Raw genomic sequence first — 144,179 nt, forward strand, 5'->3', positions numbered from 1 at the left:
GACTGTCATATCTAGTCATCCTCGTAGTTGTAGCTTGATGTTGTTGCTTTCTGCTTTGACTAGATCTAGTCTAAATGCAACACATACATGTTTTTGCGGTGTGGCCTTTTTGCCCTTGTTGGCTAGATTGGCCCATTGAGGTTCTAGGATCTCTACTAGTCTTTGTTCGGGTATGGGCTTTTGATTGCTCTTTTGCAAGTGTGAATCCATGCTTGTGTAGAGCCATTACTACACTAGGCTCTAATTTGGAGGACTTATCGCACTGTGTATTTTCTCTCCAACGGGGGGGGAGTCCCCCCCAGCCCGCAGGGCCATTTCAGTAAACACCATACATGATTTGAAGGACCATTTGTAGCTAAGTTTTGAACTACTTGCTCTTGATTTCAATCCAGTGATAGATCTATGATGTGCTTTTGGCTCTATATGGTCTCTGGTCAGTTTCAGAATCTACATGTTAGAATTTTGAAAAAAATCTAAATTCGGCCTAGCAGGTCCGAATTGTAGGGGCCGAATGTCCAATTCAGCCCGTCTGAATGGCTAAGGGCCAAATAAGAAGGGTTGAATGCAATTGGTCCGAATGTCGAATTCGGATAGTCCGAATGGTATTGGGCCGAATTGACTGGTCCGAGGGCTGAGTGGTTCATCCGAATGGGCCAAGTGCCGAGTGGGCCGAGGGCCGAATGGTGAATTTGGCCAGGTTGAATGGCAACTTGTCGGATTGGGGTTGGGCCGAGTCGGCAGGGCCAAGGGTAGAATATCAAGTTCGTCCGAATGCTTGATTCGAACAGGCCGAGCGAAGGATGTCTGAGTAAAATGGGTCGAATGGTTGATTCAACCGATCGAGGGGGGGCTGAATCTAGGACTCGACCCAAAATCACTGTCACTCGGATGCGGGCCAAATGCGATGCGATTTTGGCCGATGCAGCAATAAATCACTCGAATCACATGATTTAGGTCATGGCCTGTCGCACACACCTCCAGATCAAATCTATGGATAGAGGGGAAGAGTTGTATATACCTGGAATAGCAAATAAAGTCCAAAATGCAAATCGGCAAGCAAATCAAAGCCTCTTGCCTTGTTAGGACAACAAAAATCCTAATGCTTATTTTTCTCTTTTTTCTTTGTTTTTTCCTATCCTGATTCATCCAAATCACAAATAAAATGCCTGCACTACTCCAACATGCTTTTCCAAATCCAAAATACCAAAAACCTACTTGCTAAGGAGATTGAATACCTCTTCAAACTCCCTCGCTTCCTACCTATCTACCTCAAGCACCAGTTCAGGGAAAACCCTGCTTCAATGCTCGATTCGAAGCACGCAAGTGCTCAAGGCTTGAATCTGTTGGTCGTAGCCCAACGCAACCAAAATGTAGGAGCTCTCACTCAACCACCAAGACCCACGAATCACTTATTGCTTCAAGCATTCCAGGCCGAGCACTAATGGCTACCTCTCACATAGCCGACACGCTAACTATCCATGAGTGTAGTGAGCTTACCTCCATGCCAATTGAGTTACCTCCTCTCCCACGCACTCTGGTAGCTCCACAATCCAAGTACAAGCCTCAAGCAAGCTCCATCCTCAAGCTCCATGTTCCAAGCTCCATTTCCGTGAGCAAGAGAATAGAAGAGAAGAGAAGAGAAGAAGAGAGGAGAAGATTGAGAGCTTCTCCTCCCCGGTCCCTCACCCTCACACACTCACTCCCTCACACTCCCTCTCTCAAGCACAAGCTCAAGCTAGCAAGAAGAAGAAGAAGAAGAAGAAGAGGAAAACCACTTTTGGCCACACACAAGAATGAGCTTCTCATTGACTTTTCAACTTTATATACAAAACCCTAAATCCCTTTTGGGCAGTCATCCCCTTATCCCCTTTTTTACATGGCCGGATGTGGCCTAGGCCCTTTTTCCCATTGTCCTCCTATCTTCCTAGCTTCCTTCCTACCGCCCATCTACCTTTACAAATTGCACGAGTGAGAGCCCGACACTTTTTCTCGTGTGCCTTTCTCCTTGCTTTAGGACTTTTCTGCACTTCTTATGTTTCGACATTCTTCTTGGTACGCCTTCGTCTTCTGCTTCACTTTTGCCTTGGCCTTGTCTTCTTCTGCTTTAGATTTTCTAACTTTTCCACCTTGTTCGTTTGAGGATTAACACTAACTAGTCATTTTATTATTACTTTGGGTCCTTTATTTTCTTTTTCCTTTGGAATCATCGTAGTAGGGTCCTAAACACATGGGCTTCTTTTTTTCACCAAATCTGAGAGTACCTTTGTTGTTAGTACTTCTTCTAGTATTTTTGGAGCTAACCCCTTATTGTCCCTGTGCATTAAGCTTAGGAATATGTTTATTTGTCAATAGGATGGTGGGTTACAGTTTGGTCAAGATCCTAAGTGGCTTTGCTTGGACCATGTTATCTATGAGAGGCATTTTTTTATTAGCACATTTTGCCCCTCTTTTGATCGTATTTGCATTAATTGGTTTAGAACCAGGTATAGCTATTTCATAGGCTTATGTTTTTATAAATCTGATTTGTATTTATTTGAATGCAATAAACCTTTATTAAATGACCCTTAAATCGGTTTGGTTTAATCACCAAGCCAATCATGTCAAAAACAGTTTAAACGTTGTGTTAAGCAAGAAAGAAGAATAAAAAGTTTGGTAGTTTGTCCCCAGCTAACCTTCTTTCCCAAATGCAATTTGTTACCTAAACGTTATCACACATGCAGATATTGTTAGCCAAAAGTCAACTCTTAAACTTGGGACCACAAACTCCATAGGGACCACAGTCTTTAATCCATACACCAACCTGAAAGGTGTAAGTCTAGTTGTCACCTTGTATGCAGTCCTAAAAGCCCACAATACAGAATCCAACTTTACATCCCAATCCTTCTTGTTATCCTCAACAATTTTCTTCAGGATACGGAGTAAGATCTTGTTGGAACTCTCAACTTTCCCATTAGCCTGAGGATGGTATGGGATTGACTTCTTGTGAAGAATCATATGCCTGACAGTCAAGTCGTGAATAACTTGATTCAAAAAATTCTTACCCCTATGACTGACCAACTCAATGGGGCATCCAAACTTGGTCATGATGTTAGTATACAAAAACTTGGCCACACTAACATCTTTATTATCCTTCAAGGCTTGAGCTTCCACCCATTTTGTGGCATAATCAGTGCAAACCAAAATGTACTGATTACGTATCCTTTTTGCAAGTGGCTTAATGGGTCCAACAAAATCTATTCCCCATTTTTGAAATCGTTCAAGTGGTAATATAGGATGATCCTACATTCTATCCCTGTTAAGAGGTTGACCCTCCTTCAGGCATTGCAAACACTCCTTAGCATATTCATCAAACCAGTAAATGAGGTCACTTGGTTATCCCCTATAGTGGTGGTGTTTAAAAAGAATGGAAAGATAAGGGTTTGTGTGGATTATAGGAAATTGAATAGGGGGCACTTGATAGTGTGTTGGATCATGCTTTCTTCATGCATATTCAACTTGAATAGTGGGCACTTGATAATCCACAACTTCTTGTTGGGTTGGTATAACTACTTGACAGTCAGGAACTGCCTAATCCTGAACTGGTGTACTTTCAAGAACCTCTTGTTGCTTTTCCCTAATCTTTAGGAGCAACTTCTCCTTAAAACCTGGAATTAAATCCAAGATATGTTCCAATGTTAATTGTAAGGATCACTTTGCTAGAGCCTAGAATAGCTCTACTGAACCTCCCTCTCGAAATTTTCCTAATTCTTTATCTTTAGGATACTGATCTTGCTCATCAAGATACAAGGTTTCCGAATCTGCCTGATCATCTAGGCTCTTCAAATCTAACTTTCCTTACAAGTTTTTGAAACCTTTTCACCTGCTTTGTTGCCTTGTTCCTAGCTTTCTCTTGTTCCTGCCAATCAAGCTTCAAGCCTGCTTGGCTTCTGGTAACCGCTAATACCATAACTTCATCAGGACAATCCTCTACTTTAATGTAATTAGAACAATCACATTCAACATGCATACTTGCAGCATTTAAGTTACCTAACACCCCCTCTCGCCATTCTTGAACCTCTTCTTGCTGAATTTTCCTGCAACTAGCAGTTCATGTACCATCCAAAAATTGCATTTTCTCATCTTGGTCAGGTAACTCTATTTGGACTGTTGTAACTAGGGTAGGTGGATGATGTAGATGAGATGCTCATGTAGGTCTTCCACCATTGAAGGTCCTTGCTACTAGCATTTCTCTCTCAGCCCTATGCCTTGCCCAAAGTTCACAATTTGGTCCAACAAAGTGTCCTTGACCTCCACAATAGTGGCATGCTCCCGTTTGAGTAGTTTATTGATGTGTTCTTAAATTTCCCCAAGGCTGTCTTGCTTGCATTCTTCCAAATCCCCTAAAAGATCTTTGAGGCATTGTGTCAATAATAACCTGATTTACTGCAATTGGATACATAGGTCTTGGCCTAGGTTGCCCCATTAGCACCTGTTGTGCCATCCTAACATTAGGATTGTACCAACATGTCCTGGTTTCATGGCCATTTCTTTGGCATATCTCACATTACTTTTCCTTCCTCTTAGTGTTCGAGAGACCTAAATGTTTCAGCATTTTCTTAATCTTCTTATCCAGTTTACTCTCCTCTGCTTTTCTTTTACTTCTATCTTTTGTTTTCTTCTTTTTACACCTGACTGATCCTGATTTTTTCTTCTTCTTCATATGTTTCTTCTTACTAGACTCCTCATCATCAGAGTCACTGGAATCATTTTTTGAATCTAAACTATTCTCACTATCATCATCATCGATATAACTTTCAAATCCTAAATATGAATCTGTATCAGAATCTGAACCTGAAGAATCATCATCTTTATGTGTTTTTGAACGAGAAGTACCCAGCCTCCTCTCAACTCTCATAGTGGCCCTAATCATGGTATCCAGTGTATCATTTTGTCCCAATTCTACATTAGCAATTGGGTTCTTGATTTTACTCCTCAAATCCTTAATAAAGTAAGTAACTTGCATCTCCACTAATGGTGCATCAGCATTATTCAACCTATTTAATAGGTTCCTAAACTTTTGAGAATAATCTTCCACCAGCATACTCTTTTGCTTAATCCTCTTGATCTTCCTTAGAATATCCCCCGGGGTTTTATCTTTCCTGCACAAAAATGCATTTTTAATTCATCATATGTATTAAATGCTGCCATACCATAATTGGAAAACCATTCCATGGATTTTCCCTGCAAAGTGGATGCAAACTACTGCTCTTTGACCTGATCTCCATACAATTGATTAAATCCACTTGTTATCCACCTTGTTTCAAAAACTGAGCCACATGGCAGTCTGGATCTTCCTTCTTCTTGCCTGAAAATTTAGATGCTCTGACCTTTGGGTTGAATGGTTGATTTTGATTCATATTGTTTTGCTTATTGGGCTTCCTCTGTGGTGGTAAAGGGTTAAAACTCAAAGATTTATTTACTGGAACCCTTGCATTCCTTAACAGGAATGTCCTTCCTAACACCACATACTGTAATCTTTCAAGTAGATGCCTTGCAAGAGTACCCTGATCACATCAGCATGCAATATTTCTTCTTCATTATCTGATAAACCTGGTATGCTTGAAGGATTTGGAGGTGTTGGGGGGGACTCTGTAGAGGTGGCAAGAGAATGGTATATTGTTGAGGTAACCTCAGAGGAACCCACCCCCAAGGGATTCTATCCAACATCTATGAACTCTTCTTCATCCAAACTACCTAATTGCATTACTTCATCTGTATCATTAGGCCTTGTAGTTTGTTGTTGTTGTCTTGACAACACCTCCCTCAATTCTCGAGATATGCTCCTTGTGAGGATAGGATTGGACAAATAAGGATAATTGTCTGGCATAAATAGTGCCCATGCAAGGCACCTTGTACATCTCCAATGCCATTAGCATCCTGAATTCCTACAGCCCAATTTTGTAATTATTCTTTCCAAGCCTAATGCCTAAATCATGAGAGTTATTCCCATGAAACTAGCAGGATCGCCAAGGTGTTATGGCATGTCAAGACCATAACAAAAAATATAGGAAACATCAAATTTCCTGAAACAACTATGTTACTGCAGGAAACTCCCTAACATGATTTACAGTCATTTCATACATTTATTCTTCAAGAACACCATGCAAACACGAACTACATATTACATTCATCAACGCAGAACTACTATCCTGAAAACTATCACACAATTCTATGTCATCACGACCACTCCTGGTCAGATAACTTGAAATAGACATCGTAAATATTCAGGACATAAATACACAATAATAGAACAAGATATGAGCAACCAAAATCTACCATTGTCCTGAAGAAGATAGCATTACTCAACACACATGATCTCAAAAGATACAATTTCCTGAACGTTAGGAAGGCACCTGAATGTCAAGTAAAAACTTCATATGACATTTTAAGTCACATTACATATGCTAGTTCTACATGTATACTAGTACTAAGGTATAAAAGTACTAATAGCAACTGCAATTCCAGCCTCAACAATGGACATCACATTTTACTTCTCCTTCGACTAGAACACTGAATATGCATATTTCTACAAAAGGTAAAGAAAAAGAAATCATACCCACTGAAGAAGGAACCTCCAAGTCTACAAATGATCCTACTACACCACCTCTTCCTAATAAGGATTTATATTTTTATGAAGATTTGGAAGAATCAAACTACCCTAAAGATTTGCTTCAAGAAATCTAGAATATCTATTGTCCTATGCTAGAAGACATACAAGACCAAGCCACTTATTCCTAGTTACATCAGTCCATACCTCCAGGACTTTTTCAGAAACCCATTCAACTAGGTCACACAACAACTGACTTAGCAGAATATCTAGAATTCATGTTTCATGGCTGGTCAAAAACTAACTACATGACTGCTTTTGATGAGATAGACTATTTTGACTTTGAAAAAATTCAAAGACAAAGAGAAGAAAACCAAGTGCTATCAGGCCTACTTTGAGCAAAACAGAGCATATGCCATAACCTCCTCAGACGAGGATGGAGAAAGTGTAATTGAAGAAGAATTTTCCCCCATCAATCCTCACAGGACAAAATATGGTTGCAAAGCTAGCCATAATAGTACCAACCCATGTTTCTTCCTCATTGGTGCCTACAACAAGTAATGTGACAGATTAGTCGAATTTCTCTAACAAGAGGTCGCAAAAAGGATGGACATCACATTTTACTTCTCCTTTGACTGGAACACTAAATATCCATATTTCTACAAAATGTAAAGAAAATTAAATCATGCCTACTGGAGAAGGAACCTCCAAGTCTACAAATGGTCCTACTACATCACCTCTTCCTGATATTATTATGAAGATTTGGAAGAATCAGACTACCCAGAAGATTTGCTTCAAGAAATCCAGAATATCTATTGTCCTATGGTAGAAGGTATACAGACCAAGCCACTGGTTCCTAGCTACATTAGTCCACACCTCCATGACTTTTTCAAAAGCCCATTCAACCAAGTCACACGGCAACAGAATTAGCAGAGTATCTAGAATTCATGTTTCATGACTGGTCAGAAACTGACTACAAGACTGCTTTTGATGAGATAGATTGTTTTGACTTTGAAAAATTCAAAGACAAATAGAAGAAAACCAAGTGCTACAAATGCCCTTATGCATTGACCCCCAAACACAGTGAGACACAGCGGAAACGAAATAACACACAAGATCGAGATAGAAACTCTTCTGAACAAGCACTTGAAACATAGAAAAGATGGAGCTGGTTGTGAGACAGTATGAGATCGTGAGATTGTATGAGGAGAAAACACGGCAGAAAGCTTTAGAAGACAAGGAAACAAGACTGTCTCTGAGTGAATGCTGCTCTTGTATTTCGTTATCATTGGCACCTAATCCCTCGTACAAAAGATCTCTCATGTATATTAAGTATTCTTTGTAAATTCTAGGATCACAAAGTTTTGATTTAAAGAACGCTTCTCTAGCTTCCAATACATCGTCTAGCTTATTTCCCATTAATTCTCCTAGTAACAATTCAAAGAAAATCTGTACAGGGTTAGGGTTTTGTACTATTGCCAATTTTACCTGTGGATGAATTGATGTCCACCAGTGTCTGAGACCTCCCACAAAACCATGAGTTATGGCATTGAGGATGTCAATCCTGTTGGTCTGTGGTTTCTCAACTATCTTTTGGCCAACATATACATACATCACGTAATTCAATAATTTGATTTCTTCTAATGTCTTTCCATCAATAGACCATATAGCAAAAGATCCAACATTTTCAAGCACTCCTATTTTATTGTAAAAGTTGTTATAAGAAGTCTTGGATGTTGAGGTAGTGCTTGTAGCATTATGTGGTACAGTTGTGGTAGACAAAATAGGTTCAGGAGAATGATGATGATGAGCATTCATCTGAGCTCTAAGTATTGATGTGGGGGATCTTTTTGTCCTGTGAGGATTGATGGGGGAAAATTCTTCTTCAATTACACTTTCTCCATCCTCATTTGAGGAGGTTATGGCATATGATTTGTTTTGCTCGAAGTAGGCCTGATCATGGTAATACCATGCAGGTAATTCCATTGGAGGATGATGAGGTGGGTTCTTTTCTATACTCTTATCCATAATTCTGGAATCCAGTCTTTTGCAAAGATGACGGGTAAGTTCATCATTGTCTTTTTCTTCTAGATAGTTTGATTCTTTCAAATCTTCATAACAATATAAATCCTTATCAGGAAGAGGTGGTGTAGTAGGATCCTTTGTAGACTTGGAGGTTCCTTCTCCGGTAGGTATGATTTCTTTTTCTTAACCTTTTGTAGAAATATGCATATGCAGCGTTCCAGTCGAAGGAGAAGTTAAATGTGATGTTCATCCTTTTCGCAGCCTCTTGTTAGAGAAATTGGACCAAGCTGTCACATTACTTGTTGTAGGCACCAATGAGGAAGAAACATGGGCTGGTACTATTGTGGCTGGCTTTGCAACCATATTTTTTTGCATTTGTTTTGGAAGGATTAGTAGTTTCGGCTATTGAATAGACTGTTCTACCAATCTTGGGTAATAAGGGCATTTTTGCCTTTTTGCATTTATATGAAATGCCGAAATGGTCTGCCCAAAAAGTGTATGGTACAAGTTGTTGTAGGATATCCATGCCTATAAGGAGGTCATACCTCATTTACCACATTAATTGTATTTCAATAGGCACTTTTACTTTTCCAAGATGTAGATAGGTTTGAGTAACATGTATAAGGGTAGTTTTCTTGTTATTGGACAGCTCCACTATTATTGGAGTAGTGGCTTTTATACAACTCTTTGGAAAGAGTTCAAATGGAGCTATGGTCAGGCTGGATCCTGTATCAAGTAGGGCATCTACAAATAATGAAAACTAGGGCATGTTTTTTAATTGGACATATACCATTGGAATTGGTCTACCTGTATCCAGTGCATTGACCTTGTATGTTTTGGGTTCAAATAGCCTTATTTGATTGACAGGGATTATTGGCATTGTAGAAGTAGATGGTGCAACATTGAGTTCCCGAAGTATTGTTGTAGTACCTTGGGCAATTTCTTTTTTGCTTGAAAGAATTCTTTTGTAGACCTTACACAACGAATGGAGTTCCTGTTGCATTTGCCTTCTTGATTTTCTTCAAAAGTAAATCCTTTAAAGAAATTGGATGGCCATGTCCAATCAAATACTTATTTAGTGATTTATAGTTTATCACCATCCTTTTCTTACCTCTCTTTTGTTTTGAATGCTTGTTGATGTAAAACACCTGACAAGCCCATGGGGAATGGCTCAATTAAGCCTTTTTCCAAGAGGAATTGTATCTCTTCTTTGCAAAGCATCAGATCTTCATCTTTCATACCAAGATGAACAGCTTTGGTAGGGACAGCATTTGGCTAGATTGGAAGGGAAATAGCAAACTTGTCTCTTTTCTCCCTGTAGACCAAAGGGTCTTCATGCATAAACTTCTTGAGGTGTTCTTGCATTTTTTATATCTCTGCATCATATTTTTTCATTTCCACTTTTTTAGAAGCAAGAGATCACTCCATAGGGAGCACAATTAGCTAGGAGATGATGAGGATATTAGGGGGGCTTTAGCTGTAAAACCCTTGTGCATCGAGAACTAGTCTAACCCCTTCAAGCCCAATATGGCTTTTCAAAAGGCCCTAATACTATCTAAGGGCGGGGTTAGTAGTATTTCATTTAGGCAAGTTCTCTATGGACAATTAAATTGATATAAATAAGCAATATTATCCAAATTAGAAGAAATGTTTTTTTAATATTTTTTAAACTTATCTTTGTATTTATGCCTAAGATTACATGAATAATCTTGTTTTAATGGGTTAATTAAAGTAGTTGTTTTATGTGTTGAATTATTTATATTAGATAATTAGATATTTTTAAAACTCCATCTTTAATGGAAACCGAGAGGATAAATTCTCAATGGATCGATTCTATGGTATAGTGGTCTCGATAACCAAGAGGTTTTCCCACAAAATGGTAGGCAATTAGAAAGAGCTAAAATATGACCATCCTAGGAAGATCAAAGCCAACCTTGTCTTCGTTTTAGGGGGATGCTGTGAGACTTTGTCTTATGGACAGAGGGGTCGATGCATCAACTCCCCCTCATTTCTCACCTTCTTTGAACCATGTGCACTTCAACTTGGATTGTTTTGTGAAAGCGATTACCTCCTCCAAAGTCCGCAATATTCCAAGGTAGCAAGGTCTACAATATTCCAAGGGAGTTGAATAGCATTGCCTATGGACTACTTAATCATGCTATCAATGGAGCATTTGATATGCACATTATATTAATTAATGCTTGAGATTAATAGATTAGTTTCTTATGATTGTAAGCTTGACTATAATAAAGACATTTGGGATCTTTAGAAGTATGATCTTTGCTAATGTTAGAATCAAAAAATTTAACAATGTATAGGGGAATGCCACCTTCCCTCATAATTATAAAACAACGAAGAGACCTATGCCACCTCTTTGAGATGTTGCTTGTATAGTATGTTTATGTGTTTTCTTGTGTTACTCCTATGTTCTTATAAAGTTATGAGCTAAGCCTTAACCAAGAAAATTAAATGAAATATAAAGGCCACCACATATCAAACTTTGATCAAGCAACTTTCTTGCTTTTAGTTTTATGTTTTGTGAGGTACTCTTCATCAACAATATCTCAAACTAAATAATAAGTTTACAGCCAAATCTTATTAGCTTCAAAAACTTTAAGTGTCGATCGTCTAATATATATTCTAAAAGAGAGGTTTCATTTTGGTTGGATAGGGTTGAAAACATATTCAATTCAACAAGATTAATATCATATATAAAAAACTACCCACAATTCCACTACCTAAACCTAGATGCATGTATTAATCTAGTTAAGTTCTAAGACTTTTGTTTTACATTATTCTTATATTCCAAATTGATAGAAAGTAATAATACTTAGAAAATGTCTCTATGGGAGGATTCTAAACCGAAGTACAAGTACCATGGAGACTTTGATATTTTGGAGCTTGTAAAATCCATGTAGTCGTTCAAATCTCAATAGTTATACTTTAAAATGTTTATATTTTAAAAAATTAAATATTTCTTATGTAAAGCTCAAAGTTTATCTATGGCACCTTCTTGTTATGCAACCATGACATCTTTTTCCAAAAATTAGTGATAAGAAATATAAACCAATCAACATAGTTAAATAATGAAATTGAGAGTTTGAAGCATGAGAAATATGACCTTAGCTTCTATTTGTAATGTTTTGCTTTGTACGTCTCAATTTTTCTACAATGCTCATATTCACATAAGATGTCAAGCAATTGAAAGTTTGGAGCATAGCTAAGCATTGACACCACAATTGTGAATCAAATCATATGATGAATCTAGCATCTCAACCTTAGATACAAAAACAACCATGTTAAACATAAACAAATTTAAACAAGTTAACAAATTTAAAAAGAACAAGAGAAAATAAACAGTAGGATGGGGCCTCCCCCATGACAAAAGCCATAGTTTGTCATTATCCATTATGAAATGTTGATTTACATGGCTATTTATGTCCATATGTTATACCTAATTACAAAGAAAATACAAAATATAAATAAAATATAAAGTTTTGTGTGTCAAGAAGTTTGCTCTAGCTTGGTAAAGTTGCTATAATTATTTTTGTGTGCCAAGTCATGGTATTTTGGTATTACCATCATGTTGGAAATGTAACTCCCAAAATGACTTCAAAAGCTCTTAATTTTGATTTGGGATGGGGGAGAAACAATCCAAACTAACTCTTTACCTGCTTCTCCATTTTTGCATACAATCTTGTCTTTTTGGTAAAGAAAGCTAGGGAAGCTTTCTAAAAGTGGATCACATAAAGAAAATATACATTCCATAAAGAAATCTTATTTTAATTCAAAATAAATACATTTTTTAATCTAATAATTTGATTTTATTTATATTAAAGATATTACTTTGAGAAGATAGACACAATTACATAGCAAGTCTAGGAGTGAGAGAAGTTTTAGACTCACATGTATGTGCATGAGTGCATGTATATGTGTGTGTAGGCAAGATAAGGCTACCAAAAAGAGTTGGCTTTATTTGAGGAGATAAACACAAACATATAGCAAGTGTAGAATTGAGAGAAGTTTTAGAATTTATGGTATTTACAAAAGGATGACAAAGATCCTAAATGAGTTGAGCTTGATTATATGCCAACCAAGAAATACTTACTTAAAAGCAAGCACGCCTTAGAGAGGTGGAAAGGTGAGTAACACCACGTGAGACTTGCTATCAATTTCCAAAGACTAAAAAATCAACAAAGAAAGAAAGGGAGAATTAAAACATAAGACACACTATGGAAAAACAAATTCCACATCTTTGTATATCAAGCTTTTGACTTAGTTGATCCTATCCAATCATAGCTTCTGCTTAAGCTATACATCCAAGAGTAGCCATGTTAAATTAGGGCCCTTGGCTCAAAGTCTTGTATCATTTTGATATGGATCCTCATTTTGACTCAAATGTTTACCTTGTAAATACTTATGTCTCTTCTATGCTCCATAAGTTATCTATTTCCATGGGCTTTTTAAGGAAAATGAAAGCTAGGGCAAGCACGAAGTCTACTCATAGCCTTTTTACATGAGGCAATTATAACTTACCTACCAAGACGTTCTAACATTTTGATTTGAATGAAACTCCTAATAAATATCTATTGATTCTTAGAACATTAGATTGATATGTATAATCTACTAGCTAAAATCAATCATAGGGTGTAATATACATTTGGTATCATAGGGTTCAGATATTGTAGAACCAATCATCAGGTGTAATATGCCATTAGTATCAATCAAGATGGCATGAGATGTGTCTAACAAGAATATTGTTAGTTAGATCATGGCTTTCATTATCCAACAAGTGAAAGAGTTGAAAGTGCTTGATCAATTGGAAGTTAACAAATCATCATATCTGTAACCCTAGACATTCTATGTTTAGGTGGGTAAAAGAGAGTTGCAAAGTCATTGACCAATTGGGAGTTACTAAAACTATGAGATAGGTAATCTTAGAACCTTTTTTTTGGTTTAGGAAGGTTACTTGTTAAACCATTATGATGTATAATGGTTTGTCATGTGTACGTATGAAACCTTAAACCCCTAGATATATTATGTTTAGGTAGATACAAGTATAAACTTCAAGAGCATTCATGAAATCCTTTTGATCTATGAGAAAGGGAAAGCAAAGGTTACACTTCATATGCAGGTTTCATGTGTTGCGCCTAAATACTCCTCGATTGTATTATAGTAACTTGAAGCCTTTTTGCACTTGCATCTAAATAGATTTGAACCTATTATATTCCATTTAAAACTTTTTAGTTCTCTCACGATAATTATATATCATATTTGGACTTGACAAACAATTGACCCACTGAACTAGATACGCCAAATATTTATAGCATTATAAACCTTTTTTTGCATTAACAAAACCGCAAACATCATAATAGCCTTGAAACCTATTTTATTATACAAAGCTTTTAGTTCTTGCCTTAAAATGTATAATACATATCCTTTGCAAAGCATTGTCTCACCAACTAAATCCACTAAGCATTTACAATGCCTTGAACTCATTTTGCATTTAAGAGAACTAGATATGCCAAGATAATTGTCACACTAGTAGTAATTAGGTTTATCCCTATAATTAGTGTACAAACACAAGGAATCTTATCTTATGAGCATTCTATATACCATATGTGCCTTTTCCTCTAAAGTTTTGGCATATACAATGTGATCAATGAAAGAGAATATATGAGATGTTTCAAGATACAACTCATGATCCCAGTAGACCTAGCAACTACCAATTGTTTTCTTTGTCTTGCCAAAAATTTGTCTCATCAACAAACAAATAATCTAGATCTTTTGTTGTATTTGAGTGTTTCTACACATGAAATACAACTAATCATGAGACCAAAGTACCTCACAATGTTGTCATGAGAACAATGCATCATCACACGATGAACAACTTTGTGAGCAAGCGTGCACACTTTCATATCATCACACAACTATTGAGTGGGCCTTAGTAGTGAGCTCTTTTAATACACATATGCTACTCATAGAAACTATTTCTTGACCTTATAAAGATGATTATCTTGTCCTAACATTGAAAATCAAAATTTTCTAACCCTTTTCTAATGATTAGCATACTAATTTTGTAAGAAATATATGCCACATATTCATGATCAATCTTTGTCCATTACCTTACTTGCATGTCTATAATTCACAAATGCAACCATAATGTCCCAGATATTTTACTATATGTATACCCCTCATATCACGTGCATTCAAAGCCTATTTGTAAATATCCTTATCTATGAATTTTTTCTTAATAAAACATAACCCTTTTCTATTCAATCTATAAGTAACCCCTTTATATGAAACCCTTATGTATGTAAAAATATCCCTTATGTTGAACCCACGTGATACATATATTTATGAATGAACTCCCAAGCATAATGCATAGCACTAGTATATGTAAAACAAAATATATTTATCTACAATAAATTATCTATAAATGCACAAACACGCACCTGTAACATACTAATGAATACAAGCATATGCAATATATATTTAGTTGTTTACTTCAATAAATATCTATTTGCTCAAACTATAATCGACCATGGCATAAATTCTAAAGGGCCTTAATTCCTATGTTACTATATAACTTTTATCACAAAAACTTCGTACTAGCCAAGAAAGCCATGTGTTTATTTTTCTTAGAATCACTCCCATCCACTTTTATTAGACTTATCTTAATGTTTTTACTCCCTCAAATTTTGAGGTATTTCTTTGTCCTTGAGGCTTAGAACTCCCATATACTCAATAGGAGCTCCAAATTTAAAGATTAAGGTGCATCCCATTGCCTCCTTTCTTCTTTAATATCCCCAATAGAACTACTATAATTGCTTATATTCACATAAGGCCTTATGTAAGCCCTTGTGATTACACGATCATGGCATCTCCATAGTTCATGGTTGGTTCACACTCCATTCGGGGTTTCCACAATGTGAAGTGAAATTATTACTAGCAAATGTATGCACATGCACATGTCTATGTACACATGCATATACATATGTACTTGCACGCTTACATACACAGTGCATGCATAGACTAATATACACTTGCCTAGATAAATTCATTTTATTTGGGTGCATATAGAAACATAGGCTGATAGAACATACACAAATATCAACATGTTCATCATAGATGCATTGTGCATCACAAAAGCACATAATTTATGATGAAAGACATGCATGCATCTCACCAATAAAAGCATTTTTATTTTTGGCCCGGTACCAACATTATGAAGTTGCTAAAAGATCAAAGCAATTTCCTTGTAATGACTTGTGAATGTGCAAATCTTATCCAAAGTTTCTGTTCTCATAGATGCAATCACAGTTTACAAAAGTGAACCTCTATGGCTGATTACTAATGTGAATAGATTAGTCCTTCAAAGCAAAAACTTGACACTTTGTTCAAACAAAGCACGCATGGGCAATGAAGGGTCGAGTTAGCCTAGCATATATCTCTTCTTTCAAGTACACTATATTAGGTCATAAGAGAACTATTACACGAGTTCTTATGTTAGGGGTTAGGGTTCGTATCTTGCTTCCATCAAGCTGTGATTGCCTGCATCCGTTATCAAGTCCGAGTAGATTGTCGTTTTCGGTTTTGTTGTCTGCATATGGTCTATATTCCCTTTCACAAGAGATTGTGGGTGCTAGAAGCTCAACTTAGCCTAGCATGCAAACCCCCATCTGGATTCCTGATCCTATTTGAGGTTAGTGATGTGTATGGAGCCACAGTGGATTTCCTATGTGCATAACCACGGTGTATGTGTATGTGTACTTAGGGAATAGGCAATTGATAGGCTCCAAGACAGGCAGATTTATTCATAGATTTGTGCCTTTGTAAATTGGCAATTACAACTTGATTGGCAAGCTACAGACCCCAGTCTCTTGACATCACAATCTGCATACTAGTCGGTATATGACTTGATACAGTGTACTTGAAAGAAGAGGTGCAGATTCAGGATGCTTACAAATATATCATCTGAAACGCTGACTCTCTTGGTCGTGGAGAATGCATACATGCCGAGCGTTGGAAGGGTGTAGGATATGTGAGGCTCAAATAGGATCAGGATGCTTTACAAATACAGCATCTGAAATGCTCTCTTTGTCGTGGAGAATCCATAGATGAAGGGTGCTGGACGGGTGCAGGATACGTGAAGGTCTGGAAGGTGCAACCATGTTAAATGCTATTGGCCAGGGAAACTCTCCTCACTATTCTGCCTCTACAATCACCCAAGGCTCAACTCATAAAAGCTGCCTCTACAATCAGCCAAGCCTCAATTCATCAGCTGTGCTCCTTCTCTTTGCAGTAAAACAGGTAGAGGCGAGGTTGAAGATTATTTGTGCTTTGCCCAATTATTTATGTGAAATTAAGGCTCAATAGGTAGAGACGAAGTTATGGACAAAAAGACCACACCAAAGGGACCCTTTAGAGGAACAGCTGCAATTGGCCAACTGACTTCGTTCAAAATTTCAGGTCCAAGTTAGCTGCAAGCAGCAGAACTCTCAAGAAAATTCGAAGGCTGGATGTATACTTCATGCAGTTTTCTGAAAAATTCTTTGGGCATGTAAGATTTTATACATAAACAGTTACATATCACAATTTTACATGCACACATCCTTGGGCAACAATGCCTGACATGAAACAATGGCAAAGGCAACCTATAGTTCTGATTAGCTTGACAAAGACCCACCATCAAGGCAACTAACACATTTCAGAACTTCATGCAAGCCGGCATATGAAGATCCCATTTCTAAAACTCCCCTCTTGGCCGCATTGCTCAACTCTCTTGCCCTCTCCCTCATTTCTCTACCTTCTTGGGTGTCGAACAGCAGTCTGACCTTATTCTCTACCTCCCCTCTTGTAATCAATCCATCCACTGAGGGTTCAAATTGCTTCCCCACTTTCCACTCATCTACCATCCATTTCCGATTCAACATCTGGTCTGCAAAGTAAGGCCAGCACAGGGTAGGCACTCCCATGCTTATGCTCTCCAACGTAGAGTTCCAACCGCAATGTGTTAAAAAACCACCAACACTCTGATGCGAAAGAACTAAAGCCTGTGGTGCCCAAGATGTGATATAGACATGCCCTTCATTACCCTTCAGAAAACTAGGAGGAAGAGATGGTGAAATGAGGTCCAGAAGATCTGGTCGAATTGCCCATAATATAGGTTTTTGGCTGGCTTCCAAGCCAAGAACCAGTTCTTTGAACTGCTCTGCAGACAAACTTGCTATGCTCCCAAATGAGATGTAAAGGACAGAGGAATCTTCTTGCTTGTCTAGCCAAGGCAAGCAATCGTTATCCTCCGGCCACAAACCTGTCCCTGTTCGCTTATCCATTGACTCTCTCATACCCATCAATGCTGGTGGAAGAAAGGGACCTGCTGGAACAACTCTGTACTCTTCTTGCAGAACCTCCAGGACTTCTTTTTCCAGAGCGAGGAATGTATTAATAAGAATGGCCTTTGCCTCACCTAAACGACAAAAAGGCCGCAATTTGAACTGAAACATGTAGCTTGACATGTCATTAACTAGGAAAAATGAGGGTAGATCCTGTGATGCAAGTGGTGGATGCCCTGGTATGCTTGTTATCATCTTAGGTCCTTCCACTGTTTATCATGGAAAAACAGAAGCGATCAGCATCAGGCCTAGAACTGGTTTATTCTTACCTCAAGGTTAGAACTTGTCAATCTTAGCAAGGCACTCAATTCCCTGAGCTTGAAAATAAAAGGCTCACTACCCAATGAGTGAATTTGTAGAAACCATTAACAAGACTATTCAGGAAGAACTGCAAAAAAGATGAGAAGACCTACATGATAATCTACCAACCCTCGAGGCATAATTCTGAATCGTGATCTTGAATGAATCAACCACATAAAAAGGTTTTCCTCACATTACAAGTACAAAGACAACCATTCAAGTGCCCACTGATCTGGGATCCCTGCAGAAGCAGTCCTATTTGACTGTCAAATACAGTGACAACAGCAATGATCACACAGCAATAGAACAATATGCAAAGTTGACAGTTGTACATCATAGATCAAGAGGGTCACAGAACAGGTCTCATCTCAGAACTGAAGTATCATCCTAACTGCCTAGGAGTCTTCACCTCAACAACCTAGCAAAATTCTTGTCCAAGAAAGGAGGACCAGGACAGTTTTTAGATGGAAAACATCATACGAGCAGTTGTCTTTGGAAGGTTCAACTTTAATATGCCCAAATTTCACCTTTTTCTTCTCGTAACTGTCATCATATTTTGGTACTGATGTCTGTGAATACACTTAGGACCGGGGCACTTTTAACCCTTTCTAGGAGATTTTTTCCCCCAACCTTGTATATATGCCTATTCACTTTGGGGCATACTTAATCTTGTAAATCTTCTCTATTAGTACCTCTCAATACACTTGGAGTTGTGCTCTCTCAAGCTGTTTCTTCTTCAACTTGTTTGTGTATTCCCACAACCCCTAAATCCAACCATTGGTATCAGAGCAAGCTTCAACCTCTTGGGCAAAGTCATCAACACCCTCTGCTTGATTTCTTCAAATCAGGACAAGATCTGATGAGCATTCACAAGTTGACAAATACTGCACGCCAACACTAAAAGGGCTCGACATTATCAAATTTTTTAATGGCTTTCATTTCAACCTCTGTTTGCACTATAATCAGTATTGCGCCAACTATTTCACATAGCACAAATTGGTTTTAGTGTATATTTTCCTCTATACGGGCAACTTTTACATCAAGTACAGTCAATGGCCATGGCAACAATTATGTATTCCATACGTTAACTGTTAATGACAAGTTCGATAATAGCATTCCATTGTGGACTTGCATTATGCATCATGTATTGGTTGCAAAGGGGCTTTGGAACATTGTGCATGGAATTGAAAAACGCCCTAATGGTGTTTCGAAAACTGCAAGTGCAGCAAAAACAACAAAACCAAGTGCTATTGACGATGTTATAGGCTTCAATTCTTCTCTAGTTAATGCGATAGTACCACTGCCACCTCTCCTGAGCAAATTTGTTGGGATAGCAAAGATGTGGAGGCTCATGCTTTGATTGCATTGTCTGTTAAACATACCATGATCCCGCATATTCGCTCATTGAAGATAGCCAAAGATACTAAGTTTACTTGCCTGCTAGATTGAACATGAAGAGAAGAGAGAGAAAGAGAGAGAAGAACAGAGAAGATCTGCAATGAAGGAATGTTGAATAAGAGAAGCAAATATGTATACGAGCACATTGCATTGTTGAGCTAAGACACACTTTACAACATATTAGGATTTTTTTTCAGCCCCAAAACATGCTTAATTAATGAAAAACGCAAATTTGGTGCACAGTTGGAGAGAGTTTCAGTGGTCCCCCGAAACCCTATTTTTTTGGAACACCCTTCAACATCTATGAATAGACAGGTTGCCACCATTCAACCTTTATCCTTTTGTGCAGGTTTCTCACTCTACCATGTAAATTTCAGCCATCAACCACCTACCATCTGTTATCTCGCCATCACCAACTACAGTCCATCACCATCTAGCCCTGGGCAACTTGTTTCCAGCCATCACCCTATTGTTTGGAGGGTCTCCATTTGCCACGTCATCATAACAACCGATCAGCCTGCGTTTTCAGCATCTGGTGCCAAGCAACAAGCTACTGCCATCTCTCCCACCGGGCAACTACTGCAATACCTACGTTTTTGTTGTCCAATAGGCTGTCTACATCAGCAAACACCTCTCTTGTTGTTGCCTGAGAGTTCTCTGCCTTGGATGATCAATTTTCAACCTTCCTCTAGTGGTACAATGCCGCATTTACTAGATATCAGCCTCCAACTGATGTGTTTTGGTCACCAGCCTGTTGCCCCTCATAATTCAGCACTCTTTCATCTATGATTGGTGGTTACAGCACTCAGAATCTATCTCCGGTGAACATCACTCTTCAACACCGCATTGCTCTGTCCTTAGACATTTTGTACACTCTTACATTCATTTACAGCATTCATTCACTTCAAAGTTTCATCCTGTGTTTGAGTTTTGAGTTTTTGACTTTTGGCTCTCTCTATCTAAGTCTTTGCGTTTCAGTCCTGGTCGTACACACTATGTTTCCTCAGTACAAACACTAGCATATCTTCACATGGTATGAGAGCTAATACTCTTCTAAACAGTATCTTGTAGTGATTGTGGAGGGTAGTCTTTGTGCGAGACTAAGAGGTGACTTGCTTCCGACTCATAATATATTAGGCACATTTTTATAGGGATCCTATAACACCCTATCAAGGTTCTCCATCATTAGATGCTCTAAGAAGGCATTATGGTCTCAAGGAGGAGATAGACACACACTACCTAGATTGTCGACCTTCTATGAGTTTGAGTGCCAATCCTTGCGTTACGAGAGGCTGCATGATCAAGTCCACAAGAAGTCCTCCACACACATCCATTCAGAGGTGCGAGGGTTGGTTACCTCTTCTTCATAAGGGAAAACCACCAATGGCAAGAACTCACAAGATGCAAAGGCAAGCCAAAACAAGAATGATACCACTTCCACCAACGGAACCAAAGAAACACGACCCCTTTGGCAACAAATTCCTAAGAAAAATAGGATTTGCACCCATTGTCAAATATCGGATCATGTGGACAAGTAGTGTCGTACCAAGGCTCACAATCTTCCTTCTAGAAAACCACCACAAACTGTTGCAACTGCCTCCGCTCTGACTATCCAACCTAGTGGATGAGTAGTGTTGTACCAAGGCCCACAGTCTTCCTCCTAGAAAACCACCGCAAACTGTTGCGACTATCTCCACTCTGACTATCTAGTCCAACGGGGCTACACCTCCTACTGCCACACCATCTACTCCATCTATCCCAGTGGCTACTAGATATGTGGCCCACAAACAATCTCAACAACCTATCTTCTTCACTACTCCTGAAGGATTAGTTGATCGGTCTGCTAGTGACTCACCTATTGCACTTTACACAACCATTCCTAGGGCATCCACTATACCTTCTAGGACCCCTTCCCCACCTCGCCATATACGATGGTGGCCACACACTTAGACTTTCCCTTTTAGACTTCCGCTACATACTTATATCCTCGTTGCATTGCGCTTAGCTTTGCTTCATTTATTTTCAGTTTTGTTTTTGGAGTATCTCACTACTTACCTTTGTGCTTGCATATTTTGATCTCTTTTACAAGGTTTTGTATTTTAGTGTAGGGCTAACACACAGGCTAGCACCAGTCCTTCCTGAGCTGGAGAAGGGAGATGTGTGTTGTTCCTTTCATGGTCCCATCAACTTGGAGTTTTGCTCTTCTACTAGCATGGAGGCTTCCCCTCCCACGGCAGATCATCAAACATCTCTCCTACTGCTATCATGGTGGTGTCTTCTATCCTTGCTTTTCTAGTAGGGATGCTTCATCATCTTCATCCACATGGTTCTCGACACCACACGAAGACTCACATCATCAAGCTCCTCTTTTTTCTTCGCCACATCAATATCTAGGTTGAGAGGGGGTTCCTATCCTTCTTGATATTCTACAGATATTCTATAGGCTTTAGCACTTCTCTTCAACATCGGTTGTTTCCTCCTGTTGTACATTCTCCTATGCATTGCATGATTTCATCATCTTTGTACTAGGATGCTTGGACAAGTAAATAATTTTCCCATGAGGGACACTGTCCAAGTGACACCTGCTACATGAGCATTCTTCAACATGTAGCATACTATGCATCCCATTGTGCAAAGCATCACTGGACAAATCCTAAGCTATCTTCATCGGCAAATTACACCACCATCCTTCATATAATCCTTCATCACCTTTCCCTCATCATCACCATCCTCGAGTGGTTGGGTAAGCTTGTACTGTTTTGTGATATGTTGGGTGTACCATCCCTACTCCCGTTTTTTGGGTCATCGTTACCCAACTAACCGCCACCTCTAAAATTAACTTTCCACAACAAAAAAAAAGCAAACAAACAAACAAACAAAAATAATTCAATGTGTTTCCATCCGCCTTTATAGGGCTTGGTAGGCCGCTGGGTAGTCAATGAGCACCCTTTGTCCGATGCCCTATTCTCTCTGGGGTGACTACTTAGACTCCCTTGGTAAGATAACCATTGCCTATGTAGTGTTGATAGGCCACTAGGCAGCCAACGTACACCCTTTGTCCAATGCCCGGGTTGCTTTGGGTGGGACACCTTGGGATAAACTTTGTCAGCCTTCCCTTTTAGTCTCAGTTTTGGGCCTGAGAGGGAGTGTTGAGCTAAAACACACTCTACAGCTGATTAGTGTTTTTTAACCACCCCAAAACATGCTTAATTAATTAAAAACACAAATTTGATGTACGGTTTGAGAGAGTTTCAGTGATCCCCCAAAACCCGAACTTTTTGGGACACCCTTCAACATTTGTAATAGATGGGTTGCCCACCATTCAGCCTTATCCTTTTGTGGAAATTTCTCTTTGACGTACAAATTTCAGCCATCAGCCACCTACCATTTGCTGTCCAACCATCACCGACTACAGCCCATCAATATCCAATCCCATGCGGCCTGTTTTCAACCATCACCCTACTGCTTGGAGTTCTCCATTTTCTACGTCATCATAGCACCTGATCAGTCAGCGTTTTCAACATCTTGTGCTAGGCGACAAGCTACTGCCATCTCTCCCACTAGGAAACTGTTGCAATACCTACGTTTTTGTTGTCCAGCAAGCCATCTACATCAACAAACACCTCTCCTCTTGTCGCCTGACAATTCTCTGCCTCGCATGATCAATTTTCGGCATTCCTCTAGTGGTACATTGCTCCCTTTTCTAGATTTCAGCCCGAGACTGTTGTGTTTTGGCGACCAATCTGTTGGCCTTCATTATTCAACACTCTCCCATCTCCGATTGGTAGTTACAGCACTCGAGATCCTTGTCTCTGGTGGACGTCACTCTCTAACACTACACTACTCTATCTTGGAGCATTTTGTACACTCCTACATTCATTTGCAGCATTCATTCACTTCAAAGTTTCTTCTCTCTGTGTTTGTCTTTGTATTTGAGTTTTGAGTTTTGAGTTTTGGAGTTTTGCCTGTCTCTCTCTGTTTGAGTCTCTATGTTTCAATCTTGGTCACACATGATGTGTTTCCTCAGTGCAAACCCTAGCATATCTTCACACACGTATGTCTCTATATCTCCATCTCAATGATCTCCCTAGGCTTTGAATGTCGATACTCAAAGACTGCACCCGAATCTGCACGATCATCGCCTAGAAATCTACGATCACATGATGTCGAAGTGTGTGGGATGTGGCTGACATAAATAGCCCCAAATCTTAATAAAGTCGATCAAAAAATAATGGCCAACTAGTCACAAGATAAGTCCAACTGCACACGTGGACAAAAAGAGTGCCAACTACCTATCCACCGATTGACCAACCAATTGCTCCACATGAGCGGACCAGCAATGACACATGGCATTTGTGACTATCCAGCCAGCCCTCCACACTGCCCGACCTGCCCATCGTAAGCACAGAAATGCTGTCCACTACGAAATGTTGTTGATTGCTCTAGAGTGTCCTGCTTGACAAGAGATACACGAGGCTAAGGCATTTAAAATGCTATAGAAGTAAAGTCTATGGAAGCACCTTTGTAAACAAATCTGCAAGATTGTCCTCTACCTTGCAGGTAACCAAATCAATGGTCTCATCCAAGAGCTTCTCCCAAATGAAATGGTACTAGATCTCAATGTGCTTCATCCAAGCATGGAACACAAGGTTTAGAGCCAAGGCAATACAACTCTCATTGTCACACTGAAGTGTCGGAGGACTTGTCTGCGTGGGCAGCCAAGCTCCTCCAATAACCTCTGAAGCCACAGTTCTCCACCTCAATCAAAGATAGAGCAACCCTAGGTTGCTTCTTACTACTCCATGAAATAGCACTAGTACCCAAGGTGAAACAATAATCTAAATCACTCCAATCTGTAAGCATAAGATCTGAACCATCTACGTCTACTAGATAATAGATCCCTAGATCTAGGGTCCCCTCAATAACCGCAAAATCCACTGAGCGGCCTACCAATGCACCATCTTGGGTTCACTCATGAACCTGGCCAACAAACCTACAGCAAAACACAAGTCAACAGGAGTGTTAAGGAGCCACATCAAGGACCCAATCAATTGCCAATAGCGGGTAGCATTCGCCAAAGGAGAATCTACATGGGCCATAGCCTTCCAGTTCAAATCCATAGAAGTAGAAATGGCCTACAACCTTCCATCTCAAACATGGCCAAAAGCTCCTGCACATACCATTGCTAGGAGATGAAAATCCCCATCTAGATTCTGATAAATTTCATGGCCTAAAAAGAAATGAAGAAGGCCCATATCCATCATCTCAAACACCTCATGGAGAGCCGCCTTAGTCTCCTCGACTCTCTGGGTATGGTCACCTATCAAAATAAGATCATCACATAAAGCATGAACAACACGTGCCCTTCAATTGAGGTGTGAACACACAACTGGGGATCGTAAGAACATCGATGCCCCAACAACACTTGGAAGAACAAGTCTATCTTCTTGTTCCAAGCAAGTGGAGTGTGTTTGAGGCCATAAAGGGCCTTCTTCGACTTGTACACCTGTCCATCTAATGGGAAAAATCCAGGAGGCTGCTCAACATAAATCACCATTGAGAGAGGCTGAATTCCTATCAAGCTAATAAAACAGCCATCTCTTATGGCTGGCTAAGGCAAGAATGGCCCTAATGGTAGCCATCCGAGCTGTAGATGCAAAGGTGTAATGGAAATCCACCCCTAGCCACTATGTGAAGCCTTTTGCAACGAACCATGCCTTATGCTTATCCAGAGTACTATCACTGTGATATTTGATCTTGAAGACCCATTTCACACGAATTGCCTTCTAATGAATGGGCCGAGGCACAAAATTCCAAGTGTCATTCCACTCAATAGTATCCAACTCTTGCTCCATACCCTTCTTGCAATGTTGTGACTGCATCTTGTATGGCATGGGTCATCAAACAATAATTAGTACAAACAAGCTCAGTAATATGTGCTTGGTTCCTTCGAGACCACCGTGGACCATCCTACGATTGCCACTCCTTAGGGACTCCCTCAATTCCTAAATCATGCAAGGTGTCTCGAGCACGAGGAGAAGACTAGATCTCACCTCATCACTCTCCATCCACTGAAGTCTCTAAAACATCCACCGACATGGCTCAATCGAGGTAGCCAGTGGAGAAATAGCATCCTCGTCAAAAGTGGAAGCATCCCCAAGAAGCGCGGGCTCCAAAGGTACAAATGCTGGCGCCCAACTATCTCCTAGTTCTCCAAGCATGGGGTGCCCCTCACCCCCCCTCTAAGGCTGGAACCTCCACAAACCAAACATTTCAATTTATGTAGGTATCCCACTTAACTCAATCATATAATCAATAACCATGGGACTATGAGTTGTAGCCCACAAACACTCGTCTTCGGGAAGCCGCTTCAAATTTATCACACAATGTCTTCGAGATGTGGACATAGGCATCATATTCAAAAACCTTGAAATAAGAAACATCAAGCTTAGACCCAAAATACGCCTCATAGGGTGTTATACCAACAACGGCTTAAGTGGGGGATCGATTGAGAATGTGGACTACAATAGCCACAACCTCGGCCCATAAACACTAAGGTGTCTGTCTATGCTACATCATGGTGCAAGCTATCTCAATCACAGTTTGGTTCTTCTACTCCAATATGCCATTTTCTTGCGGTGTGTTTGTGTTCATAGACTCCTAGTAGATACCACGATCTACACATACAAAACCTATCAAGCTCATTAGAAACAAATTCTTCTCTCTTATCCGATCGTAATGTCTTCAGCTTTTGGCCCGATCAGTTTTCTTCAAAGAGTAACCAATCCTTAAAGTGGAAGAAAGCCTCTGACTTCAGCTGAAAAAAAATAGCCCATATCATCCTGCTAAAATCATCCACAATCAACAAGAAATAGAAGGTCCTCTTAGAGAACTCCGTCCTCATAGGTCAATAAGGATCTCTAGAAACCTCCAAGGGTATTGAAGACCACCTCAAAGTCTTGTTGGAAATGGCATCACAATCCTATTTTCCACAAATGCAAAAGACACACAGCTGCTAGCTTACCATAATATCCAGCATACCTTGAACAAGTTGTCCCATAGACACCTTCCAAAGATAATCATAATTTAGGTGACCAAACTAAGCATACCAAAGCTCAAACTATGTTTGATAGGTAAGAATAAGAAAAGTCAAGGCACAAGGAGACCTTAGCTTATAGACTCCATTCTCCTCGTATCTAGAAAAAAGCATCTGTCTGGATCCATGATCAAGAATCTAAAAGGAATCTTTGTCAAACTCAACCATGAGGCTAAGTGCACTGCACAAATCTTGTACACTGAAAGCAAATGGTAACCCAAGACTAGCATATAAAGCACCTCTAAAGTATGAGCACCACCTAACCCATCTGGAATAAGCTGCACTCTCCTAAATAGGAACACAAGAATTGTCGGTAACCCAAGCCTAGCACATAAAGCACCTCTAAAGAATGAGCACCACCCAACCCATCTGGACTAAGCTACATGTTACCCCTCCCCAAAATAGAACTAAAGAACTGTCACCTATGAGAACCTACCCATGCGAAGGCCACAAACAGATAACACCTACTGTAGAAGGAGTCATGTCCCGAGAGGCACCACTGTTAACAATTCACTTACGAGAGTGTGAAGGCAGCTAATGAGGGGGGCAACCACCGCTCTTGAATCCTTTCAAAACTTCTTCTTCACCTTGTCCTTTTTCTCCTTGTTGTGGCAATTCTTCTTCCAATGACCTCACTTGCCACATATATAACAAATGGAATCCTTTTCTTTGTCCTTCTTTAGTTTGTCTTCCTTCTTCTTTCTTTGATCTTTCCCCTTCTTCTAAGAGTACCAACCTGTCAATGCCTCCAATTTGGAAGCATTCTACCCTTTCAATTGCCCCTCTTAGTCCAAAACCATATGAACCAACTCTTTCCAACAAGGAGTCTCTATCCCCCCCTAAAACAATCAAAATGGAGTAAAATGCATTGAATCTAGGCGATAACTATCAGAGGAGCGTTATCGCCATGTTTTCCAAAGTAATCACCTTCCTTGCATTTTGTATCTACCTCTGTAGCTACCTTAGCTTGTTTATATGCTCCCACATAGAAGATTATTTGTTGGCAGTTAAGGTCCCCATTGTACCTCCAAAGAAACACGTTTCATAACAGCCATTCTGTTATACATTTGATCAAGCTCTAGCCATATCTCCCTAGCCACTGTTAGGTGCTCTATATAAGCAATCATAGCTGTAGTGCATGAAAGAAAGAGAAACGAATGGATGTGGACATTCAGTTTGTCCCAATATGCTAAAACCTTTGCCAACTCCAAATGGTCTAACTATACAAAGTTTGGGCTCATCTCTTGATAAAGGACGATTGATAGGCCCCTCTAACCATGCAAATGGAGCTTGCTAAGGCTCTTCTCCAATTGTCCCACTCCTTCACTTGCCAAAGGCGATGAAAAGGTTAAATCTGCAATTGAAGGCTCAAAACCCAGCCTTCCTCCTCCTTGAACATTAAATAAAAACTTCAGCAACTTTGCTCCTTTCCTGAAATGCACACACTCACCTCAGCCTTGTGTCGATGTGCAGTCCTCCCGCTCACCCTCAAACGTTGAAAACATAGCCTTGTGTCACACCGAAATCTCCCCTTTAGGTTTGCCCACGATCAGTTAGTCCTTGTACGCTACTTTGATACCATGTCAAAGTGCAACACTATGGAAGTGTATAACCAAGACTGAGACATCAAGTGAACACCAAGAGAAGAGACAAAGAAAAAGAGACAGAAGAACACAAAAGATCAATGAAGGAATGCAGAATATGGGCAAATATGTACACGGGCGCAGTGTGTATGTCTACATATCTCAACCTTGATGATCTTACTAAGCTGTGAATGTCAAAGACTGCACACGAATACTCATGATCAACACTTGGAAATCTGCAATCAGCTGATGTCAAAGTGTGAGAGCTGGGCTGACATAAATAGCCCCTAATCTGAACAAAGTCGGCCAAAAAATAATGGCCAACAAGTCTGACTACACACGTGAACAAAAAAAGTGCCAATCGCCTATCCAACTGACCAGCCAACTGCTCCACACATGCAGACCTGTCCACCGATGACACATGGCATCTACAACTGTCCAGCCAGCCCCCCACATTACCCGATCTGCCCATTGTAAGTACAGAAATGCTCTAGAGTGTCCTGTCTAACAAGAGAAGCATGAACACTACCCATATCTATGACATGCCTGTCCAAGGGATGACCATGCTTCTAACAACTCCATGACAGTTTTTTGACAAAGATAGAGATTTTAAGGAGTGGTTGATTGCTACAAATGAGATTTTGCCAAACAGTTAACTTGTGCAAACTAAGTGTAAATTGTTCTCAATGGTCTTCTTGATTATTATCAAATTTTTGCATCTACTCTTCAGTTGATGATGAATTGTCATTTGATGAGTTGGTTTCTTTTGCTACAAGAAGAATACTCTATGCATGTTGTAAATCAAGCTTTTGTGGCCCATTAAAAAAATAAAGAAAAAGTTACCTTTCCTACTAGTTGAAATTTGCAAATGTTGTTCAGCATCACATGTGTAGCTCACATTTGCACATTTGATTAATAATTAAATCAAATGCTAAGCAATGCATCAAAAATTCACCTCCTCATGTGACAGATTCACTGATTGTTGACGCTTGTAGTTGTCAACGATTGATTGGATCCCTCATTTGGCTCCTTAACACATGTTGCAGGGATGGACAGATTCTAATTAGGCTCGCAACGTTGATCTTAGGCAATCAATGAAGACAAGCTTCTACTTTCTACTCAATGCAACTGCTATTTCATGGAGTAGCAAGAAGCAATTGATTGTTGCTCTCTCTTCTATGGAGGTTGAGTATTGAGCAACATCCTCTACCACATGTGAGACCATGTAGCTTTGAAGGATATTGGAAGAGCTTGGTTGTCCTCAAACCCAAGCTACTACTCTCCTATGCAACAATGAGAGTTGCATAGCTCTTGCATGGAACCATGTGTTCCATGCACAAATGAAGCCCATCAAGATCCAGTACCATGACATCCACAAGGTCTTGGATAATACTATTGAGGTGGAGTACTGCAAGACACAAGATAACTTGGCAAAGCTCTTCACCAAAGCTCTTCCCGAGGCCATTCTTTGACAACATTCCAGATCCTTGAGCCTTATCCTACATCCAAGATCTGAGAGTAAGTATTCGAGGATGGACACCTCGTGGATGGCAAGCGGACAAGCTATACGGCAAACACTTGTTTTGTGCCGCAAGGGCAGAGTAGCACCATCGTGAGCAGCTAGGACACTAAGCAAGGCAAGATCATAGGCAGTAACAAGTTTGCCTAGTCGACCTACCACATGACAAGTCCGACCAGCACAGCCTGTTCGCTTTTGCTAGCTGACTACAAGATTTTACTACATTTTAACCTTGTTATAGGCTTCCTACCAAGTGGTCATTTCAATCAGTTTGTACATAAAGTGTGTGAGGTCTTCAGCTCATTACACATGCACACAACCTTCTGTCCATATTTTTCCTTGATTTGTTTGCCTTCAATGTTCAGCATTTTCAGCATTCGTTTGTCTCCTTCTCTCTCTCTTCTCTCCATGTTCAACATCTACAATCAATCTATGCATAAGCTTCTACAATCACTACATTGTAACACTATGCTAAGATGTACAACCAAAGATGCATTGCCATTGCTAAAAATCCAATGTTCCACATGCATATAAAACATGTAGATATCCAACATCACTCTACATGTGACTTGATGAAGGATAGGATAGTAGAGTTTCCAACCTTGGCTAGAAAGTCCCAAGAACCCCAAGGGGCCCACACCTCACAAGGGTTTGGGGATAGCACCCCCAATCAATGATAAAGACAATATTCCATGGAATATCCCCTTGGCAACTAGCAAAGCTAAATAATATGCTATGTTGGCTAGGCCCATCTCACAATCTTTATGGGCTATAAAATGGAGACCCTCTCAAAAACATGATCAACTATCTTTCCACCCAATCAAAGCTCGTTCAACTAAAGCTTCAAGCTTTTCACCTAGAATCTATCTAGATCACAATCTAAGCTTCTCCGTGGAAGCACACACATGGACAAAGCCATTGTTGTTTTGTTTGCAAATAAAGAAATCTCAATTCTTCTCTTATGTGTTCTGTACTCTCTATTCTTTGCTCAAATTTTGGTCGTCGCATCATGTAATTTCACACACACTCATGTTTCAACTACTTTCAATCTTTCTCCAAGAGGTGCCTCAAACCACCCAAGCATTTTCATTTTTCTTTTGTGTCTACTCTTATCTATTCAATGTATTTGTGTATCTTTGTTACCACCAAGAAGGAACAAGTGATGATGGCAAAGAACTTAACCATTACAAAGTTCAATGGCAAGTGAGACACAAAGCTTGTCTACACTTGGATTAAGAAGGTGGATAGTACCCTTGCCTCGGTGTGGCAAACAGAGGGATTAAGATTCTTCATATTGAGAAGACTCTTCAGGATGGGAATCATACCTCAAAATCACATGAAATAAGCACTTGTGCCCAAATGCATTCAGCCATTCTTCAACACTTTGACAAACTACCGAAAGGCATGGGGAACTTTTAGGTAGAAGCAAAAGGAGAATCTCAACACCTTTTTCAATTGCTTCACCGAATTCCTACTAAGGTATCCCTTTCCCATTATTGAGGAGAAGATTGTTTCCAAGTTCGAACTTGCATGCCACCATTTTGGCTAATGCAAAGGTAAAACATCAAGATTCTTTAGAGCAGGCCATGGAGTTGACCACCACCTATAAGCAATAGGAGAAGCAAAAGAAGACAAGTCAATCTAACCAATTCATTGTTGCTAGAGTCAAAGAGAAGGGCAAGTCCACGAGTAGTGAGGGAGATCCTTCAATGGAGGTGGTTGCTTGGGAGAAGCAAAACAATCTAAATGAAGAGAAGAAGTATTTCTCCTACAAGTGACAACCTCAACCTTGTTCATCATGTCTTCTATCCTTAAGATAGCACCCTTGGGAGATGTGGATTTTTCTTCCTTGACGCATCAAGATCTTGTGTCAATGCAAGCGATGGTTATAGCCCACCCCGCACTTTGCTTCGTGGATGGTGGAGCATCTAAGAATTTGAACCAAGATAGGTTTGTCAAGTAGTATCATCTCCAAATAGTATTCAACCTGTGGCACAACCAATGGAAGACCAAAATTGAGGAAGACCACTTAACCAAGTGGACAATGTGGTTATGAAGATAGAAGATTTCTAGGTTCAAGATACTCTACAGGTGGCTTGCTCCTCTCCTCAACATCAACATGATTTTAGGGGAGCCATGCCTCTATAATCACATGGGCTTGGTGGATCATCATTCACACTCCGTCCTCATTTGGGATGGGTCCTAATAAGTGGTGAAGTCCTTGCATAGCACTATTGTATCCTTGGTGGCTCAAGCTTAACAAGTGGCAAGGCAAACCATGCACTTCACAAAAGAGGCCACATTGTGATGATGTATGTGTGGGAGCTTGAGGAGTCTTCTTCTTCATAGCAAGGAGATGTGGACAAGACAAGTTTGGCGGCATTGTTACAACATTTTGATTCTCTTTTCTTGTAAGAGTTCCTCTCATCAAGATCGATAGATTTCAGCATTGAGTTAGTTGTAGAAGTGAAACATGTCAGAAGTGGATGCAATGATGAAAGCGTGTGGAAAAATTGTTGTAATAAATTGTTGAACACAAAAACAAAGGAAAGAGAAAGAGAAGCATGCAAAAGAAAAGAACACTGCACAAGGAACTCAAAAGCAAAGAGATACTCGGAAAATGAAATCCATATACCAAGATATGAGATAATATAGAATCAATGTGAGTCATCGGCTATGAGGGCACTAGCACCTGCTCCTCTCCCTCCACCAAAACCAATCAGGTGATGAATGATCAATGAATGTGGAGGAGAAGCCTAAATAAATAGGCAAAATTAATGCCATAAATAATGTCAAGTCGGCCACCATTTAGTACTGGTCGGCCAACATAAAATGCTAAAATGACCATAATAAAATGCCAATAAAAATGCCTAAATAATTAGAATAATGTCCTAGTGCCATGCACAAACTCAGCCATAAACTGAGATATCTGCTAACACCCTCTCTTATATCATGGGTGATCTGAAACAAGACAATATACAATGATAATGTCCCATCATAGTACATACAACAAGGACCACCAAAGTAGAACCATGGATACCCAAGTAGCATGCCTTAGAGAGAACTTGATGTCAATGTCGATCGTATCAACACCTGAAAATAGAGAAGAATCATAACAGCTCTCACTATTTCTCAATAATGTGTCGCAGTAGCATACAAGACCATCCTATAAAAAATGCCTTTGAACATGTGTAACCATGGATTCCGCGCCTTTGGCCAAACTACCAAAGTATCCCCTCATGTGAGCTCAGACTACAAGCCAATCCCGCTCTCTATCAAATAAACTGCTCGTCATGAACCTAGATGTCAATCCCAACTCCAAGATTTGAGCCGTCGATCAATGCGTTAGAGAAACCCCTATCTGGAACCTGTGCACCTGTATACCTATATAGATGAGATTCACCGACCCCATCTCACCACCCTCTCACACTCCCTCTCTGGCACTAGAGAGTTGTGAGGGATGACCCCATTACCTATCCTAGCAGCCTGGAAAACAAGCCCCTGGATGATTCTTAAGAAGGTCAAGGCAATTATCGAGTGGCTATGTCCTAAAGACATGTCACAGGTGTGCATTTTCATGGGATTGGCAATATTATATTACACAAGTTCGTGGAGCGTATATAAAATCAATTATTTGCTAAATTTGTTTTGTTTATAAACTAATACGTATCTAAAAAGGTGCATTAGAGTTGGCTATTGATGAGTAGTCACAAAATAGAAGAAAAATAGTACAGACTTCCACCTATATGATCCGATTAGACACATGATTGGAACTCTAGCATATCCAAGTCAAACTTGCACACATAAGGGATTAATGCCTTGAAGTATAAGGCTTGGGCTAGATCCACCAAAATAAAAAATTACAATCAGCAAGATGGGATGATCATAAAAAGTTTGAACGATGTGCATATGTAGACTCGAAGTTCAAAGTGCATGTATCTTTGCATGAGAACTTTTAAAAGGATTCTAGCATTGTTTTTGTGATTTACTTGTAAAGAGCTTTCCAATATCGAGAGTCCCTAGATTTTAGGGAAATATTAGAAGGTCCCTAAATTTTAGGAGCCTCTAATTGGCCTAAAACTGCTAATCCTAACAAATAGGAATGACATTTCTAAGAATAATTAGTTTATGTTCTGACTATGCTTACTAAATTTGGTTGTTTCTATTTCCTAACAATAGCCCAAAAAGGGTGGCAATTAGAAAGAGACATACACTTATCACACAAGCTTCCAAGTGTCCCACCACTTGTCCCGATTCATGATACATGGCTATACACTCACCTTGTGTTGGTCTACTTTCCTTCTTTGGACCAAGTCTCCCTTTCTTCTATGACAAGAACTCATTGCCTCTCATTCTACATCTGTTTTTTTATTGCTATAAACTCATACTACAACAATTGAAGATAGCCCCAAAGTTGGTCATAGCCATCTCCTCATCCTCCACTCATCATCAAATCTTTCAATTTTTCTCTTCTCTCACTACTATCTTACAGAACATTTTATAGGACAGTAGACTTACAAATTCATTATAGCATCTCTTTTTGGAGCTCTTTTTCCACTTCAAGATCCAGAAGGAAGCCATGTCAATGTATAGCTGATCATGTCAGCAATCATGTTTGTCATGCACTATCATCTCCTGCTTGTGAGCCTCAGTCTAAGTCAGTCAGAGACATTAGGAGCTCTAACATGTCTGCCATGTGCTTTGACAGAGGAGACAACTCATTCTAGAGTCTACATCTCTTCTTTCACTCAGTTTAGGAGTATTTGTCAGTCAATTTCCAGCCTATCCTGCCCTGTCGTCTGACAGTGTCTTACGCCTGCATCAGCTGCCAGGTCAGCATTTTTTTCCATTTTTTATGTGCTGCCGACTGCATTAAATGCAGTAAGCCAGGCTAGTACAGGCCAGCCAGCAGCTGGTTGGCCAGTTTTGGCTAATCCCAGCTATTTATAGCTGGCCTCTAGTTGGGGCAGATTATCTTCTTCTCTTCCTTGGCACATGCTCTGTTGGTTGCTGCAGTCTCCTCCGTCTTTGATCTGGACAGCAGGCTGGATATTCTCCATCTCTATCACTGTCACTATCCCCATCACCATCGGTGCTGCTGTCATCATTTCAGCCTGATCCCGTGCCCTCACTGACGCCTTGAGCTGCATGCAAGGACTGATCAATGTACTCCTTTGTATTCAGCATTCTTCTTCAGTTAGTTGCAGATTTCTTTCTTTCATATGTGTGTGTGTGTGTGTGTGTGATTCTCTTCCGTTGCGCACACTCACATGGAATCATCACCAAAGTGAGTACATGGAGTTACCCCTTCAAGAGGAGACCCCCCGGGGTTGAAAACAAAGATTTTCAACCATCTGCCCCTCGCTGGAAATGCAGATTTTGAGCATTCTACTGCTCCATAAGACATAGGTAGAACATCTACAGTCTTATTACAAAGGTATAGCTAATTTCCACTATTCAAGACCATCTACAGCAAAACACAAATTTTTGTGGGTATTTGCAAGTGTTGAAGATGTTATACTAGTTCTGAGGCTTTGATGACTTAGACGAGGAGTCTATTCATACTCCCTCTGAGCAACAGTATAATCATCGTAAAGGTCGGAGGTCCCAGCCCCATTCTGAACGGGAACCCTCTCTTGACCAATCACACAGATCGAAGCAGCCATCTCCTCCCCCCTCCCTCCATGTCTCCCACAAGGCCCATCCTTCTAGCTCTAGGGTGCCTATGATGGCACCATCAATGCAGGTGTCTGTTCTTCCTTTTCTTCCCAAAGAAGACCGTTTGGACGGCTCATTATTCACTTTGGTCTTATAAGGTGGAGTGTATTCTTGACACTTTCAATCTGTGGGAGTTTGTAACCCACCCTATTCCTTATCTCGTGGAGGATCCCAAAGTGGGTTGAACAATGGATTGTGCTGCCCTATGCATAGTTGCCCAAAACGGAAATGTTTTGACCCCGAAATATTTTGGTTTCAAAATGTGGTTTGAGACAATCGTTTCGGGACAGGCAAGGTAACTTACCCAGTTTCAAGACAGACTGTTCATTTTGGCTTGCTGCGTGCAGATTTCACCCTATTTCATTTTCTCTCCACCATCTTTCTCAGCTGATCACTCTCCCTACCTATTGTTTGCTTCCTCTCTTTCACATCTACTGCTATCTACAGCCTTGAAACCCTACATTCCTCATCCCTCGGCTGCCAATCCTTTTCCTTTCCTATCCACACTATTTGCAGCACTTTTCCCTCAAATTTGGAGCTATTTTTTAGTGTTTCCAGAGAGCAATCCCTCTCCTCTCTTTCTCCTTCATTGTCCACACTGGTTCAAGCTGGTTTTCCCCAACTCTGCTGCTGGTTTCCTATATTTCCAGCAAGGAAAAGCCATTTTGAAAGATCCATTTTGGAGCGACATGCACATCATTAGCAACTATGGAGCTAGTGGTGGATCGAAGTGGTGTTTCCAACAAGCAATCCCTCTCCTCTCTTTGTCCCAAAATCAACTGAAAAGCCACTTGCTTTTTACATGTCACTTTATTCTAGAAGTTTTCTACACCTTTTTAGAATATTTACAAGAAATAATATCCAAAAGATCAAAAATAGGCTAAACTTATCCAAAAATCCCGTATTTTGGAACTAACCATACTATGGACACTAGCACTAATAACAAAGATGACTAACTCTCTAGATTCATAAGAAAGCCGGATGATGATGCACTCCAAGTTTTTTCACATTGTGTCCGCATAACAACACGACAACGCATGAAGGATTATCTTGCTTGTATTAGTGGTAAGGATATTGATAATTGCCCTAATGTGCCTGATGATGTGTTTGCTAGTTTAGAGCATTTGAGGTAACAATGCCTTGTGGTCAATGTGGCAAATGAGGTTGATACTCCACAACAAAGTGCACGTCCTATAGTAACATAATTGTATTTATTTTTCACGCATTGTTTACTCAGTATTCTAATTTTTGAGTGTATATGACATAATATGAGTCTATAGTTGTTCACTATTGAGTCTTCGATCTTGACATATGTCATCATCATTCATGGGCCATGGCATACTGTGTTCTTTTATATCAGGTTCTAACTTCTAAATCTTGATCTTGAAAGTTTTTAAAACTCATGGATTATGTTTTTATGGTCTTACTATCTTAAATCTTTGGTAGAATCATGTATACTTGTCAAAGCTCTTCTAAAATTACATGTGTACTTTATATTGTTGAGGAATTTAAGTGGTTTGGTGTAGATGTTCAACATATAAATGGCATTACCCATTTATATATGTCTAGTATTAAAATATTCCTAAAAATAATCGTAAAATCTGTTTTCCCATTTCGCGGTTTGAACCTCTGGCCGAAACTCCATTTTGCGACTCCAAATCGCATTTATGTTTTGCCATTTCCGAAACTCCAAGTAAATATGGCCCTAGGGGATCGACTCAATTCTAGAGCTTGATCTTTCCTCTTTATGAGCTTACAGGATTCTATCCTAATGCATATGTGCATGTTGCAATAGGCAGCGGAAGTGTGGACAAAGCTTTCTTCTTTGTACCATCAGAAGACATTTGCCCGTGAGATTACTCTGGAAAAGAAATTATAGATGCTCCCTATTGATGAATCTCCTTCCATGAAGGACCACATCAACACATTAGAGGACATAAGGGATGAGCTTTCTTCCCTGTGCAGGATCGTCTCTTCGGAGGATATAGCCGTAATTCTCTGGACTCAATTGCCATCTCCGAAATACAATGTCTTGTATTGAGGATCCATGAGACACTTCTATGGGAGGAGCTTGCCTTGCTTACCTTGTGACAAGTATCTGAAAGAAGTAGCCGATGGATCCAACTCCATGAAAGCTTTTACTGCACATATGGGAGGGGAGAATAAGCAAAAGGAGAAAACAAAGGCCAAGGCCAAGAAGGAGACACAGAAGCATTCTTCAAGCTCTAACACAGATTCAAAGAAGCCTCAATGCCCACAACCTAGGAAGAAACAATTCTTGAGGGAAGAAGTAATCTCACCTTCGTCCAAGAGCAAAGGATAAAGCTACGTCATTCAAGCCTTTCTCTACCTTTACACCAATTGTTAGCCATGTGTCCGAGTTTCTTCATATCAATGTGTTGGAGGAGCCCTCTTTAGTGGTTGACTTATCTTCAAAGAGCCCTTGGCTCATTGACAATGGTGCTTCAAGTCATATGATTCCACGAGGAGATATGATATAAGATCTTCATCCATTTGAGGGTCTTGTCACTATTGGTGACATTTATTCAGTGCCTATTAGTGGTGTTGGCACTTTGTCGTTATTGTCAAATTGTTTCTCTAGATCCATTTCGACATTCCTACATGTTCCAAACTTGGGCATTCCACTCTCCGTTTATGGCCTGACTAGACTTGGTATCCGCGTTGTCTTTATCGAGTAGGCCGTGTTTATTAAGGATTCTTCTACAAGAGCTATTTTAGCAACAAGTTGGTAGGAGAGTGGGCTCTACAAGCTCCATTCCCCTTCTTTTATGCATGTTTCTCCGAGACAATTATATATTGATGCTCCCATTTCTCACCAATCAACCATGAAGAAGGGCTGATTTTCCTTCTCTTCCTACTCTCAATTTGGAAAGAAATCGATTGTTTTATTATATAGTAAGTATGGATGTGTATATGTGTACATCTTTTGTAATGAGCAGGATACATAGGAACTAAGGGTTAAACACCCAGTCACACTGACCGGGGTATATAAGGTGTAAGAGTCCCAGTTTAGGGCAACCAGTTATTATCAAGAACATACTCTTCACCTTCATCTCCAACTTCCATGACTTCCTCCTCCTTTCTCCCCTCTTTCTTGTCTTTCTCTCTCCTCTCCTAGTCTTTCTTTCTCTTCTTCTCTCTTTTTCTCTCTTTAACTCATTCTCTTCCCCTCTCAGCTTCATTCATTACAAGTGGTATCAGAGCATCAAGCTTTGATCCTTTTCTTCTTTCCTCTTTCTTCCTTTTCAAATCTCAAACCCTAGTTACTCACATTACATGTACAAGTACAGTAGGAAGAACCACAGTTAGTCTTAGCTCTTTTGAGCAAGCAAGAGCTATGGCTGGAGACTCAAACGTATCTGGAGGTAAAGTGGCTAACTTAGCAGGTCTTCACTTCTTTTCATACAAATTTTAGGGATTCCAGGGCAAGTTGGAGATTTAGGAGTTCAAAGAAGGGAAAAATCACAATTACTTTTCGCTCTAGACTTCTCTCTCTTCCCCAACAAGCTTTTCCCTCAAGCTCCCATGGTATACTGCTCCCAAATTGTTGGGAATAAAGGGCCATCGTGCCTTTTATATGTGCACGGGTGTGAATACACCCTTAGAACATTGTACTTTCATACATATATCTATCTAAAACCTAAAGTGGTACACTCGTCATTGTACTGAAAAACGTGTTCACTCTATACTTTGCTCTCTCGCACTCTCCCTATCTCTCTCACTACGCGTAATGACTGTCTGTCTCGATCTCCGTGCCTAATAGATTCCTTCAAACTGGTATCAGAGCATAAGATGCTGCAAACGGTCGTCAAGCTAAGCGAGAGCTCAAAGGCGAGCAGGAGAGTCACAGGTGTAAGCTGCAAGCAGTAACTCTGTGACAAGCGTGGACCAAGCATGCGACGAGCTGTAGAGCTCACTAACGAGGAGGCTGTTGCTGCGTGACCAGTCGAGCTGCGCGACAGGCGACAGGCGACAGGCGACAGCGGCCAGACGGAGGGCACGCAGGCGAGAGACCATGCCAGCGACGAGGTCACGGGACGGCGAACAGGCGCCATGTCCAGCGGGCGTCACATCGCACGGCTAACGTGTCCGTTGACCCGTCAGATTTTTTTTCTTTCCCAAAATTCAACCTTTTTTCTCTGAAAATTGCTTCACCCACCACTGACGGGGCTTTACGCGCGTAAGCACAAGTCTTCAGATCTGTGCAAAATTGGCTCAGCAATTTGGGGCTTTTCTCGAATCTGGGAATCTCAACACAGAAGTGGACAATCTGACTCAGAAATTGCAAAGTCAGTGCACACTTGCCCAGAAATTTTGGGGCTTTTCACTAATTTAGTGAAATTCTTTCAATTTCACTGAAATTAGTGCACGCAGGACTTAGAAAATTTGGGGATTTGTCCAGATTTCATGCGCGCAAGATGCAACAATGATATTTGTCTCAGAAATTGCAGGAATTTGTGACATTTTGTCCCCGACATTTGGGGCTTTTCATGTACATGCACAAATTGGGCTGAAATTGACCCAATTTCTCGACATTGAGGCACACATTGGACCTCGTGCAATTTAGGGCTTTTGCAATTTGGGCAAAATTTGTGCAACATTTGGTCATTTTATGTACATGCAGGTTGAATTCCGCGCAATTCGGACATCAACACTTGGTAAAATTTGCGGGTTTTGCTGAAATTGCTTTATTTTGGCAAAATTGGATAGTCCTATGCATGACAGAGGAATTCCAAGCACAAAATTTTGGGGCTTTTGGCCGATCATGTCAAATTTTATGCCCATGGGTACACGTACAACAGAAATTGCAGCTGAAATTTTGGGATTTCTCTTGTAAAGTGATGCACATGCCTTTTGGAACAGCTGTAATCAGTTGGATAATGCTGTAGCACTTGGTCTGGTGCTTCTGAAAACAGAATTACAGATCTGAAATCTGTACTTCTGCGTGGTCATGTATTGTTGATCGGTACTTGTTTGTACCTTGGTCACTTGGGTGACAATTTGGGCCTGCATTTACTGGTTTTTTTGTCCCTTTTGAGCTGAAAACCATGGCTGGCAGCAATGACAGCAGTAATTTGATGCATATAAAGAAGCTTGAAGGCATACATAATTTTGCAGTGTGGCAAAAACAGTGCTACAATATCCTGTTACAAAAGAAGCAGGCAAACCGATCAAAACTAAAGGGGCAAAGCCTGTGGACATGGATCAAGATGATTGGGATGAGTTGAATGAGCTTGCACGCTCAACCATAGAGCTGTCGATTTCAGATGCCTTGCTCTTCAACATTGAAGGTTTGGATTCTGCATATGCTATATGGACTAGACTGGAAGAACTGTATGCACAAAAGAGCGCTGCAAGTAAAGTGTATTGGCTGAAAAAGCTTATGGATTTGTGTATGAAAGAAGGTACAGCGATGTCTACTCACTTGAGTGAGTTTAACTCCATTTTCAGCCAACTGGTTGCCTTGAAATTTATGATTGATGAGGATTTTAAGGCTACTTTCTTACTTTGCACTCTACCAGAGAGTCGGGATACATTCAGGACTGCTATGAGCAATTCTAATGTGATCCTTTTGTATGCTGATATAGAGAGTGCTCTACTTATGGAAGAGATGAATCGGCAGAACAATGTATCCAACAAGTCTTCTAGTGCTTTGCATACTAGGGGCAGATCACAGCAAAAGGGAAAATATGATGGCAAGGGACGCAGTAAATCACATGGAAAAGATGTTGAATGCCATCATTGTGGCAAGAAGGGTCACTTTAAACGTGACTGCTACAAATGGAAGAAAGAGAAAGGAAAACACAAGAAGATAGATGATTGCAAGGAAGAGAAGAAGGACAGTCAGCCTAAGAAAAGCAGTGTAAAAATTGAAGAGGTGAATGTAGTCACTCATGACAGTGACAGTGGGAGTGATGTACTCTTTGTCTCTTCACATTTTGGTGCACATGCTCTACTTGCAAATACAGACGATGACATGCATACCTAGATTCTTGATTCAGGGGCTTCTTTTCATGTCACCCCTCATCATGAGTGGTTTTCCGCATATACAAGGGGTCAACATGGTGTTGTCCACCTTGGGGACAACTATGCATGTGAGATTGCAGGTATTAGCAGTATGCAGTTACAGTTTCAGCATGGCTCTGTCTTTACACTTCAGCATGTACGCCATGTACCTCAGCTCAAGAAGAGCTTGATCAGCACAGGGCAGCTAGATGATGACGGTTTTTATACCACCTTTGGTGATGGAAAATGGAAGATTTGTAAGGGATCTAAGGTTATTGCCAGAGGTTGCAAGTGATACGTTGTATCCACTTCCTGTATCTAGTGTGCGTGACCATGTTGTTGCCGTGACCGAGCAACCAAGTGTTTCTTTGTGGCATGGCCGGTTGGGACACATGAGTCAAATAGGAATGAAAGTGCTTTCTCGTTTGGGTTACTTGCCTTGTCTTCGTTATGCTGATTTTGAGCACTATGATCATTGTATTTATGGCAAACATGCACAGACTTCTTACAAAAAGTCTCTTTCTTTGAAATCTTCACCTCTAGAGTTAGTACATTCAGATATATGTCAAATGCCAGGATTATCTTTAGGGAAAAATAAATATTTTGTCACCTTTGTCAATGATGCTACACGGAAAGTATGGGTTTACCCTATTCGTAGCAAGGATGAAGTGCTTGACAAGTTTAAAAAATTCTTGGCATTGGCTGAAAATCAGACAGATAAGACACTTAAGTGTCCTCGCTTTGACAATGGTGGGGAATATGTATCCAAAGACTTTCAGGCATTTTGTGACAGCAAAGGGATAAAGAGGGAGCTCACTGCCCCTCATAATCCACCCCAAAATGGAGTTGCAGAGCGTATGAATCGGACCATCCAGGATGAGGTCCGTACAATGCTGTCTCATGCTGCATTACCCCATGGTTTTTGGACAGAGGCTGTTATAACAGCCGTTCACTTGATTAATCGGTCACCAAACAGGTCTTTGGGAGGGGAGTTCCCCAAGAAACGTGGTCGGGTAAGCCACCTTCATATGCTCATTTGAAAGTGTTTGGTTGCGAGGCTTTTGTGCACGTTCGTAAAGAAAAACGCAGCAAACTTGAGCCAAAGTCCTGTAAATGCATTTTCCTAGGATATGGTGACACGGGTGAAATGGGGTATAAATTGTGGAGTCTCGAGAAAAGGAAAATAGTACGCAGCAATGACGTTATCTTCCAAGAAGATCGCATGCACAAACAACCCGAAAAGATTGAGGAGGTCCGTAGGGTTGTATTCGGGGAAGAAATACCTTTTGGACAGCAAAATGTGCCCGCTGTACAACAGCAAATACCTGCTGTAAATGAACCTCTAAATGCAGGAAATGATGCTGGAAATGATCAGCCAGATATTAATGAATAGCTTGTTCATGAGTGAGCTAGATACACAAGTGCCAAGAGACACTGATTGAGTATCAAGAGATACTATTGACGTTGAATCTCGTTGTTGAGCTAGATGTTGCTCAATGATCTCCTCCCCTTAATGATTTGGAGTGTTGTGGATTGAGCTAGAACTCAGATCAGAGTGGCAAGCTATGGCTGCCTTGTATTAGGGTTTCTGCACCTGATTGTTGTTTTGTCTATAGCAACACGTGCACGCAATCAACTGACAAAATATTTGATGGAGAGAAGGCTCATATACCAGGATTTAAAAACTCTATGGTTCTGAGTCGGATTGCAGTGTGTGCAGGTTGCATAGCTGTACGACAGCCCTGTCAGGCACAGTCTAGACAGATTCGATGAATTTCCATAATGATGGAGATATAGCACACCAATGTCAGCAATTGAGGTGCCAAAGAGAAGCTCCAAGAGCAGGAAAAGAAGTTTGCAAATGAGATCTCAGTGAGATGTTTCATGTACTAAGAGATCTAGGGGCTCCAAGGTAAGAGATGTGTGAGAATGAAGTAGAAGATGAACTCATATACTTGTCCTGAGCTTTGTCTTGAGATGGAGCTGAGCTGTGAGAAGTTGGAGTAGGGAGAAGAGCTAAAATAAGCTTACCATGGCTCTGATACCATGCTGAGAAACATGGATCTTGAACACAGTTTAGTTATGGAGGCTTGAACTCATAAGCAAGAGACATGAAGACTGATGACTAGACATAGACTTTCACTCAAGTGAATTAGGCAGATTCCAAGATAGATTAGCTTGGACTCATAAACACAATCTTGAGTGGTTAGGAACATAGACTCTAAGTAGAAAGTACAATTGCATTGCTTTGAAAAGTGAACCAAGTACATGCCTTTATAGCTTTCCAACTTCTCCACTCTCCTCACTTTGCTTATGGGATTCTGGGCATCTCACATAGAGCTTCTAGAGCATACATCTTTTCTCATATCTTCCATGCAAAGCCACTTATGGGCCAGTCTCTTTTGAGCATACATCATTTGATTTCTCAACAGTCACTTGCACACTTGTACATTAAAGGTGGTGGGTTGAAAATGAGCCATTACATGTGCAGGAACAGCCAGGACAGCAAGCTGTTAATGCTGATTTGCAAGCTGAAATGCCAAGACAGCATGATGAAAATGGAAATTTGCAAGAACAGCCAGCAAACAATAACCATTGGGTTAGGAGATCATCTAGGGCTACTAGACAATCTGACAAATTTGTTCCTGGTGCAATTAATGTGGCTGAGTATGTCATGTTGACAGACTGTGGTGAACCGTCTTGCTTCAAGGAAGCAATGGACAGACAGGACAGCAAGAAATGGTATAAAGCCATGCTGTCAGAGATGGAATCTCTTGGAAAAAATAGCACTTGGGACTTGGTGCAGTTGCCTAAAGAGCAGAAAACCCTTCCATGCAAATGGGTTTACAAAATGAAAGTCACTTCTGGTTCCTCACGAAAGTACAAAGCAATATTGGTTGCAAAGGGGTACAAGCAGGAGCATGGAATTGACTTTGATGAGATTTTCTCTCCTGTAGTCAAGATGACTACATTGAGAACCATTTTGGCTTGGTTGCAGTTGAGGATATGGAGCTCATACAGATGGATGTAAAGACTGCGTTTTTACATGGTGATCTGCATGAAGACATATATATGCAACAGCCTGAAGGGTTTGTTGAACAAGGAAAAGAACAAATGGTATGTAAACTCAAAAGGAGTTTGTATGGGCTGAAACAAGCACCAAGAGAATGGTATCATAAGTTTGATACATTCATGCAGTCCCTAGGCTTTCATAGAAGTCAAGTGGATCACTGCTTGTACACCAAGAAGGCAGCCTGATTATCTTGATTTTGTATGTTGATGACATGCTGATTGCTCGCAAGGATACTCATGCCTTGGATTCATTGAAGCAAAGTCTTCATGGCAGCTTTGACATCAAGGATCTGGGTGATGCAAATCACATTCTTGGCATGAGAATACTCAGAGATAGATCTAAAGCTTTACTCTATCTATCTCAGCAGGAGTATATCTCCAAAGTTTTGCAGCATTTCAATATGGAGGGGGGGGAAACAATTGGGGTTCCATTGCCTCCATATGTGAAACTCAGTGCAGAGGACAGCCCTATATCTGATGATGAGAAGGCTGAAATGGCCAAGATACCATATGCTTCAGTTGTTGGCAGTTTGATGTATGCTATGGTTGCTACATGTCCTGACATTGCTTTTGCAGTGGGAGTGGTTAGCAGATACATGGCAACCCCTGGCAAGAAGCATTGGGATGCAGTGAAAGGTATTATGAGATACCTCAAAGACACAAAGGAGTTATGCATCTGCTTTGGAAAGCAGAAAGCATCTGTTGTTGGCTTTACGAATGCAGACTATGCTGGTCATGCGGACTGCAGGAAGTCCACTTCTGGGCATGTGTTTACTTTCACAGGAGGAGCAATCTCTTGGATCTCCAGGCTACAAAAGTGTGTTGCATTGTCTACTACAGAGGCAAAGTATGTAGCTACCACTGAGGCATGCAAGGAGACTTTATGGCTTTCACGTCTGGTGGGAGAGCTTGGCATCACAGAGTTACCTATTCTCCATTGTGATAGTCAGAGTGCTATCATGCTAGCACGGAATCATGTCTTTCATGCAAAGACAAAGCACATACAGGTGAAGTATCACTTCATTAGAGATGTACTTGATAGCAAGAGCATTGAGCTTGTCAAAGTGCATACAGATGATAATCCTGTAGACCTTCTCACGAAGGGTCTTCCAGCAGAGCGGTTTACTCATTGCCGACAGATGATGGGAGTTGGATAGATATATTTATTTCAACTTTGTACATACTTAGACTTAGCTGATTCTTTTCTCCTCTTAAGACACATTGCCTTTAGGTGGGAGGTTGTCGGGAATAAAGGGCCATCGTGCCTTTTATATGTGCACGGGTATGAACACACCCTTAGCACATTGTACTTTCATACATATATCTATCTAAAACCTAAAGTGATACGCTCGTCATTGTACCGAAAAACGTGTTCACTCTATACTCTGCTCTCTCGTACTCTCCCTATCTCTCTCACTGCGCGTAATGACTGTCTGTCTCGATCTCCGTGCCTAATCGATTCCTTCAAATAGGTGAAATATCACTTCATTAGAGATGTACTTGACAGCAAGAGCATTGAGCTTGTCAAAGTGCATATAGGTGATAATCCTGTAGACCTTCTCACGAAGGGTCTTCCAGCAGAGCGGTTTGCTCATTGCCGACAGATGATGGGAGTTGGATAGATATATTTATTTCAGCTTTGTACATACTTAGACTTAGCTGATTCTTTTCTCCTCTTAAGGCACATTGCCTTTAGGTGGGAGGTTGTCGGGAATAAAGGGCCATCGTGCCTTTTATATATGCACGGGTATGAACACACCCTTAGCACATTGTACTTTCATACATATATCTATCTAAAACCTAAAGTGATACGCTCGTCATTGTACCGAAAAACGTGTTCACTCTATACTTTGCTCTCTCGCACTCTCCCTGTCTCTCTCACTGCGCGTAATGACTGTTTGTCTCGATCTCCGTGCCTAATCGATTCCTTCAAATAGGTGAAGTATCACTTCATTAGAGATGTACTTGACAGCAAGAGCATTGACCTTGTCAAAGTGCATACAGATGATAATCCTGTAGACCTTCTCACGAAGGGTCTTTCAGCAGAGCAGTTTGCTCATTGCCGACAGATGATGGGAGTTGGATAGATATATTTATTTCAGCTTTGTACATACTTAGACTTAGTTGATTCTTTTCTCCTCTTAAGGCACATTGCCTTTAGGTGGGAGGTTGTTGGGAATAAAGGGCCATCTTGCCTTTTATATGTGCACGGCTGTGAACACACCCTTAGCACATTGTACTTTCATACATAAATCTATGTAAAACCTAAAGTGGTACACTCGTCATTGTACCGAAAAACGTGTTCACTCTATACTCTGCTCTCTCGCACTCTCCTTGTCTCTCTCACTGCGCGTAATGACTATCTGTCTCGATCTCCGTGCCTAATCGATTCCTTCACTAATCCCCTCCTCCTGCTCCAACCAACCTTCAACCCCAACATCTAGCTGCTCCACAAACTTCCTGGAGTGATTCTCCACCTGGCAAGCACCCTTGTGCCTAGATTACAAGCCACATGGACAGCAGGCAGCAGTCCGCAAAATGTAGCGCTTTTTTCACCAAGTTGCCTGCTGCCTACTCCTCAGTCTCTACTCCTTCCCTGCTGGTCATGGTGCAAGGATCCCTAGGGCATGCAAAACTCCCCCCACCTTGATAAACTTGATCTCCTCCTGTCCCCTCTTATTGACCTTCTTCTTGGTGAAGCACCCTACTCTACATTGCTAGAGGACAACCATTAAAGCTCAACCTAAGCTCTTAACTCAGCCCACAACCTTGAGAAGCTTAGCCCTCAAGAGATCCTTCAGCCCCTTTTGCCTCTTCTACCCGGATTGAAGACATGGAGCTCAACATGCAGATAATTTTTTTGGCAGCCATGAAAGCTCTCCTTTAAGCTTTCTGGTACAAGCTCAAAGTTCCCCATCATCAATGGAAGCATTCGAATGCTTGAAGTCTTCATCCATTGGAGTGCTCCAATCAATCGGGCTTGCTTAATGGAGCAATTGGCATCATGGTGGATCATGCTCCGACTACCTTCCCCAAACACTGAAGAGGTATGTCAATCTGATCTTAATCTCTCATCTTAATCCACTTGTTGAGCTTGATTCCTTTTGTTAGAGAGATTAAGGTTGCAAAGGTTTTATTAGTTCACTCCATTATATGCATTTGCTTATTGAAATCAAATATTCCAATTGCTTTCCAATGCATCATGATTAACCTTAGCTCAATTGCATTTGCTGACATTAACCCCCTCTTGCTCTTGTGTGCTTAGATTAATCCCAAGTAAGTAATAAGCCTTTGTAAACAGGTAAATAGCAACCAATGAGTCACTGGACTGCCAATTAATCCCTACCCCAGCTCTTGTTCACCTTGCATCTCATGAAACAACCCAATGTCTCCATGCCAATACATCTCATATAGATTGCTTAATAAAATGTCTACCATGTATACTCCGGTTGAGGAAAAAGGCCAATGCCACGCGAGGTGGTAAACCAAAAGAGAGCTGAGCCTCCCTTACCACTTAAGACCTTGAAGGGGTGCAAACCCGGCCTAGGGGGAACTTTGATCACCTCTCGGCGATCCAAAGCCTAATACTTGTATGCAGATGCAGGTACTCCCCCATGGTCACCACCACTCCCGATGAAATAATCCCCTTTGGACACCCTTTCAGTGCTTATGGTACCCATGTATGGCACTTGAGGTGTACACTATCAAAAGTGATGTATGGCATTAAGCTCTACTTATGCAATGATGATAGAGAAAATGGACATGTAAATGTGCTTGGAATTGTGATCAATATGCTCAAGATGCTATTTATGATGTTGCTCAGACCCCTCGGTCTATGAACCATTCATATAGAGTGTTTGCACATCAAGGGGCAAATAGTGTTTTTAGTCACAGTCAATCAAGACAATCATAAATATTGAATTAAAGAAAATTCTATATTACACCTAGGAGTAAACCCTACAATTCATCTCAAAGACGACTTCGTCCTCTCTAGTTTGAATCAAAAATCTCCCCAATCAGAGCTACGGTCTGAAAGTTATGGCCATTTTTGTGCATTGAGGTCATTGTGGACAAGGTGCAGACCACTCCAAGACAAGCATAGAAATCCAATTGCAGAAAATTTTGATCATTTTTTGTCACAAAGTTTAATAGCTCATCTCAAAGAGGGCTTCCTCCCCTTCGATTTGAATTAAAAATCTTATCGATCGGAGTTTCCCACCAAAAGTTACACTCCATTTACTGACAATAGGTCCTATAGACTGCATCCAAATGGCTGGCTAGAAAGGCAAAAGTAAGACCCATGAAGAACTCCAGAGGAAGATTAGAGACTCCACAACCTCCATGAATGATGAACCTAGCTCGGTACAAGATTACCAGGGTGATATGCATAAGGAAGTGCCCGATATGGATCCCTATTGCCTACTCAACCACACTTTATATCAGCATGAGCTTCGTCACATGGAAAGGCATAATGATATGATCACCAACCACTGCCAAATGATGTCCCAACTTTGATGAAGCAATCAAACAAATGGCCCTCTCGAACACCATGACTCAACAAACCCTGGAGCAGTTCACCACTGTTGTAGCTCAGCTAGCTACAACTTCATCCCAAGAGAAGGCAAATGAATCCAAGCACGAGTCTCAATGCCCTCCACCATTAAAGTTGTTGCATGGTCCAAAGGGCATTCTTGGATCTAAGGGTATTCCCCCTTCTACCTATGAAGTTGGTGAACCCTCTAATGCTCATGACGAGCCTCCCCTATCAACCATGTAGCCAACCCTCCAGTGAGGCCCTCTTCCACCATTGGTTGAAACTTCCCCACTTTCCCTCGGAGTCCCAATGGAACTTATATGAATCAGTCCCATCATGGACAGTACGGTATTAATGGCCAGCATGGCAATCATGGGCAGCATGGGATAAATGCACAACATGGTATATATAGGCAGTAAGGTATGTATGGACATCATGGAATGTATAGACAGCAAGGGTTTCATGGGTAGCAAGGCCCTCATGATCTACGTGACAAGATTCTTCTCACTAAGTACAATGGCCAATCTTCCTCGCCATCAAACTTGGAGGAATGGACATCCAAGTTAAAGTTCTACTTCAATATTTATCCCCACACTGATGATCAGAAAATTATCTTTGCTTCTCTCCACTTGAAAGGATTTGCCCACATATGGTGGCGTTATATCATCAAGAGAATCATCAATTCATTGATTGGGAAGACTTTAAAATGCATATGGTTCAAGTATTTTTATCCCCCATGGAAAAAAAGTGGTTGGCAAGATGATGGTACACTCTTGACCAACGTAATCTCACTGTGCAAGAGTACACAAATTAGTTTATGAACTTGACCATACATGTGGAGAGCATTAGTGATGATGCCAAATTGCACAAGTATATCTATGGGTTGGAACCAAGAGTATTGGCGGATGTCATGGCTCAAAAGCCTACCACACTCTTTGATGCAATTGAATTGGCTGAAAGATATGCAAGAAAGTACCGTGAGAATGAAAGTTTTCAGCAAGGTTATGGACAGCCCAATATCCTTTTGAGATTAGCCCCATATGGAGGTGGTTTTAGAGGCTATTCCGCGCCTAATAGCAACCCCAAATTACCCACTTACCCCCTTTCCATTCTAAAAGAAAACAAGGCACTTTTGGGACAGCATTTGGCTCTAATGCTGAGAGTAAGTATGCTGAAAATAGACACTCCATTGCATCACCCTCCAATGGCTCCAGTGGCCAACAATTCACCTCACCGGATGTCGTGAAGGAACGGAAGGAAAAAGGCCTATGTTTTAAATGTGGGGATAAGTACACTGCCGACCATGCCTCCAAGTGCCCTTTCAAGACAACGAAGGTCAAGGTTCATAGCATGTATGTCATGGAAGATTAGCACAATGATGAAGATGACTTACCTGTTGACAATGATGAGCATGTTGAGGATATGGATCACGAGTAGTTCTATGACCCGAAGGATGGGTTCCCTTTTAACCCAGGCAGTTGTCCATCCTAGGCACTTGATTTGACATCCCACCTGACTAACACCTCCCTTTGCTCCAACTCCTTGGATGCTTGGACGGGTTCTCAGAGCCCTAGCACCCTGCACATTCAAGGTAATATTCATGGGAAGCATGTCTTCATCCTTGTGGACAATGGTAGTATTCACAGTGTTGTCAATAAATCAGCCATTGACCGGTCGAAATGCACCCCTACGGAATTGCAATACCCCCTAAAAGTTCAAGTAGCAAATGGAGAGAAAGAAATTAGCACACATGTATATCCTGCAGTCCCCCTATGCTTGGCTGAAAATTATGTGGCATTGGTTGACCTAATTGCCTTAGATATGGGCCCCATTGATGTTGTCTTGGGTTGTAATTGACTAAAACAATTAGGAAAAATTACTATGGATTTCTCTCAGCTCTACATGGAGTTTATGATGCATGGACAGCTCATCCGCTTAGAGGGAATTCAAGATAATGCTAATTTCCAGCTCATTACAGCAAAGCAACTCAAACGGGAGTTTAAGAAATGCTCTTATAGTAGCATGTTTGTCTTGGATTGTGCTTTCGTCTCTTGTACTATGGCTAGTGGGTCAAATGACGGTGCATATCTTTAACATTGAGAAGTTGGATGTCACAAATTACAGCTATTAGAAGGCACGGATCTGGCAAGTTCTAATGCAAAAATTGCACATTAAGCCATCGAGACATAAGGGTGTAAAGCCGAATGCTTTGATGCAGAGGATTGATTGTGTAATATTTCTACCGGAAATATATATTGAGGCCATGTGAATTCTCGGCAAAAGATAATGCTGGCATTGGATCCCGGACAGTACGAACTTAGATGCGGTGTAGCATTATCTCCTTTGACAAAATCCGGGTCTACGAAACCGCATATGCCGCACGAATCCCCTCTTGGGAAGGGGTCATGGGGATAATAACATTTGGTTTGGATAATTGAATTGGGATAATGACAAATTTTTTTATTTATTCCCCTTATTTCCCCCAGCCGACTGCCGAGATGGAGGGGGAGGGGAATAGAAGGAGTGACTAAGCTCCTCGGTGGAGTTCGCAGGAGAGAAGTGGCCATGCCCGCTGCCGCGTAGGGGAGGGAGGAACCTCTCCCTCCCCCTATAAAAATCATAGAGAGGGGAGCGTTGGAAAAGAGGGAAGAAGGTGCCAAGACTCTGCGTAAGATTGAGGAGGAGGCTGTGATAAATTGCGCTGCCAGCCGAGAGAGGGGAGAAGGAGCTGAGCCGGATCGTTGCAAGCTTGAGAGGAGCTTTGTCGCCGAGTGCTGCCGCCAACTCCATCTCAGGTCGCCGCTGTCATCGCCATCAGTCCAACACTAATTCGCTGTCCCTCTCCACGCCACATTACAAGCACAGAAGCTTCCCTTGAAGCTTCTGGAAGCTTCCAAGGGGGCTTCCTAAGCCCCCTTTCACACCTTTGCTTATTTCCCCCTCAAATTTTCCCCTAAGGGCCCCCTTAGGCCTTTTTCCCCATGCAAAAATTCCCTTTTTAGCCCTTTCATACCCCTTTTCCTTTTCCCCCCTAGCCGTGGTTCGTGTGGGATTGTTAAAACACCCCCTGGCTCCTCGGAAATTCCAAAGCCTTCATGTGCTCTTGCATATAACACCCCCATACACGAAATTTCCTCCCTAAGGGCCCTTTCATACATTGTTTTTTTCCCCCCCACACAAAAAGAAAAGAGGGTGTTAAGGGTTTTTTTTACACCTTTCCCCATACCAAAAGCCCTCGTAAGGGTCTTTTACACTTTCCATTTTCCCCTTTTCTTGTAAATCTTTAAAAAGGCCATTAAGCCCTTTCCCATGGCTTTAATGAGCTTACTCGCGGAGGATTTTAAAATACCCCCTTTCCGGGTTTTAAACCTTTCCGTGGTTTCCTCCTCCTCCACACAACTATCCCTTCAAAGAGCTTCTACAAAGGGAAGGAAAAGAAACTCATAAAGGACGGTGGAATTTAAAAAGGAAGTTCGCAAAGCCGCATCCCAGACGGAAAGGCTGCATTCGCGATGGCCCAAGGCGCAACCGCAAGAGGATCGTCGCCTAGCATCCACGTGGACATCTCACCACAAGTCCAGGTTTTTCTTCCTAATTTTTATTTTTCGTTGTTATAATTCAATCGTGCGTAGATAATTTTTGGAGATAGGATGCAATTTCCGTCTTGAATACTTTGATTAATTAGCTTACGACGGACAAGTTCGGTCATTAGTATTTTCAATAAAACGAACAAAAATAAAGTGAGCAGAAAATTGATATGCATTTAGTTTTTGTGTATTTCAATGAATTGAACTTAGATTAATGTCCATATTTACAAAAACGGAATTAAGATAGTGCATTCCGTTTAGGCATGGAAGTATAAATTGCATGTCGCATTATTAGGCCATATTTTCTTCGCAATGAGTCATCATGGAAAGTGCTAAGAATCCATAGGAAAGTGCAAGGCATGAAATGATTCCTAAGTTGCATAAATTGGTCAATTATCGTTTTTCAACCGCATAATTATTAGTAAAAGGTTGCTTGTTTAGCATGAATCTTGTTCGCAAGTTATAGGATGATTAATTGGAATTAGGTTATAACCTAACCTATGCTTGATCTTAAATCGATAAGTTAGGATTGAAAATCAATTTACGCGTAGACAATGAGTCATGTGTTTATGGAAATGATAGCGTAATTATCTTCAAGAATTAAACAAATTGGCATAAACCTAAACACCTAAAACCGCGGAGTACTCGTTTTAGAAAGAGTTAATTCAATTCCAAAGAACTCACTAGGATTTAATACGTGACCTAGTCGCACGTATTGCTAAAACTGAAACTCCTGTACCCTAAATACTTGCCCGCATTCACCGAATGTAGGGACAGCGGAACATACTTGAGAAGTGATCTAGGGTTTGTCCCTAAGAATCTTTCGCTAAAAAGATGAAACTTGGAACCCTAGGACTGACAATGCCAATCTAATGTAATCAGGAACAGATTGTTTCGTGACTCCATTTGATGGGTAGAATAGTCCCATAGTTCGATGCGACACTTGTTGAAGGGGAGCTACAAGCTCTACCCCGAGACCTACGGACCGCTTATTCATCAAGCGTTTCAAGCCGAGCGGCCATGGCTACCTCTCACATAGCCGACGTGCCATGCCTACCTTACGAGTGTAGTGAGCTTACCTTGATGCTTGATCGAGTACCCTCCTCTCTCTTGCACACCGGTAGCTCCACGATCCTTGTGGCAAGCTCAAGCAACCTCAATCCCTCTCCCATGAGCTCCATCCTCCATAGCCACACGTGAGACAAGGGAAGAGAAGAGAAGAGAAGAAGATGGAGAGAGGAGATGGAGAGCTTCTCCACGATCCCTCACTCTCACACACTCACTCCCTCACCCTCTCACACTCCCTCACTCCCTTTCTCAAGCACAAGCAAGAATGCAAGAAACGAGAAGAAGAAGAAGAAGCTTTTGTCACACACAAGAATGAGCTTCTCATTCACTTTTAAACTTTATATACATGTCCTCCCTTCTTTGGGTGGTCATCCCCTTTTTTACATGGCCAGCCATTGGCCTAAGCCCATTTCTCATTTCCCACCATTCTAATAAATTTGCACAGGAGCGAGCCTAGCACTCTTTTACAAGGATTCGGGAGCACTTCCACATTTAATGGTGCGCTTTTTACTCTTTTGCTTTCTCGGGGTGACACTGAGACTTTCTGGGGGTCATGCCCGAACATTTAAATTTTTCAAGGTCTGGTTATCGGTCAAGGCGCCTTTTCCTTCTTTTATCCTGCGTCTTTTTTGCTATTTCCTTTTTTCCATTTTCCCGCTCCTCTGCTTCATTTTCCCGCTCCTCTGTGCTGCGGTAAACACGGTAAACATTACCCCCCTCCTAGCCAAGTGCTAGTCCCATGGCACTGCGGTGGGAAGTAGTGGGATAGTTGGGTCTGCTGCTAAGCGGAACTGATGGGTAGATGACACTGATTCAAAGGTGAGGGTGTGAATGAGAGGTGATGGAGTTTAATGACAATGACCAGGAGAGATTTCGGCGTGCTTTAGGCTTCATGAAGATACTCAGTATTTCTCACACAGTTGTGGCTTCCATTCTGCGACGGCTGATAGGGATTCCAGTTGGCTGGTGAAAAATATGTAGCCAGTCATCCCTTGAGCATCAGAAACGCTTGATCAATAAGCAATCTCTCAGGAGGATGGTGTTGGAGGGATTTATCCTGGAGAAGCCCCCCCGAACTCTGCCTTGACAAAGATATGCTTTGTCTTCGCATTGAAGATCTGTGTCTTTGATTTGAAGATCTTTGTCTTTTATTTGAAGATCTTTGTCTGTGATTTCAAGATCTTCAGTGTTGCGTTGAAGATCTTCAACCTTGCATTGAAAATCTTCAGGCTTGTGGAATCAATAAGCGATCCGTAGATCTTGAGGCGTTAGGCATGCATCTTTGGAAGATGAGGTTCCAAAATCTATGCCAATGGCAGATCTATTACTGAGTACTCCTTTTGCTTGATTTGGTTCAGTCATGGTAGCCATCAGTAGGCAGATGGTTGGCGACATGAAGCATGTTGGTCCGTCCAATCCAATGCAAAAAAGCTCCTGAAACAGCAGCAATGGTGTCATATCCGACACATGGCAAAAGTTTTGGTTATTAAAGAATGCCGTGGATGATCTTCTTTAGCTGAGTAGCCAGTTCTTGAAACACGAACATAACCTACAAGAAAAGTTGTGCACTCCCTAAGGGGTGTATCTGCCTCACCGTGTAGTGCACAGTACCTGTGGCAGTGGAACTGGGAGACGGGTCTAACCTTGGGCAAGCCCTTGGTAATGTCCCACACTTAAGGACCCAGTTTGTATGTCGTTGGAGGTGCAGTGCAAATCTTAGGGTGACAGGTCTAAAAGTCCTGCCCTTGATGTGCCCTAAGTGTGAAGTGGGGAAGGGGCTAGGGAGAACCCTAGATGCAATGACTGTGGTGCACAACAAGGCAAAGGGAAGTTGCAAGCTCATCATGTGAAGTCTTCTCTCTCTTATCTTTGCTTAGTAGTAGATTTATCCCTTGGCTTTGCTATTCTTTGTTGTTGTCTCTTCTTTCCAGATCACCTTTTCTTTTGTTGCCTTGTGGCTTTTCTTTTTTTTTTAAGAGGTTATACATAAATGCATGTGATACAAGGACATGATGGGAGTTTAATCCTCGTCATCCGAATGGCGGGTAGGGGATGGTGGAGGGTGAGGGGCTTTGTTAAGGAATCTGCGGCTCAGCATGTAGCCCTTGAGATTGAGGCGGGTCTTGAGAGTGGTGGTGGAAAGGAAAGGGTGGTTGCACTGTGTGAATTTACTATCGCTCATATCCTCAAGCAGTGCAATACAGAAGGATGGCAGAAGAGTAGCACGCATCATGAGGTGAGTCATGGTGCTGCTATCCATGACATTGGGGTCGAAGTAAAGGGGTGGAAGGTGGCGTTCTTAAGGTGCAGGCTCTTGGTAGATTAGAACCCTAATTAGTCTAAGATAATTACAGGTTGTTATGAAGGCAGGGTGAGGACAGGATGTGAACTCACTAAGGAATCTATCTATGGAACTGTACAAATTAGGGAGAGGGTAAATACAAGGGCATCTTTATAGGAGGTGCTATTGGCGTTATAGATGATAGGGAAGTCAGACCCGTGGATGGACGGATTAAAATCCACACCTACCCTTCGAGGATACAGCATGAATGTGGGGTCCTTTCTCTCAAAAGGAAGGGTGTTACAAAACGCCATCCAAGCGTCAAGGTTGACATCAAAAATGTGTCTTTTCCAGGTGGGTTGGCAATTATAGCCCTCCAGCGATCTAGGCACCTGGAAGACTTTATCATGCCAAAATTCGCGGTCCTTGGTTCCCCAAGCAGTTGGGTTGGCCTCTCGCTCCGCTAGCCACTTGTCCTTGAGCCTTGCACCCATAGCGATTACATCGTTTACAACTTCAATGGGCATTACTCTATTTAGTTTAGTGGGAAGCTCGAAGCTCAAGTCGAAGGGGTTGCGGGCACATTCTTGATGTTCCCAGATGATTAGCTCTGCATGGAATCCAGCGGAGAGGTCCTTAGGGCGCGGTGGGAGAGGAGCAGGTTGCCTTGGGACAGGTCTAATGTTCAGCTTCTTCCTTGCCTTCTCCACTATTTCTCTTCTGCGCTTAGCCAGGGCTGCTTTCCTCTCAGCAAATGCGTCAGTGGGTTGCACTTCATCTTGTCGTGGAGAAGAGGGTGGTGGGACGTAGTCCTCTTCCTGAGGTCCCAGATCAAACTCTGGTCCACCCCCTTCTGCTTGCACTTCTTCTTGCACCTTCTCTTCTGTGAAACCAAGTTCGTCAATTTCTTGCACCGTCAAGCCTACCTCTGTAAGGTATTTTCTTTGCTCCTCCAAGCTTTGCGGCGGGCCTCCTAGTTGCAGTGGTACGTGCAGGCCTGCTGTTAGGGCTCTGCGTGCAATGGCTAGCTTCTTCTGCAGCTGATCATCGGCCTCGTTTTCTTCTGTTTTGGTGGAGTGAAGCAGCGTGTTGAGAAAAGTGTGTTGCTGGGCCATCATAGAGAGTTAGCCAGCCTCTACCTAATTTTCAGCCAACACTCTATCTCCTTCTGCTTTGGCCAATCGGCATGCCAGGTCTCGTACCCTCCTTTCGTTGTGGTCAGCCCATTCCTTCGCTCTCTTCTCCATATCTTCCAGGCTCTCCCCCTGATGGAGGGTCATAGCCATGAGTCGTTGCTCTTGGTCTTCGAGCTCGCGGTGTAGGCGAGACTGCTCCTGGTCTTCATTGGCGATCTGCGCACTGAGCTGATCCAACTGTACCTGCATTCTTTGCACCTGCTCTTCTCTTAGCTTTTCTAGCTCTGCAATCTCCTGTTTGACTTCTCAAGCTGGTTTTGTGCCTCCTGGTTGACTACAGTGAGCTGGTCATTCTTGCGCCGCAAGTGAGCAGTGGTCTCCCTCTCTCCGTTGAGGCGATCCATTAGGATTTTTCTTCTTCCCTCCTAGGCAACATCATGTTCCTTTAGGGTTTTTGCTTCTTCTGCATCTCTATTGCTGGCTTCCTCCTTTAGCACAGCAATCTCCTTTTGGTACTCTGCTATCTGTTTAGTTTTCTCCAGCTGGAGAGTGGCTCTTGATTCTCGCTCTGTTGCCAACTCTTCCATGGCAGTTCTCTTTCCTTCCTTGGCCTTTTCTAGCTGCGAGAGTAGCTCTTTAACGTACTCATCGTACTGGCCTGCTGGAGGTGGGGAATGGGACATGGTGGCGGCGGTGGTAGTAGCTTTTGTTTTCTGTCTTTTAAGCTCTAGGCTTGGCTCCACATCAGCCGTGACTGCCCGGGGCGGGGATGGTTATTACGGAAGCAGCAGGGCTAGTTGGCACAAAACTGGTAGGGACAGGCGTGATGGCCTCCTTGCCCTTGCCCTCTGCGACCGACGGCAGGATGGGATCTGTCACATTCAAGCTCGTGTCCGGGTTCTCATCCTCCTGGGGCGGGGTTTGCTTTCTTTGTCGTTGATGTTGTTCCACAGATAGGCGAGTTGCAAGTTCTATATCTTCTTGTTCCTTCTTCCTCAAGGCTTCTTCCTCCTCCTTAGCCCTTCTTTTCCTCTCCTCTTCTGCCTTTCTAGACTCCTCTTCCACTCTCTATGCATCCTCTTTTTCTTTCCTTTTCCTCTCTGTTTCCTGGGCTCTTGACACTCTTTGCGCTTTTTGCAGTTCTTCTTTCTCTTTCTTCCTCCTTTCTTCTTCCCTTTGCTGTTGGAAGCGCTTAGTGCGCTGCTCTCTTTGCTGCTGCTGGCGCTGTTCTTCTTGCTTTTCTTCTTCATCACTACTCTCGTCAGTTTCTGTTTCCTTGTCAGAGCCAGAGGATTCTTCGTTGTGTGGTGAGGGTGGCGGTCTCTCCTGCTCCTCCTCTGCTGCTCTTGCCTCCTTTACTGCTTCTTCAATTAGGGCGGTTAGTACACCTCCATATCCAATGAATGATGCTTTGGAGGCGGCCTTCCTATCTTTTGCTGCTGGGGATTCACCTCCAGCAGGTTGGCTTCCCAGATCAAGCGCTACGGCAGCCTTCTCGATTGTGTGTCTTACATAATCATTCCAGTCGATCTCTTCTGGTGCATTGGCCGCGAGGCTTTCGAGCACAGGCACATTTATTCTGCCCATATAGGCAGTGTATCGATGGCTGGAGAAGAGGGTGTGCATGACTTTAGCACGCATGCGGATTTCGTCATCAGGGATGTCCTGGATATTGACTCCGTCATTGGACCGCACCTGGCCCCTGTCCATTTTTAGCATGGCGAAGACATCCCTTTTTAGTCTCTTTACGGCCCTTGATTCCAGGCCCAGTGCCTTTTCTACTAGTTCCTTGCTTAAGGGTACCCTGACTTGCCTGGTAGCATCCCCCCTTCCCACAGTCACCATGGCAATCTTGAAGGCAGAGTCGAAAGTTCGTAAGAACTCAACACACCTTGCATAATCCACATTTTGCTCCGCCTTCTCCACATACTTGGTCATATTGCACTTTTCTATGACCTGCTTAGCTACTTCCTCCGTTTCCACGACCCTGGATAGGTTGTGGACAGTTCGGAAATTCAGCCGTCCGTAAGCTTCAATTTGCAGACTCAGCATATATTTTTGCTTTTCTTCTTCCGTGAAGGGAAGCTTATGAGCGCGATCTTGATGAGCCATCTTGGGTTCCTGCCCAGCAAAAATACTTTTCATTAATCACAAGTGGAAAAGGAAAACATGGCTAAATGAAGCTAAGTATGAAAAATACGCAAAACAGGAATGCAAAGAACTTGAAAATTTTTGCTGACTAATTTTTATTTTTATTTTATTTTTTTATTTTTATTTTTAAATCACTGAGTTTAACCTTTCAACAATTATTTATGCCTTCTTAGCCTTATTCCTCCCCCTCGGAAAGATGAAAATCTTTCCTAGGATTGAATGAAGTAGTGAGGATATCAAAGGTGATTGTGATGGGGTGTTCCGGCCAACAGCCACTCATAAAATGCAGGGTTGTACTCAAGTTGAGCGTGACGATCGAGTTCACAGGGTTGTACAGAAACTTGGGAGATAAAGGTCAAGACATCGTGAAAAATATCTCCAATATTAAGGCGGCTTGCAACGTGCAGTTCTTCTTCCGTAAGGAATTGGTCAATGTAAGGATGGGCTAGGACCTGGTCATCTAAGTGTTGGTTCCGAATAATGGCCAAAACTTTAAATGAAAGAGGTGCCACATAAGTAGGATCGTACTCAATGGTCTTGATTGCCCTCCTTTGTTCAGCATTTGTCATGATACGACAGCCTTTCTTTTCCCATTGGGTCCGCAAAGTGAACCATTGCTGTAAGAACGAGGAAGTTGAGCTTGCAAGTTGCGTGAGCTCATGTAATTCTTGTTCGGGAGCAGAACGAGGAGGCTTACGGTATGAGGTGATTAGTTGCCTGAGAACAGCTTGCTCCTTTGAGATTTCTTCATTTGCTATTAGTTCAGCAGCAATCTTGGGGAATTTGACGATCATAAACTCATATTCCTCCCAAGTGCAAGGTAATGCACAAACATCAGAAGCAAGTGGTTCATCGAGAAGACCTAGGTCCAACCGCTCATAACTCCTAGCAAATGTAGTGAAAGTGTGGTCTAACACCTTAAACAAGTCACAAGGTCATCTCCCGAAGTTTCAGCAAGGTCTTTAGCCAAGGAAAGGAAAGATCGTACCGCATAGGAAGGCCTAAGACCTGCTGGTGGTGATGGTGCAATTGAGCTGGACAGCAGTGACTCCATTGCTGGTGTCACGGGTGTGGCTTTGCACTCCGAAGCACTTTGAAGTGTTGTAGGAAGCTCTGGTGGCATGGAAGTTGTGCTGGGTTCTGAGTGCGCAGTCACGGAAGTATTCAACTCTTTTGAGTAAGGTAAGCTTGAGGCTTTTAGCGATTGCTTTGGTCGATAAATTAGTTGGGCCTTATTAGTCACAGTCGGCAGTGGTTTGCTAACTACGGCCCGGGCGCTATGTTTGCAAGCCTCTCTCACTAAAGTGAGGTTGCTTGGAGATGAGCCTTTAGACTTGCCATTCTTAGGCACCCAAATCCAAGGGTTGCCTTCATAGTAGCCTTGCGCTCGCAAGAGATCTTTGGGGATCCATCGCGGCGTGGTTGTGTGCCTACGTTGATAGCATCCAAATTGCCTCTTAGGCCGTGATGACTAATTGTTTTGGCGTTTAGAAGCACGTTCGGGTGGTCTACCCGGAGGTGATCTTTGCCGCTTTGGCACCCATATAAGCTTAGACTCCTTGGCCTTGTGAGCACTCTTGGTGGGTTTGGGTCTAGGGTCTAGAGCTTGGCGTGAGACCTTAGTGTCCTTCTATGTAGACTTGAGTGTAAGTGCGGTCGTAGTGATTTCTACCGGTGGCTTCACAATGTTGAAAGGATCAGAATAGCCCTTGCTGAAAGTCGTCACTATGCGCACATTGCCTATAGCAAGATGGATGCGATCTAGATTATAATCCACATTACAATTCGTCTGCTTCTTAAAAGTACGACCTAATAGTCACATATTACCGGCCCCTTTTGTGTTAGGCAACACATGAAAGAAAGCTGGTATACGGTCAGTATACGGTCAGACTCGATAGAAATGACCACTTTGCACTTCCCTAAGAGCGTGTAAGCATTGCCCCCAAATGGGGTGAGTTTGGCGTTGGTGGGCTGCAGTTTAGGTTGACCAAATAGGTCTTTTCCGCAGTGACGGTGATTCGTAAGTAGACGGGTGCCACTGCTTCTTCGTCTTGATCTGTTATTTCCGTAATAGTAGCCACGCAGACGTTGACAGGGGCTTCCAACATAGGTGGCTCATGCAACGGGTGGGAAGGAGGATAGTATTTTTTTATGCGGCTGCCATTGAAAAAGCCGATTCCTTCGCCTTCGAGCATCTCTAATTCAACGTTGCCCGTTCGACTAATTGCACGTACTCCGAAAGGTCCCAGTCCACGGAATTTCATTTTCTGTTTGTGACCCTTCACAGAGTATAGCAGAACGAGATCCCCCTGATCAAAGTCGCGTTGTTTGACATGCTTGTCAAACCACATTTTCCTCCGTGCTTTCTCACAAATCAACGCATGGGTGGCCAAGAGCCGGGTTTCCGTGAGACGTTCTAGCTTTACCAAGCGATTTGTCCAAGCGTCTCTTCCCTCCCAGCACTTCTACATTGCTATCCTTAAGCTAGGGACAAAAAACTCTAAGGGCAGAATGGCCTCCGTTCCATAAGTCAGCCTAAAGGGCGTCTGGCCTATAGCTGTTTTATAAGCCGTACGATAGGCCCACAAGGCCGCCATTAACTTGTTGTCCCAGTCACTCCGAGATGTAGATACCACTTTTGTGAGTACATTGACTAGGATTTTATTGGTGGATTCTACTTGTCCGTTAGCCTGAGGGTAATAGGGCGAGGATTTTCTGTGAATGATTAGAAAAGTAGAGCAGATGCGATATCACCTCATTAATGAAGTGTGTGCCCTGATCACTGACTAATTCTATTGGACACCCAAACCGTGAAATGACCTGCTCCCACAAGAACTTTGCAGTGGTTCTAGCGTCATTCTTCCTTGTAGCTCTTGCCTCTGCCCACTTCGTTAGGTAATCAATTGCCACTATGATGTAGCGAGCCTGAGAGTACTGTGCCGCGGGACTGATAGGTCCAATGAAGTCGATGCCCCATTTTTCAAAGGGTTGTCGGGCTATGACACGGGTCAACTCCATTTTATCTTTGCACACGGGTACCTTGGTTCTTTGGCATTCGTCGCAGTGCTTCACAAATTTAGCAGCATCACGAAATAGGATGGGCCACCATAGTTGGGATTGCAGCACCTTTCGGGCTATTGTATCCCCGCTAAAGCGTCCTCCAACGATTTCGCCATGTGTTTCTTTCAATGCATCGTGCATCTCGTGCTCACACATGCATCTGTGCAACAAACCGTCTTGTCCTAACCTATAGAGTCGGCCGGCTATCAATTGGTATGGTTGGATTTTCAAAATAAGTCTCCTCAACCTGGCCTTCTCAATTCGTCTCTCACGTAATCCGTTCTTCAGCACCTGAACTACATCATCGGCCCAATATGGCGTTAGATCAGCTTTAAACAATTCTCTCACTAGACAGGTTAAAGAGATGAGCATCCGGTAAATCGTCAGATATGCCTTGTCCAGCGGCTTCTCCTGTGGGTATGCGAGACATATGGTCAGCCATGTAATGCTGCTTTCCTTTGCGTACAACCACAGAGAAGTCAAATTCCAATAGGAGAAGTAATCATCTAGCTATGCGTCCTGTAGCACAAGGCTTGTTCACAAGATAGAGCAAGGCTTGATGGTCAACAAAGAAGACAAAGGGAGTGGCCAACAGATAATGTCTAAATTTCTTTACAGCAAATACCATGGCCAACCCCTCCCTTTCTGTGGTGGAATAATTCATCTCGGTCTCTGTGAGCTGCCTGCTCGCAAAACTCACCGGATAGTCTAAGTTATGTTCACCAGGCTAGCATAGCACGGCCCCAATAGCAAACTTAGAGGCGTCTATGTGCACATGAAATGTTATGTTCCAGTCTAGGGCTCGTGAGATTGGTGCAGTGGTAAGAGCCTTCTTCAACTCTTCATATGCGCGCTGGCATTCCTCAGTCCACTTGAACACGATCAACAGCTTGTACAATGGTCTAGCAATCAGTGCATAATTTAGTACAAAGCGGCGATAGTATCCAGTATGTCCTAAGAAACACTGAACTCCCTTGTAGTTATTGGGTGGCGGAAGGTTGACAATGACTCTGACTTTTGAAAAGTCCGTGGCGATGCCATTCTTTGACACCACGTGTCCTAGGATACATCCGTGTTTCACCCAGAACTGGCACTTCAAAGGGTTCAACGAGAGGTTGTATAACCGACACCGTTCAAAGACAGCTCTCAATTTCTCTAAGTGTTCGGCCCAACTAGAGTGTACGCATAAGTCGTCTACAAACACCTCTAGTTCGCGCCTAAGCATATCTTTGAAGATAGTGCACATTAAGCGTTGGAAAGTCGCAAGCGCATTCATTAGCCCAAAGGGCATGACAATGTAGGCGAATACACCCCATTCCGTGGCGAAGGCAGTCTTGTGCCTGTCATCAGGGTACACTTGCACTTGATTGTAGCCCGAGAAGCCGTCCAGAAAACTCCGATTGACTTTCTTGTAATTAACGCACACTCGGATTTTTCCGTTCTTCTTCATCACAATCACAATCGGTGATACCCAGTCCGTGTGCTCAATCTCATATATGAATCCCGCCTTCATGAGCTTATCAATCTCCTCTTTTACTACATGGGTGTGTTTGGGATTCATGGGGTAAGGTCGTTGCTTTGTTGGCACTGCATCAGGGACCATTGGGATATTATGAGTCACAACCCTAGGATCGACCCCTTTAAGTTCTTCCAATGTCCAGGCAAATACATCAATATACTCTTGCAAGACTGCAACAAGTTTGGCCTCCTCATCCTCGGTCAAATCGTCTGCAATAGGTCTTGACTTTTCGCCCTCCCCAGCCAAGTTGACTTCCTTGACTTTGGCGGGTCCTTCGATCGGTTCACTCGTTTGGCCCTGCCTCTTCGCACCTAGCAGAATCACTACTCTGTCACCCTTTTTAAATTTTGTAAACCGTTTGGGTAGATCCTGCAGTTTCTTTTGCCTCTCTGCTTCCGAGTCCTTCGCTCGCGTCCTGGCCTCCTCCTTTAACCTCCTGCGCCTTAGGTGGACTGGCAAGTCCCCTTTTGTACGTTTGACCTTAGAGGGTTGGGGTATCTCGGGATCACTCTCAGTGCTGACTTCCAACTCCGAGTTAAACTCGCATCCCTCGCAAGGATACACTTTTAGTTTGTGGTTTTGTGGGTGAGACTGGTGTGTTCACGCTGGAAAAATCATCCATTGGATCTTCTGGTATGGGTTCAGCATCCTTGAGGTGCTCCTGGGCACCCTTGACCCACTCCTTGACTTTGGCTATAGCTTCGAGTTGCCGTTTGGGATGGGGATATTCCCCTACCTTGGCACTCCCTAGCTCAGTTGTCTTTGGGGCTGAGGTCTCTGCCTCTGCATCCGTGACTTTCTTTCCTGTCACTAACGTTGTGGCTTCCTCGGTTTTAAGGGTTATCTTCGCGTCTGTTCTATTTTTCCTTCTCCTTCGGCTTTTCTTTCCTATTGAGACTGTGTCAAGGTTACTTGGTCCAGGCAAGGAGATACATGCCTGCCTTGTTTGAGCTCGCGTCATAACCTGTAGTGGGATAGGTGTGTCCTCACTATCAAAGGTTTCCACTCCAAACAACCCCAGAGGTACTGACGGTACGTTGGTAGAGCTAGCTGATGGTTTCCGCCTAGGACAATCAGGAAACGAGTGAGTGATCCCACATTCTGTGCATCGAAGATCCGCTTTGTCCTTGTTAGCCTGTTCCTTCTCTGGGCAACGTGATGAAATGTGGCATGGATGGCCACAGGTCCAGCATGTGATCGGCGGATCTTGGCTTGGCCCTCCAAAGCCTCTGCCTCTTCCTCTACCTAATGCCATCACCGGCACCGGCCAATAGTCCATCAGGACTGGGTTGCCCTCCTCGTCATAGGATATGTATGGGTTGACATATGTCTCCTCTTCACTAGGCTCTTCCACATAGTGAACTGGAGCATCGCTCGGTGGGTGGGTTACAAAAGGCCCTGGTGGTCTTAGTATACCTGTTGGGTTCATCTCCAGCCTAGGTACGGCAGGTTTTGAGTCATTTGGTGCAGGGAGTGCCAATTGGGCTTCCCTCCCAAAGAAATTGGGTGGTCTATTACCTAAGTACGGAGGATTGTACTGCTGTGCGTATGGGAATCTCCTCGGCATCCTGCAATGCAATGCATCATGCCCGAATCTACTACAATTTGAGCATGGCCTAGATCTAGGATCTTGGCATTCAGCTAGGAGGTGATTGCCACCACAGTATATACAATGTACATGAGATCGCGCAAGCTTCCTTATCACTTCCTGCAGTCGTACAATCTCCATTCTCATCTCCGCCATCTCCTGGCCTTGGTCCATACTCTTTCCCTTTTCCTGCACACTAGCGGTTACTTTTTCTCCCGAAATAGTTGATCTCTCTGAATCCCTCTGATTTGCACTTTCTCGGCTGGTAGTCCTCATGCTTCGTTCCCTAAGCTGATCATCTACACGTATTGCCTCTTCGAAAACTCTAGCTAGCACGTCTCGTTGCAAGGTAGAGTTACTGGCCAAAGCCTTATAGAGCTCCTCACTCCGAATTCCATTCATGAATACTGTAGACACTGCCCTCTCAGTAGGTCGTTCATTGGCAAGGATCCTTTTGAAGAGGCTACGCACATGAGTGACGTAGTACCTGACGTCTTCCTTCTCCCTTTCGCTGATATTCATCAACCGGACGATGAGGTTGTCAGAATACCCTGCCTCCGAGAATCTCTTGATGAAGAGGCCCTTAAGGCGAGCAAAGTTTATATGTTCTGCGTCATCGAGGCTAGAATACCAGATTCTCCCCTTATCGCCTAAGCACAGGCCAAAAGCTTGAGAGCATTGCGCAAGGTCAGTAAGACCGTTTGCTTCGCATACTTGCTCGAACTGCTCCATGAAGCTGTATTGGTCACTGCTAGCCTTATACTTCACTAGCTGTTTTGCTACGATAGGGATAGCCTGCCCTTTAGCCCCTTGCGTGACTCCCAATCCCGAGAGTAGTGCGGTGGCTAGGGCTGTAGCACTCTGCTCAACGGACGTATTGTCCATGAGTCGCTTGGCTACAAGTTTGCTCAATGTCATGTCAGCCTCTGCTGCCCGTTCCCTCTCTCGTTCGGTCCAGATTTGGTTGCCCCAGCTAGGTCTAACACCCTTCTAGCCTCGTACATATCTACGTCTTGCTGTAGCTTTCTAGCCCTTTGCTCGTGGTTGTAGGCAATTATGCTTTCTAGCGCTCTCTTGATTGCTCTTCTCTCTTCTTCGAGGCTTGCTACCACTTCTTCTACAGGTCTGCTCTGGATCACGGTCCTAGTAAGTAAATCGTAGTCATGGACTAGTTCCTGTACTAAGACTGGGAATTCTCCTAGGTCTAGCCGGTCCTCTCCTTGGTCGCCTCTTGATCCTGACATTGTTTCTGCCTCCAATTCCACAAGGCCGTCGATCAGTTCGAGTAGTTCTGGCAGCGCCCGATCCTCTATGTTGTCGTCTTCTGGATCCTCGCGTCCACTTAACGTCCTCCTGGGTCCTAACCCTGTTTGTCTGCTAAGTCTTGGGGTTCACTCCTATTGGTGGGTTCCTTAAATGATTATGTTCGAGTGTATTCCTTGTTATTACAATCAATCCTCAAATTATGTACACTCAGTGTGGTGTCTGTGCGTTCGGTGTGAAATCAGACTTTCTGCTCTTTCAATGCACAACCAATGTGGCCTACTGTATGTGCAGGATTACGGCACTCAAGTGCGATGTCAATGCTACCTTCAGCTCTTGGCCACTGGGTATGAGGTCAGCACACGGCTGCCTGGTTAAAATCTAGGTCTCTGCTGCATCTCTCAGGTATGTGGGGGTCTGATGTCTGGTCTGTTGTTGTAACTAGGCTGCGACAACACACTTTGCTAGGTTTCCAAGCCACACGGCCAAGTTTTCTATGATTTTCTCGCACCTACAGGGTCGCACTAGTGTCGGCAACGCGGGTCTGGGCTTAAATTATTAAAATAATATCAAAAAATGCATTCGGCCATAACTGGTCCGAATGGCAGGGTTCGAATCCTAGAATCGGCGTCCGAACCGCCGAAGTCCGAATGTCTCATTCGTCCCGGCCGAAGGCCAAATGGCCGAGTCCGAGGACCAAAGCCCGAATGGCCGAGTCTGAGGGCGGAACTCGAGTTGGGCCGAATGGCCGGGTTCGGGCGGGCCGATTCAGCCGTCCAAACACCGAATGGCCGAATCCCAAATTCAGAGGGGCCGAACCGCCGAAACCCGAATGATAAGGTCCGAATGGCTAGATGGCCTGAAAGCCGAACTCCGAAGCCCGAAGGCCTTCGTTCGGGCGCCCGAAGCCCGAAGCCCGAACGTGGCCGAATGCCCGAAGGCCGAAGGCCGAACGCCGAACCCTAGGTTGGAGGCAGCCAACTGCCTGATTCTGGGGTTCGGACGTCCGAACGCATCGGGGTCGGCGCACTTCCGACAATGAAAATGGTGACGAATCTAGTGTTATATTGATGATTAGCTATTCTAGGCTGTTAAATACACACAAGGGCATGCCGAGAAAGAGATTTGTATACCTGTAGCACCTCGAAAGTGTGATCAAAGGGCGTCCACTCCTCTCCTGTGCCTGTAGCTCTCTCACTCTCTCTTGCTCTCTCTCAACTAAGTCAGAATGCAGATGAGCTCTTCTCTCCTTACCCCAGCCTTACATAGCATTGCCCAACCACTCTCTAACCTTAGAGCCTTTCCCCATTGCGATTTCCCCCTTAAAAAACATGATTTTTGCCTTCTTTTTCTTATTGCAACCAGATTTACAGCAGCAAAAACCCTACCATTTCAGTTTCGAATCTTAATCCTATCCTACCTAATGCTAACAAAAAATCGCAAAACCAAGCATGGGTTGTATTTACCTACTCAAGCACTCATCAAAAAACTCAAAATACTTACTTGTTCCAACGATTAAATCTCCTATCTATCTCAAGCACCGTTTCGGGCAAAGGCCCTACTCCTATGCTCGATTTGATGCGCGGCGCTCAAGGCTCGATTCCGTCTATCCCGGCAACGGAACCAAAATGAAGGGGAGCTACAAGCAGTCCTTGATGTTTAGGTATCCATTTGAATTGGGGTTCATGGGCTTCGGTGTTGGGTTCAGCGGATTGCTGCATTGAGGCTTGGCGGGTTGTGATGAGTCATGACCCCTCTCCTTAGACTTGACAGTGGGGTTCTCTACTGGTGGCTTTGTGGACTTGGAAGGAGTCACGCCGCCCTTGCTGAAAGCTATAACTATATGGACATTGCCCATGGCTAGGTGGATTGGGCTTCGGTGTTGGGTTCAGCGGATTGCTACATTGAGGCTTGGCGGGTTGTGATGAGTCGTGACCCCCCTCCTTAGACTTGACAGTGGGGTTCTCTACTGGTGGCTTTGTGGACTTGGAAGGAGTCACGCGCCCTTGCTGAAAGCTGTAACTATATGGACATTGCCCATGGCTAGGTGGATACATTGCGACTCATAGTCGATATTATAATGAACTTGCTTCTTAAAGGTTCATCCTAAATACGACTCCGTGCCAGCATATTTAGCGTTGGGCAACATATAGAAAATCATTGGCATGCTTTCAGTCTCGATAGAAATTGCCTACGGACCGCTTATTCATCAAGCGTTTCAAGCCGAGCGGCCATGGCTACCTCTCACATAGCCGACGCGCCATGCCTACCTTACGAGTGTAGTGAGCTTATCTTGATGCTCAATCAAGTACCCTCCTCTCTCTTGCACACCGGTAGCTCCACGATCCTTGTGGCAAGCTCAAGCAACCTCAATCCCTCTCCCATGAGCTCCATCCTCCATAGCCACGCGCAAGACAAGGGAAGAGAAGAGAAGAGAAGAAGATGGAGAGAGGAGATGGAGAGCTTCTTCTCCACGATCCCTCACTCTCACACACTCACTCCCTCACCCTCTCACACTCCCTCACTCCCTTTCTCAAGCACAAGCAAGAAGGCAAGAAACAAGAGAAGAAGAAGAAGGAGCTTTTGCCACACACAAGAATGAGCTTCTCATTCACTTTTAAACTTTATATACATGCCCTCCCTTCTTTGGACGGTCATCCCCTTTTTTACATGGCCGGCCATTGGCCTAAGCCCATTTCTCATTTCCCACCATTCTAATTTATCATATTCCCAACTAATGCATACAATTTGCACAGGAGCGAGCCTGGCACTCTTTTACAAGGATTCGGGAGCGCTTCCACATTTAATGGTGCGCTTTTTACTCTTTTGCTTTCTCGGGGCGACACTGAGACTTTCTGGGGGTCGTGCCCGAACATTTAAATTTTTCACAATCTGGTTACCGGTCAAGGCGCCTTTTCCTTCTCTTATCCTACGCATTTTTTGCTATTTCCTTTTTTCCATTTTCCCGCTCCTCTGCTCCATTTTCCTACTCCTCTGTGCTACGGTAAACACGGTAAACACTTGTGCAACAAGTGCAGAGTCGTATGATCTTGTGATTGGATCACAAGGGAATGGCCAATTCTCGGAATGAGGTTGGCAGATTCTTATGCAAGTTACCTTGCAAGAGGATGAATAATCATCCTAACATAGTATCTTTCTTGGGTAAAGATAATTGCTTGAAAGCAAAAGAGCAACCAATAAATGAGAATAACATATAAACTTAAGGTATTGACCAAGTCGGGTTAATAGGGTACGGCCCTAATCCCAAGATATTGGGGACCTTGCCAAGTCGCGAGTAATCCCGGATCGAGTGCTGGATACATTCGGAAGGAAGGATTCACTCCTTAGCAGTTGGCCAACAATAACGACCAATGGAAATGATTGTGCTTGTTACAGATTTAAGAGCACTGTTTTGCTTTGTTTGATCAATGAATTAAAAGAATAAATGGATATCTAATGCTTCAGGTTGAAGGCCTGAAGGGAGAGGCAGCTTCAGTTACCCCCGACTGCCTGCCTGACCCTAACCAAGGGGGTTGTTAACCGCGCCGAGAAGATGGGCCGAACCCACCGCGAGAGGTCTCTCTGTTAAGCGCTACTTGGAGCAGGAGGACGCTTGGGTGCCAGGGGGGGCTCTGGCCGTAAATCCCTCGCCTTCCGGGCCCTGCACAAGAGGCTAACGTGACTCGGGATTGGATCTCGAGGCCCGCATACTAGTCTACGGGCGGAATCTTGGATTGGTAATCCTTGTGGATTGCTGGATAGCCTTCGGACGGATTGTGGATAAGCCTACGGGCTGGACTTTATGTATTTCAAAGATAAATATAATAACTTGTTAAAAAGGAACTTGTTTGACATTGCTTTTATATGTCAAGTGCTATGATTACGTGAAGGAACCAGTGCCTAACGGGCTAATTAAGGAAGCTGATAGATACATGTCCAACTAAATGTGTTAGGTAATTAAACAACTAAAACAACTTGAAGAAAGTGCAGTGGATGTGGCCATAGGTCCATCCTACGGATGGGTGGTCCCGGTTGGCCAGGAACTTTTCTCAAATCACGATGGACAGTCAAGAGATCGTCAAAGAACACAATCAACAAAAGCGTTGACCTAGAGTTATAATTAATCCCAATTTACGCTGTTTTAAGAGAACGGAACGGGACTATGCCTTATGGCAAAGAGGTTGAGCTTCGCATCCCTCTTGTTTCCCATTCTCCTTGAACCAAGTGCAGCATGAATTTGCTTCGGACCTGGCGTTTCTGCGTAAAGTAGTTCGCTTGGATTCAACGCTAGTTGCCATTAGGAAATGACCAATAAGCAAAACCCTAATTCAAGTCGGTCCCAAGTGGAAACGGCCGGAATACTTCCGCTACGTGGCAGACGTGGAAAGCCGTAGATCGCAAACCCCGTAACATTCCATGGGAGTGCCGGGCACGTTACAGAATGAGCTGGATGAGTTATATGGATCTATAATCATTTTGTCACTCTCTAAGTAGGTCTACTATAATATTGTCTCTGACATGTGATCGCCTATGGTAGTTATGAGATAAGATTTGCAATGTTTATGATAAGCAGAGTCATGCCTCCTAGATGTATTGGTTAAAGTAACTCATGGACCTTCGTATACGAAGGAGGGGACCTCCATGTCCACCCGCTTAAATGAGTTTCATTCTATTTTTATGGAATATGTCTTTAAGTTGCATGGCTTACCACAAGTCAGAGCGCATGATCCGGATGCTAAGTTTATGAGCAACTTTTGGCAGACAGTTTTCACATCTATGGGCACCAAGCTTTTTCCATCCATTGCATACCACATCCAAACAGATAGTCAAACTAAAAGAGTAAATAAATGGCTTGAGACATACTTGCGACACTTTTGCCATGATGTACAGTACAGTTGGGATATGTGGCTCCACTTGGCTGAGTTTGCTTATAATAACTCCACCCACTCTAGCATTGGGTTTCCCCTTTTGAGACATTATGCAAGTATAAGGTTCCCCTCCCTACAATCTTATTCAATGATAATATCAACCCTCAAAGCAAAGCCGAGTTGAATCGCATGCAAGCCCTGCTTCAGCAATGCAAAGTGAATCTTCAAAAGGCACAAACTCACATGAAACTCTATGTAAATGAGAAAAGAAGGCATTTGGAATTCTAAGAAGGGGAACTGATCCTCTTGAAAGTACCTAAGTCCCATTACTCCACTCTCAAAGAGAGTAGCAGTAATAAGCTGACCCACTGTTTCTATGAACCCTATTGGATACTTAAGACAATGGTGACTTGGCCTACCGATTAGAGCTTCCCCCTACCACCAAGATTCACAATGTGTTTCATGTCAGCCAGCTAAAGCCCTTCATTGGCACCTCAATGGACTATGTGGCAGAAGTTCCCCCCATAGACAAAGAAGGTATCATTCAGTATATCCCTAAGGCAATCATTGGGTAACGAGATAAGCGCTTAAGATCTCATTCCATCAAGGAGTACCTCATCAAATGGCAAGGCCTACCCCTGGAAGAGGCCTCTTGGCGCCCAACCACTATTGTCAATGAATTTCCTCATTTCCAAGATGCCCAACAGGCTGAAGACTAGCCAGTTATACCCCCGTTTGACACCCCTTACCTACAGACTGTACACTGTTTTAGAACAGTTTTGTACTTGCCCAAATCTCAAGAATGTGCTCCCTACATGGGCTGAAAGTACACGTCATAAGCTCCATTTCGACATGCGGCACGCCGCATTTGGAGCAGCCTATCAAAAGACATGCCAATTTCACCTCAGTAGGCTTGTCATGGACAGCATGCTATCCCTAGTCTTTACCCATCCATTTTCATTGTAATGTGTCTCAAAGTAGTACTCTGCTCCCACTCCTTAAGCCCATCTATCACTCCCCTCCAATTGTATTCGTTTTTAAGGGCAAAAACCTTCAGGATGGGGATGAATTGTAATAAACGGGATACATAGGAACTAGGGATTAGACACCTAGTCACATTGACAAGGGTATATAAGGTGTAAAAGTCCCACTTTAGGGCAACCAGTTATTATCAAGAACATACTCTTCACTTTCATCTCCAACTTCTATGGCTTCCTCTTCCTTTCCCCCCTCTCTCTTGTCTTTCTCTTTCCTCTTCTAGTCTTTCTTTCTCTTCTTCTTTCTCTCTTTCTCTCTCTTCAGCTCATTCTCCTCTCCCCTCTCAACTTCATTCGTTACATCTTTCACATGATCTCATGAGAGTAAGAAATACTTCTTCTCAATTTGTTGATTGTATCCAAGCTCACCCCTAAGGGACTTGGGTTGAGTAGAAATATATTCCTTCAATCCCTCCCTTTTTTTCTTTGTGTGTATATTGGGGGGGGAAGGGGGGGTGTTCGTCTTCAACCCTCAGCTTTTCTTCATTTCTTTTGTGTCCATGGTTGTAGTTTCCTGAATGATAATTGTCATATTCAGCTTCAAGCATCCATTTTTCTCCATTTTCTTGAAATGTTAAGTCTCAAAAATAAGAGTATTGAAATTCTCGAGCATGGTACATTATTCAAGGCAATTACAACGTGACATTGTCTCTTGCAGATGCCACAAGAGTTCTAGTAGATGTGTAAGAGATGGACCAAGCTTTCAAGGAGTTGAAGGCTATCTACTCTTCTAATTATGTGTTGAGATTGTGAAATCTCAATGACGCTTTTGTGGTGATTTGTGATGCCAATGGTTGTGGTTTAGGAGCAGTGTTGCAACAATAAGGCCATCGGTGGCTTATGAAAGTTGAAAACTCAAGGTAATTGAGTTAAAATATTCCACATGTGACAAAAAACTCTTGGCCCTTGTACATGCCTCAAAGAAGTAGAGGATTTTCATATCAAGCTTTATCTCACTCAATCATAGCAATATATGGCTCCTCAATAGTTACATTGGTGGCAATTTTTGTCTCAATTGAATCTTGAGATTATGTGCTATGGAAGGAAAATGGAGTAGGAGATGCATCGATGCATTGAATTGACAACCACAAATGGTGACAACGGCTACTTCAATGAGGTCAGATTTCTTTGCTTCTATGAAAAAGCTTTGAGCTTCCTCTAGATTTTGGTTCAGAGATGCACAAGTACAAGCACAATCTTCATTCAGATTATGTGTTAAAGAATGAATGGATGTATTTTTGAGTCAAACTTTGTCTTTTGCTATAAGATCAGGGCTAGTGTTCTACAGGAGACACATGATGCACCTACTCTGGACATTTGTGGTGAACATTCTACTCTTGAGACACATAACATTTCCAAGAGGATGCCAAGTATATACCAAATCTCAAAGCTTGACAATCGCAAGGTGGTAGGGAAGCTATAGCCATTGCCTATTCTAGATTTGCCTTGGAAGGAGATTTCGATGGATTTTTTCATCAGCCTTTTGAAGAGTGTCATGAGGACATGTATTTTTGAAATCTCACTTAGCATGTGGATTAATTTTTAATCACATGGTTAAATAAATGTTGCACATGTGAGGTGTAACTAGGGTTAGAGTAAATTTACGAGCCCGAGACCCAAGGAAATCGTGGGATGTCAAAGGTAAAATTTATTATAAGTTATGCCGCACAAGTACTTGGTGGTATCTGGTACCAATTGTAGCCTAGGTCATTCATTTGGCCATAAGTATCAGGTAGTGACACTAGAGAAGTGGCATCTAATGATCAAAGATAGTGCAAAGACACTCAAGAATGAAAGTTGCCTAGCCAATTTAATTATTGGCCAATCAAATTTTTCAGGGCACCAAAATAATTATTAAATTAATTTTCAATATTTAAAGACTGAAATTTAATATTTAATTATAGATAATGTTAGAAAAACCATTTGGAAAGACTATCACTTGTCAAAAATGACCATGCAAGACTAAAAAACGTCTTTAGAGGTTGGAGAGAGGCATTCTAGTGTATTCAACCTGTAAGAGAGAGAAAGGAGATGCTATTGGTCTGATCTACAACCATTGGAGGACCTTGTGAGGTAGCTAGAGGCAAAAGAAGACCAATCAACAACAAGTGACAGCATCTATAGGCTATTGAGACAAGGCAACCGCAATAAATGATTGATTTTCTTCAGTTATTTACATCTACAAGTTGTTGAGACAGGGAAGCAACAGTAAATGACTAATTTTCTTCAGTTCTTTACAAAGAAAGTCTGAATTTTCTCTCTCCTTAGTATTCTCTCTCACCTCCTAGCCTTGCTCCGAAAATTACAACATTGAGATCACCAAAGGCTGAGAAATTTCAAATTTATTTGCTATAAATTCTAATCTACAGAGCAATAATTAGGGTTTAGCAATAGCCTCAAGAAGCTTGTAGAAATTGGTAGCTCCAAGACTTGAATTCAACAGGGCTGAAGCTATTTTCAGTCAAATTCAAGTGGAGGGACCAACAAATCAATGAATTTGGAGCATTTTCCATCTCCATCAAAGTGGATGAAGGCCAACTAACCACCTTAATCAAGGGGCAAATCAAATTGAAGACTTGCTGGTCATTTTAGACAGCAAGGGGAGTTGAAATACCGAAAGGGATTGGGAGAACCCATAGTTACATGGAACGGGGAATGGGAACAGGAACCCAACCCCCTGGAACGGAGGGAACGTCCAAGGTCGGGAAACGAGAACGGGGGGAACGGCACATGTCTTAAGTGCCCCAAATATTCCCTGCATGACCCAAATTGCCCCAAAGAATGTCCCTCTAATTGCCCCAATACCCCTCAATGCTTGAAATTGACCCAAATGTCTCAAAATTAACTTGATTACCCCCATAGCTCCAAATTGCCTTGAATTGCCTCAATTATCCCGATTTCCCTTGAAACTAGACAATATAAATGGATGAATACCTTGGAATTGAAAAAAGGCTGAAATTTGATTGTGATTTGCAAGAGTTGATAATGCATCAAATTTGAACTTTGCATGGACTCCTAATTAGCTTGTGGGTTGTCTTGATACTTTGAATCTTCAACCCGAGAGAGAGAGAGAGAGAGAGAGAGAGAGAGAGAGAGAGAGAGATTAGTGTGTGCACATTAGGCAATGGAGATGGGTGGCCTCTCAATATGAACATTCACATGGATGATGGGAATGAAGGAAATGCAATGTCTCACCTTGGACAAGGCTCAAACCATGGACAGCAAGCTGAAAATGTTGTTGTTGGGCAAGATGCAAGGCCTTCAAGGCATAAGGAGGCTGATGACCAATAAAGTGGAGAGCAATTTGATGACCAGTAAAGTGAAGAGAAATTTGATAACCAGTTCAAGAATCGGATGAGGACAACAACAAATCTCTTTGCTGAATTAGCAAAGGATCCTCAATTTACTCAATTTTTGAATGCTACAAAGAAGGACAATAAAGGCAAGAAGATGTCTTCTACACCTTCGAGGCAACAAGATGCACTGAAGATAATGCCAAACCCTTCATTCGAAGCTTAGAAAGATACTAATGAAACAAAACAATTGGTACCTATGGGGCAAGGAATGCAAATGCAAGGCTATCACACAAGTGCCAATCCAATGGATTTTGGACAACTGGGCATGCATGCTATGATGGGGCAACTAGTATATTTTGGTGGAAGCACAATTTTTCATGCTGTCATTGGACAAGGACCACATATGGGAATGTATGGCACAAATCCCTATGGTATACAGTAACCAATGCATGGTGTGTGAGGCTCAATGTATTCGGGTATGGCTGAAAATATACAAAACCCTATATATGGCAGCATTGGCTTGATGCCTGGGGCACAAAGTAGCATGTTTGTACTACATCTGCACCCCCGTGTCACGAGGACGTGAAAATTTTATGCTTTGCTTATGTTTAATTAACATTTGATTAAAGGATTAATCAAATGTACAATTAAAAGATGCACATGTGTTACACATGTGAGGTGCAAGCTACTTTTTTACAATTGAAGGCCAAAGGGGACGTGAAAATTTTATGCTTTGTTTATGTTTAATTGACATTTGATTAAAGGATTAATCAAATGTGCAATTAAAAGATGCACATGTGTTACACATGTGAGGTGCAAGCTACTTTTTTACAATTGAAGGCCAAAGGGCCTTGTGAAAAAGATGGGTGTCAAAGGCAAAAGTTGTAACAAGTTACACTTGTTAGATTCTAGGTGAATTTTGGTATCAATTTGCCCCTAGGACCATTAATTGGCCATTAAGTGTCAGTGGTGACACTAGGGACTAGGCATTAATTAATGGATTAATACTTGTCCAAGGGTCAATTAATGCATGGGATCACTTTGGGTTGCAAATGGCCTAGCCAATTAACTTTTGGATGGGCAAGGTCAATTTTCTGGGCATGGATTAAGGGCTGAATTAATTTTCAGAATTAATTAATTTTGAAAATTAATTAAATGGCTGGAAATTGCTAAAAATGGATTAAGAAAGCTACCACTTGGCAAAACTTTCCCGTGCAAGTGGGGGAAAGGCTAAATAGGGCTGAAGGGAGAGGAAAATCTCGTTTTTTCATTTTGAAGCTGTTGGAAAGAGATGTTGGACTGTTGCTGCCAGCTTTTGGGGCTATTTCCCAGCCATTGGAAACCATTTTGGTGATGGAGATTGCATATTCTTGACCTTGGGAAGCTGGCAATTGCTGCTGATGCACTTTCTCCTAAAGATCACAGTCTTTGATGCTCCTATTGTTGTTGGTGCATCCATTTGGGGCTGGTACAGTAGGGCAGCAGCTGATTTTGATCAGTTCTTCATGACAAATCTCAGAATTTTCTCTCTCTACAGCATTCTCTCATCTCCTTCAACCTATGCTCAACCATTCTCAGCAATTCTTAGCCATTCGGAGAAGATCTCAGCCATTTTTGGTGGGCTGATCTATAATTTCTGTAGTAAACCTTAATTTACAGCAAAATTTAGGGTTTAGCAGCCACCTTGGGATCCGTGCCAGAGATTGAAGGCTCAAGGGACTGAAATCAGCAGCTGATAATTGAAGATTATCAAGGGATTTCAGGAGCCAGCCCATCCCAAATTGATTTGGGGCAGCATTTGGCCGGCCAAGGGTCAAATTGGAGAAGAAGTCCTGGGTGAATCAAGGGGCAAATGACCCAAAAGGCTTGCTGGTCATTTATGACAACAAGGGCAATTGGTTAGCAGGAGGAGATTGAAGAATCTTGAGTTGTACTCCTTCCAATTGAATGAAAGCTAAAGAAATACCGCAAGGGGCGCCAGTTTTGGGGCCAACAGGGTGTCTACTGTCCAAGAATGCTATGGTAAAGTGTGTATTTCATTTTATGTGCATTTATTTATTGTTGTAATTAACTCTTCAATTAGGTTATCACCACCCATTCCAAGAAGGAAGGCTGGTTTCACCCGAATGCTTATAAGGCTCAAGGAATGAATGTTAATCATGCAAATGCTCTGTTTGGCATTGGGTTTGATGTAAATTCAGCAAATGCACCCTTTTTGCAGCAGCCAATGTATGACAACTTGACACCCAAAGGGGAAGCAAAAGACTATGATGAGGGTGGAAAAGCAGTGAAGTTTGAGTCCTTCAATGGTGCACAAGATAGGCTGAAAGTTTTAACTTTCATTTAGCAGTTTAATGCAACTTATTCAGGGGGGAACTTTACGGAGTCCTCAAAGATTTAAAAGGCAGCCACTTTCTTGAAAGCAAATGCATTACAGTGGTGGTCCACTCTTCTGATGCAAGGTAGAGCACCGTTAACGTGAGTACAATTCAAGCAAATGTTTGCATCAAATTGGTTGACAAGCACCTTTGAGGTGGACATCATGACAACTTGGAATAAGCTAGATGCTAAGGAACGTAGAATTTGGAGCAATATGATAAGAAGTTTTGGGATGCATTGTTACCTATTACTTATTATAACCTCATACCCCTTCATGAGCAAGTGGGAAAATATATTTATGGGCTGCCCAAAGGAATCAGGGATTTTTGCATTAAATCTACCATGTCTAGCATGTCTCAGCTCATAGAGACTGCTGCTACAACCGATGCTTTCCTACACGGGAAGGATTTGAGCTTCCTAGAGAGTAGGGAGAAGCCAAATAAAAAATTACTAAGGCTAAGAAAAGGGGCAGATCTGAAAATCAATCTAAAAATAGGCCAAAACAACAAAGAAAGGGCTTAAAAACATTGACACGATGTAAGGAATTAATAGCTGCAAATAAATATTTTATTTGTGAACAGGAGGATCACATTGCAAGGAACTATCCCAATAGGCAACAAGCTGGAAAATCAAAAAATCAAGGAGATTCTAAAGGAAAGAAGCCCAAAACATTAGTGGGATTGGTGACTGATGTTGTTAGTAATTAGCCCAATGATGATGCTACTGAGTTGTGCAGAGCATGGGGCAAAATTAGGGATCATCATGCATTGATTTTCTTTGATAATAGTACATGATCCAACTTCATCTTTGTTGACATGGCAGCCCGTCTAGATATCAAAAAGGATGAGATGGAACCCATGGGGGAAGTTAGAATGGCATGTAAAGACCATGCAATGCCCATCACACTGCTCATTGGAAAGCTTCGATTGCATATACAAGGATATGTGGACATGAGAGTTGTGATGTATTGCTTGGTATACCATGTTGTCACCATATGCATGCAATGATTGATTCTCGTGTTAAAAAGATCACTATTCAAAATAAGAAAAAGATACTCACACTTATGTAAAGTTGAAAGGTGAACCCATCTCTATTGTATCTCCTATTGCCATTTCTAAAGCAATGAAAAATTATCTTTCAACGTACTTGGTTTTTACTAAGGATAAAGATGATAGTAAGAATGTTAGGAGCATGTCTAAGTTAGAGAAGGATTGCATGTCATTTCTGAAAATGTATACTAATTGCTTCTCCGAGTCACTTCCAAGGCAGCTATCGCCTGAAAGGCCAAAAGATCATGGCATATATTTTTGAAGCCTCACTTAATATGTGGATTAATTTTTAATCACATGGTTAAGTAAATGTTGCACATGTGAGGTGTAACTGGGATTAGAGTAAATTTACGAGCCCGGAACCCGAGGAAATCACGAGATGTAAAAGATAAAAGTTGCTATAAGTTATGCGGCATAAGTACTTGGTGGTATCTGGTGCCAATTGTTGGCCTAGATCATTTATTTAGCCATCAGTGTCAGTTAGTGATACTAGAGAAGTGACATTTAATGGTACCTAACGCCAATGTGATGGTCAAAGATGGCACAGAGACACTCCGGAATGAAGTTACTGAGCTAATTTAATTATTGGCCAGTCAGATTATTTTTCTTGGCACCAAAATAATTATTAGATTAATTTTCAGTATTTAAAGACTGAAAATTAATATTTAATTATGGATAAAGCTAGAAAAACCATTTAGGAAGGTTGTCACTTGTCAAAAATACCCATATAAGACTAAAAACATCTTTAGAGGCTGAAGAGACCCATTCTAGTGGATTCAACTTGCAAGAGAGAGAGAGAGAAAGGAGATACTGCTAGTCTGATCTACAGCCATTGGAGAACCTTCCAAGGCAACTAGGGACAGGAGAAGACCAATCAACAACAGGTGACAATATCTACAAGCTATTAAGGCAGAACAACAGCAATAAATGATTGATTTTCTTCAATTCTTCGCAAAGAAAGTCTGAATTTTCTCCGTCCTCAGGATTCTCTCTCATCCCCCAACCTTTCTACAAACTTGCTCTGAAGATTACAACATTGAGATCACTAGAGGCCGAGATATTTCAGATTTCTTTGTTGTAAACCCTAATCTGCAGCAGCAAAAATTAGGGTTTAACAGTAGCCTCAGGAAGCCTGCCAGAAATTGATAGCTCCAAGACATGGATTCAACAAGGCTGAAACTATTTTTAGTCAAATTTAAGTGGAGTGACCAGCAAATCAATGAATTTGGGGCTTTTTCCATCTATATCAAAGCGAATGGAGACCAATTGACTGCCCTAATGAAGGGGCAAATCAAATCGAGGACTTGCTGGTCATTTTGGACAACAAGAAGAGTTGAAATACCAAAAAGAATTGGGAGAATCCCATTGTACATCAACTTTTTCTTCAATTAAGTTAAAGAAATACTGAAAGGGGTGCTAGTTTTGGGGCCAACAAGGTGTCCATTGTCCAACATTGTAAGTTAATTTGCATTTCTCAGTTTTGTAATAAATGTTGTTGCTGTAACTAAGTTGTAATTAGGGAAATACCACCCATCTACGGAAGGAAGGTTGGTTACAACAAAAGCAGTTCTAAAATAATGCCATCTCTACAATGGTGAAAATGTCTTGCAAGCAAGTGAAATTCCACGCAAAATCCCATGTAAATATGCTCCAAGTGGTAAGGCTCTTCATCAAAGGGATCTATAAAGATGCCTTGCCGAAGAGGATTTTGTCCAATTGTAATTTTTAAGTTTACCAAAAATTATTCAAAGGCTTTCTTATATGCCGTTAGCACAAAGTTAGCATCCTCTACCATTTCTCACCCACAAATTATTGGGACAAACATAGAATCCCAATCATACCATGATTACCACACCTAATTACTATTGTCAAGATCATCAAGCTCAGAGATGCATGAAAGAAGTATCTACCAATCGTCAAAATTCTCCTTGGATTGTTTTTCCTTCCTCTAAAATGGGTAGTGAATATAAGCCTTGGATGCTATAACCACTTTTCTATCTCCACAATCCCAAGCAGCATCCATTCACTATTTGGGATGGTGGATGTAAGTTACTAGAAACGCCACGAAACACCACATTTTTACCATTTCACTATTTCCATTCCTGTTTCCATATCTGCCTTCCTCATCCCTTTAGTTACTGGAAACTCCCCAAAACTCCAAATTTTTGCCATTCCTGTTTTCATTTCCCTTTTCGTTTCCCCGTTTCCCATAACTTTGAATATTCCTAGCTACTGAAGACCTGTTTGGTGCTATCTGTCTGACATTTCCAAGACCAGAAAAGCTGTGTTTTGCTGCTGTGCCAACTGACCTGGCTGGCATCATCATCAGACAGTCTACTGCCATCCTTTTCACATGTTCGTGCTACTACCCTCTTCATCCAGACAGCTGCTTTTTCTCCTCCAAACTTCAAAGGGGTGTTTGATGCTGCCCACTTCTTCAGGACTACTGCAGCTGTGTTTTCTTCTTCTCCAGCTGTGGTGGCATCCTCCCACATCCCAATATTCGGGGTGTGCTGTTTCCGGATCATCCAGAGACTGTCTCCATCAACTCACTCCACTCAACCTGCTCCAAGCGAGAGTAATTTGAGTTTTCTTTTGCTCTTAGACATATATTATTGTATTCAGTTCATTGAGTTATTCCTTCACTCTACACTTTTGTGTTTGAAGTTTTCCTGAGTTTCCCTCTGAGTTCAGTTTTTTTAGTTGAGTTCGTACATACATGCTTTGCATTTTCTTTGCAAACCATAAGGTATTCTCCTAACATCAGGATGCCAAATCCCAAGGCATTCATGTTAAGCTTATAGCACTTACACCCTGATCCTTTTCCATGTCTGAATTGATATGTTGATCCAGAAAATTCATGTCACTCTGACCCAATGGTTTCTTGTAGAAGACTGAAGCCAACAAGACACAACAGAGCAGTGAATCTCTGCATGAAACATGCAGACATGCATGCTGCTGTAAGCCAGCACACAACTCCATTCGAAATGCAGTGAACAAGCTCAAGACAGAAGACCTGGACGCCTTAGAAACCACAAAAATACCCTGCACACTTTCAGAACAGCTTGATGGGTGAGAAGCAGCCTTGCACAATGCATTACCTGATCCAAGCAGACCTGCTCCTGCCCCTAACAGTAGCCTGCCTGCCCAGTGCTGCATCAGACCAACCTGAATGCAGGAGAAAGCTCCAGGTGCTGCTCTTGAAGCTCCCCTATTTCGCAAAGACCTTCAGCCTTGACATAGAAGGACCTCCAGCAGTCGTGCAAGCAGCCCTAAACACACACACACTTTTTTTTTTTCATAAAAGGTAATTGTATTAATTACGAAGAAGGTACAAGTTTTCATGATTACAAGATACACGATGGGTCTACCCCATCGTGTGTAAAGAGGACACTATCTCTTTACAAGAACCAGATGACCTAAGAGTTACAAAGTCATGGCAAAGACGCAGAGGAAATTGCCATATGCCAGGGACGTAAGTCCTCCCGAGAGAGCATATCAGAGTGCCGGAGAAGATCTATCTGCCAGTACAAGAGACCCTTAAGCCTAGCAATATGCCACTGAACATTATAGGCGGAATCAAAAAGAAAAGCATTCCGAATGGTCCAATTATGCCAACAGCCCCAATATCGCAAAAAGTGAAACATGATCTTCATATGTGGCTGTGTCGGTGTGGGGTATTTGGGCTGCACAAAAACCCAATCAAACGGGCGTAGCGATAAACCAACCACCGCTCGCCAAACGGCTGACAAGAATGACCAGATTTTCTTAGCGATGGGGCAAGAAATAAATCGGTGACGGGCGGATTCCACACTGGTGGTGCAAAAGAAACAGTTGCCGTTGGAGATTCAGCGCTTGAAAAGGGCTGAAGCAAGCGGAAGACCACCAATCATCATCCTCCAAAGAAAGACCTTATATTTGAAGGGTGTCTTGTTCTTGAAGGGTGTCTTGTTCAACCAACTGTCCATCACAGTTGCCCTCCACCATGACCGGGATTTACGCAATCCCCATAGAGTATTAGCTTTAGTAACCAGCCATTGATGATCTTTAATCAAAAGATGATACACCTGGTTAGATGAAGCCTTTTCTAAATGCAGCCGGCCTGCCAAGTCCCAGTCCTGCCAGGGACGATCCGAAGCAAGGGCAAGAAAGGGGTGTCTGCACTAGAGCACCATCAAAAGCTATTCCCATAAATGCATGTATCCACGAGGGATCCTGAAAAGCCTTCTGGCTGTACGAAAGGATATCAAGACATTGCGACTGGCAAGGGTGGCATCCGCAACTGACGTTAATCCCAAACGTGCCATGCGGTTGAATTTTGGTCGAAGCTCATGTTTACCTTCCCACGAAAGCAACCGCGAGACTGCCAATAATTCCAATTGAAAAGAATTAGTAGCCAAGTGATTATCTGTTGGATGCCACTGAGCCTTCCGAAGGACCAGTCTCCAGGAACATACCAAATGGGCAAGCAGAGATGAGGAAGAACTGGAGAACCGAGAATCGGCATTAAGAACATGCCACCAAGAACTCCGAATTTGGGTATTACCATGCAAAAGCCCATGATCCTCTAGAAAATAACGGGCTATAACGACCACGGATGATGATCCGAGCACATGGCGCGGAAAAGAGACCAACGGAGTGCCAGCATGTGAGTTTGGGCATCTAAAATAGCCCCTCCACCCATGCGTTTGGGGGTGCACGCATGCGACCAAGAAATCCAGGAAATGCCTGCATGCAGGGAATCCTTCTTCCATACCATGAAGCGAATAGACTGAGTAATAGCATTCAGTGTAGTAGCAGTCCAGGGCAGCAATGGCAAGAAGTATGTGAGCATTGGCAACATAATTGTCTGGGCTACTTTGAGGCGAATATGGAAGGGCCAGGCCTGAGACTTCCAATACAGAAACTTAGCCGACAGTTTCTGTGAAATCCACTGTAGTAGCTGCTTTGGGGGAACATCAACACCCAAAGGGTACCCAAGATGCCTGACAATGGAGCCACGGGGAATAACCATACCCTGCCAGTCCAATGACTGCAAATCCAACTCCGTGCAGCTGAGAATGGCTGATTTCAAAGGATTGATGCGAAGACCGGAAGCCTGACCAAAGAGAGCCCAAACATGTAATGCTTTGCGAAGGTTATCCTTGTCCCCACGCAGAATCATAAAGCTATCATCAGCCAAGGATTGACTAATGAAGTGCTGTCCAGAAGGAAGCGACAATCCAGCCAACTGAGTAGAAGTTGCCATATGAGATAACATCGAAAGAACTGGATGAGTCGCAAGGGCAAAGAAGAGAGGACTCAAAGGGCACCCCTGTCTGACAGAGCGGGCAAGAACAAATGGCTCGGTAACGCCTCCATTCAGCATGACTCACGAAGACGCCGCAGCACTGATGGTGTAAATCAGACAAGACATCCGGGCACCAAAGCCCATAATAGACATAAGTTCTGCAATGAAAGACCAGTCCAGATAATCAAAAGCCTTTTCCAGGTCCAATTGAATCAGTACGACCTCCTGATTAGAATGTTTTGCATAATCAATCACCAGTTGCGCATTTAATACATTGTGCAGAATGTTTCCGCCCTTAATGAATCCATATTGGAGAGGATGCATAATGGCAGGAAGATGCTTATGGAGCCGATTCGCCATTACTTTGGAAAAGATTTTATACATAGAACCCATCAAAGAAATCGGGCGCCAATGTTTCAACATAGACGGCGAAGGAACTTTTGGAAGCAGTTTAATAAGTCCTTCTTTCCAAGAGGAAGGCATGATCCCCGTTTTCCACACCTGCTGAAACAGAGCCGTCAATGGTTTCGCCAGTTGGGTAGCAAAAACCTCAAAGAACTCATTGGTGAGACCATCCCAGCCAGGACTTTTATCCTTGGGCAAGTGTAACAGAACATCCATAACCTCCGCCTCACAAATATCTGTCTCCATAGTAGCTTGCATGTCCTACGGAACCTGATTGCGGACCAGATCATAAAAAATTGAATGGGCATGAGTAATTTGGCCTGAAGGGGGAGAAGTGGAACCAAGAAGGTCGATGAAATAATTCCTACACATATTCACAATAGTCTGCGGATCAAGGACCATTTGACCTTCTGCATCCTAGAGTCTAGTCATATTCTCTCGAGCAGGAGAGGCATGGAGAGCTCGAAAGAACTTATGAGTCTGACAAGCAGTATCTTGCAAAGTCTCCGTCAGATGTTGCAATTTGGCCTGCTGATAAGATTTCAACTGAAACTCTTTAATAAGATCGGCCACACGCATTGCCAGTGACAACAGAAATTCATCATCTGGAGTGTCCACCAGCAGTGAACGAACCAAAGCCAACAGGTCCTCCGCTGCTTGTCGACGCCGGCGACAAAGAGATGCATGATGGATCCCATACTGCCGAGCCACCCGCTGCACATTAGAGAGCAATCGTTCAAACGAAGCAGTGCCCTGAGAGAAGTCCAATAGGAATCTATCAATCAATTGCTGCATATAGCCTTGAAAGATTGCATGCTTCAAATAAGACGAGTTGAAACGCAAAGGAAGTCTCTCCAGAAATTGCTTATAAGGTGCAATGGGCTGTGCAAGCAGCTCAAGCTGTAGAGGGAAATGGTCCGACAAGGCATATTGTTGCAACACTTTCATTTCGAGCATCTCAGGAAGGAAATCATCATTTTGCATGATATATATGCAGTCCAACCGCGACCATGTTGTTGCATACTGGGCAGAATGGTAAGTAAACCCTGTAGAAGAAGGGTGTAGCCAAGACCAGAGATCTTGCTTAAGAATGGCAAGAGCCAACTCATGCCACATACGACTTTCCGGCGCGTCCATTACCGAATGCTCCGATGTGGACTGCGAAGAATCGACACACATATTGAAATCCCCCATCAAAAAACCCCGTCTGCCAAGTGACAAGGAAGTCTGCAAGGTGTGTCAAAGCTCCCGGCGAGATAAAGGATCATTCGGAGCATAGAGCCCAAGTAACCATAAGATCTCTCCTTCGAATAAAATTTCAATCACCACAAAGCAGCCATGTACATCATTTTTAATAAGAGCAGGCTGATATTTTTCATGGACAATCATGAGCACACCAAAATAATGCATGGCATGTGTCCCTGCATAGAACAGACAAAAGCCATGGCAATCCACAACTTTACCTGCTTCTCCGTGACTCTTGTGCTCAACAGCACACAAAACATCCCACTGATTCTCATGCAAGACAGTCCACATGGCATGTTGCTTGTGGCAAGAACAAATTCCTCGCACATTCCACGTGGCTATTTTCATGTATATTCAAAAAGAAAATCAGGTACGAGGCACAGCTTGCCTCGATTTGACCTTTTCTGCAAGAATGTCCAGGACCCCCTCATCCAAAAAATCAGCTAACACGGCAAAAGAGTTCGGACGACCAGATTTGGAGGTAGACGGCATATCCGTTGTCTTGGGGGTGGAACAGAGATAACGACGATCCCATGGGGTAATGACGTTACCTCTAGTATTAAAAGCCAGCTTAGCAGGTGGACCCTTTGGACCATCCGAATACACTCTCCTTGTGGGCTATTGACGGGGAGCAGCGGAAACCATAGCAGGAGCAGAGTGTTCTGAAGACAATATCTCTTTCTGCACATATAAGTACGCATGGAATCTTATGAGGCAGTCGGCACAGTATCCACCATGCCAGCAACAGGCCTGTTGCCTTTTTTCCCGCGTACATCGACCCAGTCATTGGCACGGGAATCCAAACCCGAAACCTATTGTTTACCTTTATCCAACACTTTAGATGGCTGGGTGGCATCCTGCGACGGAGCATCACACACCATATCTTCCATGGGCAGCGCAACATGCTCAAGTTCTAAAGTGTGGGGCTTCTCTGGGCATTCGGCCATAAAATGCCCCAATTTACCACACGAAATGCAATGTCCTACAAAGTTGCCCCATTTCAAACGAAAGTGTAAACGATGCATGCCGGAGCAATTAAGACGTAACCACGCAGGCCTTTTCCTGGCAGTGTCCCATAATATGCACAAACGGTTACGATTGACAGCCCTCGGGCTTGGGGGGACCAGAACAATGCCCACAGCGGCCATGGCGTCCTTTAACAGTGGCCAATAGACAGCCGGAAAGTTTTCCACTTCAACCCAGACAGGGCATTCACGTTGCAGCAGACGCTGAAAATCCGCCATTGGGCGCCATGGCACAACATGGACCAAACGGCAATCTAAGAACAAAGGCAGTTTAGATAGAAGAACAGCACGGTGCGTCTCAGATTTCAACAGCACCTCAAAAAAACCTCGGGGCCCAACAAAAATCTCTTCCACACATTCCCCTTGTAACAGACTGTGCAGCCACTGGCGAATACGGGAAAGCTGTGGGATCCGACCAATGAAGAAGAGAATCATGGCGCGTTCATAGAACACTGAAAAGGAGCGCAAGACATTATTCGGGTCCACAGTGGCCTCTAGAACATCTTCAGTTTGCGAAATCAGAAAAGACTTCCTGATTATGTTGAATATAATCGCCAAGCAAAGTGTTGGCAAACTCCAGCAAATGCTCCCAGTCAACCTCCTGAGAGTCCACAGAATCAGAAGCAACCTGAGCATAGGACCGATCCTGATGATCCATTGCCTCTTCCGAAGTATGCTTGGTACGTTTGCTCGCAAGCTGGAAGTCAGGACCAGGAGGCACCTCTTCTGTGCACGGAACCATATCCTCTGGTTCCTCGGTATCGGAATCCGGACCAAGAGTTGCCACCGTTTGGTCTATAAAAGCCAGATCCATACCAGCCATATTGTATCACTGCGTATGCCGGTCCGAGGCCGAGTGAAGAGCTGCAGTCTCTCTCTCTCTCTCTCTCTCTCTCTCTCTCTCTCTCTCTCTCTCTCTCTCTCTCTCTCTCTCTCTCTCTCTCTCTCTCTCTCTCTCTCTTTGTACAGATCAATGGGCACTTTGGCCTAGACGCTGTCTCTCTGAGCGTAGGGTTTCACAGCAGCTAGACGCCTCGGTAGAAAAGGACATGCACAGGCAAGCTGAGCTGCGAACAGCAGCACAGACGAAGGCAGCGGAGCGACTGGTGACGTGGCAACGCGATCGAGCAGGGGACAGGACGGGACAGGCGGCGGGACACGGGACAAAAGGCGGAACAAGAGACGACGGCTCTCTCTCTCTCTCTCTCTCTCTCTCTCTCTCTCTCTCTCTCTCTCTCTCTCTCTCTCTCTCTCTCTCTCTCTCTCTCTCTCTCTCTCTCTCTCACGCTGCAAAAGAGGCAGGGACGATTCAGACCTGGCAAGCACGGGTGACGTCGGCGAAGCCTGAGCCTCCACAGGTAGGCGGCAGTGTGCAGACAGACGTTCGGGGGCAGAAAACGAGAACTCGCAAGCAGGAAACGACGATTGAAGTGCTCTAGGGTTTCCGCTGGCAGCATAGGGACAGGACGCGAACGGCAAGTAAAGACAGGCAGATCTGCAGGCGTCGACAGTGCGGACAGGACACGAACGACAGATGAGCACAGGCGGAACTTCAAGCGTCGACAGTGCGGACACGAACAACAGGTGAAGACAGGTGGATCTTCAAGCTTCGACGGCGCAGGTCGAGGCGACGGTAGGTCGTGCAGTACTAGGCGACAGCAGGGCGGCACGAACCGGCGGCACCATCGCGCTCCACAACTCTCTCTCTCTCTCTCTCTCTCTCTCTCAATTGCATTTGGCTTCACAAGTACTAAAGTAATCAAGTTAGTCTTCTTTTTCCCCACATTAGATGTTTAGATGTCCTTCACATACAACATCTGTATCAACCAATATGCGGCTAACATGATGATTCAGGATATGGATCAGACCCATTTGAAGCTAGTGTGTAAGGTCGAGTCAGTAACCCACTCTCTCGTGGCTTGGACACTAGGTTGGCTCAGTATGAGATGGACTGCAGCATTCAGAATATGAATCAAATTCTGAAAGCCTTGGATGGACAATGGTGCTTGATTTTTCCTGTCAGTGTGGTTTTTAGCAATATTTGATTTCCGTTCAACATCAGGTTTTGCATGCATCTTGCCCCTAATTGCATGTCCTGCAGCCATCTGCAATCATTGAATTGTGTCTGTTGCATATGCCATACATTTTCTCAAACAGTTTTTCCTTCGATTATTGTGTGTTTGGATTGTGCAGTTCTAGATTGGAGAGTATGATACCTGTTACGAACATGCTGGCAGTATTCTAATAATATTCAGACGTTGTGCATTAACAGTCCATTACTCTACCAATTAAGCTAATCAGAAACACCTGTATGAAAATTAACTCTTGACCACTGACCGTATGGGGATTCTAGCCACTAACCAAGGCCAGTTTGAACAGTTGACCAAATCGGTCGTTGTTCAAATGAAGAAAGATCGTACCTTTGAGAGGAAGGACGCCCTCTTGGATGAGCTGAGGGATGTGAAGGTTGATAGCGAAGCTAGCCGCAGATTGGAGCCAGATAGCAATACGAGGAAGGCCGAACGAGTGGGCTACATCCTGAGTGAAGAGCATGAGCGTGTCGGAGATGATGCAACAAGGGGGGTGAGCTGAGGCCATGAGCTCGGCCACGAGGGTGCGGAAGGGGCCCGGCATGTGGTCATCGATGGCCTGTGAGAGGACACTGAGATCCGCCATCCTGTTGTAGTGTGGGGGGAAACCGTCTGGTATGTGGGCCAGATGGATGTTGGGGTGGGGGGACGACGAAGCCATGTCTGTGTCACCGCCACTGCACGGCTGAGATTCCTGGATCCGGAAGTGGTTGTGGGTGGTATTAACGAAGGTGACTCTGTAACCTTGTTGGATGGCCAGCTGCTTGGCCAGCTGCATCACGGGATTGATGTGGCCCTGAGCTGGATATGGCACAACCACTGCATGTGGTTCCTTGGAACGATTCATGTTCGGCCTGGTAAAGACGAGAGAGAGAGTGTGTGTGTGTGTGTGTGTTTGTAAGAACTTTAGCTCTGCGGGGGGCATGCGCAAGCCGCAAAGATACAACACGAAAAGGAGAAGAGAGAATACAGAAAGCAAGAGAGAGAACGGCTTCTTAAGCAATCTCGAACTCCAATTGACAAAATGCTCATGAATAAGTTTGTTTGCATAAGTGACGCATTTCACCTCAAATTGAGTGACAATTTTACCAAAAAAATATAGTTTTTTTACTACTTAATATTATCATATTTTTTTAATTACATATGAGTTTAATGTGAGTTGAACAATTGAGCATGTAAATTTTTTATATTTCAAATTTTGTAGCAACTTTAAAGTAATGTATCTTTGAGTGTACTCTATTGGCCCTTCCATGTCTCTCTTTTATGAACCCTTCTTTTGTAATTAGAGCTACTTGATACCAATATCAAAGTATGTCAATGTTTTTTCTTTGAGCTCCTTATGATATAAATAGTTTAATCATTAAAATTTATTTAAAGAATTCACTTGAAAAAAAGATATAATGAAAGATTGTTAGCCGACATTCTATTTCCCCCTTTATCCTAACCTAACTATAGGACTCTTCCAAAGTCTAATTTGAGCTACATGTGACACGACCCTAAGCATGGTGTGGCATCTCCTTTTGCCTTCTTACCAAAAATATAGCTATCGTTACTTTGAAAGTCTAACTAAATTTTACTTCCACGAGTCTCTGTAATCAAGTTTAACTAGGCACTTCGTGCTTAGGTTCTCCCGATGCTTTGCACATGTGTTCTTCCAGTGCTAGTAAGAGAACTTATGGGAAGTTGATATAATAAACAAAATTTGAACTTCAAAAGCTTTGGCAACTTAGACTAACAAAATGTTGAATGCATAAGCTAAAAATATATGAGGATGTGGCACTCACTCGTATATGTTTATTTCTATTCGCATTGAGCCTATCATGGCATGTGTAATTGTCCTCACACAGTGAGCCAACAACATTACATAATTTTGACAACCCATAAACTATATTCAACATCATCTTCTTCTTCTTCTTCTTCTTCTTCTTCTTCTTCTCTCTCTCTCTCTCTCTCTCTCTCTCTCTCTCTCTCTCTCTCTCTCTCTCTCTCTCTCTCTCTCTCTCTCTCATAACATATATGCATAATTACATATGTATACTATGTTAACCAAAATACATTTATTTGTCTTTTATTAATAATTAATTAATATATAAATAGTTAATTATTAATATATAATTGATTATATTATTATATCATTGTACATATAAATTATTATACATGTAATCAAGTACATTAAAATATTAATAATTTTAATATATATATTATAATTATCAACACATAATAATATTTAGTTAAAATCAAAATATATTCATTAATAATATAGACTATGGGCTATATTTGAACACATTTAAATAATGCATAATACATATATACATTAACTTAATTATTAATTATTATATGCATTTACATTATATATCATTTATTAATAATAGATTAATGTATTAATAATAAATAATTAATACATATATTATTGAACTAATGTGCAATTATATTGTATATACCATTCTTATTTATTATTATATGTAATAAATAAATAATAATATATATTATGAATTTTAATTATACATATATTTGATCATTATAAATAAAGTATAATTTATATAATAAAATTTAATATTTAATTATTGATGTCATGAAGAGGACAGGAGAGGGAGAAGAAGAGAAGAAAGAGAGAGTGCAGAAAAGAGAGAAAGACTGTAGGAAGAGAGAGAAAGAGAGAGAAAGAAGCCATGAAAGTTGGGAGAGAGAGATGAAGATGAAAGGAGACTTGTATTATAATCTGATGCCCAAAAATCAAGTCCCTAACACCTTATATACCGGCCAGTATAGTTAGTATTTCCCCATTATTAAATCCCCCTCCCCTCTCTTACATTCCATCCCCACCTGAAAGTTTTTGCCCTCAAAAACAATTTGGGCACTTATGATAACTGGGCAAGAGCAGATCAGAGTACTACTCTCCTGCATTATTACAGGGGTATACAAATGAATGAAGAGGTATTATTGCATATGATAGGTCATTGGGATATGTACAATACATGGGCCTTGTTGGGAAATTATAAAAATGAAATTTGACCCAAGTATCTTGAGTAAATGTGAGCTACAGACAGTGGACAACAAACTATTTACTGCAAGGCCCTGCTGTAGTAAATCTGTCATAACTTTCCGTAGGAGACTCCGATCGGGGTGTGCCATATATCAAAACAGAGCTCTCAAGTAGTACTTTCAGCCCATGTATGATGTCCATTACTGTCCATAGTACAGAATAAAATTTGCTTTAAAACAGAGGGCTGTCTACAGTCAATCTGAGAGAAAATAGGGCCATAGTTAGCTAGATTCCAACCAAATCTGTTTCTAATAGGTATGGAAACTCTTCCAAAACTGAAGTTGGCCTCCAAGAAGCTTCCTCAAGTGGTAAACCTTGCCACTTAATCAAGTATTCCATGATGGAGCAAGAGTGAAGCTTCTTTTCCCTTTGTCCTATGACTTGCTCATGTATGTATTGAAGGATGCCTTCTTCATCTATCGGTGGTAACTCCTCAACATAATCCACTAATGATCCAATGAAGGGCTTCAATTGACTCACAAGGAAGACATTATGAATCTTCGTGGATGGGGGCAACGCTAACCGATATGCCAAGTCTCCCACTCTTTTGACAATCCGATATGGCCCATAGAACCTGTGAGCTAACTTATTGCTAGACCCATCCTTCAGGGTGGCATATTCGGACTTGGGCACCTTCAAAAGCACCAAATCCCCTTCTTGGAACTCAGCATCCCTTCTTTTGTCATCAGCATAAAGCTTCATTTGATCCTGAGCTTTCTTCAAGCTGACTTTACACTGCTGAAGTAAGGCCTGCATTCTATCCAATTCCTCCTTGCTTTGTGGGTTTATTTTATCATTGAATATAATTGTAGGAAGGGGCACCTTATAGCCATACAATGTCTCAAAGGGTGAAACTCCAATGCTAGAGTGTGTAGAGTTATTATAGGCAAACTCAGCCAAATGCAACCATGAGTCCCAAGCATTCTACACATCATAACAGAAATGCCTCAAGTAAGTTTCCAGCCACTTGTTAACCCTCTCTGTCTGGTCATCGGTCTATGGATGGTAAGCAGTGGAAGGGGCCAACTAAGTGCCATAGAGCTGAAAACTGCCTGCCAAAAGTTGCTCATGAACTTAGCATCCCGGTAATGCACAATGACCTGTGGTAAGCCATGTAATCTGAAAACATGTTCCATGAATTGGCTGGCTACTTGAGAAGCATTATATTGAGTCTTTGTAGGAATGAAATGGGCTGCCTTGATGAGTCTGTCCACAACTACATAGATGATGTTCCATCCCTTCTTGGTCACCGATAGGCCGGCTATGAAGTCCATAGTAATGTGTGTCCATTTGCCTTCGAGCATGGACAATGGCTGCAGTAAACCAGTTGGTTTTAAGGTGATGTCCTTGTTTTGTTGACATGGCATGCAGCTCAAGAAAAAATCTTTTACATCCTTCCATAGACCCTTCCAATGAAAGCTTTTAGCAATCTTGTCATAGGTTTTAAATATGCCCAAGTGACCAACTCTAGGTGAGGAATGCATCTCTTGCATGACCTTTTGCTTGAATGGAGAAGTGTATGGGATGGCAATCCTACCCTGAAACCATAAGAGACCGTTCTTAAGCTGATATGGAGAGTTTTCTTCCACATGCCCTTGCTGTAATTTCTGGAAAATGTGGTTGAAATCAGCATTTAACAAATAGGCCTCTTGAAGCTCTTCTATCCAATCATTATGAAGTTCCATGATGGCTGAAACTTTACAAGCCCACATTCTAGATAATGAATCAGCAACTACATTGTCTTTTCCCTGCGTATGTGTAATGTCAAAGTCATAGTTCAGCAATGTAGCTACCCATATGCGTTGTTTGGGGGTAAGACTAGACTGAGAGAGAAAATCTTTGAGGACCCTATGGTCACTCTTGACCCTAAATCTGTTGCCATACAAGTAGTGGTGCCATTTCTTAATGGCATGAAGGATGGCCAGCATTTCTTGGTCATATACATTCATGCTCATCTCCTTTTCAGCAAGTTTACGGCTCTCAAATGCTATAACCCCATGCTCCCGTAACAATACAACCCCTATGCCTCTACCACTGGCATCACACTGAATGGTGAATTCTTTCGAAAAATCTAGGCAAACCAAGATGGGCGCTGAGGTAAGCAATTCCTTGAGTTGATTAAAGCTCTTATCAGCTATGGCATCCCAAAAAAGGGCCTCTTTCTTAAGCCTATCCATCAAGGGAGCTGCAATAGTGACATAATGCCTAATGAATCTGCGATAGAATGATGAGAGAACAAGAAATCCTCTAAGTGAAGTGGTATTTGCAGGTGTGGGCAATTCTTTTATACACTGCACTTTCCTAGGATCAGCCCTAATTCCATATTCACTAACAATGTGCCCCAAGTATTCCACTTTCGTCTGCATGAAAGAACATTTTGTCTCCTTGGCAAAGAGTCTATGCTGCCTCAATACATCAAACACCTGCCTCATATGCCAAAGGTGATCCTTTACTGATCTACTATAGATGAGGATGTCGTCAAAGAAAACCAATACGAATCTGAAAAGAAAGGGCTAAAGTATTTTGTTCATTAAGCTTTGAAAGGTGGCCGGTGCATTAGTTAACCCGAAAGGCATAAACAAGAAATGATAAAGCCCCCCGATCAGTCCAAAATGTTGTTTTGACCTCATCCCCTGCCCTCATGCGGATCTGGTGATAGCGTGACCTCAAATCTATTTCTGTAAAGTACTTAGCCCCCTTGAATTCATCTAGCAAGTCATCTATGCGTGGAATGGGGTACCTGTTCTTCACGGTGATCTTATTAAGATCCATGTAGTCTATGCACATCCTGAAAGATCCATCCTTCTTTTTGACCAATAACATAGGGGAAGCATATGTTGAAGAACTAGGCTCAATAAATCCCATGTCCAGTAATTCTTTGACTTGTTTGGCAACTTCTTCTCTTTCAAACCTAGACAAATTGTAAGGTGGCTTGTTCACAGGCTTTGATTGAGTCTCCAGATCTATGGGATGATCAACTACCCTATTAGGGGGTAGTGTTGTAGGTATTTGGAAGAGGTCCTTGTACTCTTCTAAAAGAGTTCTCAATGCTGAATTCTTTACTGTTTTAGTGGACTGAACTGAATTTTCTTTATTTAACTACAATACAAAGATTTGGGACCGTTTCTTGAACTCTTTCTTGAGTTGTTTGCTGGTAATGAGCTGAAATTCACTATTATTTTGAATTCCTTGCAAGTGAATGAGCTATCTCGCATTGACAAACTCCATATACAGCAAGGAAAATTCCATAGTTACAGTGCCTAACGTTTTCAGCCAATCACAACCCAAGACAACATCTATAGGCCCTATTTCCAATGCAATTAAATCCAATTGCTGTCCAAAATTTTCAGCCAGCTGAATATGAACAGCAGGGCATACTTGCGTGCTAATTTCTTCATCCCCATTGGCAACTTACACCTTCAATGGCTGTTGTAAATCAGTGGAAAAACACTTGAGCCTGTCTATGACTGCTCTATTAATGAAACTATGAGTGCTACCACTATCTACAAGTATAAACACATTCTTCCCATGAATTTGGCCCTTAATACACAATGTATTCGGGCTTCTGGATCCTGTCCAAGCATCCACATATATGGTATAAATAGTGGCAGCATGTATTTCAACATGTGGTTCATTCTTTCTACCCATATCTTGTGATACATGACCACCGGGGTCAAAAGGAAAAGAGTCAGCAGGGTCAAAGAACTCTTCTTGACCAAACTCTTTATCAACATCATCCGTTTCAACAGTCATCATAAAAGCATGTGTATCCTCAGGGTCCTCCTCTGAGTCCTCACATACCAACATGTTGTGAACCCATGCCTTAGCATTTCTAAAAGCCCATTTTGAGGCACGATCAGCTGTATACTTCTCGCCACACTTGAAACAAAGCCCTTTTTTCTTTCTTTCTTTATACAAATCCATGGGAATGCCAAAGGCTGAAGTATTTTTATTTTTGTTGACCCCTTGCCTATTATCCATTCTTGGGCTATTTGTTGTCCTTAAATTACTTTGTGGACTTGAGGCATTAAAAGTGAGGTATGTGGGGATCTTCGGAGTGTTGAATGGCATGTTACCACCACCATAACTTGCCCCAAACTGTCCTGGCCTTACATCACCTTTTTGTTGTCCAAAATATGACTGCATAGGTCCTCTTTACTGCCCAAACACTGGCTGAGATGCCCCTTTTTGCTGTCCATGCTGAAATGAAGCATCCCGGCGGTACTTGCAAGACTACCTCTCAGCCAATTCAATCGCTTTGAACAATCCGATGGATTTTGAGCTGAAACATTAGCTGAGAGTTGGGGATTCAGCCCGTACACATACTTCTGTAACTTTGCATCATCACTAATCGACTCAACATACATGGTAAGGTTGAGGAACTGATTTGTGCATTCTCTAACAGCCAGACTATGCTGTTCAAGGCCATACCATTGGCGGGCAAGCTTTTCTTTCTCCACCGGGGCGAGACAAATACTTGCACCATGAGTGCCTTGAACGCTTCCCACGAGTCCACTTGCTGCTTTTCTCTTTTAATGTACCTCCACCATGTATGTGCAAATCCTTCCAAGTGGATTGTTGCAAAATGGATCTTTTGGTCATCACTATGGGGCAAGATGTCAAAATAATCCTCAAGCTTGGAGAGCCACTCTTCGAGTTCAGCTGGAGATGATGACTGACCATTGAATTTTGAGAAAATAATATTGTCTCTCAGCTCTCTTTCATGATTAGGTGGCTGTCCCATATATCCAAACTGAGGCTGATCCATGTGCCTACCCAAAAATAAACCATTGTTAGAGAATTTTCTGCCAAAAGATGGTTGAACTCGCATAGATGGCATAGGCCCTTGTGATGACTGAAAATTGCCCCTCATTGCATTGTTCATGGACTCCTCTTGTCTATGTGAAGGCTCTCCCTGTTCAAAAGTATTGTTAGGGATGCCCACTCTCCCCAAAATGCCTTGGGAGTTCATATTTGCTGCATTCACTGATGGGCCCGTCACTCGTTCAGCACTCAAATGAATGTTCAGACGAGCTCAAACAACTACCATCCACAGCCAAAGCATAAAGCATTCACCAAGACATCATAACCCGTACTGGGTAGCCTAGGCATAAACCATGTCATAGATGAAATGCCAGCTGCAAAGAAGTAGCAGTCAAACCCAAATCGAGCTCTAATCTCAGCTCAAAAGCATTCTAGAGCATAAACAAGACATGTGGCATAGTCCAAATACATCATGACATCATACCGAGTAGCCGAGAGCACCCCGTGACCAATAGGCATAACCCAACTGTAGAAAAATAGCTTCAACCCTAAACTTTCTAGCAGCATATAACCTCTATAAAACTGAGCAAATCAGTGCTCAATCCAAGCTCAAATCCATAGGCAAACCATAGGCATGCATTCCCGTATGTATAGGCACCAACCGGGTATAATCGGGCATCAAATGCCAAGACTTGTAAGCATAAAATTGAAGTAACAGGTGGCTGCCCTGTTTTGGACAGATCTGGGATTGTTTATAATAGTCAATGGCTGAGCTAAATCAGCTCCAAATGCATCTCACATAAGAGGCATAATATCCACAAGTGATCCGGTAAACTACCAAGCTTAATGAGTTGCAAGAATAGTTGGTACAATCCCATTCAGTTCCATTGAGTCCAGTGGTTCCTCCAATGTCTTTTTTGATAGCTACAAATTCAGCTACTCTCCAATGTACTACAACATTGTGCTCTTTGTGTCAAGCCAAGGTGGAGAGATGAGAATCCATGATGGAGCTTTTTTGGGCCCCACCAAATCACTCCTTTGTCCATTATCAATAGCAGAAGTTGGCATTTTATATTGAGTTTTCCACGATGGATTTGTCTCTTCTAGAGGATGGATGGTCTAGTGCATGGTCACTTGATCTTCTTGTAGAGGTAGTCAAGATGGTGTTTGAAGATTCAGTAACACTTGACATGATGTTGATGTCCTACATTTATATTAGAGGTGATTTATTGATTCTTGTTGAGGAGGACTTTTCTTGGTATGTAGGGAATGTGGTTTTCCAAGCTACTCTTTATACCGACATTTGTAATTGAAGATAGATGAGGTTTTTTAGTCTTATTCCTCCAAATTTGCCACTTTTCTAGAAGTGTCTTGGCATGTGGTGGTGGATTCAGTTACTTTTAATCAATGCCTCACAAACCTCTGCTCATCTACAAAGTATTTATCCCATGTTTTTCAACAACCTCCTTTTGATCCCTCTTTCTTTGAAGCCTATCCTCGCCACTCTTTTTAGGGCCTTGTAATTCCCTCCTTAACATATTATTAGTAGTTGGCCCATAGGTTTGATACTTACCTTTCCATACTTCAATCTAAACCTCAGATCATTACCCCTCTCCTTTTCCAACCTCAAACAAGTCCTCAAATTCCTATATTTACCCATTGTCTGTTTATTGTGGATCATACTTTTTCACCTGCTCCTCCTCTTCCTATACCATCTACCCCTACGCTTTCTACTTTCCCAACCCATTGATTAAGTCCCTTCTTATCTGATTCACTTTGATTGCATGATTCTCTATCCTTAACCCTTCCTTCCTTTTATGATTTTTCATGTTCCTTACTTTATCCTTTAATACTTGTTTCCTCCCTCTTTCCATATCTTTCATTCCTAATTCATTTCAATTGCTTAGTAGCCACTCAAGTTTTGATTCACAGATTCCTAGATCCAAAGGCTAGAGTTAGAAGGAGTCATTGATGAGTCCTTAGATTAATTGGCCTATTACTCCAAGGGCATGAGATACTCCTATTCAAACCTTTCACAACTATTTGTAGTTTGCTCAAATTTATCATCAGTCCACTAATCCTTTGATGCAATTAGCTTCACATTTTGCCTAATACTCAATGTTCATGCATTGTACTCGCATAGTGATCCAAAACGAGTACCAAAGTTGTATTGTAATGCCAATGTGGATATTGATTACCAATAGTTAGACATTTTGTACTTTCATGCTCATTGTTTCCTTAGTAGATATATTGTACTTGTGGAGAGAATGTGATGTTTGTAGTTCTTCTAGAATCCTCCCAATACATTTTTTGTGATGCGTCCTTCTCCGTAGAAAGATTTGGGAACCATCAAGATTCTAAGTGTGATATTCTTCATTGTTGTGTTGTACGCGAGTATTGCATTTTTGCTAGAGTATATGATGGGGCTATAGTTCTAGGTTGAAGATGATTGAGATGTTGGTTCCTTGATTATGGATGCTTTAGAGTTTCAAAGGATTGCAATGGAATGAAGAAGCCTCTTATATCCTTTAAGAGTTTGTTTTTCAGAGTTTTTCTCTTTTTGAAGGATTGGTTCATGGTTAAATGTGTTTTCCTTTCATGAAAATTGTTTGATAGATGAAGGTTATTAGATGGGATCATGGGCAATGCTATTGTAGGTATGTTCAAGAAATTGATTGAAGATTGATTAAGAAATGATGATTAGATTTTTGGACATTGTATTCTTCTTTTTCCAAGGTCACAACGATGCTCCCTAATTTAAGTATGAGGACATGTTGAGAGTGAAAAAGATCGCATTTTTAGCGAATTATTGTTATTATTATTTAAATGCATGATTGATCGATTTTTTATAAGTTTAGATGAGTTTTGGAGAGTTTGGATATTGGTTGAATGATTTTGGTTAGTGGTGGATGATGGTTTTGTTTGGTTTTTGATTAATTGAGATTATGTATTGATGTTTTGGCTGGTTCTATTGTGTCTGTTTGACTCTATTTTTTGTCCTATTGAATGGTAGAAGAAATGAATGATTAGATTTGAGTATGATTAAAAGGTGTGTTGAAAGGTTTTTGATGAGTTTGAATGCTTGTGGGTGAAGGTAAATGCTTTTGATGAGTTCTATTGATAATTTGTATGCCTTTGTAAGCCTTTATATACTTCTGTGTGTGATCTATTGGATGTGTTTTTAGCTTGGGAAAGCGTTATTGTCTTTAAAAAGAAAGAATACAAGCTCAAAATAGCTTGATTGAAGTAAAAGAAGTAGTAGCAAAAGACTAGAGTAAAGACTAAAGTAATAGTGTTGAGTTCTCAAGAGACACTATAGTGGCTTTGGTGCCTCATCAAATCAAACATGCCTTTTGGAGGGAAACTCCATGACCAAGAGAGGAGTTTAGTGATTTGTTCTATTATATTCTAAGTGGCTATGATTTAGGAGTGTACGAGAGAGAAAGATAGCAATTTAAGAGGATGAAACTATGTATTTATAATAAAGATCACGAGAGATTGAGAGAGAAAGATAATGAATCATAATTAATGAAATCTATGTGATCAATTTCATCCAAGATTGAGTACATCTTTGTGTTCTCTTAGTCATTGATGCATAATAATGAAGATATGTTGAAGATTTGAAGAAGATATATATGTGGGAGATGAAGTGATGAAAAAGTTGCTTGTTGATGCTACAAGACTTTCTTATAGTATTTCTAATTTCCTTCGTGTTCTTTAGTGAGCTCCACATGAGCCAAGTTTCATGCAACCTGGTATTGTATGGAACTTTCTTTGTTTCTAGCAATGGCTATGTTGTGCCATAAACATGATGGTAATATGACTTGCTTCTATGGCATGGTTATGGCTTGGTCATATCTTATTGTCATTTGTCTTAAATATTAAATTTCTTTTTGGTTATATCTTCCTTCACTAGGATAGGATATGTATTCTAATCATTACAGGTCTCTAAGAAAATAAGATAAAATGGAGGGAGGGAGAGTAGGCAAAATTTGGACTCTCAAGTTTGGGCCTTGTTAGAAATTCCACCTTAGCATAGAGAGAAATAATTAAAAAATATTTAAAATAGCATAAAATTTAGTTTAATTAAAAATATATTTTCTTCAAAATGCATAAATTAGCATGAATTTTTTAAAGTTGCCAATTGCCCTTAAGTAAGAGTCTAAATGTCAATGCACCCAAATAGGCTAGTTAGGTGTCAGAATTTGATGACTCATATCTATATCAATTTGAAATAAAGGTACACTTTTCTTTCATCAAAACTCGAGACAAAATACCATGCTAAGGTTTGACCTATGTTTTGACATGTTATATTTTGACACATTCCCCTTTGAGGCATTCTCATTTCTTAGAAGCAATTTTTGAAAACACAAAGAAGCTTGTTATTAGGATAGCTTGGGGTGAATCAATATCACAATGGACTAATCATCATCAAAGAGATACAAGAGAGATGTGTATCACCTCCATGTCAAGCTTGACATCAATAGATATTTGAGGAGATGGCAAGATCTATATCAAATAGGTATAGATGAGATGTATATTATCTTCACAATGACCTTGATCATGGGTATGAATCCTAAAGTAAGAAAAAAAAACCTTGCCTTTTGTCTTCTTCTTCTAACGAAATATTAGGATTTTGTAATGTAACAAAAAGCTTAGTGATATGCATGACATAAAGTTGCAATAGGGTGGTATAAAGAAGAGGATAATGCAACTAAGTAAGACATTTTCTAAACATCTCTTGGTACTCATTATTTATGCATCTCAAAAAACTATCCTTTGCTTTATTGAAATTGACCGTGAATTTTTAAAAATATATCCATCCAGTCAATCATAAAGCATTCAAGTACACATATTGAACCTTCTAAAGTAACAAATCTTTTGAGATAAACATATCATTTATTGGAGTTTTGTTTGTACAAAAGGTTTAGTTCTATCAAATAAAGAGTGTCATACATTTAACTAATTTAACCTTGGGTTTCAAACTGCTTTACCAATTTAAAATTTCTCGAATTCTTTGATAGCACAATATATGCAATCATATCCCTCGACTTCCAAAAGAATATAATAGTTTATCAGAATTTGGTCAACTTAAGGGATAAAGAAGCCATGGTATCAAGCTCATTCATATTATCCAGCCTCCATGTTGGAATGCTTTATCTCTTAGCCTTCATGTATGAAGGATTCAAAGGCTCTTGTGGTCTCCCCATATGGGAAATATTTAATTTACACCAGATCATTTCAAACTCTAGGTAGATCTCATATTAGGGTTCATAATGATATTTCTATGTTAAGGCCCTTATATTAGAATAAAAATTGATATCATTAACATTTAAATCTATCAAATAACCATTCTGTACCAAGACATTTATGGATGGCCATGATACTATACCACTTGATCGAAGAAATGGAATAACCTCCCAAATTGTTGAGAAAATTTCATCTATTTCAATAAGATCCATCTACAAATACACATGGACAATCATATATCAATCATCAAGTTAGTATAACACCCTCACACATTGTGTTGGCCTTGGGCTAGTATAACTTAAGGGGGGGCTGTTGACATGGTTTCAAGGGGCTCTCTCACATTATGCTAGTCCAAGGCTCCCCTTGCATTATGATAGCATAGGGGAAACACAACGCAAGAGGGAGGGGGTCCTTGATAGTCTAAGGATCCCCTCAGATTGTGCGAACCCCCCACGGTTAATACAACACAAGAGAGGGACCAAGAATAATGTTTGAAATAGCTTTATCAAGTTGTGCTAGTCACCATGGATACTTTCTTAATTCCATACTTATTTGATCCACTAATGTTTATTTTACATATTTTTAACACCTAATAAAAGAAATAAGAAAGTTACCCATGATACAAAGAAATAAGCCAACACAATGCAAGGGAGGTCTTATGCTGACATAATGCCAAATTGGTCCTTTTGAGACTTTTAGGGGGTCCCTCTTTGCATTGTGCTAACCTAAGGCCTCCTTACTTTATGCTAACCTAGGGCTAGCACAATGGGTAGAGGGGGAGGGGGTGCCACCCAGACCTGCACAATGTGAGGGAGAGTCCTTGAGGTTGTAATCTCTATGCCTAGTCTCTATGTACACTTCAGAGAAATTAAAAAATGAGTACTTCCACAATCTATCAAAATTTGGAAAGGTTTACCTTGATGGTTTGCTAGTGTCTCAATCACTAAGAATTGTTGATTCGGTCCCTTCTAATCGAGAGCAACATGGATAATCTCTATTTCCATTTCGGTCTCCATTGTGGCCTCTTCTTCTTCTTTTCATATGAGGTTCACTATAGTAGCTCTTCCTCTTATGCCTCTATTTTGGTCGCTTCTCATGAGGCATCAAATATTGCTAGAAACTTGCACTATTTGCATCTCGAACTCCCTGTTAGTATTTTTTTGCTCATGCACTCACAAAATTATCATTATTAATAAGGAAGTTGGTTTAGCTTGGGACACTCTCTTTTATAGTGGACTAGTTCATTATAGTGGAAACACCTTTAAGCACCATTGCTTCAATTTGATGGAACAAAGATGTTGGTTGTATTAAGTTTGGCCTTCTTTCTTGCATCATATTGCTATTGCCCTTGTGGTCTTTAGGATAGCATGAAGTCCTTTATTGGGTGATCCTTGATCCCAATATCTTCCATGCCTTGATTTTGCATGGAGGCTAAGGGGTTTAGCTCTTATCAAAGCATCCTATGGTTTTTGGGACACATAGCTTCCAATTGAATGTCTAAGGGGGGATTTAAGCATTAGTAAAACTTAGCCCACTATTGAGCAGTATCCATAGCAGGGTATACTTTTCCTGAGTGTCCAAGGGGGGATTTAAACATCAACAAAACTTAGCTAGTTGGTCAGTAATATCCATAGGTGAGAGATAATTTGTAAGAAGATGGGAATAATATATATTTTAGTGTGGAATTATTAATAATACATTGTCACATTGGCATAGGTATAAAAGAACTAAGACATGTAAATTTTCACATCTTTTGACATTAATATATTTATTGTCTCTTACCTCACCTTCTTGTTCACTACTTCTATGGATTATTCATGGAAAGGATGTGTTTATTTTAATAGACAGTGGCAATACACATAGTTTTGTGAATAAGTCAGGTATAGACGTGTTGCATTGTCTTCCCATTGATTTATAGTAGCCCAGAAGACTTCAAGGTAGCGAATGAAGAAGAAGAAATCAACACTCAAATATACCCACAGTTTTTCTTACAGTTGGTAGAAAATTATAAAGCAAAGGTAAACTTGATTACCTTGGAAATAGGATCCATAGATGTTGTACTCGGGTGTGATTGACTAATGACCTTAAGAAAAATTACTATGGATTTGACAAAGTTGTATATGGAGTTAGTTATTGATGGGTAGCCTATCCATTTATCAGGAATCTCTATTGTAAATTTGATTTTCAGCTTATCACCATTCAACAACTCAAGAGGGAGTACAAGAGGCGCTCTTAGATTTTTGTTGTACAATTGAATAAAGAGTTTTAAGACCATTCCAAGAATTCAATTGATCATCCATCTTTGAAAGCTCTTCTTGAGGAGTACATGGATTTTTTTGTACTTACTTCATTATCTCCTAAGAGAGAAATGGATCACCCTATAGATTTGGAGCCAAATTTAAAGCCAACCAATCAGCTACCCTACAGATTGTCTAAATGTGAGTGTGAAGAAGTAGGCAAGCAAATCAAAGAGCTTCTAGAGATGGGGTTCATTGAGCCTATTCTTCACCATACACTTCTCTAGTCTTGTTAGTGAAGAAGAAAGATGGATCCTTTAGGATATGCATTGATTATAGGGATCTAAACAAGATCAAAATGAAGCACAAGTATCCAATCCCTCGAGTAGATAATTTTCTTGATGAGCTCAAGGGGGCTAGATTCTTTACCAAAATTAACTTGAGATCAAGATATCATCAAATCTAGATACAAGAGAGCGATGAAGTTAAAATCGCTTTTAGGACTGATTGTGGGTTATACAATTTCTTAGTGATACCACTTGGGCTTACTGATGCTCGAGCTACCTTTCAAAGTCTAATGAATAAGTTTTTGTAGCCTTTTCTCTTTCAATTTGTCCTTGTCTTCTTTGATGACATGATGATTTACAGTAAGACTTTATAAGACCATTTGTCACATATGAGGAAGGTTTTTGATGTATTGATTGATCATAGACTCTTTACTAAGGAGAAAAAGTGCTCTTTCATGCAAATTGAGGTGGAGTCCTTGGGCTATATTGTCGGTGAAAGAGGGATATAGGGCTGACCCTAAGAAGGTGTTGTGTGTTAGAGATTGGCCAACACCTACTACCACTACTTCACTTAGAGGGTTTCTTAGTCTATTATAATTCTATCATAGATTCATTAAGCGTTATTGTTAAAATGCATGGATCTAGAGCATGGCTATGGTGGATGGAACACAAAGACAATGTTCATGATGACATAGATTAGATAGACCAACTGTTACTCCAGTGAATTAGGTTCCAAGATGGAAGCTTGGACTCATAAACACAATCTTGAGTATGACATTGACTATGACTGAAGGGACAAAGTACAGTTGTATTTTCATCATTGAATGATAAGAAGGTACATCACTTTATAAGCTCATGATGGTTCCCTTTTTCTTCATTATGCATATGGGATTTAGGACATCTCTTCCTGGAGCATACATCATTTGTCATTTCTCAACACCCCCCCTCAAATGACGAGTTCCTACACTTGCTGGCTTTTGCCCCCCCTACATGATGACATGGCCCGGGAGACTAGCTCATGGGCAACCTAGTTAAGTTAAAGCTTGAAAATTTACATCTTTGGCAAGGGTTTTGTTTTACAAGGAAAATCTACTAAGGGAAAAAAAATCCACTATGGGAAGGATAATTTCTTCAAAACAATCTGTTAGAGTTGTTATTGATGGTGGAAGCATATTCTTATTCTCTTTCATTCATGAATTGATTCTAGTGGTTACCATTCTGCATGTGTTGTGCTCTTTTATGGTGGAAACATTCATTGGCTATATGGCTAGTCTTACCACAATAATGACATGTCATCCAATCTTTGTTGTCGGAGTTGAATCCTCGTCCTTGACCTTTTGCTCTAGTAGCTCCTTTGGTGTATAAGAGATTTTCCCTAGATGATGGGACACCATCTTTTGCATTCTTGTTCTTCTATTTATTCTCTTCATCAAGAAGAGAGTGCTCAATATCTTTCTGTTGCAAATTAGGTACATTGCTGAGAGTAGATACAAGATTTTCATAAGGATCCTGGTTTATACTAGCAAGGAGTACAACAATGGCTTCATCTTCATCTATTGTTTTCTTCAAAGTGGCAAGTTGAGTTTTTAGACTTTGAATTTGTTAATATGCATAGTCATTGAAGTATTGTCTTTTATGTTAAGCTTACAGAACTGCATTAACAACTCGACCTTAGAGTTTTTGGCTTGACTTTCAAAGATCATGTCAAGCCTTTTTAGCATCTCTGATGCCAGAGATATGATGCAATACACCATCAAATAGTCCCCAGGCAATAATGCATAAAGCCTTGTTGTTTATCTTTTTTCACTCCTTTGTCTTGAGCTGGTCTTTTTCAACGAACCCATCTTCATTATCTTCCTTCTTGCTATCTGCATCATCCTCAAACAGGTCTCACAAGTCCTTCTGCATAAGGGGCACATGGTCTTCTCCTTCGAGGTATGAAAGCCCATTGAACTTGGCTATTTTCTCAAGCTTTGCCATGTTGACCAGCTTCAAATAACTGGAAAAAGAGTTGCAGTTCAATGTGTTAAGAGACAAATAAGATCAATGTCAAACTGACACTAGTTGAGTATCAATGGGGGATACTATTCTTTGAGCTTAGTGTTGGTGTCACTACTTGAGGTCTTCAAATCTTCCAAAGTCTTCCCTCCTTGTTGGTTTGATAGGTGAATCTTGTTGTGAATTTAGTGCTTGTAGCTTAGTGATTAAAATAATTGTTGATAGCTTTAGTAATAAAAACCAATGAAAAATGTCGAGCTTTTGAGGACTTGGCTATGGAGTCTTTAGGGTTTTTGACAGACCCGACTTGTTTTTTGGTCATAGCAACCTATAGAGGCAACCATTTGATGAGTCCTTTGACGGGGAATAAGCTCATTAGCCCACCTTTGATTGCCCTATGGCCACAGGGAGGATCATGGCCTGTGTGTGCAGCAGCAGCAGCATGACCAAAATTTGGCGCTATTCAGACAAAGATGGCAAATTTTGACAATGCCGAGCTCTGGCTGGGGCAATGTTGGTGTTTGATGTGCCATAGAGAAGGTTTGGAAATCATGAAACACTTTCCTAGAAGGAAGCACTGGAAGATATGGCCTGTAGAGAGAGATCTAGTTGCTCAAAGTAGGGTAGGTATTATTCTAGCTATGGCAGATACAAGGCCAAGATGAAGGTGAAGTTGAAAATGGGGTCATGAGTTGGATGTGAGCTGGACACAGAGATAGCCAAAGGTGAAGAGGACTAGAAAAGTAGTGTATGGATCTGTGCCATGCTCAACTGAGTATGATACCATGTTAAAATGCATGGATCTAGAGCATGGCTATGGCTGATGGAACACAAAGACAATGTTCATGAGAGGTTCATGATGACATAGATTAGATAGACCAACAATTACTCAAGTGAACTAGGTTCCAAGATGGAAGCTTGGACTCATAAACACAATCTTGCGTATGACAATGACTATGACTGAAAGGACAAAGTACAGTTGTATTTTCATCATTGAATGATAAGAAGGTACATCACTTTATAGGCTCATGATGGTTCCCTTTTCTCCACTGTGCATATAGGATTCAAGACATCTCTTCCTTGAGCATACATCATTTGTCATTTCTCAATAATTATATGTAGCTATAACAGCTCCTTTGACTAACATGTTGAAGAAGAAAGCTTTCCTTTGGGATGTACTTGCATATCGTAGCTTCAACCAGTTAAAGGAACTCCTTACTTCTACTCCTATTCTAGTATACCCAGATTTTTTGAAGGAGTTTACTATAAAGTGTAATGCTAGTGACCATGGCATAGGGCCTATTTTGTTACAGGAGCATGGAGTTATTGCCTTTGAAATTTGCAAGCTTACAGATAAGAAAATGACTATGAATGTCTATGATTAAGAGAAGTTGGCTATTTTATATGTGATAAAGAAGTGGCATCATTATTTATATAGCAGATGGTTTAGAGTTCAAAGTAATCAATGTCTTAAAGTATGTCCTCGTTCAATCAAATCTCACTCCTAAGCAATGTAGGTGGGTAGCTACTCTATAAAATTATGATTTTGACATCACTCATACGAGGAACAAATACAATGTGGTAGTTGATTCTCTTTTCAGAATGTGGATATGTAAAGTTTCAATTATGATAATTGAGCTACATAGTGATTGGATTGAAGAACTACAAGAAACCTATCTTTTGGATGATGAGCTCAGCTATGTTTTTTAGAAATTATAACAAGGTCTCATGGAGGAAAACTTACATTATCGGCTTAAAAATGGTATAATCTGGCTTAATGGCAATATTGTTATTCCATCTACTTCTTCTTTCACATAGAAAATTATAGAGGAGTTGCATTCTTTGCCTTTAGGTGGATGTTTTGAGTCTTTAAAACCTATGATAAGATTAGCAAAAGCTTTTATTAGAAAGGATTGGGGAGAGATGCTAAGGATTTTATTATGAAGTATATGCTTTGTCAGCATAATGAGAATAGCACCCATAAGCCAAGAAATTTATTGCACCCACTACCTATTCCTGAGGGCAAGTGGACGCACATTACCATAGACTTCATTATTGGCTTACCTACTACCAAAAAGGGACATGTGGCTGATAAGTTTATGGAGCTAATCTTTAGATTACATGGATTATCGTAGGTGATTGTACATGATAGCGATTCAAAGTTCATGGTAAATTTTGGCATGCAATATTCAGCTCCATAGGCACTAAATTGGATCCTTCTATGACCTATCATCCATAGACTGATGCCTAGACAAAAAGTGTAAATAAGTAGTCGGAGACTTACCTTCGCCATTTTTGTCATAATATGTAGCATGTATGGGATTCTTAGTTGCACTTGATTGAGTTTTCCTATAATAACTCCACTCATATTAATATTGGAGTTTCACCCTTTGAGGCTATGTATGGTTATAAGATGTCCTTACCCATAATCATTTTCAATGAGAAAACAAATGCTCATAGGAAAGAAGAATTGGAAATAATGCAAATCCTTCTTTAGTAGTGTAACATGAATCTTAGGAAGGCCAAAGATCAAATGAAGATGTATGTAGATGAGAAGGGGTGATCTTTAGAGTTCCAAGAAGAAGAATTAGTTTTATTAAAAGTATCCAAGTCTCGTTACTTTACCTTGAAGGATGGATCTAGTAACAAACTTACTCACATGTTTTATGGATTCTAAAGTGCATTGGAGACTTGGCATATAGATTGGAACTACCCTCTTCTACTAAGATTCATAATGTATTTTGTGTTACTTAGCTCAAGCCCTTCTATGGTACTCTTGTGGATACAATTGATGATTTGCCACTATAGATGAAGAAGGTCTTATTCAATACATCCCTGAGGAGATAATAGGTCATTAGAGTGAGAAGAAGCTTTGCTCTCATTCTATCATTGAGTATTTGATTAGATGGAGAGGTTTGCCACCTGAAGAAGCTTCTTAGAGGCCTGAAATTATATTAGATGAGTTTCCTTACTTGCAAAATGCATAACCACAATAGAGTGAGTTATGGAATAGATAGTAATCTATTTTAGAATAGTTTTTATTCTACCAAATTTTCCAAAATATGCCATCTACATACAGTTAAAGTACTCTTTAGTAACTACATTTTGACATGTGGCATGCTTCATTTAGACACTTCTATGAGAAGTTATGGCAGATTTTGTTCGAATAGGGTTTGTTCTCTTATAACAAGCTGTACATAGTACATATATCTATCTAAAATCATTATTGAGGTGCACTCTTTAGTACCACAAATCTTGTGTCTCTGTATCTTCTCTCTCTTAACTTGCATCTCTATACAAAAGCTCCATTGTAGCTAACTCAACAAAGTGGTATTAGAGCTTGGTTCATGTGGGAACTTTCGCTCAACCGCCAAGACCCTTGGATTGCTTATTGTTTCAAGCGTTCCAAGCCGAGCACTAATGGCTACCTCTCACATAGCCGACGCGCCATCCATATCTACGGGTGTAGTGAGCTTACCTCCATGCCGTTCGAGTTACCTCCTCTCCCGCGCACTCCCGTAGCTCCACGATCCAAGTGCAAGCTTCAAGCGAGCTCCATCCTCAAGCTCCACGCTCCAAGCTCCATTGCCACGAGCAGGACAAGAGAAGAGAAGAGAAGAGAAGAAGAGAGGAGAAGATGGAGAGCTTCTCCTCCTCGGTCCCTCACCCTCACACACTCACTCCCTCGCACTCCCTCTCTCAAGCACAAGCTCAAACAAGCAAGAAGAAGAAGAAGAAGAAGAAGAAGAAGAAGAAGAAGAAGAAGAGAGCTACTTTTTGCCACACACAAGAATGAGCTTCTCATTCACTTTTCAACTTTATATACAAAACCCTTAATCTCTTTTGGGCGGTCATCCCCTTTTCCCCTTTTTTACATGGCCGACCGTAGCCTAGGACCTTTTTCCCATTGTCCTTCTGTCTTCCTAGATTCCTTTCCACCGCCCGTCTACATTTACAAATTGCACGGGTGAGAGCCCGACGCTCTTTTACATGATTTCAGGGTGCGCCTCTTTATTTTAAAATGCGCCTTTCTCCTTTTGTATTTGCCTTGGACTTTTAAGGTTGCCCTTGTGCTTTTGGCCTTTTCTCCTATTCTTTCTTCAGTCGGGCTACCTTTTTTCCGCCTTTGCCTTGCGTCTTTTTTATTTCCTTTTGCTTTCTTCGTGTTGGGGTTAACATTACCCCCTCCTAGACGAGTGCCAGTCCCATGGCACTCACCGTCGTAGGTAGCAGGTTATAGCATGCACCGAAGACGTGGGTGATAAGGACGCCTGTGGTTGCCATGGAGGAGTGTTGGTGGTGGTGTGGAAGAAGGTCCTGGGGGACCTGTTGGTGGCCAAGGTGGCTGGTGGAAGGTTGTTAGAGTTGGTGGTAGGGCTATTCTGTGTTGGGGATTGCATTGATGGCCGCACAAGTGTTGGCTTGTTGGGGATTCTGCACATGACGATTCTTTGCGGGCTTGTCGGATGGTGAGGGATAAGCATTCAGAGTTGGGTGTTGATGAAGAGCGAATGACACTTTCGTTGGCGGCTTCAACACCTGCAATTGAAAACCTCTCATGTGGTCTCTCCCTAAGGGTAGTGCTAGTCTTCTCTATTGTGCATAAGACATATTTTGATTAGTTTGGGAGACAGGTCGAACTCTAAGCAAGCCTAGAGTATTGTCCTGCACTTGAGGACCCAAACTGTGGATATACTTCGGTGCAGATATTATGTGAGTGCTTGTGCATACTTAGATATTACGTAGTTAGAAGACCGCGGGCTAGTTTCTCATAATAATGCGTGGATGAAGCAAAGTTGTCCATGTGGAGAAGAAGTCCACGTGAAGGTATACGAGACATTCTTTGCATTGTGACTGTACGACGTAGCCAAATTGAAATACAGGGACACCGCACTTTCTGTAGCTGGAAACTATTGGACTTGCTTGATGAGTACGGTGTACTTTTCATGGCCAATCGTGCGGTGTTTATCACCACTGACTGCAAAGGTGCTAAGGCAGAGTGGAAGAGAGAATTGTGCAAGTGGGTCAGGGTGACATGTCTAACTATAGGCGAGACAAGCTCCCCAGGTGTGTCCTACCCTTGATGTGCCCTGAACAATTGTGGGTGATGCTAAAGGGCTAGGGGACTAGGGACGGAGCCAGTCGATCAAGGTCACCGGACGTATCTAATTTGAGGACCCCTAGGTGCTGTGCTGTGATCGTGGGTGCTTCTTATCTTTTCATTCGTTTCTTGTCTTCTTCTTTTTTTTTTTTTGGAAACTTGTCTGAGTACAACCATTACAATATGTTGAGGCTATCAGCCTTTCAATGGGTTGGAAAATGTCAAGCTTCGAAGGCTCAGGAAATTGATGTTATAGTGATGATTGTGCCCTAGCCTCGTTGTTAGAGAAGCAGTTGTCGAGATGGGGAGATACACTTGAGATATTGCAAACCTCCTTGCGACACACGCGATATTGATACAATTGAGGGAACAACTGTCGTGAGCCAACTATAGAGCTTGAACCAGAAAGAGAGCATGGCCCATGAATGTGCGTTGGACCATGCGATGTGGGTGGTCGGAAAGGGTGATTTTTGCTTTCGACAGCGTGGCTTTGTCGCGGCTCTTTGTGGGGTCAATGGTCTTGCGGTGATCGGGCATTGAACACTTTTGCACAAGGACCTGTATTATCCTGCATCCACTTGTCACTTTGTGAGAGTATATGCTCGCTTGTGTTAAGTGCATTGAACAAATGCAATCATGATAAGATATAATTTTTTTAGAATTCTATGATGTCTATTGGGATGCCTATTTCATTGCTTATTAAGGTCGCATACATTAACGAGAAGTAACGGGAATGTGTACAAGTGGGGATCTTGCCCCTTTACTCGTTAAAAAACAAAATGTTCTGGCATGCTAACTTGTCGAGCTACTTGGATATCATAGGGATTTAGTCAATAGGTACGAGATGGGGTGAGTCCGGTTGGCTAGGCGACCGGGGTGGTGCCAGTGCGGGGCTTCCATGAGACTGGGCAGCGAACATGTCGGCCGGGACATGAATGGTGTAGTCCCAGGCCGCGACCGTTTCCAAAATGTCCTTGAACAGTTCATTAAATTCTTCCCTTTTCCGAGCTGCCCTTTCTGCCCTTGAGCATCTGGTGCCCGAGCATGCGTTGGGGGTCTGTGCAACTGGCATTGCCACATTTTGTGTGCCAATCTGACCGTCTGCTTTCCTGGCCCGTGGGTTCTTCGGCCTTCATCCGGGGCGGTGTCGCTTAGGGCCTCGCTTCTTGGCATACCTCTTGAGGGTGGGCACATAGGGCTCCGGTGGAGGGGCGCGTGCCACATGCTCCCGTCGTCTGTGAAGAGCGTCCTTGCATGCCAGGTGCCCATGGTTCTCCATGTGTTCCGTCTGGAAGCCTGCAAGATGCAACCCAAGGGTTAGACCTTGATATAGGATACAACTGTTCGTAGGAAGGGATTTTAGTGTGGGTTATCAAGCGCATATGACAAGGAAGGGAGGAGTGAGGCATGCAGTGTTTGTTGTAGAGGGATGGCCCCCATGCTGATGTTCGCTTTGCCTCCAGTCATTAGTGGATATTGGCTTATGCTAAGTTGCGTGGACTGGTTGTCATGGAGTGGGGTAGGGCACATCCTCGGAAGGATAGACCAAAAAGGGAAGAAGGTGTATAGAAAGGGGTTGCACCCTGTCTACACCATCAGTGTTGTGTCATGGCTTCCTATAGCGGCAATGTGGGTTGCATGCCCTTCACTTGGAGGTGGGGATGGTCCCACGGCTTTTAAATGTGTGATGAGGGGAGGACTCGAGGAACTTAGCCTGTCAGACCCAACTCTTCTCCCTGCGCTTGACTATCATTACTTGTGTGTGTTGATATTGTTTATACAAGGTGACACAAGAATTAGTGTTTATTTATATACATAATGTCACTTCACGAGGATAAGAACCAATTATAGAAGTCAGGGTTGTACTAGAGTGTGGCACACGCATCTAGCATTCGCGGCAGCTTACTTAATACCGATAGATATTTTGACATGTCGAGTAGCATGGAACCTTGACCGAGTCTACTGGCAATATGTAACTCCTCCTCAGTGAGAATCTTATCAATCAAAGGGCTCTCTAGTCTAGTTCCAGCTAAGTCCGTACCCCAAATGCCAGTTAGCACTCGAAGGGAAGTTGGTGCTAGATAGGTTGGGTCCTTTTGAGATTGCCATTTGGCCAATCGCTCCTCTGAGACTGTCATGATCTGAGCCCCTAGTTCGGCCATTGCAACGCAGTTCTCACACCAACGCTGTTCAAATTGACTTCGGCCGTTTGTTAGTCGCTTTAGTTGCTCTATGTCCACAAGATTCGGTCGGCAGAGCACATCATTGAACATGACGGTTAAGCGCAGTTCATCAGCCTCCTCGTCAGAGATGAGTCGCATGCGTTCATGCAAGAGCCTGTCATAGTGCTCGTTAAGATGTTCTTGCTCTTCCCAGGATAGAGGAAAGGGCAAGTACCCTCCAAGTTGCTCCTTGGGGATTGTGCCCATGTCCGCAAGGACGTAGACACGTGCGACCACTTTGAGCTTAGCATCCAACTCAGTTAAGCATTCTATGATACTTCTATGTTCAACGAGGGCTTGCTCAGTTGCTATCTCATGCAAAGTTCTAAGAGTTTCCTTAGGTTTTAGCATGGCTGGGGGCTCAGGCCTAGATGAGCAAGATTGGTCAACGCTAGGATTTCTTATGCTCTTGGGGTTCTCATGTTTCTCCTGAGGTTTTGCTGCTATTTTGTCATGGTTCTTCTTGGATGTGACTAGTATAGATTTGTCACCCTGTTGTGATGACGTTGTATCCACTCTTGATTGGTCAATGCGAGTTCTATTGTCAGTGAATAGAGTGTTGCAAGCAACCATCGATGGCAACGGTTGCTTTGGTTTTTCAGAGCACATGGGTGCGTCTGAGGGTTCACCGCTATTAGGAGAGGCATTAACGGGTTCATTGGTGGATGGACTCGATGCTTTATTCCCCAGTTCTCCATCGCTCTTGGTCTCAATGCTCTTGGGGTCCACAACCACCTGTGATTGTTGTTGCCTTCATTGTTTTCTCCTCTTTTTCTTGGTCAATGAAGGTGCATCGCTCAACGACTCAGGACCCTGAACTAGATCAACCGTTGATGTGCTTGGTTGGGCCTTAGCATTCTCTTCCTCTAGTGTGTCCTTACGGGACATGGCCGTGGCCTGCGAATAGCCTTGCTAGGTTGTGAGAGCACAATTACCTCCCTTTTCGGAGAGTCTAACTCTTCAGCCAACTCCCTTGAGTTTAACTCCTCCAGCCTAGGCTTTAGGCACTCTGAAAGTGCTGGAGTTTTCGAGGAAGTTGGTTGCGACACCTCTTCCATAGGTAAACTACTAAGGACACCGTCCGCAAGGGGTCTTGTCATGGCTAAGGGCTGTGACTGCTGTGATTCCTGATTGGAAGTAGTAGCAGCTAGTTTGGTGGGCTGGCTACTCTTGGTGGGTTGCAGTGTTAAGTCCTTAGGGCAATTAGAAGTGGTCGTTGCTCTTAGAGCATTCCCTTGTGTAGGCCGAGTATCAGTTGAGCTAGCCACCTTAGGTTGCATAGGCATATCCTTGGGCCGAGAGCCACAGATGGTGTCGTGTCCTGCCTCTTGGACATTTGGAAGCTTTGATGTAGGTCGAGATTGGGATTGAATAGCCGCACCTGACGAGTGTTGTGCTTCCTGTGTCCGTGTAGGGGAAGAGGGTGCAGGAGACTTAGGACTCCTAAGTGGCTTTGACACTAGCTTGGAGATTTGCTCGTGGCTGTTAGATGATTGTGCTATTTACTTTGTTGAGCACTCCACCTTGGCCTGAGCAATGTTGTGCCTATGATGCTTGCTATCCTCTTGGGGAATCAAAGGCTCCTTGGGCACCAGCGGCTTCTGTGTATCCTCAATGATTACACCTGGCATCTGCTTGTCGAGCACGGTAGGCCGAGGATCTACCCTCCAATTGGTCCCGTTTGGTTTCTTGATTTCGACCATAAGGGGCTCGGTCACTCCACTGTTGTTGACTCGAGACTTGGTTTTTCGCTTAGATCTCCTCCTATGCTTCCTTGCTCTTGATACGATCTGGCCTTCAGTCGACCACGGAGGTTTGGCAAGGGGTTTTGGCACCCAAATCCATCGGTTGCCTGCATAATACCCTTGAGCCCGAAGCCACGTCGTGGATATCCATCGTGGTGTTGTGCTAGCTCTCCATTGATGCTTGTGTCTATAAGGTTTGGGCTTCTTTTGGGGTCTTCTACGATATTTGTAAGTCCAAAGCTTGTCCTTGGTATTGTCTCTTGACCTTCTTGGTTCAGGCATGGCCTCACTCACTGGCTCTCGTTGTTTGACCTGTGCTTGTATTAACTCTTTCAACAAGTCCTTGTTCTCGTTAATGGGCTTGACTGTTACGTCAGCACCTTCCTTGCCTTTCCCTCGAGGTTTGCCGAGGTCACCCTTGCTAAAGGTCATGACTATCCTCACACCTGGTAATGTCGTGTATCCTCTGAGCTACGTAGTCCGCCTCACACTTGGTAGCCTTTTTGAAGGGCCTTCCTAGGAGGATTTCCTTTCCACCATTCTCGCTATTAGGAGGGACATAGAACAGGAGTGGCAAGCTTTCTGTTTCAATTGTTACAAGGATTCTGCACTTCCCTAGAAGTGCTTGTGGGTGTTCCCCGTAAGGATTAAGAGTTGCATCAGTCAGTGTGAGCTCTGGTTGGCCTAGTAGGGTCCATGATTCATAGGTCAAGATATTAAAATCTGCTCCTTCATCAATTAGAGTATCAATAGTATGCTCTCTTTTCGCGATGAGTTTGACCCTAAGATAAGTAGGTGGTACTATGTCCTCATCTTCCGGGTCTTGACTCGTAAATTTAAGCCTTCTGATAGATGCCCTTGAGTTCTCGACTGAACGACCAGATGTGGATTCTCCACTGCTGTCTTGGATCGTCAGTGCAGTGCTATTTAAGGTACATCTCTCGTCAAGAGTGTCATGTCTAGTCATCTTGGCATTTGTAGCTTGCTGATGTTACATTTCGCTCTGACTAGACATGGTATGAACACAATGTCTTTGTGTTCTCATGGTGTGGCCTTTTTGCCCTTGATGGCTAGATTGGCCCATTGATGTTCTAGGGTCTCTGTTTCTCTCTGTTCGGGTATGGGCTTTTGGTTGCTCTATTGTAAGTGAGGCTCCATGCTCATGTAGAGCCATTGCTACACTAGGGTCCAATTTGAAGAACCTGTCACAGCGCGTGTTTTCTCTCCAACCTACCCGGGGGAGGTGCGGAGGGGGCAGAGCCCCCTCTGCGGGGGTCCGGGGGGGCAGTCCCCCCCGGCCTGCAGGGCCGTTACGGTAAACACCATGCATAATTTGGAGGACCGTTTATAGCCAAATTTTGAACTACTTGTCTAAGTTTCAGCCCAGTGACCGATCTATGATACGGTTTCGGCTATGTATGGTTTCTCGGTTAATTTCACTGTCTTCAGGTTAAAATTTGAGAAAATCTAAATTCGGCCTAACAGGTCCGAATTGCAGCGTCCGAGTGGGTCACTTGGACGGGCCGAGGCGCATGGGCCGAGGGCTAAGTTCGGACGATTCGGACGATGTCACTCGGGCGGGCCGAGGCACTTGGGCCGAGGGCCGAATGTGGGACGTGGCCGAGGGCCGAATTTGAGTCTCAGACGGGTTTTTCCTCGGACGGTCCGAGGCCGACTAGGGGCCGAGTGGACCGGGTGGTCCGAGGGCCTCGGACGGTCCGAGGCTGACTAGGGTTTGGCCGAGTGGACCGGGTGGTCCGAGGGCCGAGTCTGGGCCTCGGACCAGAGTCGACATGACTCGAAAGCACCGAACGCCGCGCGTGGTTTTTTGCCGAAGCTCGCAGAATTCATCGTGCAAGGCGCTGGGGGTCTTTCCCCTTGTCGAGCAACTCCAGATTGGTCCTACTACTGTAGGGGGAGGTGTAGAATTACTTGGGCTAGCCAAAGATCTCCCTGATGCCAAGATTGAAGCAGATTTCCTCGCCAAGCTTTCCTCTTCTCTCCTGCTCTCCTAAAACCCTGTAATGCACATTGTGGCCTTTCTTGCCACTTCTAGCCCTTATACCCTCTTCCGGGTATGGTATTGGCACCCCCAATAACTCACTTACCGACCTTAGGCATCACAAGTAAGTTTTTTTACCACTTTTGCATGATTCTTGCCCTGTTTCTGCCCTGTTTTGCAACAGTAACCCTAATGCTTATTTTCTTTGTTTTTCTTTGTTTTCTCCTACTCTAATGCATCCAAATCACAAAGTAAATACCTACACTACTCCATCTCACAACATAAATCTCAAGAAAAACAACAAATCTACTTGCCAAGGAGATCGAATACCATCTTCAACCCCCTCGCTTCCTACCTATCTCAAGCACCGGTTCCGGGAAAACCCTACTCCAATGCTCGATTCGAAGTGCGCAAGCGCTCAAGGCTTGAATCCGTTGGTCCCGGCAATGGAACCAAAATGTAGGAACTTTCGCTCAACCGCCAAGACCCTCGGACCGCTTATTGTTTCAAGCGTTCCAAGCCGAGCACTAATGGCTACCTCTCACATAGCCGACGCGCCATCCATATCTACGGGTGTAGTGAGCTTACCTCCATGCCGTTCGAGTTACCTCCTCTCCCGTGCACTCCGGTAGCTCCACGATCCAAGTCCAAGCTTCAAGCGAGCTCCATCCTCAAGCTCCATGCTCCAAGCTCCATTGCCGCGAGCAGGACAAGAGAAGAGAAGAGAAGAGAAGAAGAGAGGAAAAGATGGAGAGCTTCTCCTCCTCGATCCCTCACCCTCACACACTCACTCCCTCACACTCTCACACTCCCTCTCTCAAGCACAAGCTCAAGCAAGCAAGAACAAGAAGAAGAAGAAGAAGAGGAGAGCTACTTTTTGCCACACACAAGAATAAGCTTCTCATTCACTTTTCAACTTTATATAAAAAACCCTAAATCCCTTTTGGGTGGTCATCCCCTTTTCCCCTTTTTTACATGGCCGGCCGTAGCCTAGGCCCTTTTTCCCATTGTCCTTCTATCTTCCTAGATTCCTTTCCACCGCCCGTCTACATTTACAAATTGCACGAGTGAGAGACCGGCGCTCTTTTACATGATTTCAGGGTGCGCCTCTTTATTTTAAAATGAGCCTTTTCCCTTTTGTATTTGCCTTGGACTTTTAAGGTTGCCCTTGCGCTTTTGGCCTTTTCTCCTATTCTTTCTTCAGTCGGGCTACCTTTTTTCCGCCTTTGCTCTGTGTCTTTTTTATTTCCTTTTGCTTTCTTTGTGTTGGGATTAACAGTTCAGGCAACCAGGAGCTTGGCATTTCTTCAGGTGCAGGAGCTTGAAGTTGAAGAAGAGTTCACTGTGAAGAGTTTGCAGGCAAGGCAACAAGGTTTGAATCTTCTTCTTGAAGCTTGAAGCTTCCCTCTTCATTTGAGCTTGTTGGTAACTATCATTGGCCACTTGGGGGCCTCCCCATCATCTCCAACACTTGGATTAGCATTCCAATCTCTTCAGGGCTAAAGGCATCATCAATGTGGATATGCAGATCTAGTTTTCAGCATGCTCAGGACTTACAGCAATTGCTCCTCTTCATTTGGCATCATGGTTGTACTCCAGACTTTGCATCTAATGCTTAGCATTGAGCATTGAAGTGTAGTATGACACTTGGTACTGATATACATTCAGCTTTAGGTATGAAATACACAATATTTAGATCTGTAATAAACAAGGAAGCAACTATTTATTGAGTGAATAATGCTTATGATTCACTTATGTGATGACTATCCGATTCCCATTTGGTGCTACATGACTTGGAGATGTTATGTCCATGATTAGAGATCATTTTGGGGTGATTAGAGTCATCATTTTGCTTGGTTTTGACAGAGATTTGACTACTGGAATAACAAGGTTGAATGACATTTTGATTGCATATGTATTATGTCTTGCTTCTAGACTTGTGGTCTCGGACATTCTAAACCAAGTATTCATGCTTATGCTTGATGTTACATGCTTGGATTTGATTCTAGAATGCATTTGAGTAGTAATTAAAGCTCATTTTTGGATCAACTTTACCTACAGGTCTATTGCTATACATTCAAATAGTTTCATGTATATTCAGAACATCATACCTCAGTGTTAGGAAATTTGATATGTTTCTATGCAAGAACATGATGGTGATGTTTTGAGAAGCTTTGCATGATCTTTGGAGCTCAATCTTAGTCATTCTGAGAGGTCATTTCAGTTTTGAATTTTCAAGACAAATTTTTCTTGAATGTCAGGAGACTGCACTCCTGAATTGCAGGACAATCACTTGTACTGTTAGGAATTTCAGGATTGCACTCTATTTTTGTCAAGAAATTGGGATGTTTACTGTCATTGAATGCTTTTGAGGCATTTTGGGCAATGAACTAATGTATGTTATTGCATGCTACATACTTGGGGATATTCCTAACATACTACCAAGTGGATTTTGGAGCTTCCATTGCTTGGCATTAGCTAGCATTTGCTGTCATATAGTTATTTGGCTGTGAATCATGGCTACCAACAGTGACAATCATCTTATGCATATCAAGAAGCTTGAAGAAGCACATAACTTTGCAGTTTGGCTGTGAATCATGGCTACCGGTAGTGACAATCATCTTATGCATATCAAGAAGCTTGAAGAAGCACACAACTTTGCAGTTTGGTAAAAGCAGTGCTATAATATCTTATTGCAGAAGAAGCAAGAAAAGCCGATTAAAGTAAAGGGAACAAAACCAGCTGATGTAGATTAGGATGATAGGGATGAGCTGATGAGCTTGCACGCTTGTGGCCATTGAGCTATCGATTTCAGATCCCTTGTTGTTTAACATTGAAGGGTTGGATTTTGCTTATGACATTTGGAAGCAACTGAAAGAATTGTATGTCGAGAAGAGTGCTGCAAGCAAAGTCTACTAGCTAAAGAAACTCATGGATTTGCATATGAAAGAGAGTATTGCAATGTCTACTCACCTTAATGAGTTTAACTCCATTTTCAACCAGCTTGCCACTTTGAAGTTCAATATTGATGATGAGTTCAAAGCTACATTCTTGCTTTGCACTCTACTAGAGAGCTGGGATACCTTCAGGACTGCTATGAGCAATTCTAATGCTATGCTTTTGTATGCTAATGTACAGAGTTCTCTACTTATGGAAGAAATGAATCGGCAGAACAATGCATTCAATAAGTCTTCCAATGCTTTGCATATTAGAGGCAAATCATAGCAGAAAGGAAAATCTGATAGTAAGGGATGTAGTAAATCATGTGGTAAGTATGTTGAATGCCATCACTGTGGCAAGAAGGGTCACTTCAAACGTGACTACTATAAATGGAAGAAAGAGAAAGGGAAGGTCAAGAAGACAGACGATAGCAAGGAAGAGAAGAAAGAGAGTCAGCCTGCTAAGAAGAGTAGTGTAAAGATTGAAGAGGTGAATGTAGTCAGCCATGAGAGCGATGATGGGAATGATGTACTCTTTGTCTCTTCATGTTTTAGTGCACATGCTTTGATAGCCGATATGGATGATGGCATGCACACTTGGATTTTGGATTCAGGTGCCTCTTTTCATGTCACCCCTCATCGTGAGTGGTTTATAGACTATACAAGAGGTCGACATGGTGTTGTCCATCTTGGGGACAATTATGCATATGACATTGCAATCATTGGCAGTGTGCAACTGTATTTTCAACATGGATATGTCTTCACTCTTCAGAATGTAAGGCATGTGCCTCATCTCAAGAAGAGTTTGATTAGTATTGGACAGCTAGATGACAATGGATTTCATATCATCTTTGGCGATGGGAAATGGAAGATCTGCAGATGATCTAGGGTTATTGCTAGAGGCTCAAAGAGTGATACTTTGTATCCTCTCCATGTATCCAGTGTGCTGACCATGTTGTTGCTGTGATCGAGCAGCCAAGTGTTTTCTTGTGGCATGGCTGGTAAGGACACATGAGTCAAACATGAATGAAAGTACTTTCTCATTCGGGTTACTTGCCTTGTCTTCGTTATGCTGATTTTGAGCACTATATGCAGCAATCTAAAGGTTTTGTTTTGCTAAAGGCAAAGATACGATGGTCTGTAGACTAAAACAGAGTTTGTATGGGCTGAAATAGGAACCGAGGGAATGGTATCATAATTTTGATACTTTCATGCTGTCTCAGGGATTTCAAAGAAGTCAAGTTGATCATTGCTTGTACACCAAGAAGACAGTAGATGGCAACCTAATTATCTTGGTTCTATATGGTGATGACATGCTAATTGCTAGCAACCATACTCATGCCTTGGTTTCATTGAAGCAAAGCCTTCATGGCAGCTTTGACATGAAGGATCTTGGCGATGCCAATCACATTCTTGGGATGTGGATACTCGGAGATAGATCGAAGGGGTTACTCTATCTATCTCAGCAGGAGTATGTATCCAAGATTTTGCAGTGTTTCGATATGGAGGGGGGAAAGCAATCGAAGTTCCATTGCCTCCATATGTGAAACTCAGTGGAGAGGAAAACCCTACATTTGATGATGAGAAGGCTAAAATGACCAAGATTCTGTATGCTTCGGCCATCGGTAGTTTGATGTATGCTATGGTTGCTACACATCCAGACATTGCCTTTGTAGTGGGAGTGGGTACATGGAAAACCATGGCAAGAAGCATTGGGAAGCAGTGGAAGGTATTATGAGATACCTCAAGGGCACAAAGGATTTGTGCATCTGCTTTGGTAAGCAAAAGACATATGTCGTTGGCTATATGGATGCAGACTATGCTGGACATGCAGACTGCATGAAGTCCACTACATGGTATGTGTTTAACTTCACAGGGGGATCTGTCTCTTAGATATCCAGGCTACAAAAGTGTGTTGCATTGTCTACTACAGAGGCAGAGTATGTGGATGCCACTAAGGCATGCAAAGAGGCCTTATGGCTATCACGTTTGGTTACCGAGCTTGGGATTACTGATGTTACTGTCCTTCACTATGACAGTCAGAGTACTATCATATTAGCATGGAACCCTATATGCAAAGAAAAAACACATATAGGTGAAGTATCATTTCATTAGAGAGGTACTTGACATCAAGAGCATTAAGATGGTCAAGGTGCATACTGATGATAACCCTCCAGTCCTTCTCATGAAAGGTCTTTTGACAGAGAGATTTGCCCATTTCCACAGAGCAGATGATGGGTATTGGATAGGTATAGTCTGGATAGGTATAGTCTCTTCAACTTTGTACATACTTAGACTTAGCTGATTCTTTTCCTCTACCTTTGGGCACATTGCCTTTAGGGGGGAGGTTGTTGGGATAAAGGGTAGTGCCAGTGTCCGCCCGTAAGGGCCAGGTTGTACATAGTACATATACCTATCTAAAATCATTATTGAGGTATACTCTTCAGTACCACAAATCTTGTGTCTCTGTCTCTTCTCTCTCTCAACCTGCATCTCTACACAGAAGATCCATTATAGCTAACTCAACATTATTTATATTTTGTTCAATAGTCAAAGATATTTATCATGATAAGGATCATATTTTAAAGATTTACTAGATGGAAATTTGATACATCAATAATGTAATAGCATGGAGGTTTCACAAAACTTCTAAGAGTATGTATTTGGGAAGAAGGTCTAGGTAGCCTTCTTGGCAAGAGTGGCCTAGAATAGAGACTCTATAAGGAGAATCATTGTAATTGGTTTGTCATAAATATAACAATCTACACAAATTTTCTTCATGTGAAAAGAATTGGTTTAAACCTAGATTCTTCAAAAATAAATACCTTGACAATTTTTAGATTTTCCATCCACTGTATACCATTTAAGGTTGTTCCAAATATAGGGAACACTATCAAAATTGATGAAGCAATACATGTTGTTCTGCATCCAACACCTTTCTTGATACAATGGAGAAGAATTGTGAAATCAGTCTAAGGTATACATAAATTGATCCCTCTATCCAAAATCTAGGAAGTGTATGGCTGCATAGCTCAGAATAAAAAAAGTGCCTCTAAGCTTTATCATTATGATATAAATTCATTAAGCATTAGTGGAAAAATGAATCATAAAGAATTTTTTCTCAATTGACTCCACACAATTTGTAAAGAATATCTAGGTTTACATCTAAATTTCTCTTTTGCTCTGATACAAGGTGTAATGTGCCTCCCCTAACAAATCTTGATGGCATGTATTTTAGTTTGTCGATAAAGAGGTAATCAATATAATTGTCATTTAGAACTTCCTTGGAATAACCAAACATCCATAACCTCAAACTATTGGAGCTTAGCTCGTAGGGGAAGCTCCACCTCAATCCCGCAAGGATCTATATGAAGTGGGGCCTAAATTTATACTATGATCTCCCATCAACCTTATCTAGCCTCAATTTTGAGGTGATTGCTTTGCTATCATCGCTTAAACTAAAGCTAACCATTGTTGCACTTGGTTCAAAGAGAGTGAAAAACAAGGGGGAGTGATATACATCAATCCATCTACTCACACAAGGTATAGTCTCGACTTTGGCCCCCTAAAACAACACTAGTTGGGATCCAGTACTATACACTAGGTTAGTTAGCATTTGACCCTTCCTAGCTTATCCTAATCTAGCATTTGAGTTCTGTGGAAGCTCTTGGATAATTGAGACAATCCTGCCATAGGAAAAATCCATCAAGGATCTAATCACTAACTTCCTTAAAGGAGCATCTTTAATTTTCCGATGATCCTAACACATTTTAGTTTGACATATAAAGCCAACTTCATTAATTAGCCCATTAAAAAATATTCCTCCATGTTAATTAAGCATGCATACGAATACAAGGAAGAAATAATCCTTTGGAAAACAAAATATTGTTTCAAATTTATTATCTTTATTCTTATTCCAATAACTATTCCAGTCCATATATTAGCACTCCGATTGAAGGCCAAAATAAACCCACCAAGTCCACCCTCAACTAGCATCCAGATCTTTTAGAAGATCCAACCAAGCTCATAGCAGATAAACCAATCCTAGAATACCTAAGGAATTACAGCCAAAGTTGCCTTGGCTCCTTGGCATCTCCTAGCTAAATATCAAATCCCTAGAAAGAGACCTCTTGCATCTGGTGCTAGTCCTAGCATCCGAAGCGGAATCCAACTCCCTTGGTAAAGAGTTAGTGTAATTAACCTTGTTGGAACTCTAGTACGTGTATCCAAAAGTTAATTTGTGTTTGGTAAATTATTTTTTAGAATCCACAAATAGTACAAACATATCTTTCAATGTGACATGCTCTTGAGCTTGTGCTTGTTCTTGGGTCTTAGGTACGCCTTTCATTAGGATATCCCATCCCCAGTCCAAGAGATAAGGTAGTGCTTTTGTTTCGAGCATTAAAGAGTTCATTTTTAAAAGGGTTAAATATTTAAGTGTAACTAAATTATTATTTTCTTTTAATTCCATTGAGGTATCTTTCTACCAAAGCTTACTTCTCATAAGCGAAACTTATTATTACTCAACCAAAACCTTGGAACGTATCCTTCTACTCTCAACAAGCCTTGATTCGAGGAAGTGCAAGCCCAATAAAGAACAAAGGAGAAGAAAGGTGAGGGCTTAGAACTTCTCAGTCAATTATGTGTTTTACATTGATAGTGAAATGATCGATTTAGAAAGTTAGTCGTAACTAATTTAGTAATGATAATAGTGATAAGAACTTATGCCTTTAAAAAGAGACCGTTATGTGATAAATAGAAAAACTTATTCCTTCAGTGATAAGAACTTATGCCTTTAAAAAGAGACCGTTATGTGATAAATAGAAAAACTCAAGGAAATTAAAATAATTTGAGAGGATGGCGAAGTGTTATCCCCACTATCTCATAAAAACTAAGGGTTTTGATGTAATTTTACGGTAGAGAATAAGGATAAAGGTAATGGTGATAGGGAATGGAGAAAGGTTGGCATAGGAATTTGGGGTCACTTTTAGAGTAAGCAGATGGAGTGATGAGATGACAAGGTAATCCATAAGGAGAAATGCAAGGTGAGTTCTCTCGAGTATCTTTTCCATTTCTTCATATCTTGGCCTCCTGGTGTGTCTATTTTGAGTGTTTTTTTATCATAAATAGCAAATTTTCCCTATTCCAAATGCAATGGTACCATTGATATTGCTCAATTCTCCATCCAAAATTTCAATTTTGGTATTATCATAACTAATTTTTGTATCTAGAATGGCCCAAAAGCCCCATGGGGTTTCAAAAAACACTCAAAATAAACAATAGGATGACAATTTATGAAGGAGTTGGGTGGTGATGAGACCGACACAACAGAATAAGGCCTTTCCAAACACAATTGTGGCTCCCCATTGCTTTGTGTTGGCCATAGGCTAAGACAATGTGAGAGAACCTTGGATCGATAAAAGGTGAGGGGGGACCTTCCCAACAATCTCAAGGGCCCCTCTTCACCTTCTGTCAACCCAAGCGCACCCCCCACCCCCCAAAAAATCCACCTCTGGTTGTCTATATCTAAGTTATTAATATAATAGAAGAAATGCCAAACATGTGTAGTTTTCATTGAAATAGAAGACAAAGCAAAAAAAGGCGGCTAAAGCCCCTCTTCCCTTCACTTTAGTTGAACGAAAAGTAGGAGTTAGAATAGCACATCATGTGCAAAATTTTGGGACAAGATGCATTTCATTGAAGTACATGAAAGTTTCAAGAAAAAATAGGGATACTAAATGGAGAATTTCAAAAAAACTATAAAGAGAATTCAATGCTAACAAAAAGTGTTGCTATCTAAGCTCTTAAATTGTTTGAGAGCCTCTTTCTTTTTGTGTCTCAACAAATTTGACCCCAAAAATACCTAAAAATAATTTATGTCACAAGTTTTTAAAAACGAGATCAATCATGCAAAAATAAAAACCCCATTTTTACTAGAGTGATAGCTCTCTCTCTCTTAGTTGAGAGACTTTCTCTCTCTAAAAATAGAAAGCCCAAATGTGAGCTCAAATTTTTCCTAATGGAGAGAGAGAGAGAGAGAGAGAGAGAGAGAGAGAGAGAGAGAGAGAGAGAGAGAGAGAGAGAGAGAGAGAGAGAGAGAGAGAGAGAGAGAGAGAGAGAGAGAGTGTGTGTGTGTGTGTGTGTGTGTGTGCGCGCGTGTGCGTGTGAGTGAAAAATCAATGTGCAACATGATCCTTGCTTACTTCTTGTGTTAAAATATGAAAATACACCTATAATAATAGCTTCATCAAGGGTTATAAAAGAGAGGACAAAATATAGATTTTGAAACATAAATGCAAATGATAATATATGTTAAGATATGGATTGTAAAGGGGACAACTAAACCTACGTGGTTCTACACACATTGTTTATTGGATAGTATAATTTGGAAAATAAAGTTAGCACAAAAGTATATTGCAACTCATCTCAATGAGTGCTAGTAGTAGAGAATGTCCTACTCATTTGCACCTGAGTAGGTATGGCATGGGGATCATTGTGGGGATCCCTTCAAGGTCCCTGGCCATCTATACGGGTGTAGATAGGCAAGAGGGGGGATCATCATGGGGGTCCTCTCAAGGCCCATGCGTGTCTATGTGGACGCAAATGGTAGGAGAGACAGATGCAGACAAGGCCACCACGGGGTGCCCTCAAGGCCCCTACATATTTGTGCAATGATATATAGGTAGGAGAGACATTCTTGGTTGGAGAGACATTCCCTCCTGCCCATCTAGGCCCCTACAAATAGGTAAGGGCTTTGATGGGATCCCCAGAATGACCACCTTGTCTACATAGGTACAAACAAGGAGGGGGCCATAAAGGGTACCCACACATTGTCCCCACCCATCTATGTGAGCCAAAAGGGGCTCCCATTACCCATAGAAATTTATTGAGGGGTGTAGTATGGGCCCGTCCCTCCCATAAAGGGAAATTTTATCAAGCAAGAAGAGAATTTAAGAAGAGAAGGAGAGTAAGAGGACAAATACCCTTGAGATGTTTTAAATCTCCGAAAGTTTTATCACTTTAACCTTAGAAATGATCTCAAAAGGCCCAAAAATAGTAGGAAAATTTGTAAATATAACTATATTTGGAGGACAATGAAAATTTTGATGCTTTTTTCCCAACATCTATAGAGGTACAAAATGGTTTGCATTGACAAAACATTAGGGAGCATAGAATCTGATAGTTTTGACATTACAAACAAACTATTGTGTTTACTATCAATCTTACCATTTTTCAGCCTTTTGAGTTTGTTTATGATGTCAAAACCATCAATACTCTAAGTTTCCTGGTGTCTATGCTAGCATAGACCATTTGGTGCCGCTCTGGCTGTGAAGAAAAATATTAAAATTTTGATCACTCTCCCAAAATAGTATATTTACATTTGTTCTTACTAGTTTTGGGCCTTTTGACCTTATTTCTAAGGCCAAAATGGCCAAAATCTTAGTAGTTTGAAAGTTTCAAAAAAAATATACCCTTGGGTGGGTGGGGGTGTGTGTGTGAACTCCCCTCCATCTACACAAGTGCAAATTGATGAGTGTTGGCATAGCAGGGGGTTTGGAAGGGGCCACCATGCGGCCCCACATAGAGCCCTTCGTTATGTGTACATAGATTAGACAAGCAAGAGGGCTTGCCTTCCCACCCAAAAAACTTTGGGCTTTGAAGGGGGGTACTAGGGGGGCCCATATAGCACTCCCCATCTTGTCTACATAGGTAGAGATGGATAGGGACCTTGGGTGCCCTCAGATGGCCGCCCACCCCATCTACATCAGTGCAAATAGGGAGGGGGCAATGAGAGGAGTTTTGGTGCCACATCCCCTCAACCCATCTATGTGGCTCCAACAAGGCCATTTATAAGGGTACACACAAGCGAAGGGAACACTGTAGGTATTGGCCACTCATGTAAACAAGTCTCCCCCCACCCAACATTTATACCAACATGTGAGTCTTTGGGGATCTCGTAATGTGAAAATGGTCAAGAAGGGGTGTCCTCGAGTGGAGTATAAGGGTTAGGTGGTTAATGATGTGTACAGCCTCTTACATGAGGGTTTTTGAAAAATGACTATAAAACCATAGGGTTTTATGATTTGTGGGCCTTATTATCCATAAAGCCTATGAAGGAGTGAGTACATTGTTAATTGGATGAGATGGGGTGATTTTGGGTCCATGCATTGTAAGGGGGGGGCCACATGAGACCTCTTTACATAGTATATATCAACACAGAATGGGATAGGGGTAATGAGGGGAGTCCACATCATGAATAGAAAGACAATAGGGTACACACACACACACACAGAGAGAGAGAGAGAGAGAGAGAGAGTTGTAAGTTGTTACTTGTGATTTGAATGCATTTAGGTAAGGAAAAAAATCAGAAAAACAAAGAAATACATAGCATGGTATCTGTTGTATTAGCAGGGCCAAAATAGGGAAAAAAACAAGGCAAGGAGAGCTTCTATTCCTATGACAGGGTGCATTTGGAGGTTGTAGGTGAGTTGTTTTGATTGCTGACACCTTGTTTGATTTTGGAGCTTGCTAGAGGTTAGGAGGAAGCATCGAGTGTGATACTTTGAATTTTTATTGAGTTTGCACATGTTTTCACCATTGTAGTAGTCAAGAAGTCTGATTCCCAGAGATCGGACTGCCAGAGAGAGAGAGAGAGAGAGAGAGAGAGAGAGAGAGAGAGAGAGAGAGAGAGAGAGAGAGAGAGAGAGAGAGAGAGAGAGAGAGAGAGAGAGAGAACATGTTCAATAGTGGCTTTTTTCAGTTTAAAATTTGACTATTTAATCAGTTAATGTCTTTTTTGATGGTGACAAGTGTTTGAAGAAGAGGTGTGGAAGGAGAGGTTGAGGCAAAAAGGCGCATCAAGGTGCCTTTGTGGATTTAGATTGTATGCATTAGTTAAATAAAATTTTTCTAAATGCCTCCTAAAGGCCCTTTTAGAGTTGCCTCTTAAGATCAAATGTCTACAAAAATAAGTTGGATTTTTGTGGACAATGAGCTATTGAGGACACCATATAGGAATCCACAAATGATGTAGTCACTAGGAGCACTATTGAAAAGACGACTACAATTAAATGTGCGTATGTCTTTGAATTCAAAAATTGTTTCAAAGTAGAAGGAGGTAGTTTTTGATGATGAAATCAAAGATAAGGAGCAATCCATAGAGATGGCATAACATGTGAGACATCTTGGTGTGTGAGTAAAGTTTAATGCCATGTTTGATATTGTTGCTTCTTTTTTTGTGAGGAGAGCAACTAAGGCTCCTATTTTTCTTATTTGAAGGCTTTTTTCATCTTACTACTATATTATTTTAGCTATAGGTTCGGAAAGCCCCAAACCTCCAAAGGGCTTCTCGAACCTACCCCCTTTTCCAAACCTCCCTTTTTCAATCAAAACCCCCTCCCCCCCTCTCTTTCTCACTTCCAATATCTCATTTTCTCTTCCCCTTCCCTTTTTTCATTAAAGCCTTATCCCCCCACTTTCCTTTTTAAAATTAAAACCCCTTCCCCTCTCTCTCACTTATAATCTCTCTTTCTTTTTCCCATCCCCTTTTTAATTAAATTCTTCCCCCCTCCCCCTCTCTCTCTCATCTGTAGGGCCCATGTTCTCTCTCTCTCTCTCATAGTTAGATTAAACTTTTTAATTTAAACTTTTTTCTCTCTCTCTCTCTCTCATAGTTAGATTAAATTTTTTAATTAAACATTTTAAAAGCTTTTTTTAATTTAAAGTTTTTCGAACATAGTTTTTCACACACTTTGAGAGAGAGAGAGAGAGAGAGAGAGAGAGAGAGAGAGAGAGAGAGAGAGAGAGAGAAGAAGAAGAAGAAGAAGAAGAAGAAGAAGAAGAAAGAAGGGGGAGAAAGAGGAAAGAGAATAGTCTTTTTTAAATTAAACATTTTTCTTCTCCCCCTCCCCCCTCTCTCTCATGGGTAGGGCCTAGGTTTTCTCTCTCTCTCTCTCTCTCTCTCTCTCTCTCTCTCTCTCTCTCTCAATGTCTCTGTCTCTCTGTTAGATGAAACTTTTTAATGTAAACGTTTTGTTTAATTAAAATAAGAGAGAGAGAGAGAGAGAGAGAGAGAGAGAGAGAGAGAGAGAGAGAGAGAGAGAGAGAGAGAGAGAGAGAGAGAGAGAAGATGAGAGGGAGGGAGGGAGGGAGGGAGAGAGAGAGGGAACAAAGAGAAGGAGAATTATAGAGAGAGAAAATATAAAATTTAAGAGAGAGAGAGAGAGAAAAAGAAAAAAGGAAAAGAGAGGAGAGAGGGGAGAGACAGAGAGAAGAAAATGAGAGAGAGAAAATAAGAAGAAGAGAAAGAATTTGAACACACTGTAAGACATATAGAGAGAGGAAAGATAAAATTTAAAAGAAAAAAGAGAATTATAGAGATAGAAAATATAAATTTAAGAGAGAGAGAGAGAGAGAGAGAGAGAGAGAAGAAAAGAAAAAAGGAAAAGAGAGGAGAGAGGGGGGAGAAAGACAGAGAGAAGAAAATGAGAGAGAAAATAACAAGAATTATAGAGAAAGAATTTGAACATAGAGAGAGAATTATAGAGAAAGAAAAGATAAAATTTAAAAGAAAGAGAAAAAAAAGAAAAGAAAAAAAGAGAAACTTTCTTTTTAATTAAAATAAGGAGAGAGAGAGAGAGAAATATACAAAGAGCAAAAAAGAAAGAAGAGGAGAGGGAGGGAGAATAGAGAGAAAGAGAATTATAGAGAGAGAAAATATAAAATTTAAGAGAGAGAGAAAAAGAAAAAGAAAAAAGGAAAAGAGAGGAGAGAGGGGGACGGAGAGAAAATAAGAAGAAGAAGAGAGAGAATTTGAACACAGAGAGAATTATAGAGAGAGGAAATATAAAATTTAAAAGAAAGAGAAAAGAAAAAAATTTAAAGAGATAAGAAAAAAAGAAAAAAAGAGGAGAGAGAAGGAAAGGAGAGGAGAGGGGAGAGAGAGAGAGAGAAGAAGAATAAGAAGAAGAAAGAGGAAAAGAGGAAGAGAGATGGGAAAAAAGAGAAAAGAGAAAATTCTTTTTAAAATTTAAATATTTTTTGAGAGAGAGAGGAAGGGAGAGAGAAGGAGAGAGGGGGAAAGAGAGAGATAGAGAGAATATAAAATTTAAAAGAAAGAGAATGAGAGAAGAAAAAGATAAAATTTAAAAAGGAGAGAGGGAGAGAAGAAAAAAAGGAAAATTAGGAGAAAGGGGAGAAGAAGAAAAGGGGGCGGAGAGAGAAAGAGAGAATTATATATAGGAAAAATATAAAATTTACGTACTTTAATAGAGACTGAGGGGGGGGGGAAGAAAGTGAAAGAAGAAGAGAGAGAAAACATGTAGAGAGAATTATAGAGAGAGAAAAGATAAAATTTTAAAAGAGAGAGAGAATAAAAAATAGAGAGAGAGAGAGAGAAAATAAAAAAATTAAAAAGAGAATGAAGAGAGAGAGAGAAGAAGAAAAAAAGGAAAAAAGAGGAGAGGGAGAGAGAAGGAAAAGAGAGGAGGGGGGAGAATAAAAGGAGAGAGAGAGAGAAGAAAAGAGGGGAGAGAAAAGAGAGAGAGAGAGAACCAAGAGAAAAGAAAAAATAAACTAAAATAGAAGGCAAAGAAAGAGAGAGAGAGAGAATAGATATAGGGAATTTGGGGGGGAGAGAGAGAGGAAAAAGAGGAGAGAGAAAGATGAGAAATGGATTGTTGAGTGAAGTTTATCGCACGGTAACTTCGCTTGTCGCTTCAAGGCAGCGAAGCTGCCGTGAAGTGGCCTAGCATTCTGTGCGCGTGAAGCGCGTACGAAACACTAGTATGAGGTTATTAAGCCTAATACCAATAGTGCCCCTTGGTTGATTCCTTCATTTGATAGTGTTTCCTACATGGAAACAATGAGGAAGATTCTAGTGCCTCTAAAAAGACCTAGTGTAGAGAGCATGAATATTACTACTCAAAATCTAAAAGATTCGAGGTTTCTTTGGATAGAGCTCAATAGAACATTTGAAGAGGAGGTAAATGAAGTTTGGGCTGACTTGAAGGGTAAAAAGTGCTTAGCTTGAGATGGAAACCATCAACTAAAGACATAATAAAACATAGCAAAACTAGTAAGTTGATTTAATTTTGTTTTGTTATATGAAATCTATGATATTTTGTTATATTTAGGATAATTGATTTTACATATCTTTTTGTCATTCATAGCAAATGACATAAGAAATGTTGGTTCTTTCAAACTTGTTTATATTCTTGAAAGCCTTTCATTTATAAATTTCTACTATGATAGGGGATCTTTAAAACATTTTCATATTTTAAAGATTTGGCATTACAAATAGAGAAAGCTTACTAAAGAGGTTGACCCCCCAAACAAAGGTGGTGGGGGAAAAGATAGAGTACCAAATACTAACTACCCATTACACTTTCGGTCTACTCGTTACACTTTTGGTCTTGAAGGTATTGCTCTTCTCATTAAAAGATATTTCTCTTCTCATTAATACACAATTAAATTTTCACTTGGCTACATTATTTAGATTGTTTTGTAAAATGGTGGTTTAAATTGGTTTCTTGTTTTATTAGTGAAATTGGTTTTTTGTTTTAGCTGCTTTGATTAATCAAACAATTATTGAAGATGGTTGTGTAGATTACAAGGCAATGGTGGGTTAGAAGGCCTCCCTTATCTTGTTGAGGAGTGGATGAATGTGCATAAGAAATTGCACGTACTCAAAGGCCTTGTTAGAAATGACATTCTCACGTTGGGAGTTGCATGCCTTTCCTTATTGAATATACTATCCTTTGATAGGAAATCAAGTAATGGGAAAGTACATTCTTTTTCTTTGATAGCGCTTTTGATGTATTTTGAAAATATGAATGTTTTTAATTGTGTCCTTTAATCTATATTGCATTGTTTTACTTTTAATGAAAGACTTTTAGGTTGTGATTGGAATTGTTCATGCACGATAGGAGTAGACTTCAAGGTGACGAAGCTTATTGTTGTTATCATCGTGTCAAACGTCCTTAGTGTTAAGGAGGATGGAAAGGGTATACTTGTCTCAATTTAATGTCTCCTAGATATGATTGGTATCTTAGGAAAATCCAAATGTCAAATTTCTCATGCTCACTTTTAATCTATATCTTTTAAGAAAATAAAAAATATGAGATGTGTATAATGTTTGAAAGGCAATGGTGCATAGTGATGGAGGAGGTAGATGGAGTAAACTTGTTTGGAATACATTCTCTTTGATATGATAAGTGTTGCATGAAACATGACATTAAGAACATTCTTCTACATAGTCATTTGCAAGAATTTTTTTGACTTCACTTATTTTAGGCAAGATTGATAAGTCAAATACACATAGCATGGAGAACCACATGCCAAGCTTCATTGCACATGGACTCTTGTGTGCAATAGGGGTTACAAGTATCCAAATACTTGGGAGGAGGTAAAGTTAAGTTTGTGGGAAGACTTTGAGTGCCTTATGGTAGTTGATATTGTCGTTAGGGTATGAGTTGAAATGGCATCTAATTTGTTTCAATAAGTGATGCAATTATAGTTTTGTTTTCCAACAATTAGTGTTGTTTTGTTTTGCAAAATTTGATGTGCTTAGCCAAACTTATTGATGGTTCTTTTTCCAAGTGGATCTTAGCTACCTTCACCCTAGACTTGGATTATATCCTTGAGATTTTTTCAAGTTTTAGAGGCCTTGGTAGAGCATAACACTTGGGAGAGTTAAAGTTGATAGTAAATATCCATGATATATGGAACATTGGAATACTTTAGCCTAAAATACTCTGAAAATATGCGATTGATTGTTGAACTATTTTTGATAGTTCATTGGTCTTACCATTGGGTTGTTTAATTGAGGAGATGTGATTGTTCTTACGTATGATAAAAATTCTTGTGAGAATATGGTGGGTCCACTTAAATTCCCTACAACTCATAGCTTCCTACTTGAGACACATAATCTAGGGGAGGGCTTTGAGTGCCTCATGGTAGTTGATATTGTCATCAAGGTATGAGTTGAAATGGCATCTAATTTGTTTCAATAGGTGATGCAAGTATAGTTTTGTTTTCCAACAATTAGTGTTGTTCTATTTTGCAAAATTTGACATGCCTAGCGAAACTTATTGATGGTTCTTTTTCCAAGTAGATTGTAGCTACCTTCACCGTAGACTTAGATTATATCCTTGACAATTTGCAAGTTTTAGAGGCCTTGGTAGAGCATATGTTGAGATGCAATGCTTTTGCATGCCCAATAATAGAAAATTTAGTATTTCCAATTAGTGCTAGATAGATGTGGTGTGCAAGCCACCATCCGACCATAGCAATGAAGATTAGGGAATTTTGACATAATTATTGAAAAGAAAGACTCATTTTTCTTCATTGAAAACAAAGTCTCATCGATTTTCATCGAAAGATTTAGTCCATTTTCATTAAAAGATTACCAACTTCTCATGTAATTTCTTATAGAAGAAAAGCATTAGATGATGAGAAGTTTTAGAAGATAAACTTAGCTCCAATTATAGAGTATGTCTTCAAAAATATTTAGTGATTAGCACAACACCATTTCAAAATCTTACTTTAACAAATGACTACTAAGTCTTTCCTTTAGAAAACTATATGAATTTAGATAAGCCCCTTTTACTACATAACAAAAAAAAGAGCATGAATACTACATAAGAGTAGTATCTACACCAAAAGACTACATCCAAAATTACAAGATGCTCTCCAGTATAACATTCTATGTTTTTGAGATTCAAGATTGTACCTCAATAATACAAGAAGGATGTCAAAACTAAAATAAAAATAAGACTCTATATATGTTTAAGGGCTTCTCTAAGTTGTACAAACATCCACAATAATGAAATGACATATCCACAAGCATTGATAAATGCATACATCAAATTGAAAATATCTCCAACCCCCTACAATGTTTCAAAAATACATGACCATCATGGAGGCAAAAACAAAATGGTTTGAAGGCTTGGGTGGGCAATACATAAGCTATAGAACTTGGGCATGTAAAAGAGCATGAGAATGCTTGATAATCACCTCTTTGTAGCTTTAATTTTCCACGAGAGAGAGAGAGAGAGAGAGAGAGAGAGAGAGAGAGAGAGAGAGAGAGAGAGAGAGAGAGAGAGAGAGAGAGAGAGAGAGAGAGAGAGAGAGAGAGAGAGAGAGAGAGAGAGAGAGAGAGAGAGAGAACCTTTTGAGCAAGTATCACCAAGTTGAAGAGGCTACTTATGAGAGAGAAAGAGATCAAGTTGTTGTCCTCTTGCTCCAAAAAATTGTTTCCACATCTTTGCATGTCGTAGAAGATGCCACAAAGTTGAAGAACTTGTAGGCAAGAGAGAAGTAGATTAGGCATCTATCCACCTACTATAAAAATCATTCCCAAGCCTTTGTGCACGAGGGGCTTGGCGTGGGGTGGGGTGTGTTAGAGAGATAGAAGATCTTCCTAGCATGCATCAAGTTGAGGAGATGCATGTTATGTTTATGTGGGTAGTGAGCTAGGTGAGGTCCCAAGAGCTCTCTCTCTCTCTCTCTCTCTCTCTCTCTCTCTCTCCAAATCATTTGATCCTTTTATGAGATAAGATGTTTTGATCATTTATTGCCTTGTTATATAGTATAAACATAAAATAATTATACCATATATTTTGATTGAATTTATTTTTAATTATTTATCCACATTGACCATTGATCAACAAGCATACACACAAGGAGGTGTGAGGAAGTGCAAGCTCAACCACATCCTACACATCATCTCTCCATCTGCTTCTCACTCCACTGCCTTCTCCATTCATTTGAAAGTCGTAGGTAATAGAAGGAAAATGCATATATGCTTTTGAGTATGATTGGTTTTTCCTACATTTAATCGTTGTCTCATTCCTCACCCCTATCCCTATTAGCAACTTGTCATCCTACAACCTTTCCTCCATTTATAGAGAAGAGTGTAAATGTCTAGCACTTGCAACGTGGAGAGAGAGAAAAATACAACATGGATGGTGCAGAGACAATGAGACGTTAAAGTATATTAGGGAGAGAGTGAATGGTTAATGTATTTTTAAAAATTTACCAAAGTTTTGTCTCCACATGCCACATAAGTTCAATTGTCATTTCTTGCTTTGGGGATTAGCTTTGGTGTACTTCTCTTAAAAGATATAAATGATAAAAAATAAAAGATGCTCAAATATTTATTTGCCATGGAAGTGCACCCACTAATAATTTTATATGCTCACAACAATTGCATGACTAACATGAGTTATTAATACCTATTGGAGTAAATGGAATTTTATGAAGTACATAATAGATAAGGATATTATCAAAGTCTCAAATACTTGCAACTTGTGTTCGGAGAATGTTGTTGCTTAAGAAAATGTAGTCAACATTGGTTGCTTTGTCACATAAGCAAATGTTACTCAAGAAAATTCATGCGCTTACCACCATCAATGAAATTATTAGCATCTACATGGACAACATCTTTCAAGTTGAACGAGAGCTTAGACTTTTCAAGGTTGACTGGATACATTTTGAGCATAATCACAAATCTTTAATGTAGAACTTACCATGAACATGTGCATATTAACTAGAAACCCTCTTTGAGATATGGAATATGCTCTAAGAAGTGTTTTAAAAGCTATAAATCTATCTTGCAAGTCTGGATTAACTCCAAATGTAAATAAAGAATCTCCAAATTAAGAGCTACACTTGAGATAGTGCAAGGAGGGAATTGACTAATGTTCAAGACAAAAGGCTATCTAGAAAAGAAGATGATAAAAGTATGATGCTATATGTGTAACCCCAATTTTAGCTAGAATAATGGCCCATAGGGATAACCATGCCCTCTTGAATCGGCTCTTGAACCACCTACTTCTTGACAAAGTCCTTATGATAGGGAAGCTTCACACAGTGAGACACTCAACTAACTCTAACATGTTTGAATCTAGCATTGAATATCTAACACTTGTTAGTCATATGGCAACTTAGACGACGTGGTAGAGTTCTAGCACCCAAAATTATACTATTGTACCTTTGAGAACTAAAAATATAGAGAGCATGATTATTTTTTAATACTAAAAATTAAAATTCACTAAAAATAATGGAGTCTAAGGAATCACAAAATATTCTTAAAGAGAGAAATAATCACCAAAATTAAAAACTATAAAGAACCATGAAAAATGGTAATAAAGCAACTAGCACTAGCAATGGAGATAAAATTATGCCATTGTTTAACTTTAAAAACATATATCAAGTTGAGTTTTAATGAAAACACAAAAATAAGGTTTGTGGATTGCAACTGTTGCCAAAGGACCTTAGGACAATTTAATCACTAGGAGGTGTAGACATGCATCAAGCATCGTGTGTGAGCAAATTTGGGCACCTTAAGGTGAAAAAGGCTACCTCAAGCTCAATGATTGATCATCACTCCATCACTCCCTACACAAAAGAAATCAACAACTCCGTCTCCTTCTCTCTTACATCACAAGAACTTTTATACAATTCCCAATATGTATCTCACATTATGAATTATGACAACATCATGACCTTATGCAAAGGAGGGATCACATATCTAGCTAGGTGTGGCTCGGGACAGGGGGTTGCACGTCCCCACCCTAGGCCAAAAGCCCCTTGCCCCCAACCACACCTAGGTAGGTGTGCAGTGCTTCCAACAACATCTCATGAAATTGAACATTATGGAGGTAATTAAGAGAAAACAAGCTCTTTGCCCACATGGGAAGGCGTCCAAAACTTCTTTGTGCATATCTGATCTCAACAAACCCTACATTCATGGAGCCATGAGACCTTTCAAGGCTAAAAATATTCATTTGAATAGGGAGAGATCAAAATTTTCATATACTTTTCATTTTTCATGAGGGAATGAAGCTTTTAGACATTTAGATACTTTAGAGTCCAAACTATGCACATAACACTACGTTTTAGTGGAAAGTTTCATACTTTCATTGTAGCAAATAAGCAATCTAAAACAATTTATGAATTCACAGATTGAAGAGAAAAAAATCAATAAGATTTTTTTAAAACCTTGAGCCTTGCTAAGAAATTATACTAATAGATTGGACCATCGTATTATAATGACATAGTCATAGAATTTGGTAGTTCCTATTAACTAATAATGCAAGGTCGTGGATGAACTTGAGGTGAAATACTTGATTTTTGCCTTGATATTAGCAACCTCATTCTGAAAATTAAAGAATTTCACCTTTGAATTGATATTTTTTTCATCATCTAGGATCTCAAAAAGCTCCCGATTCCATGGTTCTTTGCCTTGATAGTCTATCCATCCATAATATAATTCTTTGTAGTAAAGAAGAGCCATTGCAAGGGTATAACATCAAGATATTAATGATACAACACCACAAAAACTAAAAATGTAGGATCTCAAAGCATCTCACTAATGACAACTTGCTAAGAAGGTATAAAAAGCTCGTGGCAAAATAATTGTTAGCTAGTTAAACACTAGAAGTTGTTCATTGGAAGAGACAAGTGGAGCAAATTTTGAAAAGTGGGGCGTTAACCTTATAGAACCCATCACCTCAACATCCTAGCAAATGTGTCAATAGTGTGATGGACACCACACCCACATACACATTTTCATACATCGAGTAAGCAATGGGAAAATGAGAGGTGGATAGTATGGTCAAGGAATTGTGTGCGAGAAGGATCACATGAGCACAAGTGACAAAGATAGTAGAAGAGGCAAGACACGTGAGTGAGAGGCAAGGCACATGAGCCAAAAGCAAGACACATGTGCAATCACTATGGCAATAGGATCATGCCTATGGATCATGGAAAGTAGGTCAAATTTTTTTGCAAAGGGGGAATATGATAGGTTTTGCAAAGGCATTTTGAAAATTTGATGATGTGGCACACTAATTAACCATTATGGTTGGTTGCAATGTTTGATGGGGGAAAAAAGCAATGAACAAAAGAGTGTCGAGTTGAAAATTGATGTCAATTGGACAAATTCCAAAGGTAGACAAGTTGAGGCAACCTTGACGATCATCGTGATGTTCATCATACTTTCAACCCTTCTCCATATGGGGCGCCTCAACCCACCTCAAGCATTTCTAATGTCTTCTACATCTATCCCTAATAATCATGCAATGGTCCTTTGCATCTCTCTTATCAAGAAGGAATGAGCTTCAATTGTAAAGAAATTAACCATTCCAAAAGTTCAATGCCAAGCACAATAAGAAGTTTATCTACACTTAGATGAAGGAGGTGGAGAGTACCCCTTCCTTGTTTTGGTAAATGGAGGGATTCAAGATTCTTTGTTTTCAAAATAAGAGTCTTCAAGATGGAGTGGCTCTATGATGGGAGTTGTACCTAAAAATGCATGCAATGAGCTCTTGGGCACACCTTCAACACTTTACTTTGACGGACTAAACACTACAACAATGGAAGGATGGGAGTCCTTTGAGGAAGAAACAAGAGGAGGATGTGTGCACTTCCTTCACTCCACCAAATTTTTATTAGTGTATCATTTTCCTCTTACTAATGATGAGATCATTTCCAAGTTTGTGGATAGCTTGCACACCACCATTTTAGTTTATATGGAGTCATAATAGCCAAATTCTTTGGAGCCTAAGGGACATGATGTTGACTACTAATATCGTCCCTATGGTTCCATTCGATTCAAAAAATTGTCCTCTTTTCCTCTCTCTGCACCCCATTACACTGTTGGGCCAAACCCTTTTATCCCACACACATAGATCCACTTCTCCAAGCTTACTTATCTATAGTTGGAGCTCATCAAATCTCTACTCCAATCCTTCTAATCAATCACCATTTAGTCGTCGTCCTTCATCTTGTGTCCATAACTTCTATAAGAAATACTCATTTTCTAAACTTGAATCCCTATCTTATCCTACATTGGAGCTAACCTACAATCTATCATCTCAACTTCTAGTCTATCCATAGCCATCCAACAACTTTCCTTTGCCTTGCCAAAATGCTATTCTTCTCCTTGTTAAGCTCACTCGGAAGATAGTATGAGTTAAGGAGCGCTACAAGGATTGAGTAAGGAGCTAAGCAAGGACCATGTGTCGAAGAGTTTGTATGCTCATGATGGCTCCCAAGAGAAGAAGCATTGGAACCAAACAAGAGATCATTCAAGAAAATAAGGTTCCACCTTCATTGATTGAAGCTCAAGTGCCCCTCTTAGTATCTAAGATATGTATTCTTGATTGTAATTGTTGAGGGTTGAATTGACTTGCTTTTTGAGTTTATTTTTATTATTTTTATGAGCTAAATGATTGATTTTAGGGATGATTGATTTATTTTGGAAGTACTGGAAATATTTTGAAGCATTTTGGGATGGTTTGATTATGATTGAGAAGCTTGTGGTGGTTTTTACTTGACATATGATGTGCTAATTGGTTCTGTATTGTGTCTATTTGGTTCTCATAGGTCTGTTTTTCCTTTTCTATTTTGGTCTATTTTCTTTCTTTTTTTGAGGTTATGATTGTAGAAGAATGGTTTTACAAATGATTGACAGTGTGTTGGATGGTTTTTGATGGTTTGAATTGGTTTTTATTTGAGATATATGATTTTTATGCCTTTTGTTGATCTTCTGTGAAGTATTCTATAGAGCTTTTGTGAATCTTCTGTTTTGTTCTATATGCTTTTGTGAGTGTTCTGTTGGATGAATGTTTTAAAATCTTGGAAAGAGATGAATGAGAGTGCTTTGAATCTTGAAGAAGCAAAAGAAGTTGTTACACCCTCGGAAGACCAAGGCGGAAAAGTTGAAAAATAAAAAATGGAAGATAGTCCCAAGGGAAGAGGAAGATGGAGGACAAAGTTGCACTCAAAAAAATCTGAAGACATGAAGTGGAAAAAAAGTTTCAAATGTAAAAGGAGCACACAATAACAAGTGCACCTTAATATCTTAGAAAGCCTTCTATGTATTGGTTAGAATAGGTAAGTGTATTTAGATAAGATTTGAGGCATTAAGGTTTGGAAAATAAGAAAAACAAAGAAAAAGATAACTCTTTGTATAACTTGAAAATAGGGAAACATGGGAAGAAAGGAAAATATTTTTTATGTCTAGGAAAGAAAACGGAGTGTAAGGGGAGAAAGAGAGAACATAAAAGGTGAAAAAGGGGAAGAGAGAGCTCATTTGCATACAATGAGATTGAGAGAGAGCTATTGAGAGAGAGCCAAGGAGTGACAGGTCCAAAGGTAGCAACACTAGCAATCTTTGGCATTGACACATTCACCCTTTCCAAGTATGCATTGAGTCCTTATTGGTGATTGTTGCATTGATTCAAAACCTTGGGTGCATTGTAAATATCATTAAGTCATTAAGGTGAATATTTATGCCATTTGACATGTTTTTGTGTGTCGCTCAGATGGCCACCACAGGCCTCAAATGGCTGAATTCTTACAGAGCTAAGACGTCTAAGCCAGTTAAGCCCACTCAAACATCTGACTTGGACAAGAGTCTGACCACTCGAACTTGAACCTTAGGCCTTGGACAAGTGAATCTTAGGTCTCGGGGATGGCCAACTTGAGCGCTTAGACGAGCACCTCTTGTTCGAGTTCAAGCCACTTGACCACTAGGATAGCCACTTACTTGTATGAATCCACTTAGACGACCAAATCTGGGACTTGGACAAGTCGTCCAGAACCCTATTTTTGACTATTTTCTACCACTTTAAGACCTACTAGGGCCTATAGTTGTCCAACAACCAAGTTGGAATCTGAACCATTGGGTGAGACCATAAAGTTATTTGCACTCAAAAACCTTGACCTAGCGGTCTAGGAGTGATTGAAATAATTGACCACTAGTTGCTACCTTGGATAGAGACCTAAGTTAACCAACTCGGCTAAACACCCACTAGACCACCTATCAAAATTATGCAAGAAAAAAAATACAAGGCATGAAGCTGATTGGATGTGATTGACTTCATCAAAGGTTACACTCTACACTATAGACACTTAAGAACATGTGAAAGCTTGATTTTACACAATTCATGTTGAGTCGCACCACTCTAGCATATAAGTGTTTAGATTAACAAGGAACACATTAAGAGAGAGTAAGATAAAAAAGAACCCACTAGTAGGACTTCAACCTCGAGAATTAGATGAGGGACCCAGGACACCCCAAGACACCAAAAATAAAGACCTAGAGAAGACAGAACCATCAAATTGCAGGAGGGAAGGAAGGATTGGCCACAATAAGAGGCACATCTTTAGTCAGCAGCCTAGTTGATCTCATAGAAGTACTAGTGGGTCCAAAGACAACTACCATGGCAGGCACCAACTTGAATGAGAATGACCTCAACCTTAACATGGCAGGCACCAACTTGAATGAGAATGACCTCAACCTTAACATGGCAGGGTACCTAGATGACATGCGGCGACTTGTCACGCAGTATGATCAACAGACAAGGATAATGCATCATGGAAGGCCAACATTCGATATCATACCTGACCTTGAGAAGAAGAGGAGATTGTTAAGGATAGCATTGCAGCACATTGCGATTTATAGTTAAGAGTAAAGGGCTCAAGATTACACTAGGAGAAACAACTCAATGAGGTTTAGAGGATCCTAGCCATCTCAAGTAGGAACAGAACGAGAGGCAATGCCAATGGAGAGAGAGCCTTAGAAGCCGACTTTATAGTGAGCGAGAGCTACTCATGAAAAGATTTCTAGACAATATTGGAGGAGCAAAGTGAGGCAATTGTTAACCTCAATTCGAGATGGTGGAAATATGAAGCAAAGAGCGGAAAAGGACAAAAAAAGAGCAAAGGTGTAGAGGTGGCCCCTAAAGCTAAGCTGAGGCAAAAAGTGCAATTTTAAATGGAAGGCATCTCAAAAAACTCTAAAAAATATTGTAAAAGAGTGCCAGGCTTCCTCTTGTGCCATTTGTAAAGGAATAGACGGGTGTAGGCTTAAGGCATGAGGTAAGAAGAGGGAACTAGGAAAATGGACCTTGCCACAATGGCCGGTCATGTTAAAAGGGATGGGTGCCCATGGGATTTTAGGACATATATAAAGTTCAAAAAGTGAAT

The 144,179-nt window shown here is 41.4% G+C and overlaps 1 protein-coding gene across 1 annotated transcript; it reads right to left on the reverse strand.

Annotated features, from left to right (window-relative positions):
* Positions 1-15,879: 15,879 nt before the first annotated feature.
* Positions 15,880-90,565, reverse strand: LOC148035539 (UDP-glycosyltransferase 85A5-like). The gene is made up of 2 exons (XM_087677496.1): positions 89,924-90,565; positions 15,880-18,218 (listed from the first exon to the last, which is right to left on the reverse strand). Exons 1-2 carry the CDS (start codon positions 90,516-90,518, stop codon positions 17,281-17,283), a joined length of 1,533 nt encoding a protein of 510 aa, XP_087533622.1. The 5' UTR covers positions 90,519-90,565; the 3' UTR covers positions 15,880-17,280.
* Between the last annotated feature and the right edge of the window lie 53,614 nt (positions 90,566-144,179).

The sequence above is a fragment of the Lygodium microphyllum genome, chromosome 5 (assembly GCF_053477565.2).
Source record: "Lygodium microphyllum isolate KBCC chromosome 5, Lygodium_microphyllum_v1.1.10, whole genome shotgun sequence".
Taxonomy (NCBI): domain Eukaryota; kingdom Viridiplantae; phylum Streptophyta; class Polypodiopsida; order Schizaeales; family Lygodiaceae; genus Lygodium; species Lygodium microphyllum.

Coding starts and splice junctions, on each gene's coding strand:
- LOC148035539 (XM_087677496.1), bottom strand. CDS start 90,518: ATGCCCCCCGCAGAGCTAAAGTTCTTACAAACACACACACACACACAC. Junction 18,219..89,923: donor GGGCGTCCTTCCTCTCAAAG/GTACGATCTTTC, acceptor CATGATAAACAG/TGGAAGGACCTAAGATGATA.